At 30.8% G+C, this 134,983-nt stretch overlaps 2 protein-coding genes across 3 annotated transcripts; both read left to right on the forward strand.

Annotated features, from left to right (window-relative positions):
• Positions 1–18,487: 18,487 nt before the first annotated feature.
• On the forward strand, positions 18,488–18,895 carry LOC142330882 (uncharacterized). Its single transcript, XM_075376349.1, has one exon. It carries the CDS (start codon positions 18,488–18,490, stop codon positions 18,893–18,895), a length of 408 nt encoding a protein of 135 aa, XP_075232464.1.
• Positions 18,896–22,699: 3,804 nt separating this feature from the next.
• Positions 22,700–101,995, forward strand: Pus7 (pseudouridine synthase 7). Of its 2 annotated transcripts, XM_075376532.1 has the most exons (15): positions 22,700–22,877; positions 39,453–39,716; positions 42,284–42,455; positions 50,309–50,403; positions 58,544–58,668; positions 58,801–58,948; positions 63,677–63,782; positions 69,694–69,894; positions 71,031–71,187; positions 74,073–74,273; positions 78,473–78,806; positions 90,539–90,749; positions 94,602–94,753; positions 94,990–95,028; positions 101,569–101,784. In XM_075376532.1, the coding sequence occupies exons 2-14, from the start codon at positions 39,512–39,514 to the stop codon at positions 94,992–94,994; spliced, it is 2,112 nt and encodes a 703-aa protein (XP_075232647.1). In that variant the 5' UTR covers positions 22,700–22,877; positions 39,453–39,511; the 3' UTR covers positions 94,995–95,028; positions 101,569–101,784. The 2 variants fall into 2 exon arrangements, with proteins under 2 accessions (XP_075232647.1, XP_075232645.1); XM_075376530.1 differs by lacking the exon at positions 94,990–95,028 and having other exon boundaries at positions 101,569–101,995.
• Positions 101,996–134,983: the final 32,988 nt, after the last annotated feature.

A 134,983-nucleotide genomic window follows, 5' to 3' on the forward strand; every position in this document is an offset into this window, starting at 1 on the left:
TAAAATAAACCTAGCATCTATTTTATTTTTTCTCACTTAAATTAAATTTTTGTAATTAAAACCAATAGTAACAATAGAGAGGTTTAAATTAGATGATTCAGACATGCACCTCAAATGCAAAATAAAAGTAATAGTGAATAGTTCAAATGGTAAGGAGGTGAACAATAAGAAAGACCTAAAGAAAAATGGAGTGAAAACTTTGATTTTCGGGAAGAGGGTGTAGAATGAAGAGAGATACAAAAGTTGTCATGCATTATAAAAGACACGGTAGATTCTTTGTAAACATTTATTCTGCTAGAAGATAGTGTAGAAAATATTTATTTTTTTAAAAATAAATTGTAATTGGCATTAACTGCAGTGGCTGTAAACCTGTTGCTAATAAATGCCAGTTGCATACAGTGAAACTATCAAATGTTTAACTTAATGATCTTTAGGAACTGGTTATTAAGTTAAAACTTTTACTTTTTAGGTGGATTTCACCTTATTTTACAACTTTTGTTTCAAGGAAGATACTCCCTGAGGTATTACAGATAATTAAATGTAATATATTGAATTTGTATTTCGCGCCAAAACGCCACCCTTGCTAGATACCAATAAGTTCGCGTATTCGCAGAGCGATTATTAATATGATTATGTCTAGTTTCTTAAGATGATGATATTGTGATGCTTCGCTGATTTTTATTATCTGTTATAAAGTAAATATTTAAGATATTAACCAATATAAGTATTTACTGAACTTCACGGTTAATGTATTACATATTGGCGACGAGGCAAAAGTGAAGTACATTGCAGTTGAAACTATTAGTAAACAGAGTTGTGAGGTTAGTTTTTCTTTTTTCCATAACGGAAATCTGATACGACATTAAAAGAACAAATTAAAAACGATAAAAGAATTAAATGATACTGTTATTAAATATCAGCAACAAAATGCTGAAATGCAAGCTACAGACAGATTAAGACTATAGCGCAATAACCTTCCAGAAAAAGTAAAAACAAATCTTGCTAGTCAGCAAAATGCGTTTATAACTCCACAAAATGTTCGTTTTTTCAACAATTGGATCGATGTCCGAATTCAGAATTGGTGAAGATTGGGACATTTATCAGGATCAGGATTCAGTACTTCATTACAAACGTGTGTCGAACCGAACGTAAATAGCAGTTCTTGTAACGTTTATTGGACAAGACTTTTATAAAATTCTTACAGATTTGTGCAGTCCAATTAAACCGTCGAATAAGACATGACATATACTGTCTGATATTGAGAAGTAAGTTTCTAGAAGAGTTTCTGTATTTAAAGAAAGAACATAATTCTACTATTTAAAAGAATGAGAAAAGGAATCAGTTGCGTGTGCATTTGGTGCACAGTTGGAAACTATGATTAAAGATAAGTTTGTCACGATTTAAGGAAAGGACCTATTAGTATGTGAGAAAGAAAATACCAAATCTTTCCAAGAAAAAGGGAAGTTGTGAGGTTAGCATTTTTAAAAGTAATACCAAATCAATTAAAGGTATGAAGGATAATATGTGAAACCATTGTGTGTAATAAATTACAATTTTAGAAATTCTTAACATAAGAGATGTAAATGCAATTAAAAGTGGTAAAACAGGCCATTTGGTGAAGGTTTGTCTTACCGAAAAAAAATATTGGATCTAAGTTTTTTGGTTGAAGTTAAATCAAGTTCCTTTTGGGATTGTGAGGAAATTAATTATATAAATGATGGTACAGATCGATCCAATTTTAATTAATATATACATTGGTGATGGAAATATAATTGAGAATTCGATTTACCTGCAAGTCATTGTCATTCCAGAAAAATTTTGTAGAAACAAGTTATCAAATGTTAAAACTTCAATCAATAAGTACTACATGGATTAAGTATTATGATGGCTCAATTGTCAAACTATTGGGTCAAATTACAGTCAGAATTTTTCTTAAAGATAATAATTAAACTGCAAAATTTATTATTGTTAAACAAAGTTTCAGAATGCTTATTGGAAGAGAATTATTTAAGCCTCTAGGATATAAAATAGAGAAATAAACAATGCAGCATATGAAGATAAAGTCAATATATTGCTCCAAAAGTATAAATTATTTGATGGGACAACCTGGATGTTATAATTATGAAAAACTAAATTTAAACATCAAACTGAATTCTGAACTTATCTTTTGTAAATCAAAGTCAGTTCCACTAGCTTTTAAAAGAACAGTTTTCCAACAGTTTATAAAATAGAAGAACAATGAATGCTTGGATGAGTGGATAATAGTCTTTGGGGGTACACCTTAGTTCCAATGTTAAAACCAGAAGGTGACAAATGTACATGTACTGATTATAAAGTTACAATTAATCAAGATATCAAATATGCTATACCATACATAGAAAAAATCTTTGCAGTTTTGAACAGAGGAAAAAGGTTTTCAAAATTGGATTTTATCATATAACCAATCAGAGGTGATAGAGGACTTCAAAATTGCTTGCTTGGAGTACACCAAAAGGTATATCTTGTTAAAGATTTAATATCTTGTTATATTATTGTCCTTAGGCCCTAAACCGGCATGCACTATTCTTCAAAGGACAATTGAATTTTTCCAAGGTATATTCCATATGGCTGTTTTTCTCTAGTGAAACAGTAAATGTAGAAATAGTAACTACAGGTAAAGATGAAGATCTATGTAACCTTGAAATGGTTCTTGATAAGATTGGAAAAAACTGGATTGAAAGTTAATGCAATGATCAGAGCTAAATGTCCAACAAATGTAAATGAGGTTAAGACGTTAAGACATTTGTGGGAATGGTTAATTGTTATGGTAAGTTTGTTGCTCAATTTTCAAGATTATTGCTACTATTGTATGAGTATGAATTGAGAGTAACAATTCAAATGGACTAGTCAACATGAAATATCTTTAATTAAAACTGAGAAAGAAATTGCTTCATATAGAAGCCTCATGCGTTTTGACCGAGAAACTTCAATTAAATTGGGTTGTGATACATCAGAGGAAGGAAGTGAAGCTGTTTGTTTACATGTATACCCCACTGGTAATGAAAAACCTACTTCTTATGCTTCCAGAGTACAGTAGCATGCAAATTAATTCGATTGCAGGGAATTTCTTGTTTATTTCTTTGTGACTACTCTGCTTGATCACACCCATAATTTAAGTTGTCTGTATAGTGTGAGGTTAATGTTCCTTGGTTATTCATGTTATAAATAGTGTTTTGTGAAATTTATTTCATTTTTTATTACAAAATCATATTTCAGTATTTTTCATTCTGTCTTAAATATATAATGCAGTAGAGTATTGCTTATCTGATGTAAATGGGCCGGCAGAACATCAGATAAGCAAAAATGTTTGATAATAAGGAGGTGTTAAAAAAAGCTCATTAAATTATAAATTATGTCATAATTTCTTTCACACATTTCAAACCTAATAATCATGTTTTACAACAAAACAGTAAAAATTAACTTAAAAAATTAATTTGCAGTTATAGAATTGTGTGAAGTTTAATACAGTATGTACAGTACTTCAAAAGTTCAGTCCTGTGATAATTGAAAGAAATTGTTGACTGGTCTGCTGTCATGATGAGTGCCATTTCTTCGCTGCCAAGTCGCGCCATTTTTGCAGCATCATTATATTGATTCCTGTAGTTTCTTCTTGTTGCTCAATATATTACAGTTTCTAGAGCCTTAACTCGTTATGTGAAATTCTGCAACCCTCAACAGTTGGTGATTGATCTTGATTTTTAATTTTGTTGTTATTTTAATTGACAAGAGCGACAATTTCATCATCAGTAATTTCATATTAAAGGATGATCATCATCCTTTATCCAATTTTCAGTTTCTTGCAAAGTTGTATCTTCACATCCAGGGATATGTTGTACTGGAGGTAGAATGGTTTCTTCAGTTTCATCTATGCTTTCCGTTTTCATACTTTCATCATTGTCCAACAACTTCTTCCATGATTTGGCAATTGTTGTAGTCCTTACATCAGTCCAGGCCTATAAGCCGCAAAACTGCTTCGTTCTCCCGGCGTGATTCCCCTTTAGTTCGTTCTCTGAAGTTGTTTCTGTGCTGAAGCTTTCCAATCAAGCAGGAATGTGCCTTTTGGGGTCTGTAGTATTTGGAGAATGCAATACACTTTCTTCACCAGAGGGAGTCCCATGTGCTGGTGGTGACATAATTGTAAGATGAAATCATTAAAATTCGCACTTACAGTGTGAACATAGTCAGACCATTGTCTTTCGCCGATATCTATTCCCGTATTTGTATAAAAGGGCTGGAATTAAAAAAAAAAATTATATAAAAAGTACAAAACCGTTACCGCCAATTTAGAAGAGTACAACGCAATTCTGGCGAGTAAAGTTGGTCTTAAAGAGTTTAAACAGATCAGAGAAGTAGGGGTTGATTTTCTTAGGCTTTTGGTAAGTTTGTTTTATACTGGTTAATTTTAGATTTGTATCATGTTTATTTTAGGTTGGTTTTTTATTGTGTTATTACTGACTTAATTTTTATCTCTGTGTTTCGTATTTTGGTTTGTGTTAATGTCTGACGCTTTATTTTTGCTTTGATTGGTGTATTGTATTTGTTATTTGTTGTTGTTTTGTTTTTTTTTTTATGTTTTCCTTAGCGTTTCGTTAGGTTTGTTTTATTTTTTTTATTTTTAGGTTTGTTTATTTTACTGATAACCTTTGGTCTGGTTTTTCTGTGTTTCGTGTATTGGTTTCAGTTGGTTGTTTTGCATTTTGCTGGTGCAATTTACAATTTTATATTTGTTGTTTTTTGTTTATTTTATGTTTTCAGTTTTCGAAATAGTTAGAACCTCTTTTGCGTGTTGAGCCCACCCTCGATTGGTTAGAGTTGTAGGTCAGCTTACTCGGATGGTCCTGTTTAAGACCTATTAAGATCATTGTTGCTTGGATACGAGTTAGGCGTGGTACACCGATGGTAACGTCGCTTGTGGCAGTGACATCGATGGCATTTTGACTGGAATATGTCTTGTGGCTTTTGAAGATGACCTCCTGTAAAGCCCTAAGGGCTAGGTACGGAGGGAATGGCGTGACGGTCGGATCTGTCACATGGCGGGTGACTTCCTTTCGGGGGCCAAGATGTTAATATAGAAACGTTACCCGATACAAAGGCTCCCAGCCTGGTTTATTACTCGACTTTGCTTCCCGCCGTTCATGGTGGTTCGTCAAACATGGCCTGAGCCTCTTCCTTACGCCCTGCGACAGATGTCTCTGAGATGCCGTGTTCGGGCACGGCGACTCTCTCAAATAGTCTGCGCGCCTGTGCTATACCCACTATTGATACGGTCTACTTCTGCATCGTAACGAAGTGTGACGTTTTTGACGAACCATGGTACTCCAAAAATCGTCCGCAACGCGATGTTTTTGACGGTCTCCAGCTTTTTCTGAGGCGCGGAGCACAACGACGTCACCCATGCCGAGTAGGCGTAGGTCAGAATAGGCAGGACGTAAAGTCGATATGAGTATTTTAATCGGCAATGGAATGGGGCTGGTGCGGTTAAGTACTGGGTAGAGGGAAGTTCTGTCGGCCTTTGCCCTTTGGATCACATGCTGCACATGTTCTCCTAAGGTAAGCCATTTATCCAGAACCACTCCCTTGACTTTCATCCCAAAGGGGATTTTCTCCCCTGAGATTTCCAATTGTTAGGCCGGAGCGCGTCGCTTGTATGTGAATAGTATGGCCACGGACGTTACTCCATTGACGCTGATTTTCCACTTTAGTGAAGTGGAGGCAGCTGGATCTTCACTAAATCCAGCTGCCTCTGGAGTCTCTCTACCGCGTAATCCATGTTTCGGGATTCTTACTAATAAACCGTGCAACGGCGCGTAAAGCCGTGCTGTCCCCTTCGGAAAGCGGAATATTATTTGTATATGCCGTATGTAAAAATGGCGAAAGTACTGCCCCTTGGGAACTCCAGCGGCTACCACCTGGTAAATTATATGGATCTACTTATGAAAACTGTTTCCCCATTAGGTAAGACCTAAGCAGCTTGACATGACGGCCGGGGACCGTCGTGCAGGCAAGTTTATATAGTAGGTCGTCATGCCAGGCTTTAGCCATATCTAGATAAACTAAGGGTGCGATCACCGCTTTCTTATTCAGACCTTTGACACGGCTGTTCACCAGTCGTACCAGTTCACTGTATAGTAATATAAAAAAATCTTCGTTATATACTTAATTTTATGTAAAAATGGTAACAGAGAGAGATTTTTATTTATTTAGTTTTAATATTATACATTTCAGATAATAAAATTATAAAAAATATATTAAAATATTCAATAAATTTTTGACAACATTTTTCAGTAAAAATAATTTCATTTATCAACGAATAATTTTTTAATTAATAAAAAATAATTTAATGAAAAAATAGATTGCTTAAATGTTGTATTTAATAAAAAATTAACAACAGATCATTACTACACCCTTTTTTTGTTTCACTATCTCTCTGTTTGTGTGATGATGACAAAACAGATTATCAGTTTTAAGTCTCATATTACACTTCTGATCTTTTTTAGAAACTTTTTAAAACTCATAACCTCATCTTCGTACTACATCGTCAACCGTATTTTATTTTATGAGATAACATATAGTGTAACTTCATGGTTGATATCTTTCACAAGATTCTCCCCTCATTTAAAGATTCATTTAATGTTTTTAATTGACTAACAAACATTTTTATCATCTTTGTTGTACATAGGAAAAATATTTTCCCAACCGAGTTAATCAACCACTTCGCTTCACACCGCTATATGTTTATGATTTATTTTAAAATCAATAATCGAGTGTTTAGAAAACACTCGAATCCTAAATTTCTAATAACACTGTAAATTAGTAGCTAGAAATTAATAGGATTCTTTTGTTTCCATCTATTATTTAGACCATCAAACGCACGATAAAAATCGAAATAATATATATTCTTAGTATCTTCGTAAACATCGTACAGATGAAAACCTGTTCGATAAAATACTTCTAATAACGCTTTGTTTTATGTACTTGTAACGGTCAGAAACTAGATATTGTTATTTATAATAGTCATTATATTCAGATGTTGCAAAATCTATCTCCTATTTTAAACGATAAGATGAACAAAGGATACTTTTAAACAAAATAAGAAAAGAATCCTAGATATTTAATTTTTCTTTTGCTTATTTTGCTATTACATTATAAAAATAGTCAAATATAAAGACGTATTTTAAATTAAAATAAGAATTAAAAATAATGTAAAAGCATGTTACATTAAAATATCGCAATATAGAAATTGCATCTTAAATTAAAATATAGGAATAATGGACGTTAAAAAAAAATCCATAAAAAACACAAATAGCCTCCACCGACGTTTGGTGGATGTTTGAACATCAAAAATTAAAAAACGACAACCATTAACAATAAAAACTTCAAACGTTAATGTTAAACTATTTTTTGTTTCGGAAATAAAAAAATGATACAGTTAAATTATTTGCTCAAAACAAATACGAATTAAATATAAATCATAGATCAATGTATAATTAATAATCCTATAAATAATTTGACGAAGTATGGAGTCTTTTAGCAAAATGAGATATTAAAAATATTGTAAAGGTTTTTCTTGTATTTTTATAGAGGAAAACTTTGACAGAAAACGAAAAAAAAATTAAGTAAAGAAAAAAAATGTATTAAACAGTAAAGGAAATTAAAACGAAAGAAACAAATATGGCAATGAATTTTTATGCAATAAAACTAAGTTATGGAAAGATATGGTTAACAATTGTAAATGTTAGTAAATTAATTTTTAAGGTAAATTGTCTTAGAAAATAGCTGACAACACAGTTGTAGAACTTTACCGTTACGCGGCTTTTTTCTGATGCACGGCTTGCACACACACATACCCACAACTTAATTAAAAATATTTATCATTTTATTTAATTCGATGGTTCTAACTAAAGCGCGCGCGCATACCGTATTTCATTCGCGCAGGTGTAGCGTTACTAGTGGCCACTTGAAGTACATTTTTTAGATTTTAAATATTATTCATTTAATTAATTCTACCGCTCACCTGTGACATTACAACATAGCGAACGACTACAGAAAATTTCTCGTCATCGCAAATCAGCTGATTTCGAAGTCGAGAGTGTTTGAGGTTCAAATTCTAGTTAAGGCAGTTACTTTTATACGGATTTGAATACTAGATGGTGGGTACACCGGTGTTCTTTAGTGATTGGGTTTCAATTAACCACACATATCAGAAATGGTCGACCTGAGAATGTACTAGATCACTTGATTCACATTCATACATATCATCCTCTGAAGTATACCTTACGGTGGTTCCGAAGGGTAAAAAGAAAAAAAGACGACTATAGCAGCTGTACGTCAGTGCTACACTAACGCTCCTGGTGAGAGGGTTTACAAATGACGCATTATACTAATTAGCTACTAGTTTATTTAGAGCATTTTATGGAGTAGGGATGCGATTTTGCATAAACTTTTTTTTGAAATATTTTTTTTAATTAACGAATGTGCCTAAGAAAAATAAGACCTTAATTAAGCAAAATCTTTAGCTACTGAGGGTGATCCTGGCTTTAGCCTCCCCTTAACTTTTTAAGTTGAAAATTTAATGGCATCAATGATCTGGATAAATCTGGCCAAGTTTGGTCAAAATCGGTCGAGTAGTTCTGGAGATATAAGATGTGAAACACCGAACGCACATTTTCATCTGATTTTTGTGTTTTTTTCGTTTACTTAGGTGTCAAAACCTAACGGTCCGGTCAAAATCGCATATGCCCAAATTGGTCCGATTACAGTACTTTCCCTTCTAAAGTTGTAGCTCTGTTATTGCGTTAGGCTTTCTCTTTCCTGTTTAGCCTCCGGTAACTACCGTTTAGATAATTCTTCAGAGGATGAATGAGGATGATATGTATGAGTGTAAATGAAGTGTAAGTCTTGTACATTCTCAGTTCGACCATTCCTGAGATGTGTGGTTAATTGAAACCCAACCACCAAAGAACACCGGTATCCACGATCCAGCATTCAAATCCATGTAAAAATAACTGGCTTTACTAGGACTTGAACGCTGTAACCCTCGACTTCCAAATCAGCTGATTTGATTTTTTGCACCTACTGAACATTAAGATTATTTGTTACTTTGTCCGGTAAAATTTCTTTTAATTTTTTCCCTGTAAGATCTAAAGATCTTTTTCTTTTGGATCGTTTAATAAATTATATTCCCTTGTTCCAACAATGTTTGGGTATGTATAACCTTTAAAACATATAAATCCATCTAATTTTAAGAATGGTTCTTTTTTAGGTTAACAATATATTACTAATTCGTTTTTATTATTTTGTGTGGTGGGAAAGAATAGGGAAATATCCATCTTCTTTTATTGAGTTTGCTTTAGAAAAATTTATAAATTTATTTTAGGATCTTTAACATGATACATTTTAAATTATTCTATATTTCTCCGTTTTTTGTAAACAGCAAATGCAGGATATTTTGCAAAGTTATTTACAGTAAAGCCATAAACATCAAAATTATTAAAGAATCTTATTTCTTCCCAATTAATAGCACTTTTTTAACCTAGCTTTTAACTATTTCTTTGTATTTTATTTTTATCGCTATATTGTTTAGAAAATTTGATTACATTAGAAATTATCCTCTAAAGTAGAATAATTATAAATTGTTGCTCTAATCTTGTTATTACGTGTGTTTTTGCTCTTGGATTGTTAAAGTGTTCCTTAATCTTTCGTCTGGGAAATTAAAAAAAATTATTATTTATTCCCCAATAGTTTTTTTTTTACACCTGGTGAAGTAATCTGAGATACAAATTTCTTATAAATTTTTTCTCTTAACCATGTTAAGCAATTTATTCCAACAGTATTATCATGATTTACAATTATATTTTTGCAATATTTTCTTTATTTTTAACTTGTGCAAAATTAAATATTTTATCAATTATTCTTTACATAAAATTCCTGTGAAATTTTGTCTTCCATCAAAGAAATTTTGTCTTCCACTAAAAAGAAATTATCTTATTAAATATCTTCTAAAATCCCTGGTAAACCTTTTATTATATCATCTAATTTTGCCCTCCTCTATGAATCATGAGACCTTGCTGTTGGTGAGGGGGCTTGAGTGCTCAGGGATACAGAGTAGCTGGACCGAAGGTGCAACCATATCGGAGAGGTATCTGTTGAGAGCCAGACTAAGGAATGATTCCTGAAAGAGGGCAGCAGCTCTTTCAGTAGTTGTTAGGGGCGTGAGTCACAATGACTTAAACGGCCGTATCAACATCACTCAGTCCTCTGAGTACTGCGCAGCTGAAAGCAATGGAAAACTACAGCTGCTTTTTTCCAAGAAAATGTGGCTCTCTGCATTTTCACATAGCAATAATGGAGACGCCTTCCTTGGTAAAATATTCCGGAGGTAAAATAGTCCCCCGTTTGGATCTCCGGGTGGGGACTACTAAGGAAGGGGTCACCAGAAAATTAAAAAATAACATTCTACAAGTCGGAGCGTGGAATGTTAGAAGCTTAAAAAAGGTTGGTAGGCTAGAAAATTTAAAAAGGGAAATGGATAGGGTGAATGTGGATATAGTAGGAATTAGTGAGGTTCGGTGGGAAGAGGAAGGCGACTTTTGGTCAGGTGATTTTAGAGTAATTAACTCAGCGTCAAATAATGGGCAGGCAGGAGTAGGTTTCGTGATGAACAAGAAGATAGGGAGGAGAGTGGAGTATTTCAAAACGCATAGCGATAGAATCATTGTAATAAGGATAAAATCAAAACCTAAACCGACAACGATTGTTAACGTTTATATGCCTACAAGCGCCCATGATGATGATGAGGTAGAGTGTGTATACGAAGAGATTGATGAAGCAATTAAACACGTAAAAGGAGATGAAAATTTAATAATAGTTGGAGATTGGAATGCAAGCATTGGAAAAGGCAAGGAAGGAAATATAGTGGGTGAATACGGGCTGGGCAAAAGGAATGAAAGAGGGGACCGACTTATAGAGTTTTGCACGAAGTATAATTTAGTAATTGCCAACACCCAATTTAAAAATCATAATAGAAGAATATACACTTGGAAAAAGCCAGGCGATACTGCAAGGTATCAGATAGATTATATCATGGTTAAGCAAAGATTTAGAAATCAACTCGTTGACTGCAAAACTTACCCTGGAGCAGACATTGATAGCGACCATAATTTGGTGATAATGAAATGTAGATTGGGGTTTAAAAACCTGAAGAAAAGTTGTCAGATGAATCGGTGGAATTTAGAGAAGCTTGAGGAAGAGGAGGTAAAGAAGATTTTCGAGGAGGACATCGCAAGAGGTCTGAGTAAAAAAGATAAGGTAGAAAATGTAGAAGAAGAATGGGAGAATGTTAAAAAGGAAATTCTTAAATCAGCAGAAGCAAACTTAGGCGGAATAAGGAGAACTGGTAGAAAACCTTGGGTTTCAGATGATATATTGCAGCTGATGGATGAACGTAGAAAATATAAGAATGCTAATGATGAAGAAAGTAAAAGGAACTATCGGCAATTAAGAAATGCTATATATAGGAAGTGCAAACTGGCGAAAGAAGAGTGGATTAAAGAAAAGTCTTCAGAAGTGGAAAGAGAAATGAACATTGGTAAAATAGACGGAGCATACAGGAAAGTTAAAGAAAATTTTGGGGTACATAAATTAAAATCTAATAATGTGTTAAACAAAGATGGTAGGTACACCAATATATAATACGAAAGGTAAAGTCGATAGATGGGTGGAATATATTGAAGAGTTATATGTAGGAAATGAATTAGAAAATGGTGTTATAGAGGAAGAAGAGGAAGTTGAGGAGGATGAAATGGGAGAAACAATACTGAGATCTGAATTTAAGAGAGCATTAAAAGATTTAAATGGCAGAAAGGCTCCTGGAATAGACGGAATACCTGTAGAATTACTGCGCAGTGCAGGTGAGGAAGCGATTGATAGATTATACAAACTGGTGTGTAATATTTATGAAAAAGGGGAATTTCCGTCAGACTTCAAAAAAAGTGTTATAGTTATGATACCAAAGAAAGCAGGGGCAGATAAATGTGAAGAATATAGAACAATTAGTTTAACTAGTCATGAATCAAAAATCTTAACTAGAATTTTATACAGAAGAATTGAGAGGAGAGTGGAAGAAGTGTTAGGAGAAGACCAATTTGGTTTCAGGAAAAGTATAGGGACAAGGGAAGCAATTTTAGGCCTCAGATTAATAGTAGAAGAAAGAATAAAGAAAAACAAACCAACATACTTGGTGTTTATAGACCTAGAAAAGGCTTTCGATAACGTAGATTGGAATAAAATGTTCAGCATTTTAAAAAAATTAGGGTTCAAATACAGAGATAGAAGAACAATTGCTAACATGTACAGGAACCAAACAGCAACAATAACAATTGAAGAACATAAGAAAGAAGCCCTAATAAGAAAGGGAGTCCGACAAGGATGTTCCCTATCTCCGTTACTTTTTAATCTTTACATGGAACTAGCAGTTAATGATGTTAAAGAACAATTTAGATTCGGAGTAACAGTACAAGGTGAAAAGATAAAGATGCTACGATTTGCTGATGATATAGTAATTCTAGCCGAGAGTAAAAAGGATTTAGAAGAAACAGTGAATGGCATAGATGAAGTCCTACGCAAGAACTATTGCATGAAAATAAACAAGAACAAAACAAAAGTAATGAAATGTAGTAGAAATAACAAAGATGGACCACTGAATGTGAAAATAGGAGGAGAAAAGATTATGGAGGTAGAAGAATTTTGTTATTTGGGAAGTAAAATTACTAAAGATGGACGAAGCAGGAGCGATATAAAATGCCGAATAGCACAAGCTAAACGAGCCTTCAGTAAGAAATATAATTTGTTTACATCAAAAATTAATTTAAATCTCAGGAAAAGATTTTTGAAAGTGTATGTTTGGAGTGTCGCTTTATATGGAAGTGAAACTTGGACAATTGGAGTATCTGAGAAGAAAAGATTAGAAGCTTTTGAAATGTGGTGCTATAGGAGAATGTTAAAAATCAGATGGGTGGATAAAGTGACAAATGAATTGGTATTGCGGCAAATAGATGAAGAAAGAAGCATTTGGAAAAATATAGTTAAAAGAAGAGACAGACTTATAGGCCACATACTAAGGCATCCTGGAATAGTCGCTTTAATATTGGAAGGACAGGTAGAAGGGAAAAATTGTGTAGGCAGGCCACGCTTGGAGTATGTAAAACAAATTGTTAGGGATGTAGGATGTAGAGGGTATACTGAAATGAAACGACTAGCACTAGATAGGGAATCTTGGACAGCTGCATCAAACCAGTCAAATGACTGAAGACAAAAAAAAAAAAAAACTAATTTTGCATCTGCTAATTCTATTTTGTAAGGAGAAATGACAAATTCTTTATTATATCTTTTATCTGGTTTATTATTTGGTTTGGTCCTTCATTATATTTAAGTGTAGTTGGAAGTTTTGCCTTTACACCATGGTTTGCTAGTTTATACTTAGAAAAATTGGTTCATAAATATGTATTATTTGTCCACAAAGTAATTTTTTAAATAAGTTTTTACCTCCTACTTTTTCTTTATCTTCTACTCCAACTACCTTCATTAATAAAGTATCGCAAAATGGTTCTGTTAAATGCTTAAATAAATCTTTTCTATTTTCTTTGCATTCTTGTGTATTATTTATGTTGCCAATATATCAGTGGGATAATATTCTTGATACACCGATCGGGGATAGTGAGAAGAAAATTACAACAGGAACATGCACATTAACTGTATAAATGTATTGGAAAACCTTTAGAAGATATTGGAAATGGGTTTACTTTGGAAGATGTACCAAAAATATGAATAATATTATCTAAAAAGGTGATTCAAGAGATACTGTAATTTATCTTTACAAGAATTGTAACCATTTTGATGTAATTACTAGTATGAAGGCTTCATTAGGTAAATCAAATTACTGTAAAAAAAATGTGATAAAGCATGGAATGTTGGTTGGCCAATGCCCAAGCATAATTGTATATTGAAACCTTATATGTATGAAAGAGAAGCATGTTGAAGAATATGCAACTATATACTGTAAAGACTGCAATCAATATTGTTACAATGAACAACATATGATGGAACACAAAAAATGGTGTATGTGAAAATAGTTAGGTGTAATGTGTACAATTATGTTTGTAAGAGAAACGGATGTCATCAGTGCAGATACTCAATGTGTAAGAAATATGTTGAATATGTTGAGACAGCAGGTCATAAATGCTACATGTTTGTGAATGGTTCAAAAGGTGGAAGGTGTAAAGGTTATAAGATGTGTACTGAAGGTTTCATTAATGAAAACAAATCTTGTCAGTATACAACAAAATATTTATTCTTCGATTATGAGGCTATGCGAGAAACTGGAGAACTTTATCAAATCTTGTGATTGTTAAAAACTGCTATGTAAAAACTTGAAAATTTTATGATAATGACTCATTTTGTAAATGGTTGATAACTAAAGAACAGTGTAATTACACTTTTATAGCACATTACAGAAAAAGATATGATGCACAATTGATTCTAAGATATTGTGTAGAAAATGTGTTTGGACCTTTTACTATACACAACGGAACAAAACTTATGATAATGACTCTACCTGGATGTGAGATTAAAATTATAGATTGCTCTAACTTTTGACGCCTAATCTTTTCCAAAGATTTATGGGCTTACTGAAATGAAGAAAGGGAACTTTGCAGATTTCTTCTACACACTTGAAAACCAGAATTATATTGAAACCTATTCTTGAAGTTAAATATTATGGTGCAGATACTATGAAAACTAAAGCTGGAAAGAGTTCGTGAAATGGCATGCAAGTAGAGTAAAGAAAATTATGTCTTTGACTTTAAGAAAGAACTAGAAAATTATTTTGACTCTAAGAGGATGTTTAGAATTTAGAAATCAGTTCTTGTAAATTGTTAACATTGACCCATTTCAGTATATTGCAATAGCTGGTGTGTGTGTGTGTGTGTGTGTGTGTGTGTGTGTGTGTGCGAGCGTGACTATTTATAGGGCAAAATACGTTGAGGAAAGAACTACAGCTGTTATACAATCAGACAGAAAAGAAAAATATAGTAAGCAGTCAGTCAGTTAGCTTAATACATTTACTGGAGTAATGTGAATGGCTTCCTATATATAAGAAAATAAAAGTAACAATTAAGGTTAAGATTGTAGAACCCCTTGATCCTAGAGATGGATTCTTCGGTGAGTAACTTGTAACAGTAACTTGTGAGTAACTTGACAGTAATAGGTAGAAATTGAGATACATAGATGTATGCAGTTCATATTCTATGGTTCAGTATTATGATTATTATCCAGAGGTGATTTTTAAAGCTAAGAGAAGATACTTAGTGGTTCAATATAGTTAAATGTAAAGTACTTCCTCCAAAAATATTGTATTACTCTGTACTTCTAGTTATAGGAGAAAAGTTGTTTCCTTTATGTAAAAAATGTACTACTAAAAATAATAGTGCTAGATACAACAGGAACAAGGAAGATCACAGGAACTTGGTGACCATAGAAATCAATAAGGTTTTAGAAAAAGATTACAAGATATAAGAAGTGCATGAGGCTTGGTTATTTAAAAACAAATCAAATGAGTTGTTAAAAGGATATGTAGGCGATTTTATGAAGATTAAACTTGAAACTTCACCTTAGCAGGCGGACTACAAAACAAAAGAAGAATATGTACTTGATATTAAAGAGAAATTGGGATCGAACTAAATTGAGCCAAATCCTGGTAAGAGAGCTGTGTAAAAAATTTGCTTGAATAGTTAATGGGGTAAGTTTAGTCAATAATTAAATATGAATCAAACTAAATATGTATATGATGTATTGGAATTTTATAATAATATTTTTAGATGATAGACTGGACAAAACAAACTTGACTTCATGTAATGCTAACATAGTATAAATAATATACAATTTGAAAGACCGTTTTATATAAGATCCTTTAACTACAAAAGTATTTGTACCTACTTATACAACTGCTAATAAAAGAATGAGGTTGTATGTTATTTTGGAGAATATAATGTGATACGAATTCAGTTATTTATGTATATAATATATATATATTGATGGTGGTGAAAATACAATAGAGCACTGTTTGTATGCTTGGTGAGTGGACAAATGAATTAGGAAGTGATGATTACATAACTGGATTTCTTTCAATTGGCCCTAACAGTTATGTTTATAGATCTTAAGTGTGTGACTTAAGATAAAAGGTTTTACTTTAAACTATACAAATTAAAAAAATATTGATATGAATTTTATGTGCAAAATAGTTGAAAGAGAAATTGAATCTGTAGCTGTAACTTATAATCAAATAATGAGAGAAGTAAAGACTAAAAATTTAGTAAATAGAAAGTTCACAAAGAAACTTCTGTGTGATTATGACAAAAAGATGATTCTAGAAGAGAAAGATGGAGTAATTGGTACATTTTAGTACCTTGGGGGTATTAAAATTCTATTTTATTGGGCTGCAGTCCATTAAAATTATTATGGGGAGTCTGATGTCACCAAGAATTCAAAGATTGTACATTAAAGTCAGAAATTAAAGTAGTGATAGTTAATCATGAGAACTCATAGTGGCAATTGTAAATTATGTGAATTTAAGTGGAGATTGTTTTAAGAGAGATAAAAACAAAATTATTTAAAGAGAATTTGAAGTCAAAATTATTTAAATGAAATGTTAAGTGAGAAGAATTATTTAAAGAGAACTCAGTCAGAAAATAAAAAAAATGTTCAAAAACATCACCCTTACTAGTCATACACAGATATGCATGAACAATAACAGACAATAAACCGATCCGAATACAATGATAAAATGCACTGTACTGAATGGCAGACACATGTGTCATAGTGCAGCCATAAGTCATAGAGTCGGGAGTAACAAAAAATAGACTATGCTCACAACTTGCATTTCTTGTTGCTGATTGATGCTTTTTTATTGGTGATGTTAGGTTGGATAATATGGAATATCAGATAAGTGTAGGTCGGATAAGCGAAACTACTGCAATGGAAATAACTCCAAGAAAACGTTAGAAGATTGTTTCTCTTTCTGAGCATACTAGTATGACAATGATCAATAGCTTTTGTGTGTGGGGTTAAACTAGGGACAGTAAATACTATTTTTTTTTAAATTTAAAGAAACTGGTTCCTTTTCATCTCAAGGGAAAGGCAAATGTGGCTGTAAAAGAAAAACTACTCCAAGACAGGATATTAGTGAGAAAAGTAAACAATCCAAAATTATTTTTGGTGTGGATATAAATTGAGAATTAACAGCCAGTTGTATAGATTTACACATGATATCTGTTAGACGCCAACTTCTTGCAGCTGGACAGAAAGCTTGCAGGCCAGATAAAAAGCAACTTTATCACCAGCAATGTGCAAAAAGCATTCTCTTGTAGGCCAAGAAAATGCTAACTGGACGAAAAAGACTGGAAAAATGTTATGTTTTTCAAGTCACATTTTTACTTCAATTGTGGAGGGTTCCATAATTAGAGAAGCATCAGATGAAAATACATCACCAGCTCATATCCAACAATCAGTTAACCATCCTCAGAAAAACATTTTTTGAGGTTGTTTCACATTTGAAATCCCTTTTTTACTTCCAGTAGATGGTATGTTGAAAAGTTATGGTTACATCAAGATTCTGAAGGAAAGGGTTGTGACACAAACTTCAAAACAAATTCCTACAAGGCAACAGAGAGTGTTCCAATAAAATTTGGTGCCATACTCTACTGCCAAAAAAGTTGAAAAATTCTTTGAAGAAGTAAACATTAAAGTGCTTCCATGACCAGGAAACTCCCCAGACTTACATCCAATTGAAAATCTTTGAGCAATAGTCAAAAAATGATTCAAAAATTAATTATACTATAAAAATTGACCTCATTAAAGCAATTATCAACCTAAGATTTATTTTGTTATTCACAAGAAAGCATTAGCAATTTATTGGGCTACAAAAGTTTTTGTAGTAATTGTAAACCACTTCTCATTCTTTTTAGACAGCAGAAAGGGTCATTACAAATGGCAGCAGGATTTACAGCACTGGACTTTATTTTTGAATTCTTTTAATTATACCGTTCAGCATGTCAAAGGAAAGGATAATGCTACAGGAAATGTTCTATCACGATTACCTAGATCTGTCACAACAAATATTAATGAAAGTAAGGATTATTTTAACCTTTTTGTTGAAGAGAAATTGCCACTCTGAGGAAATGATGTGCACATGTAATTGAATTACACATTAATAAATTACACATGTAAACATCCAGTTTTCAGAAAGAATTATCTGTACTCCAGAGATGGCTGGCTAGAAATGGTTGATCTAGAATTGAAACCTTTCGCTGTAGTGCCAAAGAAATTAGCATTGATCAAAATGTACTAATGTGCAGTTACAGAAAGATTATTCCATAAAAGGTTCCAGAAAATCGGTATGAAAGAAATTCATGGTAGACAATTACAGACTGCCAAAGTGAAAGTTATTGCAAGACAATATTTTTGGAGGCTAAATTTGGATAAGGATATTGAATTTTACAGAAGAAGTTGTTCAGCGTGTCTTCATGCTTCAAAAGCTCCAGAGAAAGCAGAATTGATTAAATTCAAAGAAGCAATATTCTCAGTTGAATGTGTTTATAGTGATACTGTTCAACACAAAAAAAGGAATTATATACTTGCTATAGATGGTTACAGTTGTTCATCTGAGGTTGCCGAAATGCAAAAAATTAATTCTGATGCTACAGTTGTAAAATCGCAAGAAATTTTTGCCAGGTTTGGATTGCTGAGGATGATATTTTCAGATAATGGAAGGCAGTTCACATCTGATGAATTTCAAGTTTTGTAGATCCAGTGGGATTTCACTTAAAACTTTAGCACCTTTTCATCCTGCAATGAATGGGCTCGCTGAAAACTCACATGAAAATACCAACTTTGATATGCAAGTATTTACTGGCGTGTAGAAATGCTCCACATTTTACTACTAGTGTTTCCCCAACTCTATATTTATATGGAAAAAAGTTATGCAGTTATTTAATCTACTTAGAGTACTGATATCTGAGGAAATTGCTACAAAGCAAGTAAAACTTCACCAAGGAGAAATACGAAAAGAAATAGGCTTACTTGACAAGGAAATAGACACGACTCATTTGTGGAAGGTGGAAAGTTTTAGTAAAAAATTATTAAAAAATGGCAAGCAGTAAAATTGTGGTGGAAGTTATGGCTAAGAGAACTTTCTAGTGCAAACTTGACATTCCAGATTCAAACATTTTACAGAAATGTTACATGGAACAGATCTTATATTCAAAGATTCATCTTTGGAAAATATCTACAAATGATGTGTAAACTTCATTGTAGATTCCTACCATTATTGAAAATCAGATTAAAGGATGTTTTTTTCGAAATCTGTATCATCTTCTACTTAAGAATTGAATAAGAGGTAATTTGGAAGTTGATTTATCACAAATGTCCGTTCCAGATGTTTCTGCTACAGAACACAAACAGAAACGAAAAAATATTGGGTTAAAAATGAAAAGTTACCGAAGCACAGTGTTTGTTATGAAAAAGACTTAAATTTAAATGTTAATCAAAAACAAAAAACATGAAATTAAACTGATGTCTTGAACGAATTTGTAATTTTATATTATTCTGTAATTGTTGATTGAATTGAAACTGGTATAAATTATTTATTCATAACGAATGATTGTTCAAAGCAAAGCAGGGAGGAATGTAATATATTGAATTTGTATTATGCGCCAAAATGCCATGCTTGGTAAATACCAATAAGTATGTGTGTTTACATAGCAATTATTATTATGATTATGTTGACTGGTTTGTTATGATGATGATATCTTGATATACACATGTACTTCGCCACTTTGTATTATCTCTTATTAATAAAATTAATTGTTTAAGACATTAACCAGTATAAATATTTACTGAACTTTACAGTTAGTACTTTACACTAAATTATTAGGTTCCAACTAAGTAGCTAAGAATATAAGTAAAACTAATAATGTGATTAAAAAATTTAATTTAATTAAACCTTTTTAAAAAAGAAATTGAATGCTTTCACTAAGCTTTTCTTTTAATTCAATTTATTTTTTGAAACATGTTTGTTAATAGACCATCATTTATAATATTTTCTGCTAATCTTAAATTGATATATTCATTATTTTTATGTTACATTTATGTAGAAGAAGTACAATTTATAGGTTTTTCACATATTTTGCTGTGGCAGATCTTGTTCTAGTAAACAAACCTAAAGGTTTATTCACTTTGTATTTCATTTAAAAGTATAGTATACAAACAGCATGTAACTCTGTATAACTAACTAGTTTAATAAAAAATTTTGGAATCCCCTTACTGTTTAAATGTATTACATAATCACAAATTTTTTCTTTTAGTGTTAATGTATATAGATGTATTAGAAAATTGTATATAAAAAAATTGTGTTGATAAAAAATTTGCATTATCATCATTTAATTTCCACTTTTTGCATTAAATTTTTCAGACATCAAAGAAGGTTTACAAAATTCTTTAACCTGTCAAGAATCTGCAAATATTAGGTCAACAAATATTACGTAATGACACAAATGTGTGTATTATAGTAATTTATCTGGACCTACCTGAAGATTTAAAGAAATTCAACAGCAACAGGATTTGATTTGTTCTTGAGCTAATGTACAGAGTTATACACTAAGAGCTAATGTACATTGCTTTAAATTTCAGAAATATTCCTTACATTTCACCAAGAGTATTAATAAAAAAAACTTTATAAATTATAAAATATCATATATAAAAATTATATTTTATATTATATCATTTTTTAATTTGATTCATATGAAAAAGTTCTTCCTGACCTTTAGGGTAGAAACATAACTTATCTTTCAACAGTTCTCAATCAAAGTTTAGCTAATCAAAAGAGTAATAGCCTGAAGTAAATTAAGCCCAAAAAATTTATTTTTCAAACATTCTGGTACTTAAAAGCTGTACATTCAAAGAATCTTGTATTGTACCTCTTTACAATTTAAAGTTCCACAAAAAGAAAAAGTATAACTTAATGTTACTTAATGATAATTTCAAAATCGAAATATGCTTGGAAATTTGCTTTCCATAGAAATATGGTTTTAGAAGGTATTCTCAGTCTTACTCTTTAGCTCCTTCATGAGTGGTACTGCAGCTAATATTGTCATTAATAACACCCAACTTGAAGTTATTTGAAAACCAGTTTCTAGGTTTGAATTGAATTTTGATTTTAGTTTGTAAATTTCATGTTTGAGCATTCCTAACCATTTAGAAAATCAATAATTTTTCTAATGTAACCACATTTTGTCATCTGATCAATGAACTTCAAATTAATTTTGAAGTTTTCATTTGTTGGATGTGAAAATCAATGGGGGAAATTCAAAAAACGTTACATTTTATTTAAACTAATTCATTTTTTACTGAATTTTTAATTTACCTTTTTATAGTGTAAGTGTTTTATCATGTAAGAAAAAGATTACAAGAACAGATTCTTATAAAAAACCCTCTTTTATCAACAAATTACACTGATGGGTTTGTGAATAAATTATAAATTTAAGAAACATTTAATAGATAAATGTGGTGGTGTAAATATCACAACTGTTAAAAATAAATAAATTTGTACTCATGATTTAGTTACACTGGTAAAAATGGGTTACAAAAAAATGGCACTAATTAATTATAAATTAAACTACATATTTATTCTATTTATTCTCTAATACAATAATATTTTCTTGTTCTTGTCATATTTTTTATTTTATTGTTTATAGTGTTAAAAATTGATTTTTATTCAGATTGGTATGCAATTACATGTAAAGAATGGGTTAGGTGTGCGGGTAAAAAATCATTCCAAACATTTGTCAGGAAAGATTAAAGAGTAATAAAAGGTTAATCCATCAGTGTCACAAAATGCAAAATTAATTTGAAAAAAGCAGTGTTAGTTAAAATTGGTTGTATAAAATAAAATATTTTGATTTTAAATAAACTAGAATAAATTTTACATGAATCTGTAATTTGTTAAAAATGACAACAGAAGCCATAAGCACTTTTGAAAGCCAAAAAGTATTGTTGTGCAGAAAAATCTGTTGTCTGAATTGATATAGGTAGAAATTATTATTTTTTGGCTATAAATTACTTTTTTAACATAGGTTAAAGGAAGCATATTCCTAGATTTAAATGAAAAGTTAAAATATTTCATTTAGAAAATATCGGTCAAAATGATTCATATTTAGCTTTAGTTACAATCAATGATATAAAGACCATTTTTGTTTCATGAGAAACCATTCTGTCTTTTTGTAAGAGGTGAGAACTATAATAACATTATTTAATAAAATTACAGTGCATTATTTAATAAACTTGACAGATATTTAATAAAATGTTTTGAAATGCCCACGAAAAGTTTGTTATGAATCTGTTGAACCTTTTTTTTTATTGCCCCAATTAAATTAGTACGATACCCCGAAATATTAGACACTTCGAGCGTTCTATTAATTCTACTTTCTTAACTCCATGTAAACTTCATAGAAGGCGCCTTTCACAACGACATAAATCGTAACATATGATAGCCGTACTAGTTATTCAAGGTTAACTTAGTCAATATCGTCAAAACGTAGTTGGGATTTCTCTGTCTCGTATTTGTTGGAATTTCGTTATTGCACGAGGTGGTCTGTGCTTTACTGTGTTGTTCAGTTGGAAGTCCGTCTAAGATGCGATTTTGAAGTAGGTGGTAGCGTTTTATAATTTAATCAGTTTTATCGACGTAACTTTGAATTTACGAAACGATTTCCGGAAGAACGTATTTATAGGTAAACAAAGATCCATTGATGTATTATTTATTTGTGCTATGTAATAAATCGAAATTTTATTTGACTATTCTCTTAATAGATAATTTGCAAGATAATTATTTATGATTACCACTGTCTTAGTTATAAATTAAACTTTTCATTAGTAAATGTTATATTAGAATTCAATCCTTTTCTGCCAGTGCATTTTATAAAATTATTTTTGTTGATTTCTTCCTTCAAGATCCCAAAACCATTTATCCGGCTTTATAAGTACCGGATTGTTGTCGTTTGTAACAAAATTTAATGTTGTATGCTGTCATTAATTTAATATTAAATAATGTTTATTATATTTCAAAGATATAGAAACGATTAGAAAAATGAGAATGTAGCAAAACAAATTTAGGTGAAATTTTTTCGTTTATTTAAATTCTTAAATTTTGTTTTTCCATTTAGTTACCTTTTAAACAGTAAATTTGTAGGATTAATTCTAGTCTTGCGCATTTATATGGAAATTTTGGATTGAAAATGTTTTTTTTTTTGTTAACAGTTGCTTCAGTCAGCTATGTAATTATTGATAGCCATGCTACAATTCTTTTATTTAAAAATGCTCTTTTCTTATAAACATTTTTATTGCTTGAAAATTTATCGAAGAAAATTATTAAAAAGTTATATTTTTTAAATTTGTTTTGGTTGTTGCTTCAGAAGTTTATAGTTTAAGTATTAATGTTTAGTTATATGTGATGTAATTTACCAAATGAAAATTTTTGTATATAAAAAAGTCATACTCTAAATACTTGGATGTATGTTTCTAGAATATTACAGAATTTTTGTTTTCTGTTTAATATCCATGGGACATAAAGAATTTATGTTTATTCTCTTTCATCTTGCATTGGAATGTAAGCAGAGTAATTATGCATAGATATCATATATCTGTACATTTTTACCTATCGGATACTTTTTCGTTCTTTTATACATGTAGAAAAATGAGCTTAGGAAACTCTTATTAACATGATTTACAAGTTAATGTGATTACACACAATCTGTTAATTTTATTCTTGACTGTGTAATGTTCTCGTTGTTACACCATTGATGTTTTTGATTGTCTGTGTGTAGCACATATGTAAACTATAATTGTGTTTGTTTTTCCTGCCTGTGTTGCTTTATATGTTTGATAATTGTGTTGATGAATCCATTTGTGAGTACTTAAAATATCTGGACTTTTATTCTCTTTGCTATCCAATTTCATTTCAGGTAGAGGTATTCCATTTTAATTCAACAAATGATCAGTGAATCACTATTTTTTATTTTGTTGATATTTGATATATAATAACTAGCCACCTTGTAGTGACAAAAAAAATTTTTTTTATATTTAAAAAAAATGTTTTCTTGAAGAATAGACTATTTTGTAACTCGCAAACGGGTAAAAACAGTCATTTTCATCACTTTTTCCATGAGCTGTAGCATTTTTATTTTACATCATTCAGAGGTTAAAAAGGACTTTTTGGAAAGAGTAAAGATGGAACTTCATCTTAGTGTACTCAAAATTCATTTTGTTACATGATAAAATCTTGTAATGTTTACTGAAGTTATGTTTACAAATTGTTTTTTTTTTTTTTTTTTTTTTTTTTTTTTCATATTTTGGGCCCAAAATAAATAATGAAGAGCTTAAGGTAACAGGCCTGTTTTTTACCTTTTAACTCTTAGGTACTAGTAGTACTTATAAAAAAATTGGACGTTACAGTGTCCTTCATTAAAAAAGATGGCCGCCAAATCATAAGATTTTGAAAATTTCTCATATTTGAGACCCAAAAACCACATGTGGGACAGGTGGTAAAAATCTGAAATATTTACAGTAGTAAGTACTTTTTATACACTTTAAAACCATATAAAATTTACATTGTTACTCAAAGGGGTTAACAAGTAAATCAGAACTGCTAAAAAACACCTTTCCTTCTAAACTGAAAGCAACATATCCAAAAATACTGATATGTATTTTTTCAGATTATAAAAATTACAACTTAACTCATAAGAATGAATAGATTGATAATTAATAAATAATCAATTAAAAAATGATAAATAATAATTACAAAATGATAAACAATTCAAATACATTAACTAGTTGTCAATTCATTTTATCTTATTTTACTCCTGCTAATAGAAGTTATGAATAAATCTTGCACTTTTTGATAACAAACTTAACTAATATAACTTGGTGCTCCTGCCATTTTTTCATTGAGTAGAACTTATAAATCCTCATTCATCTTTGATGTAATGTGTCCTCTTCCAGTAGCTGATAGAAAAAGCTCTGAAGCGCAAGATCTTTAAAATATTTTTCAGTTGAACCCATATTTGATTATCCCCCTATGATTTTTTGAATGAAGTACCAGGTCCCTGTCAGTGGAAAAAGGTCGTTATTTTTATTCATTTTCATGTATTTTGACTTCAATGACTTCGCTTAACCATCATTTGCCATCATATATGCAGTAGACGTAATCTTTTGGCTTTGATAAACCTAATGTCCTTGTGTACTAATACTAACGTAAATGTTTCTGATTCAGTGGTCACCCGGACTCTCAGAATACATTACTGACTTGTTGGAACATAACTGTGAAAGGTTCATGTTTCTGGGACTCTAGTGATTACCTGATAACGAGAACTGAGGTATTCTTCAGTCTCTTGAACATCTTTATTAGAACAGGAAATAAAGTTATATTTTTAATATTATCTTTGCAATAAATATACATTTCAGAAGGTGTAACAATTTGATTGGCTGTCCTTTGAAGTCTTGCTTAAGTCACAGACCATTTTACAGTTACACCAGTACCATCACATGGTCCTTTTCTGTGGTATGAGGCAAAAAATGCCATTCAGCTGTGATTTCAAAAATTTTGATGGTAGCACAAATTTATAATTTTTTTTTGTACTGAGCAGAGGAGCCATCAGAAAAAAAAATTATTTAACTTGTGGTAACAGTGGTTTTACTTAACTTTCTTTTGGAAGCAGTACAATGTAGTATTATGCTTCATGTACTGAATCACACAGTAGCTTTGGCTTTGTTTTTTTTTTTTTTTTAAATATGTGAGAAATGAATGTACTGTGGCATAAGTTTTTGACCAGTGATGTGACTGGACTTCATCCTGCATCACAAAAGGAAAATTTTGAGAGAAGTCTCCCATTACAATACATCCACCTTCCAACAAGTTTCCCTTTTTAATATTGAGGAAATTAGCTTGTTTCTTTGTAACAAAATGATGCCTTTTAGATTATTTAAATTTTCAGTAAGTTTATCTAAGTACTCTTGAAATGGAAGACTTTGAGAGTAGTGAGTTCGCAACGGTCAACAGAAACCCACTGTTTGAAGATAATTTCATTACTGCAAAAGCTGGATGAATCAAATCATCCCAGCTTTTGCAGTAATCTGAGCACTTTCATTAGTGCTTGGACATTTTTCATACTGTGATAGCATGCATGTTTAATTTTCTGTATTACATACCGTGGTTGAAAGGAGAATTTTATAATCAAATTTCATTTTTAGAGCAGATAACATGAGTTTTACATTTTGGTAGGTGACACACACAAACAGAGTGATTACCTGATCCAGCAGCCAGAATGCAAAATTTAGGTAGGTGACACACACAGAGTGAGTACCTGATCCACCAGCCAGAACGTAAAATTTAAGTCTTAAATCAGAAAATTTTGAAAAACCAATTTTTAAATTATGTTTTTCTTTGAAGGTTGTCTACAATTCTTTTAAGTTACATAAGATAAACCTTTTTTGAATATTAATTTTCTTCCTGTCACCTTGTCTTATAGAGACACAATCCTTCTTGTCTCGCATCATTCGGCTGTGCTCATCATTCTGGAAAAATCTTGGACACATTTAATAGCATTTTCATCAATTACACAACTGGGTTTCTTTTTGCCAATTTGTGATAAAATTCCACTTGTTTTAAGTAATTGTTTGTATTGAAGGGCTAAATACTAACACTAAACTCATTTTGAATACTCCAGCTGCTTGGTAATAAACTTAAAATATTAATTTTTTCCTGGGTTGATGTAACTGTTTTCATTTTATCCTTTATTTTAATGATTAATTCTTCATATTCCCTACCTAAATCAGCATAATTTTGTGATACTAAACTGGTTTCTTCTGTAGAAATATTTAAATCAACGGAATCATTTAATTTACTGGTAACTGACTCGGCTATTTTTGTAACTTTATTTTTTTAAATTGATTCCTTTGCGCTGCTCGATAATTTTTGAAACGTAATGGGGGAAATTCCAAGTGTTGAACAAGCTTTATTCATCGACTCGACTATACCACATTGAGGCTCAAATATTTCTTGACATTCCGGTTCACTTTCTGCATCATCTTGTGGTTTTTGTATTTTGTTTAAGCATTTTGTATACAGTACTGTGCCTGGAATTAATTTTAAAATTGGATTGCTTGTTGAAAGTGTCAAAGGTATTTCTCAAAGAGATTTCTTAACCGGTTGTGTGTGGACACCTAGATGGGTCAGAGCAATTTTTCCCATTAATATGAAAATATTTGTCTAAATATTCGGTTTTATGAAAAGTACAGATATTTTTTGTTTCAGTATCCACTTCTTAAAGATACCAATTTTATTTGCTGTTCAGCAAACTCCAAAATATCGTGCAACACTGAAGATCTATTTATACTGTTTCAGTATGAATGCCAATTGAACACTATAATCTTTTTTTTTATAAAAAGCAAGTGTTCTTACAATAACAATACAATAAGTATAAATGATAAAACTACCAATTGCACCTCACTTTGTCTTATCCAGTTTTATACAGCTAAAATAAAAATTTCTCTAATAAATAAAATTAAAAATAAAAGATATTGCATAAAAAAGAAGTTCACTGCTAAATAAAATTACTTTATAAACAAGTATACATTACCTAACCACAGTATTAACACTACAACATATCATATTGAATTTAAAACAGTAACTGAGCCTTCTACAATCCTACAATGTTTAAAGTCTGGATTACACAAACATTCATGTCCATGCATGTCTATTCACTTTCATGTTTAAACACAAGTTGTGTGTGTATGAGTCATATATTAAGTAACAAACTGTCTAGAATATAAGCTATATCATTATAGACATATCAAAATATTTTGTATAGTAGGTCTACGTTATTATCTGAAAAAATACATGCTCTGAATTTTTTAGATACATTGTTCACAGTTAGAAGGAAAACTGTGGTTTTGATGACTTCATTACTTTTCAACCCTTTGAGTAACAAAATAAATTTTATGTGGTTTTAAAATACATAAAAAGTACTTACTGCTGTAAAAATTCAGATTTTTTCCATCTGCCTTACATGTGGGTTTTGGGCCCCGAAAATGAAACATTTACAAAATCTTATGATTTGGTGACTTTTTTTTAATGAAGGATACGCTGTATTAATCCAATTTTTTTTAATAAGTACTACTAGTACCTAAGAGTTAACAAGTAAAAAACATGCCTGTTACCTTAAGCCCTTCATTATTGCATTATTTTGGGCCCAAAATTTGAAAAAAAAAAAACAATTTGTTAACATAATTTCAGTAAACATTACAAGATTTGATTATGTAAAAAAATGAATTTTGAGTAGACTGAGATGAAGTTCCATCTTTATTCTTTCCAAAATGTCCGTTTTGATCTCTGTATGGTATAAAATAATACTGCTACAGCTCATGGAAAAAGTGAAGAAAATGGCGGTTTTAATCTGTTGGCAAGTTACAAAATAGTCAATTACTCAAGAAAAAAAGTTTTCGTAAATGTAGTAAAAGTTTTTGTCATCAAAATCAAAAATTGTGATGCAATAAAAGTTTTAGTAAAAGTTTTGAAGACTTATTGAATTAAAATGGAATACCCCGGAATTGAGAAAAGAGACAAGTTCATTTTCGTCGGTTGTAATTGTATGTGAAGAAATATATCCTACAGTTTACCACAGATCTGTTTGCAAATTTATGAACATTTCATGTTTTATCTCAACTGTTGAATAATGTAGTGATTTTCATTATCAGGGCCTTAGTAGCTTAATATTAATCAATTTATTATTAACACTGAACTAATTGATGTGTTAATATGTTAATGAATTTTAGTATGAACTAATAAATACATTAATGAATTAATAATTTATTTGAGTGGTCCTCTGATTCAAAATTTATAAACAATCAGCTACTTTATAACTATTTGGTCATTTTGGAGATTACCTTTTATTTAGCAATCTCCATTTTTTTTTTAGCTATGTTGCAGTTACTCTCCTACCTGAATTCTATTTCTTAACCCACTTGAATAATAAATTATGTAGAAACTATGAAATTCACCCTTAAATCACCTTAATTCTTTTAGGGGGTGGTTTATAGGGGAAATCTTGCACATGATTTCAAGGAATACTGGTGAAATTATTATTATATGGTTATTTTTTTCAAGTTTTAATTTTTTTTTTTTTTCATTTGACTGGTTTGATGCAGCTCTCCAAGATTCCCTATCTAGTGCTAGTTGTTTCATTTCAGTATACCCTCTACATCCTACATCCCTAACAATTTGTTTTTCATATTCCAAACGTATAGCACCACATTTCAAAAGCTTCTAATCTTTTCTTCTCAGCTACTCTGATTGTCCAAGTTTCACTTCCATATAAAGCGACACTCTAAACATACACTTTCAAAAATCTTTTCCTGACATTTAAATTAATTTTTGATGTAAACAAATTATATTTCTTACTGAAGGCTCGTTTAGCTTGTGCTATTCGGCATTTTAATATCGCTCCTGCTTCGTCCATCTTTAGTAACTCTACTTTCCAAATAACAAAATTCTTCTACCTCCATAATCTTTTCTCCTCCTATTATCACATTCAGTGGTGGTCCATCTTTGTTATTTCTACTAACATTTCATTACTTTTGTTTTGTTCTTGTTTATTTTCATGCGATAGTTACTTCATCTATGCCGTTCATTGTTTCTTCTAAATCCTTTTTACTCTCGGCTAGAATTACTATATCATCAGCAAATCGTAGCATCTTTATCTTTTCACCTTGTACTGTTACTCCGAATCTAAATTGTTCTTTAACATTATTAACTGCTAGTTCCATGTAAAGATTAAAAAGTAACTGAGATAGGGAACATCCTTGTCGGACTCCCTTTCTTATTACGGCTTCTTTCTTATGTTCTTCAATTGTTACTCTTGCTGTTTGGTTCCTGTACATGTTAGCAATTGTTCTTCTATCTCTGTATTTGAACCCTAATTTTTTTAAAATGCTGAACATTTTATTCCAGTCTACGTTATCGAATGCCTTTTCTAGGTCTATAAACGCCAAGTATGTTGGTTTGTTTTTCTTTAATCTTCCTTCTACTATTAATCTGAGGCCTAAAATTGCTTCCCTTGTCCCTATACTTTTCCTAAAACCAAATTGGTCTTCTCCTCCACTCTCCTCTCAATTCTTCTGTATAGAATTCTAGTTAAGATTTTTGATGCATGACTAGTTAAACTAATTGTTCTGTATTCTTCACATTTATCTGCCCCTGCTTTCTTTGGTATCATGACTATAACACTTTTTTTGAAGTCTGATGGAAATTCCCCTTTTTCATAAATATTACACACCAGTTTGTATAATCTATCAATCGCTTCCTCACCTGCACTGCGCAGTAATTCTACAGGTATTCCGTCTATTCCAGGAGCCTTTCTACCATTTAAATCTTTTAATGCTCTCTTAAATTCAGATCTCAGTATTGTTTCTCTTATTTCATCCTCCTCAACTTCCTCTATAACACCATTTTCTAATTCATTTCCTCCGTATAACTCTTCAATATATTCCACCCATCTATCGACTTTACCTTTCGTATTATATATTGGTGTACCATCTTTGTTTAACACATTATTAGATTTTAATTTATGTACCCCAAAATTTTCTTTAACTTTCCTGTATGCTCCGTCTATTTTACCAATGTTCATTTCTCTTTCCACTTCTGAACACTTTTCTTTAATCCACTCTTCTTTCGCCAGTTTGCACTTCCTGTTTATAGCATTTCTTGCCGATAGTTCCTTTTACTTTCTTCATCACTAGCATTCTTATATTTTCTATGTTCATCCATCAGCTGCAATATATCGTCTGAAACCCAAGGTTTTCTACCAGTTCTCTTTATTCTGCCTAAGTTTGCTTCTGCTGATTTAAGAATTTCCTTTTTAACATTCTCCCATTCTTCTTCTACATTTTCTACCTTATCTCTTTTACTCAGACCTCTTGCGATGTCCTGCTCAAAAATCTTCTTTACTTCCTCTTCCTCAAGCTTCTCTAAATTCCACCGATTCATCTGACACCTTTTCTTCAGGTTTTTAAACCCCAATCCACATTTCATTATAACCAAATTATGGTGGCTATCAATGTCTGCTCCAGGGTAAGTTTTGCAATCAACGAGTTGATTTCTAAATCTTTGCTTAACCATGATATAATGTATCTGATTATATCGCCTTGCAGTATCGCCTGGCTTTTTCCAAGTGTATATTCTTCTATTATGATTTTTAAATTGGGTGTTGGCAATTACTAAATTATACTTCGTGCAAAACTCTATAAGTTGGTCCCCTCTTTCATTCCTTTTGCCCAGCTCGTATTCAGCCACTATATTTCCTTCCTTGTCTTTTCCAATGCTTGCATTCCAATCTCCAACTATTATTAAATTTTCATCTCCTTTTACGTGTTTAATTGCTTCATCAATCTCTTCGTATACACACTCTACCTCATCATCATCATAGGCGCTTGTAGGCATATAGACGTTAACAATCGTCCGTTTAGGTTTTGATTTTATCCTTATTACAATGATTCTATCGCTATGGGTTTTGAAATACTCTACTCTCTTCCCTATCTTCTTGTTCATTATGAAACCTACTCCTGCCTGCCCATTATTTGAAGATGAGTTAATTACTCTAAAATCACCTGACCAAAAGTCGCCACCGAACCTCACTAATTCCTACTACATCCACATTTATCCGATCCATTTATCTTTGTAAATTTTCTAGCCTCCCAACCTTTTTTAAGCTTCTAACATTCCACGCTCCGACTTGTAGAATGTTATTTTTTAATTTTCTGGTGACCCCTTCCTTAGTAGTCCCCACCCGGAGATCCGAACGGGGGACTAGTTTACCTCTGGAATATTTTACCAAGGAAGGCCATCATTGCTATATGAAAATGCAGAGAGCCACATTTTCTTGGAAAAAAAGCAGCTGTAGTTTTCCATTGCTTTCAGCTGGGCAGTACTCAGAGGACTGAGTGATGTTGATATGGCCATTTAAGTCATTGTGACTCACGCCCCTAACAGCTACTGAAAGAGCTGCTGCCCTCTTTCAGGAATCATTCCTTAGTCTGGCTCTCAACAGATACCTCTCCGATATGGTTGCACCTTCGGTCCAGCTACTCTGTATCCCTCAGCACTCAAGCCCCCTCACCAACGGCAAGGTCTCATGATTCATAGAGGAGGGTTTTAATTTAATTTAATTAAAATTTTTCTTAGGTTGAAGTGATTAAAAAAGTTTATACTCCTTTTGGTGTAACTGGGAAAAATGCAGTACTTGCAGCTAATACACTTGAAAGCGTCCCACCTTTCATGTTTCCAGATCTTCTGGTCTTAGCATCCCTTTTCAAATATTATATCAAAATAATAATGCCTTATTTTTATTGAAATTCTCTGTTGGGAATAACTATGCCAAATTTTTGCTTTCTATTTATTTGTGAAGTAAGATAATTATTATTATTAACTAAATCATTTAGAAGTTTTCTTTGATCATTTGAACTCTTTCCTTATGGGAAATTAAAAAAAAATACCTGTAGTTTACTGCCTAAGGCAAACATACCTGACAAGTTTCATGTTTCTAGCTCTTCTGTTTTCACTACCTGCTTTCAACTCTGTTTAAATTGATTAATTATTGATTGTTATATGAAGTAATATTTCATAGAATAATTATTGATAAGTAAGTTTTAATTTAATTATGTTAAACTCTATACTAGGTGCTGATGAGTTGTCAGTTAGGCCTCCCTACTTTTACACTTCTTAAGTATTTTTTTTGGTCAGAAATTACCATATTTATGAGTTTTGGTGAAGCATTCAAGAGAAAATAAGCAACAAGAAAATTAAATTTTTTATTTAATTTTCTGGTGCCAAGATGAGGTTGCTATACTATTAATATTGGGAGTAACTATGCTAAATTTCAGCGTTTTAGTTATCAAAATATGGAATAGAAATAGTAATGACTGAGTTAGGAAGTGTGTTATTAGCACTCCTTTAGACCCCCATTAGGTATGAAAAAAAGGCTGAAACTTTTGGGACAGTTTTAACACAGTTTAGGACTTTCACATCACGCAGCTTTTTTTCTGATGCATGGCTTACAAACACAACCTAATTTAAAATATTTATGATTTTATTTATAGTATAATATTTTTTAAATTTAATTCAATGATTCTAACCAAAGCGCATATGCATACTTATTTCATTACCGTGGTTGTGACAGTACTAGTGGCCACTTTAAATACTTTTTTACAGTTTAAATATTATTCATTTATTTAATCCTACCATTCATCTGTGATGTTACAACATAGCAGACAACTCCAGCAGTTGTACATCGCTATGCTAGCACTCATTGTGGTGAGAGGGGGGTACTAATGATGCACTATACCTACTTAGCTACTAGTTTATTTAGAGCATTTTTTGGGGTGGGGATGCAATTTTGAAAAAAACTTTTTTTGGAAATATTATTATTTTATTGTTAACAAATGTTCCTAAGAAAAAAAGATCTTAATTAGCCAAAATCGTGAGATACTGAGAGAGACCGTCTACGGCCTCATTCCTATGACCTTTTAAGTTGAAAATTTAATGGCATCAATGCCCCATACATAGAAGTAATCTGACCAAGTTTGGGTCAGAATCAGTCGAGTAGTGCTGGAGATATAAGGTGTGAACACCAAACACACACACGTACATGCAAACATTTCCATCCAGTTTTTGGGTTTCTTAGGTGTTAAAACGTAAAGATCCAGTGAAAATTGCATGCTTAAATTGAACCAATTATAATACTTTCCCTTCTAAAGCTATAGCTCCACTATAGTGCTAGGCAGGAAAGTAAAAGGTTTCCACAGTAGAGGTTTGTTTTGTTAGTGAAACATATTTGACAGTTTTCAAGTTTTCAGCTCTTTATTTCATGACAACCCTTTTTCAGGCTCTATTTGATCTAATTAGGGGGTTGTTAAATAATATTTCTCTACATTTTTGTAAATCCTTGAAATTGCTTTGCTTGATTTTAACTTATTAGCTATCCAGGAAAGAGAAAACTTAATGATAAGATAGTAGTAAATGAGGGCTTTTGTATAATATTTAATGCATTTTAAGATATAATATTAACACTATACTAAATGAAAAAATAAACACAATTCTTGTTAAATATATTATTTGACCAAGAGATTTCCTAACTGATGAAGGCAATTGTCATTAACAACAGACTCTTCAATGCCGCTGAATCATAGTTTTGTAAATAATTCTCTGGAAGGATATTTGGGTCATTCCATGTCAAATCAACAAGCTCACAACTTGACGATCACCAATTTCAATAAAATTCAGAGGATTGATCATATCCATAAAGTGATGCAAAAAAATTTTTTCCAGGTTTCTCAGCTGCTCATTTTTTTTGTAGGACCCCATCAAAAAGTGAAAAATTGCAAAAAGCAAGGTTCAGGTAATTACAAAAAATTAATTTTTTCAGCTCCTATAAGAGTTAGAGAGCTCAATTTGGTGTCATTTTAAAGCTCGTAGCATGGGCTTTCATGTTATATATCACTTGGCAAGATTTTGTGACATTCAACAGAAAAAATTATTTGACCTTGAATAAATCCAAAATTGTATTTTTTAAAAATTTGAAAAAAAATTTGCTTCCTAATGTGTTTTACATGTGGTAAACATTTCATAATGGAATTGCAATGTAATCATGGTGAAATAATTCTCATGGTGAAATAATTTTGCAGTTTGTATAACTTCCAAAGATATTTTTAGAAGAATTACATAGTCTACACTTCTTTTTTCAACTTCTGGTTGGTAAACATTTCATAATGGAATTGCAATGTGATCATGGTGAAATAAAATAATGAACTTGTATGTACTCACCACTTAATTGCAGTTTGTATAGCTTCCAAAGATATTTATAGAAGAATTACATAGTCTACACTTCTTTTTTCAACTTCTGGTTATCATTGTCCACTTCTTGCTTTGAGAGGTTATAAACTCTTCCTGTTGGATTTACCTTGGGATCTACTTTTGAAATAACATCACTCCTATGTGCATTAAGAACAAAGTCTGGGTAGTGGAAGAAAGGTGAAGGTTCATGTGGATGTAAGAACTTCATCTTCACTGTTAGATTTTTCTCATTTGAGTCTAGAACACACCCCAACCACCAGTATCCATCATATCTGCAGATCAAGAATCCAACCATTTCCCTGAATGTAAGATCATTCTCAATATTTGTTTTGCTTGCTACTGTTGAGTTGTTAGAAAATGAAAATGCCCTCACTTGCACCTGATTTTTGTTCAGTGGAACAAACGAGTAGAGTTTCTGAGTATCTGGTATAGTTCTTGCTGTCATTGCCCTACTCTTCAAAGCCTATTCTTCTCCTTTATGCTGTTCAATTGTACTGCAATGGAAATGTATCGACTCACTGTGTCCATTTGCCCAGTCATACAACTGTCGTAGAATCATGATCTGGTCATTGTAGGTATTTGAAGACTTGCTCAAGCTGCAAGTCTTTAACAGTCCCTCCCACACCAGATGGTTTTTTTTTGTAGTGAAAAAATGCTATTCTGTTTTGATCCAAAGTCTGATCATGGTAACAGAAGTAGAAAAAATTGAGTCTGTTTTTGTACTGAGAGGCAGTGCCATCATTGTAGTAATAGATCAGGCTTGGTTTTGTGGTAAAATGAAACTGCATGAAACCAATCAAATATTTCTGATAAAGGTACACTGTGTCATGTGTGAGACAGTCAGAAGTTATGACAAGAGATGTATGCATCAATGTTTATGTTGTTGTATCTTGGAAATAGATTGTGAAGGGGTGAACTATTGTTTGTGCATTGTTTCAGTGGAAACCTTGGGCTGCATCGTGGAGAATGAATGAATCGTTCTTAGCAAAGTCGCAGATTACAAGATATTTACCTTCTTTCAGAGATTGCTTCAGATGGGTGGGGTAACTGGACTTTTGAGTAGCAAGAAATGAGTGTTGAAGTTTTGGAAGTTTCTCAAAAAGAATACTGATGAATTCTTCAGTAGGTTTGACTAATGTCTCAAGAGATATTCTTTTTTCAACTTGTATCCACTGTTTGTAGGTGATGTTTTCAGTACAGTTGAGCTCGAAAGCTTCCTCAATTCTTCCCTTGACTTCTTCAAACCCAGGACAATTTTCACAATTTCCAAAGTAGCAAGCTTCAGTTGGGTTAGCACACACTACATATGTCATAATATCTTTGTAAGACTTAATTGGTCTATTACCTTCTGCCAGTTCTTTCATTCTACATTGCATAACGTTAAGTTTTGTGTTTTTGTGCATTGTACATATTCAGGTGCAAGTGGGTTCCATTTGCAGCTGCAAGAACACATTACTTAGGCCTGAGTTCACAGAACTTTGAAAATCCTATTTTCAGCAAGGATACCTCTTTAAACAATTCAAAAGATTCATGAATCTTGCACAGAATTAATTTTTTCTGAACATGTTCCTCTTGTCTTCCATTTATCGTAAGAGAAATAAAATCTTTTTTCCCAGGCATCATTCGACTTATTTCTTCACTCTCATTCAGATCAGTTACTTTTCCTCCTTTCAAAATTTCAAGTTCTACCCGGTCTGGACATGACATGGTACCTTTTAATTTAAACAGCCTTTTAGCTTTCCTTGCAGTATAGTCTGATACTCCAAATTCATCTTCAATATCCTTTAAAGTCCAGCTTTTAGGGAACATTATTAAGTAATACTATAAAAAAGTGTGTAATACTATTATTAGTATAATACTAATAAAAAAGTATTAAGTATCTGTAGTACTAAATTTTTCCTTCAATTGATTGATAATTTAACGGTCAGAGGAAAGAGGAATAGCATCTTGTTCAGAATCAGAATCAATGTTTCAGTATTTTGCTTTTGAACACTACTGCTGCTTTTTTAAGCTTTTCCTGAGGGTATTTTCTCTCACATAGTTGGTTTTTCTGAATAGGTGATTTATTTAAAACAATCAAATTTTTGTTCAGAGCATTTACAGCTTCATCTTTTTGTGGGGAACACAAAGGATGTAATTGTTGTAATTCTTCATCAGAAGAAGATTTTTCAGCATTATTTTTAGCAGATGCTTTTAATTATTTGCGGCAAGTATCACAAATTTTGTAACTGTTTAAGAAAAGTAAATGTTTGTACCAAGTTCTTGCTTACATTTCTCAGGTTTTTCTTACAAGAATTATGACTTGACTTTTCAAATGGATTGCAACAGTACATTTTACTTGAAGCTGTAGAAGTTGATGGTTCACTGCTGGTCACTGTATTCTAGTCCAAGGCTCTGATAAATTAGTCATAAAAATCCAAACCTGCAGAGAAAGGCTAGCTCAGTTAATGAGAGTTATTGAAAAAAATTTTTTTTGGCATCACTGTATAGACTGATCAGTTCACCTTTCTTTTTCCTGTTTAGCCTCCGGTAACTACCGTTCAGATAATACTTCAGAGGATGAATGAGGATAATATGTATGAGTGTAAATGAAGTGTAGTCTTGTACATTCTCAGTTCGACCATACCTTAGATGTGTGGTTAATTGAAACCCAACCACCAAAGAACACCGGTATCCACAATCTAGTATTCAAATCCGTGTAAAAATAACTGGCTTTACTAGGACTTGAACGCTGGAACTCTCGACTTCCAAATCGGCTGATTTGGGAAGACGCGTTTACCACTAGACCAACCTGGTGGGTTCGAGCAATTGGGTTACCGTAAAATATGTGCACGATTGGTATCGCGCAAACTCTCTGATGGCTCTCCGCAAGCTTGCGGAGAGCCATCTCTACAAACCTGTGATAATGCATTAATATCCGTTTACCGATTTGTTTTGAGTAGCAGGTAAAATGGAGTTGAGTACGGCCAATTTGCCCACACGGTTAAAAGAGCGCGCCGTAATCGAAATTTTAACAGCAGAAAATGTGAATCCTTTGAATATTTTTCATTGCTTAAAAGCGGTTTACGGTGGTGAAACTGTTGACAGGAGTATTGTTAATAAGTGAGCGTTGAAATTTTGCAAATGTGAAGACGGTAAAGCGACAATTGAAGACGCACCTCCCAGCGGACGACCAGTTTCTGTAACTGACGAGAAACATCGAAAGGAGGTGGACGATTTGCTTCAAAGTGATCGGCAAATCACCGAGCAACGCATTGCTATTCAGTTAGGCATTTCTAAAGAACGAGTAGACCATATTGTCGAGCAATTGGGTTCTTTCTTTTTCTTGTTTAGCCTCCGGTAACTACCGTTTAGATAATTCTTCAGAGGATGAATGAGGATGATATGTATGAGTGTAAATGAAGTGTAGTCTTGTACATTCTCAGCTCGACCATTCCTGAGATGTGTAGTTAATTGAAACCCAACCACCAAAGAACACCGGTATCTACAATCTAGTATTCAAATCCGTGTAAAAATAACTGGCTTTACTAGGACTTGAACGCTGTAACTCTCGACTTCCAAATCAGCTGATTTGGGAAGACGCGTTAACCACTAGACCAACCCGGTGGGTGATCAGTTCCCCTGGGGAGTACACCACTGAACCCCAAGAGATGATCCAGGCTGAATACTACTTTATTTGTCTTAACAGTATGAAACTTGTACATTATTTTGCTGGCACTAGGAGTGCATATCATTCATTACATGCTACTCTTCTGCTTCATCAAGTGACCCAGTCTGGAAGGCTGAAAAGGGAGGGTTTTCATTGATTGAATTTCAATTAGCAATTGTCACATAGGGACAAAAATTGGAATATTCTTATTTCTTATTTTTTAACATGATACCTTTGCAGTCTATAATTATGAGATGTTTATCCCATATACATCACATTAGGAAGCAAAAACATTTTTTTCAACTTTTTAAAAGATACGCTTTTGGATATATTCAAGGTCAAATAATGTTTTGGGTGACCTTGAACTATTAATATCACAAAACCCTTGCCAAGTGACATATCATATGAAAGCCCATTCAATGGGCTTTAAAATCACACACCTAAAGGAACTCTCTATTTCTTATAGGAGCTGAGAAATCTATTCTTTTGGGCCCTAACTTTGCATTTTGCAATTTTTTTATGGGATCGTACACAAAAAATTGAGTGACTGAAAAATATGAAAAAAAAGTATTTTTTGCAATACTTCATGGGTAGAGAGCCAAACCTGTTAATTTTATTTGAATTACTGGACATGAATCTGAGAAGTGAATTCATTTTCGTTGATTTGATGTGGAATGACCCATAACCGATTACTTCATTTTTATGCAATTTTAACTTGCTGGTCTATGAATTTTAAATATTAACCAATTTTTTTTTCAGATAAAATTTTATTGATAACTTAATTACGATTTGTTAATTTCATTGAGTAAAATATAACGATGAATGAAGAAATTAAGGAAAAAACTTCATTTTCAATTCTTGAAAGATTTCGCCAGCTTTCAAAAGAAAAAGAAAAAGAACAGACCAGTGTAACAAAAACACCTGAATCTGTTAATGCTGTTTATTTAAATAATTGTGATCCAGGTATGAGTTCACCAAATGAAAAACGAAGATGGAGTAACTATAACAAAGGAGGAAGGGGTGGTATGTATAAATTTTAATCCAGTTTTTTATCATAAATCTTTTTTTTTTATTAGCCAGTTTTCATTATGATGTATTCACTTGGATCCAGTTGTTCATCACTGCTTTTGAGCTTTCAGTTCATATGTAGATTAATTATTAGTAGTCGTTAAATCTATTAGCTTACATACTGTTGTAATTATTCTCTTCATTGTTGGATTCTTTTATGTACGTGGGTGTGAATTATGTGTTTATTTTAATTTGGAAGATGATGTAAATAGCAAGTTAAGAGAATGAGGGAAGAAAGAATAGCATTAAAAATGTTGAATTGGAAGATTAGTTGGGAAAACTGAATAATGTACTAGTAGCTTCATGGATGTAGAAGTAGAAAGTATTATGGAGGAGTAGAATGAGTTGATAATTTGTGATCCATTTTTCAACCCAGATATTGGGTAAGTAGAAGAATATTCAGGATATATTGATACAGAAGTGTGCTGACAAACACTCACTTGTGGCTGGTAGAGTCGATAATTTAGTACAGTTTATGTTTGACTGGTTGAATCATTCTTATTTAACTTGATAATTTTATTTTATAGTACTCTACATACATAAGTGGCTTAAACTTTTATGATCATTAGCCTTTTTTATCATTAACCTTTTTTTATCTTCCTGTTTTGAAAATTGATAAAATCATCATTAACACATATAAGATTTTTTATTTATTATTTGCATGAAATCTTTAATAAACTTTACAATATAAAAAATTATTGGTAGTACCAATCATCTTCTTTCATTAAACTTTACAGCATATTGGCTTTTTTTAGCATTTAAAATCAGTTTCATTAATCTTCACTTATTGTTTCACCTCAATACATACATTATTGTTTCACCTTAATACATACGCATACTGTTTTTTTTTTTATTCTATTCATACAGTAGTTTTCCCAGAAAATGGTGGATGTTCCACCTGACTACAAATCATTAGTTGTAGTCAAAATGCAGCCATAAAAATTGGCTATTTATTTTTATTGTAGTACATTTTTCTTACTATTTTTTAAGTTCATATAGTATTAATGGGTTCACCAATCTTATACATATTGTATGCGATTAGTTTTTTACCTTTTTCCAAAGAACTAAATAGGGTTATTCTTTATAGTGCGAGCATGCATGTGTGCGTACATGGAAGGTGAACTAAATATTTTATCTAAAACTGATTTTATTGTAGTCATCTAAAGGCCGCTTCTGTTAGTTTAGTTAGTTGTAATTTATTAGTAGTATAAAGTAAAAATAATTTTTTAAATGTTATTTTTAAGTAACTCATAAATATTTCAGTACCGCTTTTTTATCCTTAGTAATAATATTGTGTTTATGTGTAATGCTAAATGCACAATGTTTGTACAAATGTTCAAAAATTAACTAGGAATCTAAGTACAGTATTGTTTATTTTATGTGAGAAACCATAAACTAAATTATTCCTGGTACCCTAGCAGTGAAAAATTTTCGTTTAAAATTATATAACAAATAAACACATGAATCATAAACATAGAATACAATTTTTAACCTTTAATTATAAGATTATGTTTTGCTATATGTGTATAATTTTTTTTCGCAATAATTTTTTTTATAAAGAAATTAATTTAATTTATAATTTTTTGAAAAAAGGTAGCTTAGATTAGTTAGATTTTATGAGGAATAGGAGGCTAGGCTTTATTCAGTAGGTACCTGAGGATTAGTTTGAATTTTGTGTCGGAACTGGAGAGGAAGAAGAATATTCCATAGACAGTTATTCTGTAGTCAGTTCTACAGACACAGAAAATAGGATTGCCATTTACTGAGCTTGAATAAAAGAGTTGCTTTGCTCTTAGAAGATGTATCATGGTGTTGTAGGTGAAGCCAGGATGGCAGCTGACCCTTATATAAAAGGAACAGAGTAAAGGTGGAAAAGGAAGAGAAAGGGAATGAATCATTAACATGGGGACTGCCTTTGATTGAGGTTGTTAAACTTCTTTCCAAAGACCCTTGAAAAAAATTATTAAAAAACTAAATTAGATACAAATAATTAGTTTTGTGTTTAGAATTGTATACAACCATTTCCATTAAAATCCACTGGAGTTATGATTTATACTATTTGGAAGATTTAACATTAAAAGTATTGCTATCGTAACATAAACTAAACCATTTTGTTTGAAAAATTACCTATAACATTTTAAATAAATATATGAATGAAGTGACAGCCAGTATGGCTTCTATATTGGTTTAACAGTATAACAGTGTGCTGCTACCTGTATATTGTGTGGTTAAAAGTTATGTGGTTTTCTTTCATAGAAAAAATATTCTGTTTAGTAGCAGTACTAGGAGAAAAATTCTTATACTTTTACTATAAAATAATGAATCAATCCTTATAGATATGGAATAAAAGCATAAATATCCTTACAATTTTATTGATAATGGCATTTGAAAATAGTGTACCCTATCATTGATTTACCAATAGAAAGCGGTAGAAAATTAAATTTTTCACATACATTGGTATTACGGTTTTAACTAAATATTGTTTAATTCTTTTTACCTGTAAGATTTTGTGTTTTTTAAAGGTAGGGGTACTAAAAGAAAATTTGACGGTGATAATAATGTTCCTGAATGGAAAATAAGACGAGCTCAGGAAAGACATAACATTGGAGCACATGTTGGTCTTAAAGCAGAAGATGTTGGGATTAATGGATATATTAGCACATGTCCTGGATTTAGCGGTATAATTAAACAAAGGTAAATAGATCACATAATATTACTTTTATGTTTACTTTGATTTGGAATTTCTGTTTTTTCTGAGCCATCATTGTGGAATGAAATAATCTGGTATTTTTATACTTTATGCTGTACATGACTAATTTTTATTGAATTAATTTATTCTTTTAGTTATTAAATTTATCGCTGTGGTGTATACTTTATCGTAGGTGTCAATAATACTATTTGTATGACTTCTCATTTTCGGATTTATGTTAAGATTTTTTGTTTTAACTTATTTTATTTCTTTTAAAGATATGTTTAACATATCTTTTAAAGGTGAATAGAAATTAGGTAATTCTGAGAAAAAACCTGTATGGAAGTTACCATCACATTACTTTAATTGTATTCAATGATAAAAGAAAAGAAAAGAAAGGTACTGTGCTGCCTATGACTAAAGTAAATGAAATAATACTCATACTTATGGCTTACAATAAGAATTAACATCCAATCTATGCCAATAAACCTTGATACCATCAGAATTGCATAACAATAGAAGAAGTTTTGAGTATTTTAACAGTCGAAAATATCAAACAAAATTTTATTTAATTTTGAAAACATTGTAATTAATATTTTGAACACTCATCAAATATCGTTGTGGATTAGGTATGTGGACTATATATTTGTCATATACAATCCAATTACAAATGACAAACATATTAAACCTTATAATTTAAAATATGTATAACTATAATAATGACTTAAAATTCACATCGGAAATGAAAATTGACATTGACAAATTAACAGGACAATGGAAATTAACTTTTTGGACATTGAAATTGAAATAAACCAAAAAAACTTATAGAAACAGTCGTTCCAAAATAACTTATAGAAACAGTCGTTTATAGGAAACCAACCATAAATCATACCACTATACACAAAGAATCTAATCGTCTATGGGCATAAAAAATTTGCATGTATAAAAATTTAATTTTTAGTGTTGCAATACACAAAAAATACCATCTGCTACAGCATAAACATACTATTACCAACACTTATTACAAACACAATTTAGAAATTTTAGAAACTTGTAAAAACAATAAAAAAATGAACACCCCTTAGAAAAATACTACATTTATAAATTCAAACAAATTCATAAAATATCAACCAACAAGTAACTTTTGAAGATGATATTTTGATTAAAGACACAATAAGTTATAACTATTCACATAACATAATTCACATCCAGATGATTTTTGTGCTCTTATTACAAAAAAAAAATTATTTATATTTTCATTTGTTCATTTAATCATAACTTCATCAACTGATGATGCGAGTGGTTCGCGAAAGTATTTTTGAAGGTTTAATAAATCAATTCTTTAACTGTGTTTTGGTGTTAGTTTAATTTATATTAATTAACACAGCAGTTAATGTGTTCTTAAAGTTTTGAATTTTCAAAAAATAAAAAATAAAAATATATATATTATAGAGAAGAGACATAATCAGTTTAAAGAAATGAACATTCAACATTAATTTTTTCTAAATGCCATTGTTTAATACTAGATTTAAATTTTATAGAAATAAAGTTTGTTATTTCATTGGGTATGGTGTTATAGTTGAGGAGCTATGTAAAGGTAAATGTATGAAATATCTTTATTTGGCCTCCCGAGTGATCATAGCTAGAGAGAGTTGTGTACTCACCAACAATAATTTTGTGGTTTTTGTCCACTTTTGATAAAAAAGACCTTGTAAAAATATGGGTATCTTAAGGATAGTATATCCCATTGTCAAAAAATCTGTAATAAATACGCAAGGCAAGGTTTCATAGGGGTTGTCCTGTTGGGCTTGTTTTTTAGGATTATATATTTTTATCCATGATCGAGGGATGCATTACACTGTGTAAGCACCAGCCCCGTGTTGTTAAACTACACTGCAGTCTGCTTTTGATTAAAACATAGTACAGAGATTTCATTACAAAATCAGGGCAATTATTGCAGAAGAAAAAAGTGTTGGACATGCATATACAAGTTCTTTTTTTAATTTTGTATATGAGCTGCCCATGTAAGTCCATGATCTACAATTATTCACAAATATTTCACGTGGTCAGTTTCAGTGATCCAATTACAATTGCAGCTATAAGCTTTACAACATTTTACTAGCTTTTTGTATGCATTTGTAGGGCCAATGGTTTCTCCAGATATGACCTCAATTTAAAAACGATAAATTTGGTCTTTTCTGTATTCAGCCACAAAGAGTTATATTCAAACCACATGCTAAGCCACTGGAGATCATCAAGGATCATCTTGCAAAGTTCACTTCTGTCATTTGCATTATAACTTAAAGCTGTGTCATCCGCAAATGCTATGATAGTGCTGTTATGAACACCTCCACATAGATCATTAATGTATACTAAAAAAAAAGAGCTGTGGTGTCTCTCAGGGACACCACAGGTAATGTGGGATTCGTTACTCAAAGAATTTCCAACTGTAACTTGCTGGGTCTACCTGACAGAAAGCTGGCAAATCAGTCTCCACAGATTCTTCTGACACCAGCATTTCTTATGATTGATAGAGTTGAAAGCCTTTCTAATATTTAGAAATAATGCAGAAACCTTGCAGTTGCTGTTAAATGTTAAACATTATGAACATAAATACCAGAGAAGAGATTTGGTATTACATCTTCAGTATCATGGCCATTCCTAAAACCAAATTGATTATATCTGTAGAAATTTGTCATACTTAAAAGATTATTTTTACAGATCCGCATGAGCTTTTCCAATATTTTGGAAAAAATCAATAATAAAGCAATAGGGCTGTAATTATTAGGATCATTTTATCCTGGCCCTTATATGTGGGATTAATGACAGACCGTTTTTTTTTAATTGCTTTGGATGTACTTCTGTTGCCATGCTAAGATTAAAGAGAAAGACTAGTATGTCAGATATTTTCTGTATTACAGCCTTTATTGTATCTACTGTAACTTAATCAAGCTCCAGGAGGTTTTCTTAATTTAAGGGCTTTTACAGAATTTTCTATTTCTCTTTTGTTTATAGGGGTAAAAAAATAACTCACATTTTCAGAATTGAATAATGCTTCATAGTGGTTTTGGAGAGTTTTATTATGTTTATTTGTGTATAATGAAAGTGGGAGGGCTATATTCACAAAGTGATTATTTAATTCATTCGCATTGCAGAAATTTGCCCGATATTCAACCATCGTTATCTTTAATTTGGTTTATTTCGTTACTTGTTTTATTTTTACTAAGTTTTGTTTTACAATACGCCAGCTTTACCTCAAGTTAGTCTTTAAACTAGTCAGCATTTCATTGTAGAATTGAGATTTAGCATTAGCTATTTCATACTTTACTTGGTTGTGTAGTTTTTTATATTTGTTTAAAAGTTTAATGTTATATGGTTGATTATTCCACTTTTTGTATAAATTATTTTTCTTTTCGATTTTATTTAGAAGGTAAAAATTTAACCAAGGCTTTTGAGGCGGTTTTCTATATTTTTTCCAATAATTTTTTATTTTTGATAAGTTTTGCATTACCCTTTCAAAAGTGTCAAAATGATGTTTTTAAGAATGCATCAAAAACTATATTTTTACATCTTCATAAATATATAAACACGACCATTTTGTTTTGTCTAATTCATTTCTAAGGATAGGCACATCAATTTTTGAAAAATCAAATTGACTGTTAGTAGTGGAGGAACATTTATCAGGGAGTAGTTTAGTGTAGTGTAAAGAAATCATTGAGTGGTCAGTTATTCTGAAATGATGAACAGTTGATCGGAAAGCATTGTCCTCTGCAAGTAAGTGACTGGAACGAGTAAATAGATGATCCAGACACAAGATAGAGTTTCCACACATATGCGTAGGTTTTTCTATGTAAGAGGTGAGACCGAAGCTAGACATTACAAATCTGCATTTTTCCACCAAAGAATTTGATTTTAAAATATCAATATTTATGTCACCTGTTATTAAGAGATTAGGGGTGCTAATAGAAACTAGATATTCTTTTATTTCATTAATAAAGAAGTTGTTAGCTATACTGTGGAATCTGTATAAAGCGATAAGGCAAAATTTGGCATCTGCTACTTTAAAATCAACCTTTATACCATCAACAGAGACAAAGTTCAGTTAGTTAAATCGTACATCAATGTTTTTTTAATTATAAACAGCTATTCCACCCAATATAGTTAGAGTAGCAAGTATAATTTTATCAATCAGATAGCAGTTTATTTCTTCACTTTAAACTCATGTCTTTGTTAAAACTATACAAGCAGGTAAATTTTCTAATTATTAATTTCTATCAAAAACAAATCAAAGTGTTTCCTTGTACTATGAATATTTTGAACTATACATAGTGGTATTCCACCAGATTATTGGTAAAAAACTATTTATGTATATTTACTATTATAATACACCCATGATTTAAGTTAAGCAATTAACATCATGACCACCTTCAAGTTTAATTACCAACCATCAGTTTTTCGGAGTAAGATTGAATCATTTCTTATCCATAAGTACTTGTAGCCTTTATTGGTTTCTCTTTTCTCGCCAGAGCAAAAACCTTCGTTCTTGGCTTAAACTTTCATTTAGGTAAAGAGTAATATCAGAATTCAAACCCAAGTGTCATGCAGAAAAATCATGCTTCTCTCTTCTTTTTTGCAACAGTTCGTCCCTATTGATCCTCTGCAAAAATTTGATTATTATCACTGGTGGTCTGTTGTCATCATTCTGCTTTTGTAGTCTATGACAACAATTTTTTTTTTTCGTAATTTGACAATTTCAATGATGGAAATTTGACAATCTTCACCACTGAAATGTGGCCTTTGATTGCCGATTCTTAAGTGTCGTACTTTTATCATTTTCTTTTGAACATGTTACACATATCCATTTTTTTAGATTCATTAAAAAACTGGATTTCTCCTTTAAATTCATGCATACCATGTGGAAAATTTTGTGACAGGAGTGGCAAGTAATATCACTGCTAATATTTCCTCTAGTAGATTTGTTGCAGATACCACACAGCATTTTTGAATTTAATGTAAAATAACGATATACTAATATAAGATTTACCAATGAGGAAAATATCAAAAGTTTACAGACACAGATTAAACATAGTTTAAACATAAACAGAGATAACTTTTTTTCTACAAAAACAATCTTATCAGCACAGCACAGGCTTAACGGAACATAACTGTATTTTACGTTGAAGGCGATCGATTGAGATTTCACAAACCATTTCACCTGATTAATGGTAGAAGGTAAAAAAACATTTGCAATAAAAAAAAGCTAATCAAGTGTATAAATTATTAAAACAGTTATAAACAATAACTGATAATACAGTAAAATCTCTGCCTCGCGTACAACTTTCTGCGATTACCATAACAAGTTGAGTAAACAAAGGTACACAACTCTATACTGATTCTATATTACATTCATCTTCAGTATTTCAGTAGGTTTCAATCGAATTTCCCATCGTTTTTGTCTGTCCTGAGCATTTTGCTTAATTTCCTTATATCTTTTCTTCCTTATATATAATAGCATCTTCATCCTTTCTTTTCTCATTTTCCCCTGTTATATGTCGCTGAAGATAATTTCTTTGTAGGATATGTCCAAACAAAGACATTTCATCAGATTCTGATCCTCTGCTATTCTTAACATTTTATCATTTTTCCCCCTTATTAACCCTACTATTTACAGAACTAAATGTGCTGAGAATTATAATTAATTACATTACCATTATGATTGAAAACTTACCAAAAAGAAGAAATTGACTACTGCTGAAAATAAATTTATTTTATGAGTTAAAAATAAATATTTTAACCTTTTTTCCTGGTAAATACAGTATTTAATTTGAAAAGCAGATCTGACTTATAACTTAAATAATGTACAAGGTGTGATTAAAAAGGATCTGACCTTGGTTCATAAAACAAAAATACTTAATCTATTTATTTCAATGATTTGTCTCCTTCAAAATAGACCCCTTCTGATGTTATGTACTTATCGCAACGATGTTTCAATTGTTGGAAGCATTTTTCAAAGTCATTTTTAGTGAGCATCATAAGTCTTGTCACATTTCTTCTGATCTCTTTTCTGTCTTTAAATCTTTTCCCTGCAAGTTTAGAAAAGAGCCACAAATGCAAGGAGCCTTGTCTGATGAGTGAGAAGCCTAGTGAAGTTAATTGATTCTTTGTTTGCTAAGAATCTGGATAAGTTGTGATGCATGGGCTGGAGCAAAATGATGAATTTTCATGACAGCATAAACTTCATGCTGACATTCGTTTTTTATTATCAAACCATGGTTAATCATGAATATACTCTTCAGGGACAAACTGTCTATAAATAATACTACATAACTGTTCTTTATTGGCTAATAGATACTGTGATGTGAGAGACCACAGCTTTTAGAAAATGACAATAGGAATATTTATCACAACAATGCTTCAGGTGATTCACTTATCCAGTTACAACTTATCTTGACAAATCATGGAATGGAATAACTTCAGCAGGCTCCTTACTCAGCAGACATGGTTCACTGCAATTTTTGGTTCTTTCATAAGCCTAAAATTCTGCTTTAAGGGTAGAGAACTGAAGACAGAGAAGAGGTCAAAAGAAATGTGACAAAAGGACACCACTGTGCTCACTAAAAATAATTTTGAAAAATGCTTCTAACAATAGAAACATCATTGGGATAAGTGTGTTATATCATTTGGGGCTTTCTTTTAAGGGAAGTCATTAACTAAACAGGTTAATAATTTTTGGTTTTATGAGCCATGTGGTGTTATTACTCTAGTTTGTATTTTAATAGTTTGAGTATGCCAGTTATGTTTTAATGAATCTTGAGTTGCCCTGAAGGTTTACCAAAAATATTTTATGCGTATTATTGATATACTAATTGTCTTTTTCTACTGCTAACTGCTCTATTTCATTAATTACCAATATTAATGAATTAACTATCTAAAACAGAATAATAAAACAATTTGCTCTTGGAAAGACATATTTTGGCTCTCAAACAAATATTAGTCTTGATTCTCAATTATAAATTATATTAAAAAATAAAATTTATTAATGCTGTAATAGAAGAAGTAAAATCAGAGGGGAAAAAAGGACAACTATCTTTTACTTTTGTTAATTATTGTCCTGTTTTATGGACTGATTTTAGTATTGTGTACCTGTGCATGAACATGCACTCGTATAATAATTTAAGTATTGTACCCACTCTGTTTTATTGCCTGTTATTATCAATATTAATTTAATTAATAAATGAATTAATTGCCCAAGAAGTTGCGCAAATAATATCTTTATCTAAAAAATAATAAATAGATAAAACGAAAACAGAGTGTATATTCAGATGCAATTCTTTTGTATTCTTTTTATCATTTCTCTGTGATTTTTTTAATATAAGATATTACATTTATAATTATTATTTGTTGTTTTTTATGTAAATTGTAGTCTGAAATCAGACTGTTGGTGCTCTGTTGACTGAAAGATGACTTTCCATTGACAATATCTGTTTTATTAAAATCATATTTATAGTTTTGATTCTAATTTATTTGTTTTTAAAATTTTTAACTATCAAACTAAAGTCAGAGTAATGTTTCAGAATCATAACATTATTCTGACTGGCTAATCACATATAAAGGGTTAATATCATTTTGTTATTACATTTTGCTATAGATTAGGTATATCCTTTAAAAATGCATACTTTTTTTGACGTACTTTCTATCTCCCTTTTTTTTTACAGACTTGTACCTTCTTTCAGCTTCTATGTTCAGTTGCTTCTCTTTTATGTTAAAATAAGTGCATATATATATATAAAAAGAAATGTTTATTAAATATTTTATGTTAATGCAAAATGTTGATTAGTTTTTAAAATTTATCTTATAGGTTTTCTGACTTTCAAGTCAATGAGATTTCAGAAGATGGTGTGTTAATCAAACTGACCTCCCAAAAATTACCAGAAAATCCAGTACCAAAAAAAGGTATATTTTATTGTTTTACTTTTTTTAAATTTATTAAGAAATTAAAGATAAAAGAAAAGTAGTAAAAGAAGCTTTTTTGTGAAAAAAATTGATTTTATGATGTTATTTATATCTTATAAGATCCTTAAGATTGAAAATATTTGACTTATTAATTGTTGTAATTCTAATGATAATCTGTTTTATTACTTACTCAATTATTGTAAAATGAAAATAATGTATTACTATTAGTTAATAATTGACCTCCCACATTTTGGTATTTTTCAAATATTTAAGACATAAATATTAAAATTAGCCAAACATTGTGTGTGTATGTGTGTGTGTGTATATATATATATATATATATATATATATATATGAGTTGTTACTTATCAGGAATATTAACATTTTTGTAGTACATATTTTTCATTTATCAAAAATAATCAACTGAAAAATTGTTAAAAAAAATGTATGAATACATTATTACCACCATCTGTATAAATTTGAGTTAAGTAAGATAAAATTCCAGTAATCTGAACTAGTTGGGAACAAATATTTTTCAGATTTTGTTTTTTAATTTATATATCAAAATAATTTGAGTTTATGTATGTTGTATTTCTACATGTACTTTATTTCCATGTGTTAATGTTCAATTTATCTTTATTATTGGCAACAAAAAATTGGTATAATTAATATAGTTTTTTTAAAAATCTTGTATGACCTTTTGTAAAACAAATATTAAAAAACTCATGAAAAACATTATGGCTGAAAGTTAATCAGTTCAAATAATTTGATGAACATTTGGTGGTAGTCTGAAATGTTCCTAGCCTGATAGTGAAAATGGGAATTTATGTTTACAAAAAATTGTTATTTTCAATATAATATCCTTTAATATTACAACATTTCATCCAGCAGTGTTCCAGCACCATTATCCCATCGGTGTATTGCAAATCCCTTAATTTTCCCTTTGCCAAGACACTTTTGTGGACAGGTATATTGTCCTGATGGAAGATAATTTTTTTCTTTTTCTTGCTGGGTCTGTTTTCACAAATTTTTCAGTTTTGTTAGAAGGTTTCTAACTATTCTAAGAATAGTATTTCTCAATTCTTGTTTTACTTTTTTCAAGATAGATGATTAACAGAATTCCTTTTGCATCCCCAAAAAACCTATACCATGATCTTTTCCATTGATGGTGCCGTCTTCCCCTTCTTATGAGTTGAAGAACTCTCCATGGATTGTTGTTTCAATTCTGATGTGTAATGGTGAATCCATGTTTCATAGATTGTTTTATATTGATGCAGAAAATCACTCTTGTTTTTCTTAAAACACTCCAAGCACTGTTTGGTAAGTGTCGAGTGTATGCGTTTTTGATCCGCTGTGAGCACGTGTGTCATCCATCTTGCATAAGGCTTTTTCATGTGCAGTTCTTTGTGCAAAATGTAACTGATCCATTCTTTTTAAATTCCTACAGCCTTACCAATTTCACACACCTTTGTACGCTGATCTTCCAAAATCTTATTGTGCACTTTTCAATGATTTCCGGAGTGGTTGCACTTTGCAGACAACCTTCATGAGGTTTGTCTTGGATGCTTTTTCAGCCACGTTTAAACTCGGCTGCCCATTTCTTCAAGCTGGAAATTGAATGAGAAGAAGAGTCACCATATACATTTACAAACATCAAATGAATTTCAGTCTGCATCAAAATTTTAAGAAAAATTTATCACTGTATGATACCTTATTTTCTCGAATTTCCAACAACATATGCACCACAACTAGTTCAAACAGCTGCCTACAGCCAACATTTACATGATTTACAATTTCGCATGTTGTCTTCTAACAGTTGTGCCAACTTACAGAAAAAAATCATGCAACTAGTGCTGCGCTCTATGAATGAGGCCGAAAACTTTTTAGACCACCCTCATACTGAAGATGCTCTGAACTTTGTAAAATAATTGCTTAGAAGTGCAGATATGGACATAAACAATTTAAGTAATTCATAACAAATAACAATTACCTTGGTCATGAAAATTACACTGAAAGTAGAATTATATTGATGATTGACATCAGAGAAACTAATACATGAAATGTAATTGGAAAATTTTAAGTTAGGTGCCACCAGTGCTCAATAAAAGGGGGTAAGTTTGCCCACAGGTGTGGAAAGGAAAGCTTGTTTCGTCTTTCAAAATATCCTGAAAAGATCACAGTGATATCTTTGTTCGTGTTTTTGGTTCTCAGGAGATTATTGATTTCAAAAAAGGATAAGAAATGGATAAACAAGTTTGTGTCAATTTTGTTTGAAAACTGGGAAACAGCTTAAAAACTTGTAAAAATAGGTTTTGTGGATAAATGTCTTGAGCTGGTCAGACGTTTTTAACTGGTTCAACAGATTCAGATATGGCCTATAATCAGTTGAAGATAACTTCCAATCCAGCCGGCCTTTCACTTTAAAAACCAACAAAAACATTGTAGAAATTTGTGATTAATAACAATTAGGGAGATGGCTGATGAACTAAATTTAAGTTTCTTCGCAGTTAGGTCAATTTTAACGAAGATTTTTATGTATGTTGAATGTTCGTGAAATTCATTCCAAAAATTATTGGCAGACCAGTAGAAACAATAAAAATAAACACTTGAAATGTCCCAAGAATGAGTTTGAAACTGACCCAGATTTATTAAATATAGTAATTATAGGTAATAAATCATGGGTTTATGAGTATCACAGAAACAAAGGTACAAATCATCTCAATGGAAAAGTCCAAGTTCGCCACAAATGAAAAATGAGCAACCAAGTTGGGCGAATGAAAGACTGTGGTGGTTATCTTTGATTCTAGGGGGGTATTGTGCATCATAAATTTGCCCCTAGGGCAATACTATAAAAGCAGAAGAAAAGCCCGGCGAGACAAAAATTGTGTCCACCACCACCACCACCATTACCATGAAAGAGGGGACTGACTTATTGAGTTTTGCACAAGTATAATTTAATAATTGCCAACACCCAGTTTTAAATCATAATAGAAGAATATACACATGGAAAAAGTCAGGAGATACTGCAAGGTATCAGATAGATTGTATCATGGTTAAGCGAAGATTTAGAAATCAACTTGTCAACTGCAAAGCATATCCAGGAGGAGACATCGATAGCGACCATAATTTAGTGATAATGAAATTCAGATTGGGGTTTAAAAACATAAAGAAAAGGTGTGAGATGAATTGGTGGAATTTAGAGAAGTTGAGGAAGAGGAGGTAAAGAAAAATTTTGAGGAGGATATTGTAAGAAGTTTGAGTAAAAAAGATAAGGCAGAAAATGTTGAAGAAGAATAATGGGAGAATGTTAAAAAGGAAATTCTTAAATCAGCAGAAATGAACTTAGGGTAGAACAAAGAGAACTGGTAGAAAACTTTGTATATCAGATCATATATTGCAATTGATGGATGAACATAGAAAGTATAAGAATGCTAGTGATGGAAAAGGTAAAAGGAACTATTGACAGTTAAGGAATTATAAAAAAGAAATGAAAATTAGTGAAAGAAGAGTAGGTTAAAGAAAAGTGTTCAGAAGTGGAAAGAGAAATGATCATTGGTAAGTTGGATGGAGCATACAGGAAAGTTAAAGAAAATTTTGTTGCTCATAAGTTAAAATTTAATAATGTGTTAAATAAAGATGGTACACCGATTTATTATACGAAAGAAAAGGTCGATAGGTGGGTGGAATATATTGAAGAGTTATACGAAGGAAATGATTTAAAAACTGGTGTTACAGAGGAAGAAGAGGAAGTTGAAGAGGGTGAAAAGGGAAATACAATACTGAGATTAAATTTAATAGACCATTATAAGATTTGAATGGCAGAAAGGCTCCTGGGATAGACTGGATACCTGCAGTATTACTGTGCAGTGCAGGTGAGGAAGTGATAGATAGATTGTTCAAACTGGTATGTAATATTTACAAAAAAATGGGAAGTTCCATCAGAATTCAAAAGGAGTGTTATTGTTATGATACCAAAGAAAGCAGGAGCAGATACATTTGAATAATATAGAAGTTAGTTTTAACTAGTCATGCATCAAAAATCTTAACTAGAATTCTGCACAGAAGAATTGAGAGGAGAGTAGAAGTGTTAGGAGAAGACCAGTTTGGTCACAGGAAAAGTATAGTATGGTCACAGGACAAGGGAAGCAATTTTTTAGCGTTTAGAGTAATAGTAGAAGGAAGATTAAAGAAAAACAAACCAACATACATGGCATTTATAAACTTAGAAAAGGTATTTGATTATGTAAACTGGAATAAAATGTTCAGCATTTTAAAAAATGTAGGGTTCAAGTATAGAGATAGAAGAACAATTGCTAACATTTACAGGAACCAAACTACAACAGTTATAGTTGAAGAGCATAAGAAAGAACCAGTAATAAAAAAGGGAGTCAGATAAGGATATTCCCTATCCCTGTTATTTTTTAATCTTTATGTAGAACCAACAGTTAATGATGTTAAAGAACAGTTTAGTTCTTGAGTAACAGTGCAAGGTGAAAAGATGAAGATGAAGATGCTATGATTTACTGATGATATAGTAATTCTAGCTGAGAGTAAAAAAAAGATTTTAAGAAACAATGAATGGCATGGATGAAGTCCCATGCAAAAACTACTGCATGATAATAAACAAGTACAAAACAAAAGTAATGAAATGTACTAGAAATAATTATGAAAAGATTATGGAGGTAGAAGAATTTTGTTATTTGGGAAGTAGGATTACTAAAGATGGATGAAGCAGAAGCAATATAAAATGCCGAATAGCACAGGCAAAACAAGCTTTCAGTCAGAAACATAATTTGCTTACATCAAAAATTTATTTAAACATCAGCAAAACATTTTTGAAAGTATTTGTTTGGAATGCAGCTTTATATCGAAGTGAAACTTGGATGATTGTAGTACTGAGAAGAAAAGATTGGAAGCTTTTAAAATGTGTTACTATAGGAGTGTTAAAAATCAGATGTGTGGATAAAGTGACAAATGAAGAGGTATTGCAGAAAATTTATGAAGAAAGAACCATTGGATAAATATAGTTAAAAGAAGAGAGACTTATACAGGCCACATACAGGGTGTCCCATATAAAACGCAACCCATCAATCACTCATCCATGAAATTTCATAAGTCAATCTTACTCCCCTACTCGTTACTGAAATGGACTCGTCCAACGTCTGAACATCGCGGTGACACAGTAGAACACTACCGATACGATAGTAACAACAATGCAATCATAACGTTCAGTGTATTGCTAGAGACAAGATGGTGTTTTCGCTAGATGAACGTGTTTTCATTGTTGAGTCGTACTTCACTACGAAATCAGTGGTTGCAGTGCAATATTTGTTTCGCCATAAGTACCCAGATAAACCAGCTCCTAACAAAACATCAGTATTAAGGTTGGTTGCAAAATTTAGAGAGACTGGTTCTGTTAATAACAAGGAACATAAAAGATCTGCGTCAGTGTTTAATACAGATACAGTCACTGAAATCAAAGATCGATTACTCGCCTCGCCAAATAAATCGATCAGATGTTTGTCTGCTGAAATTAATTTGTCTAAATCAACTGTTCATTGGGCAACCAAACTATTACAATTACGACCTTATCGCATTCAAACGGTTCATCAACTTCTTGAGCCCGACAAAGAAAAACGGCTACAATATTGTCAATGGTTTTGTCCATTTCTGCGTGAGATAATTAATGTTATGGATTCGTTATTTTTCACAGATGAAGCACGGTTTCATTTGGATGGCTAAGTAAACAGCCAAAACAGTAGAATTTGGAGTGCTGAAAATCCCCAAGTTTATCACGAAAAACAATTACACCCGCATAAGTTGGGCGTGTGGTGCGCCATATCACGGAAGAAAATAATCGGTGCTATTTTTTTTGAGTACACCATTAATGCAGAACGATATCAGGATATTTTATTTCAGTTCATTGCACTCTTGGAAGAGGAAGACAGACACTGCTGGCTACAACATGACGGTGTGAAATCGCACTACGCAGGTTCAACTTCTGATTTCATTGAGGAATTCTTTGGAAATCGTGTTATCGGTCGAGGCTTGTGGCCACCAAGATCTCCAGATTTGACTGCGGCGGATTTTTTTCTATGGGTTACCTCAAAGAAAAAGCCTACAGCAACAAACCACGAACACTTGAACAATTGAAAGTCAATATTGAACAAGCTGTATTAAATATCCAGCCACAAACTTTGAAAAAAATTGCAAGAAATGCTGTAAAAAGAATTGAAGCTTGTATTCAAGAAGATGGTGGCCACTTCCAACATTTACTCTAAATATAAGGTAATGGATGGTAATAATAAAAATTACATTTACATTTACACATGCCTTTTTATTATTTCAATACCTACCAATATAAGGTTGGGTTGGGTTTTATATGGGACACCCTGTAACAAGGCATCCTGGAATAGTTGCTTTGATATTGGAGGGACAGGAGTTTGGGAAAAATTGTGCAGGCAGGAAATTTTTGGAATATGTAAAACAAATTGTTAGGGATGTAGGATGTAGGCAGTACACCAAAATGAAATGACTGGCACTAGATAGGCAATCTTGGAGAGCTGCATTAAACCAATAAAATGACTGAAGGCAAAAAAAAAAAATATAAGAGAATAAGTAAGGTCATAATGGTAAAAAAATTTTTCTTCATCTTTTCCAATTAGATATTAAGCCAAATTTCACACTCTATATAAATGCTTGGAAATTATATCAGTATTGTAATTTTTTCCTTTCTTTATTTTTTCATAAAGAATTTCTAATAAAATACAGGGTTCGATAGATGATCTTTTGATTTTATAGTCATCATTATGTTGATGTAACTGTCAGTAAGGAGGTGGGAACCCTACCATCTGGCTCTAGTCATACAATTTTAGTTGCTGTCATGAGTTGATTGGGTGAATATCATCTGTTTATGATTGAAGCCTAATGTAAGAATGATTTCCTTATCACTATGCACCATTTATTTCATAGATATTTTAATTTAAATTTATATATGTTTGTTTCCAGTAGGAATACAATATTATTGTGGGTAAAAATACTTTTGAAACACATTGTGTATACTTTATAAATGTAATCAATTGAATGATAATGCAGTATGAGAATGTTCAAAAACATTGATGCTGTAAGGTTAGCTCTAATGCAGTCTCCACAATGTTCAGCAGCAAGCCATGCTGCTACACTAGGCATTACTGATGTAAGAAGAATTCTTCGTGACAACCTTCAATTCCATCCCTGCAAGACGATGTTAGTGCAGGAACTCAGTGTAAATAACTGGGCATCTTATAAAGCAGCATGGGAGTTCATCCTCAAAAATGTTCACTGCAACTCAATTATTCTTTCAAGTGACGAGGCACATTTTCACTTCTCTGTATGTGTCAGTAAATAGAATTACTGTTACTAAGCTGCCAGTAACCTTAGAGAACTTCACCAGTGATCGCTTCACTGTCATTGTGTTACAGTGTGATTGCGATTTCAAAATTCGGCATAACAGGTCCATATTTATTTGAGTTGTCAAACACAGAGTAATAATATTGGCTTATCGGTATGTAATGAATGACATATGGATTTTTGCTACCGAAACTGAACAAGCTCGGTGACAGAATTTGTTCTAACAAGATGGTGCCACCGCCCATATGGTGAGAATTTTCACAGATGTTCTTCGAGAAACCTTTCCAGTACGTTTGATTTCATGACAGCAACGTTCTTCCCTGGCCTGCAAGTTGACCTGGCCATTTGTGATTGTTTCCTTTGGATATATCTTAAGGATAAAGCCTACTACAATCGAATTCAATTGCGGAACTCAAGGAAGCCATTAAACATGAAATTGCAGCAGTTCCATGAGCGATGAAAAATTGTTGAAAGAGGTTATATGAGCGTGAGGTGAAAATGAGAAACATTTTAATTACTTAGTTTTCAAGTAAAATATGAATATTGTAAGTAAATATATATAAATTTATTTTTAATTTGATAAATTAAACTTTGTAATACTGTGAAATATATTTTTTTTATTGTCCCTCCAAAATCGTCAGATCATTCTGCTGGACCCTGTATTAACGAAATAAATTGTTTATAGATCATTAAGATTTAGTTGTTTTTTTTTAATCTATGAATTTATGGTCTTAAATTTTTTATTTTGCAGTTGATATAGCTGATATTTCTGAAATTAATGACAGTAATTTGTTAAAAATATTGCCAAAAGAAAAGTGGGATGAATTATATACAATTGTTAAAAATGAAAATCATGAGGATTCTGTCAATATTGAGGTACATTGTTTTTTTTACATATTTATTCTGGACTCAACGACTTAAGTTTACATTTATGTAAATTAATTTTATATTATATTAGTCAATTTTTTTCATTAAATTTATAGAATGACTAGTATTTGTTACCCTTAGGTTACTGATGTGTCAAAAGAAGAACGTTTAAAGATTCATGAAGCAATTAGAAATATTTTTAAGAATAAAGTTATCTCTAATACTGTTGAAGAAGAAGATGGTAGAAAGGTTCTAAAAATAACTTGTATAAAAGATGGTAGCCAAAAAGGTGTGTAAATAATACTATACATATTTTAATAATAGCTTCTAAATCTTATTTATTCTGTAATAATCTTTGTTTCTGCACTGTAACCTGTCATGTTAAAAATTTTCAAGTAAAGATATCAATTCATTCTAACTTTTTTTTTCCTTTTATGAGGTAAAGGAATTATTATAATCGTGAAAAATTTCGGTTTTCAGATTTCAATGGAAATATCCATTTTGACCATCCCTGAATCTATTTTGACTAGTTTCAGTGTGATGTCTATACGTACATACAGACAGATGTACGTATGTATGTATTTTGCATAACTTGAAAACAGTTAGCCATAGAATTTTGAAATTAAATGTAGGACTGTTGTAACATCTAATTGTACACCTTCCCTTTTGATCGTAATAGACTGAATGAAAAGTGTCCAAAAAACCCAAAATCAAAAAAATTGGAATTTTGGACTTTTTCTTAACTTCAGTAATAAGCCCTCATTGAGAGCTTTTCAACGATATATAATAAGTGGTACTTATTTTCATTGGTACCAGAGTATAGCGAAATAAACGTTTAATTAATGAAATATTCGGATCTGACAAGGGGAAGACAGATCGGTTCAAATCTGACTTCATATACATATATTTTTTAACTTTTTTTTAAATTTAATTATATTGATTTATTAATAAATATTAACCTCTAATTGTAAAAAAAATTACAATTAATAATAATTCAATAACAATTTTTAAAAAATAAAAAACTCAGAGGTTATTCCTTTCATTTTAATTCAAACAATTTTTACAGTGATTAATAATTATTATTAAATCAATATATTTAAATTAAAAAAAAAAGTTAAAAAAATATATATTTATGAAGTTGGATTTGAACCGATGTGTCCATGGTTACAGATCCGACATGTTCTTACTTACACCACATAACTACTTGAGCGACATGAAACAAAATTAATATATAAACTAATATAAAACATTGATACAGACACCATAAAAAACTGTGATGCAATGTGGTATCCACTGCAATGCAATTGTGTAACTGTCCACTTTATTGGAGGAACATATCTCACTTTCAAATGAAATAAGTTTAAATAAAGTGCAGCAAAAAGTGTGTGTATATTATTTAATAGGCGTACAAGGAAGTCATGTATTGTCCATATCAGATTTCTTTGTTAATATTTATAATCTATTTAGAAGATTATTTTCTTTGTTACATCATTTTATTTCTCTTCATTTCTTAATCTAATTATTGTTTTTTTGTTCTTAGCGTTTCTGTATATACTCATTTTGTTTATGCCCAAATTCTCAAAAGTTCAGCCTGTTATCACAATGTGCGGGTTGTTGTAATTACATTCATTAGTTTATTTAGTAAAATAAATAACAACTTGATTGCATGATGTATTTTTTTACGATTGACTTCCCAAAATATGATTTCATATAGTAAGAACATTTATTGTGCTCTGTAAATGAATAGGTAATTTTTTCAATTTTTTTTTGTGTAGTGACTGATTCAGTCAATAGGTGATTTAAAAAAAAAACATGGAATCTTCTGTAATCTTTATCAGTGAATTTAGCTGAGCAGCAAAATACCAGAAAATATTGGTTTTATTATTATTTTCCTATTTATAATGCATTTTCAGAGATACCTTTCCATCTCTCAGTGTAGGAAGAAAAGTGGTCCGCCAAGATACAAATTAACAATTTTTAAAAGTGTGTTGCTTTATCTAATTGAATTATCAGTATTTATTAAAACAGTGTAGTTAGTATAAGCTCTATTATCCCTTCTCTTCTATGTTAAACAAAATATAGTCTGCCTGAACAAAATATTTAATTAACTTTAATATTTAGATTGTAATTTGAACAAAGTCTTTATAGTCTGCCTGAAAATTCATTAATTTCAGTTTATAAATATAATATATTCAGTTTATATAATATAATATATTTCTCTAATTTAACATTATTATTTACTTTTAAAATTTCATTTTTATCTTTATGATTTTTATTTTAATGCCTTTACTTGCGCTAAAAATCTTGTTGATTTTTTTCTATGTAAATGTACTCTGATTGGTTACAGTTTATTTTATATATACTCCATTTATTATATTTATCATTTATATTATTAATAAGATTTAAATATATTTTAAATATTTGTTAGGTTTATAATGTCGTATTATAAAGTTCTTTCTCATATATTCTCATCAAGTTGTCATTTAGAAAAATATGATGTAGTAAGGAAATAAATTTATAAAATAAAAAACCAGTAACCAATAATATATATATATAAGCACATATTTTATATATTTAATATATATATAAAATATGGAAACTGGTTCATATTTCAAAATTGAGGGATACCAGGAGGTCAAAAAAAATGCGGATCTACATTATTACAAAATTACTAGTTTATGGTTTGTTTGAAATTTTTATCCCCTGTCTTGGATCTGCTACATTGAATCAAACTTTTTTTTAAAAATAGGTAGGTGGAAATGTGAAGAATGATTTTTGATATAAAATTCTGCATGAAAAATGTTAATGAAATCCTTTCTCGATAAATGCCTTCGTTTTCAAGCAATCAAATTTACAAATCTGGAAAAATGTAAAATGGCAGTGATAAAATGAGGTAAAACTTGTTGATGACATTGTTCTTTTGACAGAAATAAAGTATTATTTGGAAGAAACTGATGGAATGGGATTATTGTTAGGAGAGAATTTCAGTCTGAAAATAAATAAGAATAAAACAAAGAATAACATTTGACAGAAAGGAGAGGTTAATGAGGAATTAATTACCAAAGTATTCAAACACATTTATACCAGAAAAAGAAAATTTTATTATTTTCGGATTTATAAAATTGCAAATGATGGATGAAGTGTGTAATTATCAAAAGCAGAGTGGTTAAGAAGATAGCTTTCATGCGTAAAAGAAAGTATTTATAATTTTTTTTTGTCTTCAATCATTTGACTGGTTTGATGCAGCTTTCAAAGATTCCCTATCTAGTGAGTCATTTCATTTTGGTATATACCCCCTACATCTTACATCCCTAACAATTTGTTTTACATATTCCAAACGTTGCCTGCCTACACAATTTTTCCTTCTACCTGTGTCCCTCCAATATTAAAATGACTATTCCAGGATGTCTTAATATGTGGCCTATAAGTCTGTCTTTTCTTTTAACTAAATTTTTCCAAATGCTTCTTTCTTCATCAATTTGCCGCAACACCTCTTCATTTGTCACTTTATCCACCCATTTGATTTTTAACATTTTCCTATAGCACCATATTTCAATAGCTTCCAATCTTTTCTTCTCAGGTATTCTGATCATACGAGTTTCACTTCCATATAAAGCTGCACTCCAAACATATACGTTCAAAAATGTTTTCTTGACGTTTAAATTAGTTTTTGATGTAAACAAATTATATTTCTGACTGAAAGCTTGTTTTGCATGCTATTCAGCATTTTATATTGCTTCTGCTTCATCTATCTTTAATAATTCTACTTTCCAAATAATAAAATTCTTCTACCTCCATAATCTTTTCTCTTCTTATTTTTACATTCATTTATAATTGTAAATTATAAATTGTTACATTATTTATAATTACTATTATTAAACATATATCTAAGAATTAGAAAGAAATTCTTAAAAATGTTAGTATGGAGTTAAGTCTTTAGGTTGATGAAATATGAATATAGGTAAAAGAAAGGAGAAGAATAGAGGCATTGAAATTTGGTGGATAAAATCTTAAGTAAAGAGATCTTTAAATGAGTAGGTGATGAGAGAATTTTTGTCACTTATGAAGATAAACAGATTAGGTTAATTGATCATGTATTAAGTGCATGATCAATTAACCTAGTCTGATTAAAAAAAAAAAAAAAATAGAACTTTGAAGCATAAGTCTAAGAATTTTGCAGCAACATCCCAAGGCATGTGTGCGGCATATTATGTTGGTGAAAGAGCACTTTCTTTTTGGTCAAGTGTAGATGTTTAGTCTGAATAGAGCACCCTTCAGTTGGTCCAGAAGTTAAGCATAGCACTCCCTGCCTTTTTCCAGCACTGCCAGGTCCTGTCCTGCCTTTTTCCAAGTATGAAAAAGACAGGTGCTCTATTAGCACCACACCACAAGAATTCTAAATATTCGTAGCCATGACTTCCCAGATGGAATCATTTCTGTTGTCGGTGGTGCATTTTCACCTGCTTCCAGCCAAACTGTTTGGATTGCTGTTGCTGTATGGGTGCAATGGTGATTCTATGTTCGTTCATTTAACAAAATTTATTTGTTTCATTTAATAGAGCTGTAATAAAATGTCTTATTTTAAAAACGTTCTTGTAAAATTTTATTTTAAATTATGTATTGTATACCCATCTTCTCATTTAAAAAAAAAAGGAAAAGTTGATTCATTGTGGCGGAGTATTTATGTATACTGATTTGTCTCTTATTGCTTATAGCAATTTTCCATGATTTTTTAATTATTTTTATTTTTGAACAGGGTTATAAGCAACTGTGGACAAAAGATTTTGTACAGCAAAAACTGAAGGACCAGAACCTATTGCAATTAAAATTTATTTTTAAAAAACTTGATGTATATTTTTTCTAAATGTTGATTGGAGGATTCTTTTACTGTTAATAATATCTGATTACTAGAAAAACAATAGTAATTTCCTATAAATAGTGTTTTCAAAAAAAAAATTATTTATTTTTCTTTTGTAATAATGCATTTAAGATAATTTTCTGCATTTTGTTTATGTAGGTCGTCTTAGATCTTCATGGAAAATGAAAGAATATTTACATTTTGTTCTACATAAAGAAAATATGGATGTAACAGATGCTGTTAATCTACTTAGTCATAAACTACAGTAATTTATTGTTATTCATTTTTCTTAAATATTTCTTTTTATTATATTATTTGTTACACACATTAAAATACCTTTAGCATGAAACTGAATAGATGAATTATTATTATTTGATAGAAAATAGTTCTCAGGTTGATCTTTGTATTTTATGTTGAAGTGTATATGGATAACATAAGTTTTGGCTAAAATACTGGTTAACATGAAAAACATACATTAAGAATAATTTTTTTCAGGCTTTTTAAATAATTAAATTTATTTATACATGCTCTCAAGCTCTATTCTTTATTCAAGATAAGAGTAAAAGAATGTTATGACTGGTACAATGTATTGTCTTTAGAATTGTATTATGAGGCTGTTGAATATGCAAAATGTAGTCATTCACTTTTATGGTACAGTTAGCTACTTTGAGGCAGAAAAAATCTACTGGTATTAATAGGACATTAATCCAGGACAAATGCTTGTAACTTATTAAGAACAGTACGGAAGTTTACAATGTAAGATTATTTCAGTCATACCAGATTCTCTGCAAGTTTAGAAATAGATCACCTGGAGAAAATTAAAATGAATCTTCAATTTAAAAAACATTTCATTACTTACCAGTTATATTAAATATTTTTTAACTTATCAAAATAACTATCAAAAAGAGCTTAACTATGAGTATAGCTGTGATATTAACAGACAATATGTGTTTCATTGCTAAATAACTTCTAAGAATGTGCAGACAAATTCTGTCCTGAAAATAATGATACTGAAAATTTACTGGTTTTTGTCATTGTTACAGGCTTTTGATGCAAAGCTGTGTTTAGATGCTAATTCATAAATTGATCATACAATAAATTAGAACAGTTTTAGAAAATTAAATATTCTTTTAAAGAAATTGTTACCATAATATCTATAAAGTTAAACCAGAAGGATAAGTAAATTGTTAAGTAAATGTATAGTATAAAATATCTACTGTTTGTTATATAATATTGAGTGCAAATTATTAATGGTTTACCTCTTTCACACTTTTTTTATTTCATGTTTTATCTTGCGTTTCTTTTTGTTTAATATAAAAAAATTCCTGTCAGTTTTAATTGGTTTAAAAGAAAAATTCACAGTTTGAACCTGATTGTTTTATTGTTTTACTTAACAAAATCGCTCTTCTTCAAATTATGGGTCAATTTCTGTAATCTTTGAGATAGTTCATCTGGTGGTTCTGCAGTAAATCTTCCTAGATAATGTAGTTGAAAGATCTTTGTTTAACCAAAATTTTCAGTCTCTTATCCTTTATGATTGCTTAGTATTTGATTATTATGATACAATGATACAAAGCTTGATATCATTCTGATATTTAAAGCATTTTTGTATATAAATTCAAGATTACATAATATTTTGTGTAACTAAAATATACATTCTCACATTCCTGAGAGCTATGCTTGGTAGTAGTCTCTTTTCATTATATTCTGTGTATATGAAAAAAAAATTTGTATAGACATATTTCAGGTCTTTACATTTCTTAAAAATGATGTTTTTCACACTAACTGGATAGTTATTGTAAGCGTACCTTTAATTTTAATAAAAAAACAAAATTCATATAAAACAATAACTTCAAACAAAAATACTTCAATTGATTTAAAAAATGATTTTTTTTTTACACATTAGCTTATTAAATATGGGATCAAATTAACTATTACAAAGATTAGACTGTTAATAGTTTATTTTGTGCCAATTTAAACAATTTATATTTTAATTATAATTTAAAAATTTCTTAATGAGTTTAGAATTAAATTATTAAAATGTATGAAATTCACAAAATAAAATTGTTAGAATCATACCAATTGATCATCATAAGTTAAAAATTGTAATTTAAAGTAAAATTACCTATGTCCGGTTTATAAGAATGTCGCAATTGTTTTGATTACTGGTAATCATAAGCAATCATCATCATCATTACTAACCGAATATTTATACATTTACTTTAAATTATAATTTTTAACTTATGATGTTCAGTTGTTATGATTCTAACAATTTTATTTTGTGAATTTTATTTATTTTTATATTTTAATTCTAAATTATTATAAGATCAAACCTCCTGAAATGGCGGAATAGCCGAAAACATTTGAGAGAATTAACAAATCTATTGGAAAACTGATTTTTATATTTAAATTAAATTAAATTATATTTTATCAGTGATGCCATGTCTGCAAATCTTAATTTATTAATAACTTCTGTTCACAGCCAAGGTTTTCACTCAATCAAAAAAAAAATTAATACACAGAATAAATACTTATGGCCTCAGGAGGTTACTTGTGGCAGTCTATCTGTTTTGGCATTAATAAGATATAAAACCTACCTTTCAAATCACAATCTGTCTCAGAGAGAATATACTAAAATAAATAATGGAATTTCTTTGATTTTGGAGCTTTCTAGAAGTAAAGAAGTGCTGGTAATGTGGACTCCCTTTTGTTTGAGAATTGATTAATATCTTATTATTTTTTTAAACTTTTCTTTTTGGAAAATCTTTAAAAATTACTTGTTTAATTTGAATCATTCTAATATATATTAAATTGAATAATAAATCATTTTAAATTTTTTTTGTCATAGTGTATGTCTTTTGTTACATCAATTTATTGTAATGGCTGGTAAGGTGAACCCAGAAGGGAGTTTACTTTACCCTCCCAAAGATCCACTTTACACAGATATGTGTAAATATTATTAATCTCCAACAAGATGTGAAATTATGTAATAAAAAATTGAAATTGAAAAATGAATAAAAAATTCTATATGTTTATAAGGAATCCTTTTGTTAATAGTAAAGGTGCTGTAAAATTGTATGTGAAAAAATCAAAATACAGTAATAAAAATCTGCTAAACCAAGTATTAAAATAATTAAAGATATGAGTTTAAAAAAATATGTGTAAATATGAACAAAAGTTTGTAAAAATATCAAAATAATATGAATGAACCACTTTTGACCAAATGATTTTTAAATTAAAAATTAACTTTTATAGGGGGTCCCATGAAGAAAGTGAGAAACATTCAGAACATGTCCTGATGAAAATATTGGAAAAAAGTTCATATAAACATAGGTCTGGAATTGCTTTGTTTTTGAGTTATGGCTAGTGAAAGATTTTGCTTGGATTTCCGTCTGTCGGATTTGTACTAGTGTCTGGGCTTTGCTGAATATGCTGAATCATATGATGTTCATCATTGACACCATGATTTACTTGGCATACAACAAAAAACAAACACATTGGAAATGACCCTTTCATTAATAAATGCTGATACACTGAGGAATGCCTAAAAGAATGGTGTGAAATGAATATTTATTTAGTACAGAAAGAATAATACAGTTTTCTGTCTATTTTTCATCTGTTTTGCTTCAGTAGAAAACCAATTGATGTTGGTTATCTTAAAATCTGCTGGAGTTACAGTTCTGGGACCTGTTTTATCTTATTTCCCAGCTGAAATTACATAAGAATCCACCGATTTTACTCTTACAGTAAGGCCTTTTTTTATTAGAAGAGCTGAAATCTGGGAAAAATCTTTCACTAGCTGTGAGTAGAAAACAAAGTGTTTTCAAACTTATGTTTTTATGAACTCTTTTCATTGTTTTCACCAGTGGTACATCTCCTTGTTTCATTGTGGGACATCTCCTTGTTTCATTGTGGGACTCTGTATATAAAAGGCACAAATAAAAGTTACTATATTTTTCACCCTTATGCATCTTCTGTGAAATCAGTTTTTACTTGCCAAACATTGATTCATTTTTCATGTAGGTGCAGCAAAAATAAATCTTGCTACACAAAAATTTATCGGTAAGTGAAACTGTTAAAATATTGACATAAAGTACGAGTACATAAATAATATATATTATATTTAGATAAAATTAGTAATTATTTCATGGACTGAGCTGTGTGGACTTGTCAGTTATAATGTCAAGGAAAAAAAAAATATTACAGTAAAGAAGTATATGAAAATTTCAAATTAAATTAATGCTGTTAGATAACATAGCTGCTAAATTAGATGTTGCACAAAATTATTTTATTTACTTCAGAAAATTTAAAAAAACAGTCTTTACAAATCTGAAAGAAAGATATCACATACGAGGCTCATTCAATAATGACAAATTGCTCTAAAGCCAAAACTGCTTATTTATCAGTGTGACTTTTTTATTTTTCAACATAATTCCCAGCAGTATTAATATACTTGTCCCATCTGTGAATTAGCGTATTTGTGCCTGCTGCAAAGAAATCTTAGTCTTGATGACGAAGCCAATTTTGCATTTTCTGTGACATTGTCATTGCCATTAAACTTTTTACCACACAGTGCCTTCTTGAGTGAACCAAACAAGTAAAAATCCACTGGAGCCAGGTCAGGACTGTATGGAAAGTATGGGACTGTTTTAAGATATAGATGCAATTTATTGATGGTCTCGCAAGAGTCCTATGCTGTGTGAAACCAAGCATTATTATAAAGGTGAATAATGCCTTTGTGTTGAGATCCTGGCTGTTTTTTTTTTTAATTTGTTGCACGTCACAGTAACATAAACTGTCTATTGTTCACTGATATAAAATAATTGACAAAAACTGGGCCTTTTGCATCCCAAAAGATTGTCTTTTTTTCCTGCTGATGGTTGGCTTTGGAATTTTTTCTTGACAGGTGAACTTTTGTGCTTCCACTATCTGCTCTGTTTCCAGTTCAATTGTGAATCCATGTTTCATTACAGGTTAGAATACTGTGAAAAAAGCATCATCTTCTTGCTAAAACATTGTTTCAGCTTTGTGCACTTGTGAAGTCTTGTCTCCTTGGTGATTTATCAACTCTCTTCAAACCCATCTTGGGCTTGTTTTAAGGTATTTGAGCTTATTGGTGATAGTGTTACAAACTGTAAAAACATTTACTTGTAATTTTTCAGGTATAATCTCAAGTCTAACCATCAGTCTTCTTGGCTGAGAGAGTATGCCAGTTTCAAGTACTAGAATTGAAACCTCAACTGGATATCTAGAACAGTGCTCGTCAGTTAGTGAAATTTGACAATCTTAGATTTTTCTACCCACTTGTAAAAATTTCTGTGGTTTGTATAACTTTGTCCAAATTTGGTCATAATATAACCAAACAGTACAATAGTAATAATGTTAACTGGTTTTACACCTTTGGAAAGAAAAAAAAAAAACAGTCACTGCACAGTATACAACTAATTTCCAAATTTCAGTTAGTTTCCAAATTTATCAGTTTATTGTTCTGAAAGTATCATTACTCTCTTACCAACTGTTTTGTCTCTACAGCTATTGTGTCTATTATTGAATGACCTTTGTAATAAAATTATTTTTTCTGAAGTTAAAAATTCTAATTTGAGTGTATGACAAACAAGTTACTTTACAAATGTAAATTAACATAATTACTGAATTCCCAGCAGTTTGATAGATTTAGACAAATTGACCAGGGGGTGGTCCACTTTACCTGTACTTCTTTTAAAACCTTACAAATACTATTGCACTGTTAATGCAATCTATGATTTGGGTCTTTTGTAAAGATTACTTACCTTTTACTGAATTTAAATGCCTGTGACTACTGAATAACCTCTTAACATCATAATTAGGCTTATAATTTGTTTGTCAAATTCTTAAAATAATGTAGTAAAAATGTTTAAAAGTTTTTTTGGTGTAAATTTAAAAAAAGGAAAAAATTTCTCATAATTCTTGTTCATGAAATTAGAATGTTAACATTACCTTCATATTAGAGTATTTCTCTATTAAAAAAAAAAAAACTTTTACTGATATTTTTGTAATTTTTTTTTTGGTTTAGTTTGTTATACTTTGAGTGATAAGGTTAATCTTCGTTTTAGTTTTATATTATTTTTTTAAATATGTATTTTTGGAATTTTTTTATAGGATTAATTTATTTTGTTCATTTTTATCTTTGTTTCAAGTGTAAGAGGAAACGATATAAAATATTGTGGAACAAAGGATAAACGTGCTAAAACTACACAGTCTGCTTGTGTTAAAAGGGTTTCTGCTGACAGGCTTAATAAATTGATTTTGAAAAATGTTGTTACTGGTAACTATGAGTATAAACGATATTCTTTAAGATTGGGACAGCTAAGAGGAAATAGATTTCGTATTGCTGTTAGGTAATTATTATTGTTCATATTCTATTATTATTACTTTTCTAATTGTTGGAAATCATTTTATGATATCGTACAAAATAAAATTATTTTCTTAAAATGGTTAAATGCTTTCATTTTACCTGAGTGATAATTTGGATTTTTCACTTAGAAAAAAATTAAATTCAAGTATGAATTTATTTGACATATTTTGATTTTATATGAACATTGTGTTTGGCGATGATGAATCACTCAGTTAGCAATTGTGGCAAAATTTTGATTATTTTACTTTTATTTATAAATCAATTTACATTCTTCTTTTGCCATCCTGAATGTTATAAAGTAATATTTTGCTGATTATGATAATTTGTTTGATTTTTCTTTTTTTTAAGAGGAGTTTAGTTTATTCCTTAAGTGCTTTAGCTTATAGTTTTGCTTTTTATGTAATCCCCAGACAGTTGGCAAAAACAAAATCACACAACTTATTTAGCTCCAAAAAAGTAATGAGTTTTGCACAAAGTATAATTTACAAAAGCCCCAGGTCTTCTTCACTGTTAATTGTAAAAATTTGTGAAGCCATGAAAGAGCATTTAATTCACCCAGAAATGCCTAAGAAAGTTGCCCTAAGAGATTGAATTGTCAGCAACTACTGCTTTCAGGACAACGAAAAACTTAAAATTTCATGTTTACCACATTGGTATCTTTTATTAACTGAACTAGTTTTGGACTCACAAAATTTATTAAAAAGCTTATATTTTTGTTTGAATTAATTAAAAAAAGAAATGTTACAGTTTTGTTAAGGAGAAAACTCAAAGAATGAATTTCTAACAATTTAGTTTTGATTCGGTTTTAATTTTTTTTTGTAGAAATTTAAAAATTGCAAATTCTTGCAGGATTCATGTTTGAAGTTATACAACAAGTATGCAAATTTTATAGGAATTATGAACTTAAAATTACAGTATTATGCTGTAGACAGATAAGACTGTGTAGTTTCATTAAAAAAAAAAAACTATGATTAGCAGGATTTTGATAGCTTGAAAGAAATATTTTATTAGCATTATCTTTCGTTATTAAAATTGTGTTATCTATTATAATAAATTATGTTTTGTTATTTTTTTATAATTTAATTAGTATGATATATATATATGTTATTTTCTTTTTAGAAATATTGACAATGCAGATGAAATTGTAGCTGAGGCAATTGAGTCATTAAAAACTAAAGGATTTCTAAATTATTTTGGGATGCAAAGATTTGGTGCATCTGTTATTGTTCCTACGTATAAAGTTGGTATTGCACTTCTTCACAAAGAATGGAAAGAGGTATATTAAAATGTGATGAAGTATTATAATTTTGGTATTAATTATACTGTTTGTTGACATTTTTTAAAACTTTTATTTAGTGAATATAATTTAAAAAAATAATAAACACATTAAAGGAACCCTGGTTAAAAATTAGTGATTAACAACCAGTCATTTTTATAATAAAAATATATTTTTGGTAGTAAAATTATTTTAAATTCTATTATAAAAAAAAAAACTCTGCATAGTTTGAAATACAGTTTCATATATATATCGGTTCACTGTGCAGCTGATTTTCTTGATAAAAGTGCTCTCTATTGTCATGTAAACATATTGCTTATTTTACATATTAAATTGTTAAAACTTTAATTATACTGGGTGATATTTAAGTATGGAAACAGCTTTATACTGCATATCTAAGAGGTATTTGGAGCATAATAAAAATGGGTTCTACATAGTTAAAAAAAAAGCTGCACTCTGGTGGGTTTTTAATTGTCTGCCATTTTGGATCCATCATATTGAATCAAACTTGTTTTCAATTTAAAATTTTACACAAAAAAAACAGTGGTGAAACCATTTTTCTGCTAATGCCTTTATCATAGAGTTATAACCATTCAAAGTTGCAATGATGGAAAAATCGTGTTAATAATAAAATGAGGTAAAACATGCTGCATGAACAGTTTTATTCCATTTTACATTTGTAATGTATACAATAATGAATTTTAAACAGTGGTATAATATTGATCATAATAAACAATAACTAATAATTAACAACACAACAAATATCAACTGATATTAACTTTAAATAACAATATTTATTTTAAAATTTTAAATAAATATTTTTGATCATAAATTACTAATAAAATAAATTTTGAAAGCACACTATTCTACAATAAATGTTCAAAATGCTTCTCCTCTATAGTTTGGCAGTGTGCTAACCTCAAATAATATCTGTTTATTACTTGTTGTATCATGTCTGGTGGTACACAAGCAGATTCGTCAATTATTCTTCTTTTCAGTTTGTCAATGTCTGCAGGTTTTGTTTTGTAAACATTATGTTTGTTTCAGGTACCCCCATAAAAAATAATGAGGAGAAAGGCATTCTACAGCTTCTCTACGACCTATCCAGTGATTTGGAAATTGTTCATTTAAAATTTGCCGTGTCCTTAGGTAATAGTGAGGTAGTGCCCCATCTTGCTGAAACCATTTGTTATTATTTAATTCTTGTCTAGCATTTTCCCAGATATTTGGTAAATTACTATCAGCTAACAATTTGCAGTGAGCATCTCCTGTAAGATTGTCATCCAAAATAAAAGGCTCTACAATACAGTGACCAACAATTCCCACCCAAACATTCACTTTCTGAGAGCTTCAACATTTTCTGCTGTGTATGAGCTTTCAACATCCATCTGATTATTATCACTCCAATATCGACAGTTTTGCTTATTCATATCGTCATTTAACATAAAAGCTGCTTCATCAGTAAATGTTATTGAATTACAAAAATTTGCGTCTATGTCTAACTTTTGCATTATAAAATCTCAGTATTCAACTTGGCAGTCAAAATCTTCTGAAAGTTCTTGCACCAGGTGTAGAATTTAAAACTAAAGTGAAATTTATTTTTTTTAAAGATTTTTTATACTGGAAAATAACTGATCTCATGTTGGACAACAGCTTTCCGAATCAATGCGTGAGGGTTTTCAACAAAGGTCTGCAATACATGATATAACTTTGCATCAGTTGTGACAGTTCTTGGTCAACCAGTGTGAGAATGATACTTTACAGTATCGATTTCTTTAAATCGCTGTACTGTGTTGATCACAGTTGATTTACCTATTGGTTCTCTGTTTGGAAATCTATTAAATAAATCACATACTTCTTGTAAAGGCCGAACTCGTATCACGATACCTGTGCATCATCAAATTAGTTATTCTTTCAGTTTCACTTAAAGAAGGTATTGTATTTGAAGATTTAATAATAAAACTAAACAAATAAACAAAAAACTAATAATAAAACTTAAACCAAAAAACAAATTTGAACACTACGTCTACAACTTAATCTTTACTAGCACTATCAAATTTTACTGTTACAAGCATGTTGAAATAAAAAGGTGAAATGGGTTGTTAATAAGTTGCATTGTTTCAATGTAATATAAACTGCATTGTTGTAAATTAACAGCTGATAAATAACAGATATCAGCTCTTATTACACCTGAAGTTAATTTGTATTTAGAGAATAATATCGCTTGATATAGTTGTTTTAATTTGTTGTTTATTATTATCAATATTATAGCACTGTTTAATGTGCAATAATAAACTTATAATAACAAACATTATGTTATTGTATGCATTATGAATGTAAAATACAATAAAATAGTTAATGTGTTTTACCCCATTTTATTGATAACATAATTTTTCTGTCATTGCAACTTTGAATGCTTATAACTTGATAACGAAGGCATTAACAGAAAATCAGTTTTCGTCATTGTTTTTCCTGTGAAATTTTTTTAAATCAGTTGTGTTTCATATGTTCATCTTCATATTTAAAAAAAATTGAGTTTGATTCAGTGTGGTGAATTGAAGAAGGCAGACAAAAATGTAAAACCCACCATAATGCAGATTTTTTTTTAACTATATTGAACTGCATTTCTTTCTATATCACCTGGTATATAAATTTTTAATGTTATATTTGTGTAATAGATTGCATTTGAAGAAGATTATGGTAACTGAAAAATAACAATTAGTGTCAATTCAAATGAACAAATAACATTGAATTTTAAGTTTGACTATTCAATTATTAATTTATTGATTTATATAATGTTAATTATTTACTGAAATTAAATTTAAATAATTTTAAGTAAACAAAATTAGATTATTGTTATATATTTATTTAACATTATTTTTTAGGCAGTTGAGTTGCTATTAAAACCAAGACCCGGTGAACGATGTTTTCCAGAAGTTGCTGAAGGTAGAAAAGTTTGGTGGGAAACTAGAGATGCTAAAAAGGCTTTGAAATGTTTTCATTGGAAAACAACATGTTTAGAAGCAAAGGTTTTACAAGGTCTTGATAAATCAGGAGGGACTGGATATTTAAATGCTCTTGAAAATGTAAGTTTTAGTGGTGATTATATTTTTTTTTTTTTTTAATGTTATGATTCAAGGTTACATTTCTTTTATATCCATAATTGTTGAATCTGAGTCTACTTAATTCTTCGTAAACGGTTTTTTTCTTTTTTCTGTTTAGCTTCTGGGAATTACCATTCATGTATTACTTAAAGAGGATGAATGGAGATATGTATGAGTGTAAATGAAGTGTAGTCTTGTACAGTCTCAGTTCGACCATTTCTGAGATGTGTAGTTAATTGAAACCCAACCACCAAAAAACACACCAGTATCCACAACCTAGTATTCAAATCCGTATAAAACCGCCTTTACTAGGACTTGAATGCTGGAACTCTCGACTTCCAAATCAGCTGATTTGGGAAGATGCGTTCACCACTAGACCAACCCAGTGGGTAGTCCTCAATGGTTTGTGTAACAGAAAGTTTCACAAAGCATCATAAGATATTTTCAGAAGCAGTTTAATAAATTTAGATGAAAATTAATAAAAATGTGTACTACCCTTATAGATCTGCTTAAAAAAATAACAGTTATAAAAGTCTTGATGATAAATCAAGCCCTGTAGTCATTTTGTGAAAAAATTTCAGTAAACAATTTCAATAAAAAATTAAAATCAGCAGAAAATGCTTGGTTGAATTTTACTGATATAGCATGTATTGGAAGTATTGTAGTATATGGTTTGGCTAATATTATTGTTTTTAGAAGATATAAGTGAAAGATAAACATTTTTAGGATGTAAACTAAAATTGTTTTTAATATAATGTATTTACTCAATTTTTTTTATTTTCATCTTTCTTACTTGAATTGATATTAATTTTTTTTATTACTTTTATAAAAAGGTTGTAAATCCTTTTATGAATTTAATTAATTTTCTCAATGATTTTTCCCAGATTTGATATTAGAGGTATAGGTCTTGTAGTAGTTACTCATTACATTTAGGGACCTGCTTTATAGATCTGTATAATTTCAGCTTTCTTTAAAGCTCAGGCCATAAATCTTTCTCTATATCATGATTAAATATGTGAGCTAAAGGTTCAGCTGTATGACAAGCTATTGTCTTAATAGATTTTTTATTAACATTATCTACTTCTCCAATTTTTAATTTCAGATCTTTAATGATTTGTTTTATTTCTATCTCATCAGTACACTTAATAAATATAGTTTTTTCATTATAGGTGGTAGTTATAGGTATATTCAATGGTTGTAAAATGTCTTTACCTAAATTATCTCCTACTCCACAAAAATATGTATTAATAATATTTGCAATTTCTTTAGGCTTTTCAATTTTGTTCTTGCTGTCATCATAAATGTAATTTATTCCACTATTTTTATTTACCTTATTTCCAAGTTTTGAGTTTATAAATTCCATAAATCCCTAATATTATCACAATTTTTTTTTCTACCAATTTACTATCAAAATTCATTTAGCCATTTTTATAACTTTTAAGTAAAGGTTTTATCATAGTTTTTATATTCACTTTTCAATTTTTCATTCATGTGCCCTAATTTCCATATCTTATATGGTAACTCTTTTCGAATACAGGAGTTTATTATTCCTGTAATAATCCAGTCTTTTCTAGGTATTTTATTTCCATCTTTTGTTATTGACTATTATATTTGGTATCAATACATTTCCTTATTGCCATTATGAGACTATCAGTTGCTTCATTTGGATCTTTCATCAAGTTTATGCTATTCCAATTAATTGTTCATGCTATTCCATTTAAATTGTTTCTTATACCAGTTGTTTTTATTGTTTCCAATTCAAAGATGTGAATAATGGGTAATGGTCAGTCGTTGAGCTTTCATGTGGTTTTGATGAACATATTATCAATGCACGATCCATTGTTTTCATTATCGGATAGTCTTATTACCGCATGAAAACTTTGGTATATATCCATTCTCAAGAAATTTGTTTGAAAGTTCCTGACATATCATATTCTAGCAAATCAATATTATGTCTCCAATGATTATATGATTTTTGATATTTTTCTTCTACTTTAATAATTTTTTTATATTACTGATAAATTCATGTTTAGGCATATCATGTGATCTATATATTACCAATATCTCAAATTTGCTCAACTCATCAGTTTTCACACTTGTATTTAGAACTTTCCGTCTATTTTTAAAATTTCAGTGTTATCCATTGAATTTTCTTTCACGTATATAACAGCACCATTCGATTAGTTAATTGTACTATTATTGTAATATATTCTATTCCCTGCCAAACAAAACATGCAAAATTTTCAAGATTTCAAGTTTCAATGCAAATAATAATATAAGGCGTAGTTGATAAACTCTCAGCAAAAATTTGAAACTTTTCATTATTTGCATTTAAGCTTCTTATGTTTAGCTATAGTATCAATCTATCATCATCATGCATATTTCTGTTTTGAGTTTCAAGATCACAATATCCTGTTTCTCTCACAAGATTCTCATGTTGTATACTTTCAATAACATCTCTCTTATTCTCCATTGTTAAGTGCACGAGGGTCTTTTGTATAGTTGTTTTGTAGTAGGTGTCATTGATGTAGTAGGTGTCATTTGTTGAGTTACTCTTGGTCGATGTGCCTGTATATTTGTGTTGATCCATGTCTATAATTCAGGTGTCTCAGAATAATCAGTCATCTCAATTAACCTTTTTACTCTGTTCTTATATATTTATATGTGTACAAGTCCATTGCAGAATGATTAATGTTGTAATTAGATTTGTATTTATTGTTATAAATTTACAACATTTGAAGCATGATCTAACATGTTATCATATATCATAAATTCTACAATTTTGACATCCTACAAAAATTTGATTGTTGCTCTCTCTTAGATGTATATAAATATCGGATGAAACTTCCATAATAACTGTATACATTCCAGTATTTTTATTGTTGTACATGTGTAAAACTTGGCTTTTGGTGCTAAAATTGCTGAAATTTCTGTTATTTGTATCTTTTTCAATTTTTTATTGTCCATTTTTTTCATAATTATCTACTCCAACTATTTTCATTTCGGGTTTTAGTAATTGTTCCACTTGATTTTTAAAAGCACTGTGTAATTTATTTTGTAGAATTTTTTCATTTGTAAATACACTATTTTCATTCATACAACTGATAACCATTTCATTTTTATTCTTGTTGTAAATTCATTTAGTTTGAATAGATTTATCTTTTATCATGTACTGCGTTACTTTATCTTTTATGTCTGTATGATCATCCTTGTTTATTCTCTTTATTATTATTATTCTCAGTACTCTTTTTGTTTGAGGTTTAATTTTGTTAGTTATTTCTGCAAAAGTTGGTTTACTTACTTGTTCACATTTTTGTATTTTATTCATTTCTATTAACAGTGCATTCTTTGTTATTAATTCCTTGTTTAGTTGTTATAGTAATATATTTTCTTTTTCATATTCTGCATATTCATCTATTATTGTGAGTATTATGCGTGTCTCAAGATTCTTCTTATTCTTTAAGCATTTGCGCCCTGATATCTTCTTGCTTTTGGCTTTTAATCTTGGCTGTTACTGTCCTTGCAAAGTCACTAAGTGACTTGTCATCATACTTTGAAGTTAGATTATGCTTCGGACAAATTACTAATGTATCACTTAATTTATTTGATTCCTCTTGTTTTCACAAAATCACTTTGATGAAATATTTCTTCACATAATAAACACACTACTACTGCAGCTTTTTGTTTTGGATGGCATTTAAAAAATGTATCATACTGTTTGTCAGGCAGGAGGTTGTTTGCCCCCTCGACACCATCTCAAATTTTCAAACTTAAATAAAATAAAAATTAATACACAGATTAAAACAGTCATTACATCAACATATTCCTCTCACTTATGAGTGAGCCAAAAAACTTCTTCTCATTAAGAGTTAAACACAAAATATTCCACAAAAACGCACTTAATATTGGCCAGTTTAATACTTAAATTAGCCAATATCATGGAGCACTAAAAAAATGTGGCTGACATACTCTGTACATATAAATGCAAATACAGTTAAATTTAATATTACATTTTATTGGTAGTAGTAGGTCAGTATGTTAATGAATTATTTGTAATTTAAAAAATATATATATATGTGTATAAAATAATAAAAATGTTAGTAAATTATGTTGTTTTACTTTCTAATGTATATTTATGTATGTTGACTTTGCTAATAGGTATACTTTTTATTTATTTTTAGTTACCAAGAAATACGGTGATGTTTTATTGTCATGCATATCAAAGTCTTATATGGAATAAAATCATAAGTAGGAGAGTTAAAGAATTTGGTTTAACTCCATTACCAGGTGACATTGTTTTGTTAGAAACTGATAATAAGGATACTACAATAAGTAATTGTAATGATAAAGCTGATAGTATGGAAATAGAAAGTACTGATAAAAAACAAGAAGATAGTGATGAAAGTGAGAATAAAGTTGGTGATAATGATGATAGTGATAATGAAAGTAATGCAGAGGAGGATGGCAGAAAATCTGATGAAAGTAAATCTGCTGACACCTTGCAAACTCAAATAGGTAATTTTATATATATTTACACACAAGGCATGTTTAAAAAGTAAGAGCCCATAGGCCATTAAAAAGGCCTTTAAAAAACTACTAAGTAAGAGAATAAGAAAATTACCTATTTTATCTTTCTTTAAATTATTTTCTAAGCATTTCTGCTGTTTAAGAACAAGCCTTTTAATTCTGATATAAAAATTTTGACACCTGAGATTTCAGCCAGTTCAACACTGCTGTTTTCAACTCATGAATGGAGTGAACTCTGTTTTCAAATCATTGTCCTTGAACCATTAAGACTCAAGCTCCTTTTTTTTTAGATGAAGAAAGACATGATAGTCGCTTAGTTCAAGGTCAGGGCTATATCAGGGTGATCAAAATGTTCCTCCCATCTATATTGATGAATCTTCTTGATAGAGTGAACACTAGTGTTATGGGTATGTGTGAATAGGGCTGTGATGAAACCGTCAGCAGTTTTTAATTGTACACCTTAGTTATGAAAGTTTCACAATACATCTCTGTTGTGATTGTTATTCCTGGCTTCATGAAATTCGCCTTTTTTGTTCCAAAAAAAAAATAAAAAATAGTTGCCATGATCTTCTGAAATGACAGGGTTTGTTTGAATTTTCTTGGCTCACTGAACTTAAATGATACCACAGATTGTTTGGACTCAATATTGATATATGAAATCCATTTTTCATTACCAGCTGTGATATGGGAAAAGATTGTCTGTTTCATAGCAGTTAAAAAATTGTATGTGTAAATGTCATCCATTGATTTTCATATATATCAGTCAACATCTTGTTCACAGTTTATGATAGCCTAGTTTTGCAATCAAACATACTTCTAGAACTTGTAACATATTGACCAGCCTTGTAAGTTTTAAAGAAGATTATATATTGTTATTTATTAAGGTAAATCATCTAATAATCATTTTAAAGATAATTAATTATTAAAATGATTTTAATCATTTAAGAAAATTAATAAAAAACATTTTTTTCTGTCCTGGATATTATAGTATAGAATACTGTAATTTTAGATACACTGAGTTTTTATTTTTACTTTAGAAGTCTATATTTTTAATGAAAAAAATTTAAGGGAGAAATTATAATTTGTTGTTGTTTATTTTCCCTAATTTATTTGAAATTATTAAACATATAATTACAAAATTGGATTTGGTGATAGTTATATATAGAGCATTTATTTTATTAAATCTTTACTAAAATTGACACATGAATTGGGGGTTCTTCTCTTTAAACCATAACTACTTTCTCAAGATTTTGATGAAAATAGATGACGTAAAAATATTAACTTGGATGACTGACCAGTGACCAATTACAACCAGTGGTTGTAATTGAAATATTTTTTTAAAAATCTCCATTCACTAATATTGTCAAAAAAAAAATTAAAAATCAATGAAGAAAGATCAGGTGACTCCATCTGGAACCCATGGCTACAATCTGAAATTAAAACATTTCCCTCAATCATTATTATTTACAAAAAATAATTTATGTAAATGTTCAGAAGTTTATTCTATTTTAAAATAGAAATATCTATAGTGCTCTTTCAAAGTAGGAGATGTATACTTCCTTTTTAGGTGGGAATGAAGGTACAGTAGAAGTCCATTAGTCTGGCATCCAACAGTCTGGAATGCCCGATAGTCCGGCATCGCTCCGGAAAATTGTAAAAATTTTGGTTTTCTCCAAAAGTGTGTCTTTAAAGCAAATAAAAACGCTCGAGAGCTATTCGAACGTTTTCGGGGTAGTTCGGGATCATCCAGAAGCGCTCAGTATTGTTCGGTACAATTAGCGGCTGGCTAGTCTCAGCTGTCACAACAAATTCAGGTGCAGTGCAGCTCCGTTAATCAATCACGAAGCGTCTTCGCCATTTTTTTGTGCGTTGTTGTTTTGTGTCCTTTCACATCACAGTAAACGTAACTTTTGAAACTGTTTATAAAAAAAGTGATTTTCGTTCTAACTGTACAGTGACCATGTTTTCAAAGCCTAAGCCTTCGAGTTCAAAAGGAGAGAAACGAAAACACGTAATACTGACTCAATCAGAAACTAGAAATCATCAAACGGCTAGAAAAAGGCGAGAATAGAAATGTTTTAATGAATGAGTTTAATATTGGCTCATTAACTATTTATGACATTAAAAAACAAAAAGATGAACTAATGAAGTTTGCTTCTCAATCGGTAACAACTGAAAAATTGGCTTCTAGACAAACATTAAAAAAACCAAAACTGGAACAGCTAGATAGTGTATTGTTCAAATGGTTTAGTGCAGTACGTTCTGAAGGAAAGCCGGTAACAGGGCCAATGATTGTTGAAAAGGCAAAGAAATTCGGCCAAGATTTAGGAGTTGACATTATCAACATTATAGTAAACCCTCAGCCTACTCAAAATCTTGAAGAAAGTGACTCAGATGCCGAAACGGAAGAAAAGGAAAAAATCAGCTGGCAGAAGCTGGAGAATCACTAAATAATTTTATCTCTTTTGCTGAGGCTAGTACTAGCTACAGTGCTTCAGAAATTATTGATTTCCATATCATTAGAAATAAATTTTATACTAAACGCCAAAAGTCAAGAAAACAAAAAGACATTTGTGACTTTTTTAAATCTAAGTGAAATATGTTTTACAGTACGTGTACATACATTATATGAAATGTAAAATAAACTTTGTTGTATGTATTTGCATACTGTATTTGTAGTTTAATTATTAACCTAATTGTTCTTATAATTACCGCCCGATAGACTGGAATTTTCGGTAGTCCGGCACCGAGCTGGTCCCGAACGTGCTGGATTATCGGACTTCTACTGTAGTTAAAAAAAAATTACAACCTTTTTACTGATAATTGTTATAAAAAACATTTAAAATATAATTTTATTGGATTAGGAATCTATTAAAAAATACATAAAAATGAAAACAAACCAAAATAAGGGAGATTCAAAGGTTAATACAAGTTTTCAAATTTACCACTGAAAAAGTAAAAACCTCTATACAAAATCTGGGAAAGTTCAACAACAGTTGCATTTTTATGCAAACTAGTCTACTTTAAGTAATTTTAACTAAATTACCTTACTTAAACAAACGTCTTACTTTAACAAACACTGGATGTAATTTTTATTGAGTTATGTAATTGATTAAGACAAACTTATAGTTTGTATTATTAAAAATGATGACAGGAGGAGGATTTTCTGCTACATGGTTCTGCTTTTCCCGTCATTTCCAGAACAAGTCATACTATTGCAGAATAATGCTCATATAAATAAGATCACAGCTCTACATTTCATCTTCCGTTCCAGTTGCTCTTTATTAATAATATGACTAGTTGCGTAGGTGTGCCTATGGCTAGCCCTCGGAGTGGGTTGCCCTGGCAGGTGGTGTCTCGTAATGGAATTATTAGGTCCAAATTTGATTACCTCTTGTGTAAAAATATTTTTTTTTTGAATGATGAAAATTGATATAACAAAGTTAAATTAGAAATTTAACTAGAAATTGATACTAACGAATTTGTATTTTCCGCTAATGATCTGTACATTCTGATGCCTACTTTTTGATTATAGTTCATTATTTTATGAAGAAAAACAATCATATAAATAAAAAAATATATTATTAATATAAATAGTTATTATAATATGATATTGTATTATACAATATTATTAATTATTACTATTATCTCGCATATATATTGATATATAATAATATAACAAGTATATACCTGACATATACGAGACATGTACTAACGAATCAGGATTTCCCGCTAGTGATTAGTACATTCTGGTGCTAAGTTAAGGAGGATGCGCACGCATGCACACACACATGCACACACACACACACATACATAATACATACATACATACATACAATATATATATATATATATATATATATAAATGCCCTTTAGTAGGATAGGATTTATATATCAGTTTCTCAAAATTTTTTGGGGAAGAATATTAATTATTTTTTTATTTTTATTGTTGATTAAGGTACCAACAATTTCTGTTAAAGTGTTATTAATTGAATACTAATGAATAGGGTGTTTAAAATACTTTTAATTTGATTGCAAATTATTTTCAATTATTATTTAACTAAAAATTATTTATTAAAAAGATAATTTATTATTTAAAATAGAATTTGGTTTAAATAAAATAATATTTAAAATAAATATTTAAAAAGAATATTATGACCTTTATGATAAAATTATGACCTACATGTATCATGTTTATTTGGTTATTTATACTTTGTGTTTACGTGTATAATAATAAAAACTCGTTTTTAAAAAAAAACCTTGCCCTTGGTTTAATTCTCAAATTATTGTTAACTCTACTTAAACTTCCTCAATTCTTTTCCGTATATTTAAGATTTTTTTTTCTACATTATATTAATGAATTACTGAATTATAATTAATATCTTGTTAAAATAATATTCATATAAATATTTCATACACATATAACACAGCACGCGTTGGCAGTAAACTTATCCTTTCCCGCTTTATTTATTTATTCACTTTTGTATTCTGATAATTCACTAAAGTAGATTATTTACATTTAACATTGTTTTCTATATTTTTTTTTTTTTTATATTATTCTCTTTTAAACACTTTATTATATCAAACCTCTTACATGAATTTCATTAATCCTTTAAAAAAAATTAAGGTTAATATTGTTCGTTTCTTTTGAGTTAAATATCCGTTTGGAGCAACTCACTTAATTAAAGTGGACCTTTTCAAAAATGATTTATAATGTTATTTTATATCTTTATAAACTATCATCCCCATCGTTGCTTTGCCCACTCTATGTGGTTAGATGGTTAGTTGTGTTTCCTGTCGCAGTCAATTTTTTGTTGTTTTGTGTTTTTTAGTTGAGAAACCAGAGGTAGATGCAGCACTCCTTAAAAAATCGAACATCAGAAAACCCGAAAATAGTTTTTAGGTATTTACTTATATGAAGAGTATTTGCAAGCCCAAATCTACTGAATAACTTGTTTAATACAGCCAGAAATTGAAATAATTGCAATCATCTTACAATTGAAAGATTTTTATCTTACTTCACTCCTTCAAAGTTCAAATCTCAAAAAATGTAGAAACGCCCACTATTCTTTAAGTATAATTGTTCAAGTAATATAAAAGAAAAAGAATCAGCTAGAAGTAATATTCTTAATTAACTGATGAATTATGCATGGGATATACAACCAACTAGATTTATTACATCAGCTCTTCCTCTTTGTGTATCTGTCATGGATCTGTGTTATGTGGCACTGATTTGAGAGGCTTCAATGTATTTGTATATCAGACCAGGAGATATGAGGCTGAAACAATATACAGAGACTGCACCAGATTGTTGATAGAGGTCTTCCCAAAATTATGTACAAGCACGTGCGCACACACACACACACACACACACACACACACACACACACACACACATGTATAAATAGACTCTATCCCCTACTGGAAATTGTCCCACCTTATGTACGAGATTTTAATTGGAAGAAACATCAAGAGGACTCCTGTAATCCCAATATTTGGTAATATTCATTTGGCTTACTGACTTCAAACAAGAAAAGGTTTTCTGTTACTATTACAAATTCTTCAAGCTTTTCAAGAGCTAAACCACATAATTTAATGAAGAGAGGAATTTTTTAGTTGATATGCAGATAAAATAAAGTAGAAACTTGCAGCTAGAAATGATATCCCATATACTGTATGTTATTTGGGAAGTAGAATTACTAAAGATGGACAAAGCAGGAGCGATATAAAATGCCGAATAGCACAAGCTAAACGAGCCTTCAGTAAGAAATATAATTTGTTTACATCAAAAATTAATTTAAATGTCAGGAAAAGATTTTTGAAAGTGTCTGTTTGGAGTGTCGCTTTATATGGAAGTGAAACTTGGACAATCGGAGTATCTGAGAAGAAAAGATTAGAAGCTTTTGAAATGTGGTGCCATAGGAGAATGTTAAAAATCAGATGGGTGGATAAAGTGACAAATGAAGAGGTATTGCGGCAAATAGATGAAGAAAGAAGCATTTGGAAAAATATAGTTAAAAGAAGAGACCATAATAGGCCACATACTAAGGCATCGTGGAATAGTCGCTTTAATATTGGAAGGACAAGGGAAAAATTGTGTAGGCAGGCCACGTTTGGAATATGTAAAACAAATTGTTGGGATGTAGGATGTAGAGTGTATACTGAAATGAAACGACTGGCACTAGATAGGGATTCTTGGAGAGCTGCATCAAACCAGTCAAATGACTGAAGACAAAAAAAAAAAATACTGTATGGAGGTCGCTAATCAGTTAAGAAGAATGTATGTTTTACATACAATTTCAAAGGTGGGGCCTGCTGCCCATTGAATTTCACAAGCTTTAAAGGTGTGGATATTTTGTGCAGACCTAAGCTCATTTTTGGTTTGCCCATAAATGGTAAAACACTATCTCTGTCTCTCTCTCTCTCTCTCTCTGTCTCTCTCTCTCTCTCTCTCTCTCTCTCTCTCTCTGTCTCTCTCTCCCTCTCTCTCTGTCTCTCTCTCTTTCTCTCTCTCTATCATTTTGTCTGATGACAGTTTCAGAGGCTGATGACAGAACGAAGTAAAATTGCCATTCCTAATGATATTTTTCGTTTAGTTTTACAAATAGAATCCGAAAAATTATTGCCAGCCCAGTATTTTAGAAATACTCTGTATACACATACGTATTCATCCCTATTAAAAATATACATAAAAATTAATATTATTTGAAAGTAGATTTTTTGTTTAATCGTATAAAAGAGCTCTTTAAATTTTAAATAACCGCGTTCAAATGTTTTCTTACCGATGTAAGACAGGTGAGGACTTTTAATTTTTAAATACCTGCTATTTCTACGTCTTAATCCATTTAAAAATTAAATCTCTCTTAAAGTTGATTTAATATTTAAATACCGCGTAACTGTTTCCTTCTTTATTTAAATATCTTTTTTCTTTTTTAATTTTTTTTTCGTTGAATTCTTTTAAACAGATATTTTAAATTTTACAATTGTTTTTATTATTATAAACATTTATTGTTTATATTATTATATAATACAATTATTACAATTGTTTATATTATTTTATGTATATATCAATATATTGCACATATACATATATATCGTAGCTTGGGAAAAATTTAGTACTTTTTAACAGGATCCGAAATTTTGGAAGAAAATCGCAAATATCTCGAAAACGGTCGGTCCTAGCGCTCTGAAAAATTTTCTCACCCCCACTCGACGCAACCCCATCCGCTCCCGGCGGTTCTCGTCAGACGATAATATTTTCAAGCGCGCCCGGGGCGCCGTTCGGAAATCGGAGGGGGTGCGACGGGGTGCCACCATAATATCTCGGCAACCGCTGGTCCGATTTTTACGATTCAAACGGCGTAACTATCGGCAGGTCGAGCGCTAACCGTTTAACTCATCGGGTACGCTCTTGATCGACCGGATCTCGGTCATCCGTGAATTAATTCGTTTAGCCCTGCGTTTTGATTACACTCACCCGACGTAAAACGTACAGATCCGATCTTTCGCTAAACACGCTCAAATCTGTGCGCTAGCGATTACCGGTCCGCAGTGCCTAGTTGCGGAGGGCGTGCCACAGGCACACCTCTGCAGCTAGTATATTCGCTAAATTGGGGTGACGGAAGCGAAGAAGAAATATAATCGCCTAATCTTTCGTAAAAAAAAAGTGCAAATATATTATAATTCGAAAAAAAGCGTCTACGGGCGTAGAAAGAAATGGGGTTCACCAAAGTTAAAAAAATCTGCATTACGGTGGGTTTTTAATTTTTTCCGCCGTATAAATCAAACTTAATCTTTTAAATAGGAAGGTTGACGTACGATACGTGATTTCGGTTTAAACTTTTACGAAAAAAACAACGGTGAACGCCGTTTTTCTGTTAACGCCTTCGTTATCGAGTTTTAAGCGTTCAAATTTGGAACGATGGAAAAATAGTGTTAGTAAAAAACGCGATATTTGGAAAATGAAACAAATCGGCTGGAAATACTATTAAAAAATCTGATGTGGACACCACATGACTTCCTTGTACGCCTATTAAATTACATATACGCATTTTTTTTTAAATGAAAAGTACATTAAATTTTATTTTATTAATCTCTCTCTCACGCTCTCTCTCTCTCTCACGCTCTCTCTCTCTCTCTCTCTCTCTCTCTCTCTCTCTCTCTCTCTCTCTCTCTCTCTCTCTCTCTCTCTCTCTCTCTCTCTCTCTCTCTCTCTCTCTCTCTCTCTCTCTCTCTCTCTCTCTCTCTCTCTCTCTCTCTCTCTCTCTCTCTCTCTCTCTCTCTCTCTCTCTCTCTCTCTCTCTCTCTGTCTGTCTCTGTCTCTCTGTCTCTGTGTGTGCGTGTGCGTGTGCGTGTGTGTGTGTGTGTGTGTGTGTGTGTGTGTGTGGTAATCCATTATCGCTTACTTCTACCCAATAAATGTAGGAAATGTTGTTTTGATTTAAAATTTAGATGCATATGAATGCAATATATAATTATGCAACAGTATGTGAAGAATTTTATATATTACATTTAAACATTGTCCTTGCCGTGATGCGTTGTAGACAGCCATACATTTTTTAATTACGCTTGTGTTTATATTAGTTGTTTTAATGCTAAACATGCCTTTTACAAAGACACACACCCACACACACAGACACACATATATGCAAGTTTTTTGAATACTAATTTTATTGAAAAACAAATTTTGTTTCTTATTTTATATATATATATAGTTTCGATCAGTTAATCTTTTTCTTCATACAGTTATAAAAAAAAAATAAATAATTTCTTTTATTCCTTTTAATTTCATTTAGGACCTAATACAACTTGTATTTTTTCTTACATTTTTTCATACAGAAAGCCGTGAAATATGTTATCTTGTAAATGGTATTAGTTTTATTATTTATATATATTTAATTCCTTTTTTTATTATAAACAATGCCTTTTTCCATTTAAACTTTTTATTTGTAATTAAAGAGTGGGGTTAACAGCTATGCTCATTAGCCTCGTGGAAATTTGTAGTATATGAAAAGATACCATGCCTGAACAGGATTCAAATCCAGGCACTTTCTTGCAAGAAATGCCGAGCCGCTACCTAATCAGCCACGGAGGCTGGCTCCAATTAAACTTGTTGAACTATATTGTTTTGCAATTAAGATTTTAATTATTTTAAGCGAACATTTAAATAATCTGTTGTTATCTTCTTTAAAATTCATTTCATTGTATTTAGTGCAGAGCTAGTGATGCTTATTAAATTATAAAAATATTTTGTAGATTAATAAAACTGAAAATTGTACAAAGTTATTTTTTGAGGTTTAAAAAAATAATTATTTGCTAAATATATTAAATTAATTTATTGGAATATTATGGAAAATAAATGCTTACTATATTGGCTTACGTTAGTTAATTTGGCCAATTTTAATTTTCTTGTAATTTTAATATAAAAGGTAATTTTTCTCAATAAATATAAAAAAAGGTTATATGTATTTGTTACATATTTATTGTTACATATTTTTTATTTATTTATTTATTTTTTTTTTTGCTTAGTTATTAATATGAATCCAGATTTATGTTTTTAGAATTCTCTTTAATTCAGTTATTAAAATCTTTCTACAGAAAAATTAAATAAATTGAAAATAAATAAGCAATTATTAATTAACAGCAGTTAGTTAACAGCAAAAAAAAAAAAAAAAAAAAAAAAAAAAAATGGGTAATCTTATACGCCATTTCATGAAAACTCCTACGCTTTTTCAAAAGTAAAACTTGACTTTGATCAATAATAGTGAAGTTTTGTTGGTAATGAATGTAACTATCATAATAATGGCTACATGAATATATTTTTAATAAATATCTATATGTTTTCCTGATGATGTAAAAGCTGAAAGCGATCGAGTTATATTTTAGATATTGTTGATATGGCCTAGGTATGAGGCCACACAAAAGCATTGTTTTAGAGTTTTATATTTAGCTTATTTCTATTATCATTGTACAATAATAACAATAAAAAATAATATGAAAAGATCAGATTTTTTATTTTATAAAAAATAAATAATTTTTCTTATTAAATCTATAATATCACTGCCTTCACTCATTATTGTAGGCCTATAAATTTCATATAATTCACAATAAATTTTTGAAGCATGATTTTTTGTGTTGAAAAATTGAATCACATTCTTGATTTCACAACTGGTAGAATTATTTATTGTTGCAGCTATTATTGATCATTGCCAACAACTTCACATAGAACAGACTGCTTTCAAAATGGTTGGTAGGTAAATAATGAAACAGTTGAAGATACTGTGTATGAGCCATATGATTTGTTCTTAATTCTCATTTACTAGAGCGAAGCTCTGCTTGCACCACTCCTGTGGTATGGCAGGAACTACAATTCAATGCCAGATCTGTCTGTATTGGAATTTGCTTGTCATAGTAACAGCTCAGTTCTTACAAAGCTGAAGTTGGTTGCAGAATCTATGGCTGCCTTCATGTGTCATCCTGCTACTTCGACGGTGATTTTAAGGAGGTTCGAGCCTAGTTGATGAGGGCCCCGGTTGACTTCATTGCTGGGACCCTTATTTGTTTCCCTGCTGTGTCTTCTATATTGGGCAGTCCCTGTGGAAATGGCAGTCCGGGCAATAATGACACCATGGAACCAGGCTACTTGAGTTGCTTTGTCATCTGTTCTTGCCATAGAAGTATCTGGTTGAAGCTCAATCTGGTAAAGTCGCAGTAGTTCTGAGTGGAGCTCGCTCCACCCAGAACTACTGCGACTTTGGTGAACACTCTCCAACTTCATTGTAGCTTGGATCTCTGCTCGTCTGCTTCAATGATGGTGACCTGATGGTGGGTAGTCAAAATCATGGATGGTTGCACTTGCAGCAAAAGTCGAATCTGGAGTCTGAGCTGCTCCAGCAGTATTGGTAGGAAGGCAACTTCATTACCTGGAACGAGTCGGTGAATGAGTTTCCTCTTCTGCAACAGGAGAAGCTCCACTGGTTCATTAGCCAATTGCATTCATCCATAAAGTTGGGACCACAGCTTAGCAATAGTCTGTGGGTCGTTACATTCTTCCCCCATGTTGGGCACCCCTTGTTGCCAAGTGGTTTTGATGGCACATAGTATCTTAGAACCTTATATTAGCCCTGAAAAGAACTGCTTGAGGTTTTTGGAGTGATGGCTCTGAAAAGGCAGTTTGTGTGTTTCAGCGTTGGTCATCTTCCACCAGTGCAGCCAAGGCAGTTCTCCCCAAGCTTGAAGTCCGACAAGCCGGGGCAGGAAGATAATGTATGCAACCAAGCGGTTCCCTCAGCAGGCCGGCCAGGCGACCCATGTTGGGCTGGCCAGGGAAAGTCTTTTATCTTCTCGGGTAGTGATTAATGTCAAATAATCTTTCGCTCTATTAGTACTGGTCTTTTATAGGCGCCTCAGAGGTGGGGGTTGCAGTGTCGCTGTAGTGGAATGTGTTGTGCGGTCAGCTGGATTAGTGGGCATAGCTGCTTGTGCAGACCCATAGGTGTATTGTACTTTCACTGACTTCTAAATGGCTAGCGTCGCACTCACCAATATGAAGCTCAGCATGTATGTAGCAACTATATATATATGTATACAGTAAAAAGTTTATTAGTAAATTGTCTAGTAGTTTTGAAGCCCTTTGATAAAAAAAAAAGAAATAATAATAATTTAGTTTCAATTTATTAGTGTGATAATTAAAAAAAAACAATTATATTTTATTTTTATAGATGAATTTACGGCTGAGTCATCTAGATGGTCTAAAATAAAATATTTAACAGAGGAAGATGCTAAAGAAGCTAACATTGAAGATGTTATTTATCCTTTACCCGGTTATAATATTAATTATCCAAAAAATGTTGTAGCAGGTTGGTATAATGAATTTTTAAAAGAAGATGATTTAAGTCTATCAATGTTAGAAGAATTTAAACCATACGCTCAGTAAGTAAAATAGGTATTTGTTAAATACACCTAAATTTATTAAAATTATTTTAAAACAGTTTTTTTACATTAATCTGATACAGAATTTAAAAAAGATTTAATCAGAGTATTTATTATAATTTATTTTTTAATTGCGGTAAAGAGATGGAAACTGAAGACGATATATGAATTGAAATGAAATGTATCTCTAAATGTATTAGTGACACAATACTGTATTTGATGCTTCAGGTTTTTTATTATTACTGTTATTAATAACAACAATAAATAGCAATAAAAATAAAAAATACTGAGAAAATGTCTAAATTTCTTTTGAATGAATTATAAACTAATTAATAAATTTCATCATAGTAAAGTTTACCAGTGAAAATTAATGCCTCATTTTTGAGATAGAGATAATTCATAAAAAAATTGACTTGTCATTTCAAGAATTAAACTATTAGTTTTGAAAAATACCATTATATTGAAGATTATATCTTCATTTTGTGGATTAGGTAACCCCATTCCAAAAATCACGTCAACCAAAGTAACCTGTGCTCCTAGAGCCAATTCAAAGTCGAATGAATTAGCAATTTTATTTGTGCAGTCCAGATGATTACATCACTTAATATTTTAATTTTACTCTTTAATTTATGCATTGTGGCTAAAAACCTTTTGCAACTCCTGTTTATATATTTCTTTGATGTTGTTAGATATTAGCAGAATAACAATATTCTTACAGAAAATAATAACTATTTAAAAGAATATATATTAATAGCAAAAAAATCAATTTTATGATTGTAAAAATAAATTTTGTTAACTTATTCAAGATTTGTTTAACTAACTTATCATCAAGATTAATGTTACTCTAACCTTGATGCTTGTGATAGAAAGAAGTTTATTTTTAATGACTAGGGTAGTATTTGGATATTTAGTTATGTAATTTTACATGTGATATTTCAAAAGCGTTTCAATAACTAAGTGTTCTTACTTCTTGCTTGTCTTTATTTAGTGAGTAATATTTAAAATGATAATATAATTTTGATATATTGGTTAAAAAAATATTTAAAAATTTTTAAAAATATGTTATTTGAGTAATTAGTGAAAATAGATATAAATACAAAATAAAATGAAAATAAATTTATCTCACTACTATACAGCAAGATATATTTTTTGTTTGTTCCCAATAATTGCGAAAACTTCTGAAACAATTACAAAATTTTAACTGTAGCTTTCTTATGACCCCCAGGAATGTTTATCACAGTTCAGAACTCGTTAAATTCACTACTATATAAATCATGAATAGAAAAAAAATGTATAAATAAATAACCTAGAACTTCTTTTGCTAAATTTATGTTTTTGTCTATAACAATAGACATTGTTGTCTATATTGATGGTTGTCTATGTTGGTATAGACTTCTTCTTCAGAAAGTTATGTGATTTAGTAAATTTAGTGACATAAAATATCAGTTTATATTATTATTGTAATACATAAAAACAAATTAAAATTAGTTTGATAATAAAACTAAAGATAATGACAACTATTTACAGATTTAACAAAGGTTTGAGGAATGTTGAATTTTGATATCAAGATAGAAAGTTTTTATGTTTTATTACTAAATTTAATGTCATTGTCTAACCTGGCGACAACCATGAGAACTCATCCTCACACAAGCAAAGAAGCACTCTTTAGATTTTTATACACTGAACTAAGAAATTCCATCAGGGTAAGCCATACACACAATTGGCATAGATTTGACTTTCAATTTGATATTAATATTTTCTTAATGGCTTGGTCGATTGGACACAGATAAGAAAAGGAACTTCTAGGGCTACTAGAATTTATGATTGTAGGCAATATGATTCGATATGGGAGGATTCTCTTAGACTTGAAGAGTAATTGTACACACTCGGCTCAAACTCAAGTTCAGCATTTGAGTATGTTTGGTCGCAAATCAGCTTTTGATTATAACCCTGAAATTGAGTTTCAGAATTTGAAAGATATTTAAATCTGTAGCACGATTAAAATATGTAACTATTGCTATGTCAGTGGTTATTTGCTGTGCTGGGAGCAAAGTAGCTCTTAAATAATTTCAATATCATCCTGATTTCATCAAAAATGTAATTTTGGGAATGCATCTTTTATCTAAATGATAAATGTTTTATTTTATCTGATAAGTTGTGAATAGTGATAACTCTTGAGAGCAACAGCCCACTTGTAATGCTAAAAAAACACTCATATAGCACAAGTGAAGCTCTGATGGGGGATGCTAATATAAAATAAAAAACTTGTAGTAATAATAATAATAAATGAAACACGTGATGTGTTATAATTATATTATCTTAAACTTATATAAGATTGGTAAATAAAGTAATGAGACTAGCTTTTTGGCAGCCAAAGCAGCAACACTGTAAAGTTACTAGTAAACATATGGCTATTTATATATTTTTAGTCTATTGTTGCTACGTGAGACGTAAACAAACATTTCTTAAAACAAGTTTTTTTTGTGCATTACAAAAATGAGTGATACTAATTATGAGCAAAGTTATGCAATCAAGTTTTGTATTAAACTCTGTGAGAATGCTACTGAAACTTTTTCAAAACTGAAAAGGGCATATGGAGATGATGCTCTGTCATGAGCTCAAGTTTTTAGGTGGTTTAAAGCATATTCAGATGGCCAGGAATCAGTTGCAGATGATCCACGCTGTGGGAGACCGTTAACATTAATGCCAAAAAGTGATGACAGTGTTGAGCAAATCAGAGACTTGATACGGTACGACTGGCGATTAATTGTCAGAATAATTGCAGAACAATTGAATTTAAACCATAGCACAGTCCATCAAATTTTGACAAATGAGTTAACATGAAAAGTTTATGCAAAATTGGTCCCAAAAAACCTCACTGTTGAACAGAACACAGCAGAGTGGAAGTGTGCCACGATTTTTTAGGGCGAATTGAAACTGATCCTGATTTTCTAAAAAATGTAATTACTGATGATGAATCTTGGATATTTGAGTTCTACCCAGAAAGAAAATGCCAGAGCAAGGAGTGTTATACTTCAAACTAAACACGTTCCAAAAAAGCAAAAATGAGCAAAACAAAAACCATGCTAATATATTTCTTTGATAGTAATGACATTGTCTACTAGTAGTTTTTGCCTACAGGACAGATTGTAAATTAATATGTTTACAGTGAAATTCTTTAAAGACTGCGGAAAAGAGTTGCCCACATGAGACCAGCCATCAAAGACAACTGGATGCTGCATCGTGACAAAGCACCTTGTCACACTGCAGTCTCAATTAATGAGTTTTTGGCAAAGAAAAAAGCATTCTTGTAGTTCCTCAACCACCTTATTCACGTGACTTGAGTCCCTGCGACTTTTTCCTGTTCCTGACTTTTTACACCTCAAAAACATTTTTAAAAATGTAACCGACCTTGTGAAGGATATTCTGATTTCTAAGTTCCAACACTGTTATGATGAGTGGGAAAACCGTTTGAAGTGTTGTGTGACTTTCCAAGGGAACTATTTCGAAGGTGATAGAGTCCATGTGTAATTGGATTGCAACTAAAAAGTTTTTCTGAACCAGTCTCATTACTTTATTTACTGATCTCGTAATTATAAACATATTAACTTATCTACCTACTGTATGGAAAAGAAGATTTTTTGTATGCTTTGTACTGTACAAATTTTTTTTGTATTCATATTTATCGTCATTATTTCTTTTACCTACATAGAATGATAAGGATTGTTTAGAATAAAAATTTATACCATTTCTCTTCATGATTTTATTTTAATGTCTATTTAACATAGCTTTTTTTGTATTTATGTATACTTGAAGAAAAAAAAATCATTACTGTAACATTAAATTTTTCAGTATATTTTCTATGTGTGGAACATATCGAAAGATGATAGAAAAACCAGATAATACTTCATGGTCAATATTAAAGTATTCAGATGAAAATGCGGATTTGCTTATTTCTGATTTTGATGAAATGAATGGAGTTAAACCTATTGAAAGCTGCTCTGGTAAAAATAATGTTATTTAATATTTTTATTTTTGATATTTTACTATTTGCAATTTCTGTTCTAACAACTTAAAGACTTATCTTGTTGTTCTTCATAGTTAGCCCAGCAGTAAATAAATAACTTTGGCATAAATTGAAATAACTTAAAATTTTCTACTACTTATTTTAATTTTTATTTGATAATTTTTTTTCATAATTTTATGTTTATATGAGTAGTACATTAAATTTCCACTACAGGTTGAAGCAGCATATACAGAGCATTTCCTCAAGAAAAAGGTACATTAATTTGTTGCTTTAAATTGTGTTTCTCATTTCTTATAGTTATTATGCATGTAAAGCATGTACAGTATTACAGGCAGTCTTTTTCTTAGAATAGTGATATTCATTACATCACCAGTCCCATGGTGAATATGATGATAACAGTTGTGCTAATTATCATCACTATTTTGTTTGGCTTGATGTGCATATGTGTCTAGTTTACTCATCTCAGTGAAGAAGGCAAATTAAAAACTTATCTTTTTACCTTTCCTTGTTAGTAACAGATGGCATGTTGGTTGTTTTTGAAAATACTGTACTGTTGTTGGGATTGACCATTGTCAATGACTTGGTTATTTTCTACTAGTTTGGCTTTGGTGTTTGAAAAAAAGTGTGATGAAAATTAAATTTGTTTGAACATTTAGTTATTAGTGAAAGATATTTTCAAAAAATGCAAACTATAAAAATTTGTATGTTTTATTAACAGTAGAAATGCCATAACTGTACTTATATTCTCAAAATTTTGATTTTTTTTTAAGTGTTAAGAAATTCTTATTCTTTGTGGTAAAAATACAAGGTTAAAAAAATACTGAACTTTTTAAATTGCATGCCAACATCTGCAGATGGTGATACCCTGGCCATCGTGCACACCTAGCAGCATATTTTAACATATAGCCTTTTATTGGATTCCAATCTATATGTTAGTTGTCAAGTAACTATCTGTTGAGTGAGGTCATGCATAAGCTGCTTGTTGGATTAGTAGAAAAGCAAAAATGAAAGAGTTGGAGGAAAAATGCATCTGTATGAAATGTTGTATAAAACTGTCTGCTTCTGGTCATCTGTCAACTAATGTAGCATTAATTTTGTACTGATGCGAAGCATTGCAAATTTTTCAGTCAGGATTTGATGGCAAAATCCCTACACATATGCAAACTTCTTCAGAAACCTCATGGAGAGTTAAATGACGACTTTGAAGAAATTACAGTGTACACACAATCTTAACATGTTGGTCATCTGTTGATTTGGAAAGTTATCCATTCCTTGGATCTTCGGCAACCGAACTTCTGACCTTAAAATGCTTAAATCAATCATAGCACTATGTTCGGCTCATGCATTCATCCTTGTATACGTTTAAGCATTGGAAATGTTTCTATGAAGGTTTCCCTTAGTTTTATGCTAATTTTCACACAAAAGACATGCTGTTCCTCCAACTCTTTCATTTTTATTTTTTCACTAATCCAATGAGCAGCTTATGCATGACCTCACTCAATTGGTAGTTAGTCGACAACTAGCACATAGATTGGAATCCAGTAAAAGGTGATATGTTACCAAGATATTCGCTAGATGCTCAAAGTGGCTGGAGTACTCCATCTGCAGACATTGACATGCAATTTAAAAGTTTGGTCTTTTTTTGAATGAACCTTGTACATTAAAATTTATTAGAAAACTTAAATTTATGTTTATGTTGTTGGATGGACTTAACTTTTAAATGTTTTCAGTTGTTATCTATTTCTTTTCTTATAAATACAAACTAAAACACATTCTTTTATTCATCATGAGTTAAAATTGTCTTATTTGATACTGATGAAATAAGTGTGCCTCAGCAAGGGGTAGTGTGAGAGATGAAACAATGTGGTTGTGTCATGTCAGTAGCTAGTGCTTATCTCATCATAACAACACTTACTAGTACTACTCTAGTTGAAAAATTTGGCACTAATCATTTGTGTAATGTATTAAATGCAGTGATTGTTCATAAATCAGCTTCTTGAAGTTTTTCTTTCTGTCAGTAAAACTTTTTATTTGTCACAAATTATTAATGCTCCTACTGTTATTTGTTTTTAGTTTTTAGTTTCTTTCTTTTTGTTCATGTTGGTGAATTAATCGTGAAATAATAAATATGTTATTTGTGCTGGGTAAATTATGTTCTGTTAAATGTAGTCTAACAAGTTTTAATAAGTGTTTAATGTTAGATCAAGTCAAATATGATCGAAATAGGGGGAAGTAACTGTAAAACAAACAGTGAAGGACGGGAACTAATTAGATATATTATTGAAAAGTGTAACTTTGAGGCAAATACATTTAGGATGTAGCTATCCTGTGTCACGCTGCTTACTACACTGGAAAATCGTAGAGGTTTATTTTGAAAATTCGACAAGAAGTGGTGAATAAGAAAGAGCTAGAAGAAAATCCAGGGATTTCTCAACAAAAATGATCTATGCCTGGAGAAAACTATAAAGCAAAAAATGGGGATAAAAATATATTTAGGATTGATGATTTGATAAAAACATAATATTTTGGATAATCCAAGAATTTTTTGCCAATAAACAAATTGTTCCAACCATTCCAAAATTACTACTAGTAGTGAAACAAAGAATACGCTTTCCATTGGGCTGAAAATCTTTGTTGAAACTGATAAAAGGAATAGGATTTATATGGAGGAAATGTCAAAGTAAAAGAAAGATATTTATTAACGATAAGGCCAAATAATGTTTTCTTGTGTTACATATTTTAGTGAAGGTGAAAGCCTTGAAAAAAGCCAGGAAAAGGATATTTTATGTAGGTAAGTAGTGGACTGATGTCAATTTAACATTTCAAAAATGTTGGCAATCTGACATTGTTTTTGGAGTTGCAGACAACTGGAATGTGGCTAATCGTTTAATAATATTAAATACAGGAAGTGAGGAGGAGTTTGTTGCTGGCACCAAATTGGTATATAAATCTGGAACAAGTAGTGGAGACTATCACGAGCAATTGAACTATAATAATTGAGAAATGGTTAAGGGAAAAATTGTTACCAAATATTCCTGATTAATCAATCATTGTTATTGATAACGCCTGCACCATTCTGTCTTGGCAGGAAAAATTAATTTAAATTATAAATAGTAAACTGGTTACAGGGAAAAATAGTTCAGTGTTATTTATCAGGGAGAAAGGAACAGCTCATTCAGTTACTAGTTACACAAACCAAAAGTTTAGAAAATCGATGAATAACTGTCTGGTTTGTGTTATGAAGTTGTAAGACTACCTCAGTAATTGAACTGGCTGGCTTGGGCTAAAGTAAAATGCTTTCTGAAAGAAAATAATTGTGGTGACTTAAATGTAGATAATTTAAAGAAACTAACAGATATGGGCTTCAAAACAGTACCTGAACAAATTGGAAAAGTTACTGTTCAAAAGTAACAAAACTGGAGGAAGAATACTGGGCTGAAGACAGAATTGTTTCAAATGTCATATATATGTTTATTATGTCCACTGGCAAGGCAGACAGATAATTCTTCAACATACTCTGAATCTGACAGAGATGATACACACAGATGAACTGGCCACAGAACATTAACAGTAAGTACAAAAATTATTTATGTACTAGTAAAAATATTTATTATCTTTTTAGTAAATATAAAATAGGCTGATTTAAATTTAAAACCTTAATCTTTAATCATTCAAAAAATAATATTATTAGAGAAAACTTATTATTGTCATTATATTCTGTTAGTAGTTAAATAAAATAATAAATAATTAATTTTGTTAGAAAGACAAATTTTGCAGTTAAGATAGTTGCAGGCACTTTGTGTTTTGGTACTATTAGTATCACTACTTATTGAATGACGTTTTAGTACCGCCAGCTATTGTTGCTCTCTCTTGCACAACCCGTTCTTTACAGAGGCACACTTACAATTCCAGTACAATATGTTTGAAATGAATTCTAAAAAGTTAGTCGTTTGTGATATTTCATTTTCTTCATGAATAACTATTTTCCTATTTCCCTTATTTTAGGAGGTATATTTCCCAGGTGTATCTGAAAATATATTTTAGGAGGTTCTAGAAATAAAATGAATCATTCATAACTAAATCTTTCTACTAAGCATTAATTGAAGCATTAGCTTCAATTAAAATCAGCAATTTAATTAAATAAAACCATTAAACCTTAGTTGATGTAAATTTTCCTGCACAGGTATTGATTTATCTTTCTTATATCATGGAAGGCACAACTTATGTAAATAATTCACAGTTATTAGAGAACTGTTGAGTAGGTCCTTTATTGAGGAAATGTTAGAATACCCAATTCAGGAGGTGCATAGTCAGTAATATGGTTTAATCAGGACCAGGAGCAATTCAGATTATATAAAATAAGACATCATCAGTACTCATATCAGCTTAAAATGTTGGTGCAGAATAAATTGAATATTTAATATTGCTTTTAGAATGTAAATACTTTTTTATAGTCAGTGATCACCAAGGTGTTTCTTTTATCCTGTCTTGTTCTGAAGTAAGAATTGTATATATTTATTTACATATATGTGATTGTGAGAGTATGATATATATATATATATATTTTTTTTTTAAGTATCTTTTGAGTTTTTTTGTATCTCTATACATACATTTTGAGGACTTATCACAGTTGTTAATTTTCATTGTAGACATTGAAAATCATCAGAAATATGATGTGCTGAGGACAGACTATTTATATTAATTTTTTACAACTATTTTGAAAATAATGTGCTTATTAAAAAATAATTGCAACAAATCAAAACTTTTTAACATAACAGTAGCAACTACATGTGTTAATTAAATAAATATGTTGCATCTACAACTCCCATTCTTTGCCCATTGCTGTATCAATTACATATAGATATTTTAACTATTAATAATTGTTTTAGGTAAAGTGATTCGCTTTTATATTTAAAATAATGATCTATAAATTAATCATTTCTTTAAGTGATGTATCTTTTTAATTTCAGCTTTTAAAACATTAATGTTGCATTGAATAATATGTTGAAAAAATTGGCTTTAAGTCTGCAAAACATCAAGCTAGTTATTTTGACTGTTTAAACTTAACAGTTCAGAATAAATTGTCTGAATCGAATAACCATGTTGTTCTAACTTGATTTGAAGAGTATATGAAATTTATAATTTAATAGTCACTTAAAAATTCAGTTCAGTCCTTTATTTGGAATTTTATTAATTAAATGTAAGAAAATCTATTTCTTTATAAGAAGAACTGGTCTATAAATTGTAACTTAACCAATCTTTTCATCAAAGTTGAAATAAATTCATTAAGTTTAATTTAATTAAAAAAATATAAAATCATTCAAAAAATTTAATTTGTTTTGCATATTTCAATAAATGTTTTTGCTTTTATATGATGAGGTAAAAGATGGACAACTTTAAATTCATATAATGAGGTAATTTACTTTTAGTTTAAATGATAAACAAAAAAAAAAATATTCTGAACAGATTATAAACCGAAATATATTCAGGGTTTTGTAAAAAGAATCATAACATTTGGTGTGTTGGTAATTTTTTATTCTATGTAAGAAGTTTGTATTTCTACAAAAATAATCAGAAAATGTATAAATTTTTTTACCTGTATCAATAAGTTTTATATGTGCACAGTAGATATCAGAACAGTGTTCTGTCTCTATTCATGTAAGCTGGATTACTTCCAACATGGCTACAGCATCCACTTTCCTTTCATTGAATACATTAACCTTCAATGTAAAACATGATTGTGCTTCATTCTCCTGACATACAACTTAACCATTTTCTTCGTGAATTTACTGGAAAGCAAACTTGTGAAACATGTTTAGGTTGTAGCCATAACGGTTTTATATTTTAAAAAATAGAAACAAAAGAAAACCACTCCTACATCATTGCCTTAACTGAATTTACATCTAACTAATCTCTGAAACATATAACTCGTTACATTTACTGGTGCTGATCTAAAATTCAACGGTTATGATAATTCATGTAACCATTTATATAAAACATTACTTAATCTTTGAAAATATTATGTCTTCCACAATCTATGTTGCCCAATATAAATCATTTGAAAACTGAAATGTTTGAGACCACTTCAATTTTGTGTCAAGTTGAAATTTTCATGTGTTTAATCATAATATCTTCTGTTTAAAATCATATGTTGTGGAATTAGAAATATCAGACTTCAAACTACAATCGTGGATTGATGTCATCGGGCACCTAATGCAATACTATGAACTAATAAAACATACTTGACATCTTTGCCTAGTACATTGTCTTTCAGATTTCACCTCTTTTTTTTTTTTTTACTATTCATTTCTTTAAACATTTAAAGCCATGCCGTTATTAATTGATATGTTGGCACCATGTATCTTTAAACTTATGATCAGTTTGGTTTATTTAAACCAAAAAATGATTTACTAAATTTATTTGATGAAAGATATTAGACTGTTGAATGTTATGATTCTTATTCGGAACGCATGTTTTCATGTATTTTATTTAATAGTTAATTTGAGTTTCAATTTTGAATTGTCAGTGTGGAATAATGTTTAGGTTTTTAAATCACCATATACTAATATTTACTTAAGATTAGAAGCATCATTTGATTATCATTTTGTAATATCAGTATACCTGTTGTGGATTTTCAGTGCTAAAAACATACAAACAATATTCATATAGTCATCCTTCTGCTGTTGGCAAATAAAACATCAATAGTATTGAAAAGAGGAAATGTATGTCTTTTAGGAAACCCAAACTAAGTCAGTTGTTAATGATAATTATGGTTTATTTCTGTTTTCACAGATGGAAAATATAAGGCTTTACTACTAGAATTTACGCTTGGACCATGCAGTTATGCTACAATGGCACTTCGTGAAATAATGAAATGTGAAACTTCATCTAGTTACCATGCTACTTTATCAGCGCAACATCAACCAGAAGATAGTGAAAGTGGCAGTACTAAAAAAAATAGTGAAAGTGTCACTAGCCGTGATAAAAATAATGAAATGGGCAATAGCATTGAGAAAAATAGTGAAAATGGAAATAGCCCTAAAAAAATTCCACAAAGTGAATGAATTGATGAAATGAAATAATTTTTTAATTATGAAGAAGATTGAGATGTAACACCTTTATTATATTTCATTTAAAATGATTTTATGTATCAATGAAAATAATATGCGGACGTCACAATTTATATTAAAAATATGAATTAAATATTTTTTCTTTATTATTTTTTATTGGTTTCTTCAGTTATTTATTTATTTTTATTATTATTCAATAACTTTTATTAGTAAAAATGAAAGTTTTTTGAGTAAGAAGTTTGTAGTTTTTTGAACAGTTTTTCTATTTTTATATTTGGTATTTCCATGATTTAATAATTTTTAGAAAACTCAACAACCACATAAAAAATTTCTTTATTCATGTGCCCTGTCGTTAAACTGGTAGTTAAGGTAAAGTCTTGATAGAAAGTTGCTGTAGTGTTTAGCATATGTTGTGTTTTTGATTAGTCTAGGTCAGTCCTGAGTTCAATTCATGCAAGGATGTGATAATTTTATATCATTTCAAGCATTGTGTTTTTCCTTGTTAAAGTACATGTAGAAGCATGTCTGTCCTATCCTAAAAATTAAAAAAAATAATTTTTTTTGTTTCATTTTTCTTTATAACTCAAGATATGCGGCAATCTTTAAATGGATAAAAAGAGCTAAAAAATTCCCAGAAAAGTAATTTAACTACTAAAAAAAGAAAAGTAATTAGTACTATTGAAGGTCATGATTCTGCTAATTGTCATAATACTATTTCACTCTCAGCCTGAAGGTTCTGAGTTATAAGCTCAGTCAAGTTTGGTGTTTTTTCACAATTATAAAATCTATATATTATCATTAAGAAAATGAGTAGGATAGCTGTAATTGAGTGTAGGTCTGTAGTTATCGGAGAGTTAAAAATAAACATTTGGAGTACTTGTGTATAAATAAGTATAAGAATTATATTTAAATTCTATTAAATAAACCACCTAGTACAGAACATTGAGATAAGACATATCTATCTTACCTTAATTTTTCATGAAAGTACTTTCGCAGGATCCTGCACCCTCAATTATGATTGAAATAATTCTGTTAATGCTTAATAAAAAATTTAAAAATAATGAAGATTGTATATTTCTTTATATTTATTATACAATAACAGAATTATTTCAATTATGATTTAGGATGTGGGATCTTGTGAATGTACTTTGAAAAAATTAACTGATTAACAGCCAATGGAGTGTAAACGAATCTTTTTATAAACATTTTTTTTCTTTTTAATTTGCCTTAGGTGTTGTAATTAAAAAATTAAATTATATGGTAATAGGTTTTTAATTAGCATATAACCCCTTTTGTATAAGGTATATAATGATCAGGTATTGCTTGTTAAAAATAATATTTCCATTTTATTTGCTTATTTAAGGGTTACATCAATTCATGAAAATTATTTTATCTTGAAAATTGGTAATGAATATTGGTTGTTAAAACTAATGGTGTGATGACACACCTTTAGCTTATGGAGTGCTGAATCAGATGCAAGATGTTATTCCTACATTACAAATAATAACTTTGCAATACTGCGTTGTACTATTTTTATGTTTGAATTGTTAAATTTTTGTTTTGTCATAATTTTATCGCATTGATACAACATTTGCTTTAGTCATTACATTTTGTTTTGTTTTTACTATTTTTATAGAAATCATTATTTTATTAAATATTCCATTTCTGTGATTAAATGCTCAGTTGATTTCATATTGTCACGTGTTCGTGGCTTGATCAAGATATTGAGAGATTCCAAGAAAAAATATCTCCACTTTCAAGAAAAAAATAAAATAATTAGAAAAAAACTTATCAGTAACATACAGACCTGGTATTGATCATTTAACAAAACATCAAAATACAAGAATAAACAATACAAAAATGTTAACAATACAAACAATACAGTTAAATGTTAATAATGTCAAACAATACAGCATCTGTACCAACAAATCAAAATAGAAATAAAATTTGACCAATAAACCTTAAACTTACATAAATTATAAACAGATAAAAACTGTTATAACTTTATAACACTTTCAATACCCCACTTCTGACACAAGTGTCACTTGTTTGCAGTTTGATCAGGGTATTGAGAGATTGACAATTGTAAATGTTTATACAATTACAATTTATTAGTTAGGAACATAAATAAAATAGATAAATCAAATAATGACAATAGTAATAATAATAATAATAATAATAATAATAATAATAATAATAATAATAATAATAGTAATTACCACAACAATAATAATATTAAGGATTTATTTACAGGTAGATTAAATATTGAAAACCAGAATTCAGTCCTATTGACAAAAGATGTTATTAGCATGATCATTCTTAACATTTTTAACAACTAGTCTCGTATTAACAACAATAGTACAATAAAAAAGATAAGTATAAAGTTCTTTTACTGCAGATACCTTTGTCGTTCATAAATAAAACTACCCTAACAATTTATGATTGAAATTTAATACATTATCTCTTTCACTTGTAGTCTTAACAGTTACTCACCGATCAATTTTTTGTTTTCATGTACCAGGATTACTTGTGACATCACCTTAATCGCGTCAGACTTGTACGCACTAGAAATTCACTCCTTCAATGACCTCCTCTCAGAATTCTTTAGCTTCAAACTCACATAATCACTCCTCGCTTAGAATTCTCTCACAGAACTGATTTCAACTCGTCTTCCCTGGAGTATTTATATTCCTGTATTCTTGACCTTCAGGACCAGTTGAGGTCGTGAGAATGATTGACCAAGTCCTTTCAGTTTCCCATGCATTCCTAACCTGGGTTCAGTAACTCTTCTCACAGAACAACATTTTCTTTTAGGTGTGTCAGGGGATTGCATTACAAAGGACAATTGTTAAACGGACCTGTTAGCTTTACTGAAAGGGTTTCTTTTAGCCCCTTTCTGGATTCCTCCCATTATTATATTTTCTACTATTTTCTTCATAATTGACAGGAATCTGTTATACTGGTCTTGTTACAATATGTTAGTAAAGTAGTGTTTCTTTGTGATACCCATGCATTATATTTAAAAGTATTTATTTTGCTTTGTTGAATGTAAGAATTTGCTAAAATGTAGAATTTAAAAAAAAACCATTGACACTTGAAGAATTGCATTGCATTTTGGAAGATGAAGATAATATTTAACAAGTAACTGCAACTTATATTTCACCTAAAGTTAATGAAAAGAAGATATTGAAGAAAATTCACTAACTGAGACCCCCTCAAAACAGGTACAACTACTAGCAGGTATATTTGAGGTTCATTTGCATATTAAGGAAGACATTGATGTTCAAAAATCCAGCTGCCCGGCGAAACCAAAAAACTGTAAATCCAAAAGAAACTGGTTTGAGACTGCCACTGTAAAGAAAATAGGCTTCCTAATTTCCCATTAAACAGTTCTAAAGAAGTACAGAAAATAAATAGAGGTAAATTTGATGAAAAAACAGATTTTGCAGTTGCTAGATTGTAAAGATGGGGTAGATGATAATGCAGTGGTAACAGTTGCCATTAACTACAATGACATATATTCGTTATTAAATATGAAAAAAATACAGCTGAAAAAAAAGAAACACCATTATTTGCTCAGCCATTAGCGATAGCAAAATATACTAAAGGTTTGGTTGGCATTAATTCCCATGACAATGTGATGGAAATTGTAGAATTCAAATGTGTAGAAAAAAATGATGGTGGCCTTTGTTTACATATGCTGTTGATTCTATTATAGTATATTCATGGAAAACACTTGCATGAATATACTATGAAAAATACTATATTCATGGTCTTGCAGATAATAGTAAAATCAGTCAATTTTTGGTTTCTTCTTATATTATCACTGATAAAGAGTGAAGAAATAAAAAAAAACCTTGAAGCAATGCTGAGAATGATGAAAAAAGTAACTAATTTTCTTTTACCATCAATGGCAAGGCAGCCAAGAGTCATTTGTCAAAAAAGAGTTTGCCAGATGTTGGTTAAGATCAAATTTGGCACGTTATTACAGAGCATGTGAAAAAAGCTAGATGAAACTGTGCTAAAGCTATACTTTTTTTTGTGTATAAAATGTAAAGTGTACTATATTCAAAATGTTTTCAAGAATTTCATTTTCAGTAAAGAAATAAATTTGTATATATATATATATATATATAAATTTTAAAATAGTTTATTTTTAACTGTAATACATTCATTTTAATACACTGTAATATAAAATTGTTCATATGTCTTATATTCTTCAGAGAATGATATTTTTCTTGACAAAGGTATGTAAGCGAACCAATTTATTCCTGAGCACCAATTGATTTTTTTTGTTGATATGAAAATATTTCTAGCTTTATATATTTAATAATGGGTGTATTTAGAAAAATATTGAGTAAGTTTATGTCTTGAGATAAGATATGTCTTATCTCAATATTCTGTTCTAGGTGGTTTAATAGAATTTAATTATTACTTAACAGTACAGAGGAATAATATCGATCTTAAAAAAATTCATTTTGGTTTAATGATATATATATTTTCTTAGCATGTTATATTTTGAAAATTAATTAAAATTTTTGCGTTTTACCATACTGCCTCTTAATTTTGAAATAGATTTCGTTTTTGTAGTATTAGATCTTTTGAAAGAAACCTAAAAAATTAGGAATATTTTAAAAACATTCAGTATTTAATAGTAAACAAATAATACTCTTAGTGTCTGTTACAATGAGTATTAAAGACTGGTTTATTTATATAAAAAGCAGAATTTACTAATATTTTAGGTATTTCTGTATATTTTAGAAACCCCAAAAAATTATTCTCTGGTTTCCATAACAGAGAAACTACAATTTTGAACTATAAAAAAATATTCTGTGTTAATAAACAGTGATTCAATTTTTCAAGCTTATATAATATTAATAAAATTTTTTACTTTCATTCATTCCAATCTCATTTTCATCCTTACTTGATCTAGTAAGTTTATTTTAATTTTTGTCATAATCATCTAATACAATTAATTAGTAAATAGTACATGCCCAGTAAATGCCCTTTTCCAAGTTCTGCAAAATATCCTCTAAAACAAGAATTACAACTACGATAAATTTTTACATTTATAACAATGCTTTTTCTTGATTTTCTTTTCTACATTGTTGGGGAAGATCTTACAAAAAAGGATATCATGGCTCATCTTTACAATAGTTAGTATTTCCAATATTTGTTAAGTGTTATTTAATATTTTTGAATAGAAAAGATAATTATTTAAGTTTTTCTTTGACAAAAATATTTGTTATCCAGGATATTATCAGATCAAAAACTCTAGAATGTTCTGGATAAAATTCTACCAATTTTTAACAATTTATTTTTCAAAACCTTTCCACAGGCCTAAAGATTTTTTTACTCTACTACTACCACTATTTTTTACTCTCCTACTGTTAGTTTTAATTTCATTTTATTTTAAGGAAAAAATATATTCAAGAAAAAACAATTACCAGAGAGATATTTATTTATTTCAAATATTACTCTTTATTAAACCTACTCTGTTAAAACTTTTGCTAAATTTTTTGTACTTTCCTAATTTCTAATGAAAATTTTTGTTCTAAGAAAAATCTATCTGCAATTATTTTAAATCATAAATCAATTTCAACAAAAAAAAGTTGTCTACAAATAGTTTTCAACTCGGATATTATATAACTGTTAGTAAATCTCTGAAAATTTACAGTGCAACTGTCTTCTTTTTTACAGTTATTTATTTGTATACACTTTTCTCAATGTTTTTAATCTAATCTCTTGTTTTGTTACATTTATATGAAAACATCCTTTTATGGTGCTCTCAGAAAAAGTGGCCAGATGAATTTTTTGTTTCCTGTATCAATTATTAGCTGAACAATTTGAGGATATTATTTTTTGTGCTCTGAATATAATGCAAAACATTGTTGAAAGTGTAGCTATAAATTTTTGTACCAAGGGATTGGGGTTTGTTACCACTCGCTTGGGTTTGGACCGGAATGAGGTTGCGTTCCCCTTGTTAGGTGACCTAAATTAGTCAAGGAGGATGTAGGTCTGAATTTGTAGGTCTGAATTTCTATGTTGCATAAAACATAATTTTGGTTGGTATGAGTGTAGCACTGACAAACTCGTTTGTTTTCTGAGGCATTCACAATCACGAACAGTGTTGTCAAATCTTTACTAGGCATGGGGTTTGTGCTTCCACGGTTTCGGTCAGTTAGTTTGAGTGAATCATGTTAGGTTGGATGTGAAGATGTCTGTTTACATCTGATGTCATTTACATCAGTGGCATCCCGACCGAGGCGTGGCTGCTGACTGTGAGATGTAATCAGTTAAGAGGGTCTAAAGATGGCCTCCGGTAAAGCTCCTCAGTGCTTGGAACGGAGGGGGTGGTGTGGCGACCAGTAATGTCACAAGGTGGGTGTCTTCTCCCCTACAGGGCTGGGTTGTTAGGATGTGTGGAGAATTCTTATGATGGAGCTGTGGTATGGGAGGGTGTAGGATTGACTTTGCTCTTGAAAGCAGACCAGAACAGAGAGGAATATGTTTTCATTAGAGGCTTATTAAATTTGTGAATCTGTTTCTTGATTTTAAGAAAATCAAGAAGACTGAGTAAATTGGATTATAGGACAAAATTGTCTTTGTTGCGATCAACACTTGTTTTGTTGGTATGAGATTAGTAATTTTGGTGTTTAAGACTCATTCAAGTAATGATCTGAGTGCATGGTCTAATATTGAAGTTAGATATAGGAAGAGTTTTTGTGTGAAACCTTCAGTGTTGCTCTTCTGCGAATCGGTTAGTTTGACAGTTGAAAATTGTAAGTTACGGTTCGTGGTTGGAATAGGCAATATGAAGTATGAATTATGTGTATCTATTTTGAAGAATAAATAGGGGTAACTAATCCCTATGTTTATGTTTATTGTGATATTTTTGTTAAAAAGAATAGTCCTTTTAACCATATCCACCTCTACGAAACTATACAACAGTACTGTTTTCATGTACGTTAACAAAAACCTCAGTTTGTGAGAAAGGCATTATTATGCTTCCATGACTATCTTTAATAGATTAGCAAACTATTTAAAATGCAATTAAAAGCTTTTCTTTTACAGAGAGAGTATTACTCTGTCAATGAAGTATTAAATAATACCTATACAAATTTTTAAAAATCCTTGAGTTTTCTGCATTCCATTCAATGTGAACTTAAATGTATGCTCAAATAATTTTCAATAATGCCTAATGAATTGTGAATTATTTTGTAGTTATTTTTTACATTTAATATTTTCATGTATTTATCTTAACATTTAACATTGTCATGTGTTTGTATATTGATAAAATCAATAAATTTTATTATACAGGTGTACAAAAAAAAGAAGTGTTTTATAACTATGTAATATGCCCTACCTTTGACTTACAGTTATAAATTACAATTAAAATTGAGAGTAAATTTTACATTTTTCCTTTACATGTGTAATGTGAGCACCTTTCATTACGCAACACACATCCAGCGGACAGGAGAGTCATTCCCATATTTTAATTTAAGCGAAGCTGCTTCAATACTGTGCCTCAGATCGGGTAGATCAGTAGGTAGAGGAGGCAAATACGCAATATCCTTTATAAAACCCTGAAGGAAAGAATGACATGGAGTTGGATCGGTGACCTTAGAGAGCACCACAAACAAGTTCTGTTATCAGGTTCATGTTAACCTATCCAGCTGTTGAGGAAAAGGTTTAACCAATCCCAACTGTGTGGAGGCCCATCATCTTGAGCCAAATAACATTTTTTAGCCCATCTTTCAGTTGGGAAAGAGCTATGTACACAGCATATCCAAATAGACGATTCCTGTTATGCTTGCTTCAGCAAAAAAGCTTATAGAAAATTATCCATCTGAATATTGCACGTAAAAACATTTAATATTGGGGAGTCCATTTTGCATTGTAAGAATTCATGGGGATTTTCTAAGTTCCAGATAAGAACATTAAGTGTGTGTTAACGTTTCCACCAAGATGAAATGTTGGCTCATCGATAAGCACAATACAAGCAAAAAGATATGGAAACAATCACAAAATTTTCCTTTCGCTCTTTTATTACAGCCTTAAATCGGTACTGTGCAAGTCATTCAGCATTATATTAAAATGCTGATATTCTTTTTTGTACATGCAATATATTTGGTGGGAGCTCTTTAAAATCATGTAATTATTTATACATGTTACTTATGTGCCCTTTTTTGTTGCATCATTTGTTATTATTTCAGTTTTTAGTTTTTTCATTGTTATTGTTGAATTTTCAACCTTATTGGTTTAATTATTTCTCATGTTTGTAGAAATCCGTTTTATGTTGTCCTAAAAATTAGACTATAAAAAGTGTTCATTACTAGAAGAAGTTTAAAAATCGATTTATATCTTATTCCATATTAGTTGATAATGCATCAGGACGTTTTAATTTAGTTGTGTACATCCGATTTGATTTTACTATTGTTGGTAGTTAAAACTTCAGGAACTTATTTTAATTTCAGCAACTTAATTCTAGTTAAGTTATTCAGTACTTTCAGCATTAAATATATTTTGTTTTGTTAATATTATAATCTAGTATAATTAATTCAATATAATACTTTCTATATTTTTATTTACTGTATTACGTGTTTTTTTAATAATTATATACTTGCCTCTCATAATATTATACATGTTCGTATTTTCTTTAACGGATTTGATAACTTTTTATTTTGTAAATTGTACAAGGCTCGGCTGATAAATTTTGCACACTAGCGTTCTAACACGGAGACAAAAGGTACTATCGAGTTGGGCGTGGCAGCATATGATAGCTGCTCCATCTCTACAAACCTGCGATAATGCGTTGATATCCGTTTACCGCTTTGTTTTCAGTAGCAGGTAAAATGGAGTTGAGTACCGCCAATTTGCCCACACGGTTAAAAGAGCGCGCCGTAATCGAAATTTTAACAGCAGAAAATGTGAATCCTACGAATATCTTTCATTGCTTAAAAGCGGTTTACGGTAGTGAAACTGTTGACAGGAGTATTGTTAATAAGTGAGCGTTGAAATTTTTCAAATGTGAAGCCAGTAAAGCGACAATTGAAGACGCACCTCCCAGCGGACGACCAGTTTCTGTAACTGACGAGAAACATCGAAAGGAGGTGGACGATTTGCTTCAAAGTGATCGGAGAATCACCGAGCAACGCATCGCTGTTCAGTTAGGCATTTCTAAAGTACGAGTAGACCATATTATCGAGCAATTGGGTTCTTTCTTTTTCCTGTTTAGCCTCCGGTAACTACCGTTTAGATAATTCTTCAGAGGATGATATGTATGAGTGTAAATGAAGTGTAGTCTTGTACATTCTCAGCTCGACCATTCCTGAGATGTGTAGTTAATTGAAACCCAACCACCAAAGAGCACCGGTATCCACAATCTAGTATTCAAATCCGTGTAAAAATAACTGGCTTTACTAGGACTTGAACGCTGGAACTCTCGACTTCCAAATCAGCTGATTTGGGAAGACGCGTTTACCACTAGACCAACCTGGTGGGTTCGAGCAATTGGGTTACCGTAAAATATGTGCACGACTGGTATCGCGCAAACTCTCTGATGGCTCTCCGCAAGCTGAAGTTTGAGCCTATACCGCATCTGCCGTACTCGCCGGATTTGGCTCCGTGCGACTTCCACTTCTTCCCTCGTCTCAAGAGAGATCTCAAAGTTAATCATTACAACACCGACGATGAGGTGAAGAAAGCTGTGGCCACTTGATCCTAGAAAAACCGCCAGAATTTTCCAGTGACGGAATGCAAAATATTGTCAGATCTGTAAATGGTAGCAGTATTGAAAAATAAATACTGCATTTTGTAGCTAAGGGTATTGTACTTTTATTCATTTTTCATTTCATTCCAATTCTCTTTTCATTGCCATACTACGCATATATGTGCAAGATTTATCAGCCTAGCCTCGTACATTGCACGTAGTCTCTAGCTTGTTGTGTATGTTAAAAGCGTATAAATAGGTAGAAAAATTAAAATGTTTAACCTAACCCAGTTTTACTAATATTAGTTATTTATTGATTTTCTCTCTTCAGTAACTACAGATCTACGCTTAATTACAGTTATTAGGCTTTTTATAATAAATGTAATTCATAGCCTACGAAAAAGTCAACTATGACCTAGGTTCGAATTTAAAACTTTCTGGTTGAAAAACGGTGTCTTTCCCTTCACTACAAAGTTCAGCGGATTTATTATATTTATTTCAGTACTTATATTATCTATACGAGGGTTGGATGAAATGTATACGCTCATAACTAGCAAATGAAACAAATATGGCATAAATTGTATTTTATTTGCTACAAAACTTATGTTTATTTTTCCACATAGTCACCATTTATAATAACATACTTTTTCCAACGGTGAACCAGTTTTCTTATTCCGTAGCTGAAGAATGCTGGTAGTCTTTCCTTGATCCACGACCTTATTGTTTACTTCAGTTTATCATCCGTGGTGAAAGAATATCCTCCTTATCTCTCTTTAATTTTGGAGATTGAAAAGTGCAGAACGCCAAATCTGGTGAGTATGGCGGGTGTAGAATAGGTTCAAATTTTAATTTCACAAAATCTTGGTTGTACGCGATGTGTGTGACCGAGCATTATCGTGTAGCAGTATTGTCGACTCCATGGGGGTTGTAGAACAGAACGCTGAGTCTCCTTAGGTGTTTTAAATTTTATATGTATCGCACATAATTTATGTCGCGTAAGCTTATTTGAAAATCTCAAGATACTGTCAAGAAAACCTTTTTTTGGTTTTGTTTTGAGTATTTTTGATTGTGGCGAACCATAGTACCGTTAGTCCACGCTCTGCCGTTTTTTTTCTGGATATATTGATATTCTCAAGTTCAGTCTCCTATCACAATAATGAGAAGGAAGTCATTTACCTCGTCACGATAACGTTTTAGAAGTGTTCATAACATTCCTTTAATTGTTGGTTATTATCTGAGAGTATGTGTGACACCCACTAAAATTTGTGTGAACAGATTTTTCTTTCTTTTAGTTTAATGTTAAAATACTTTGATTTAACCAGTCCATAGTTAGAACCTTGCAGGGCCAGGGAGGTAGCCCTTTTGCTGAGGATGTCTTGGCCCGGTCACACTCAAGAGTGACTGGGTCGGGACGCTCTGATGAAGCATTAAGGATCCTCGAGGTTTGATGGTTGTGGGGGGGGGGGGTATGACCCCATGCATAACCCGGACCACGACTAAGAGTAGGGACGGGAAGGGTAGCCCTGGTTGGGGAGAGGCATCACGGTATCCAGAAGCGGAGGTCGTGTTACTTCATTGAACCTAGAGAGACCCCGTTGGGAAGGTCCAATGAGTGGGCAATGCTGAAGGGTGGTGGCTAGACATCGCCGCGTCACGTAAGATCAACCGAGGCAACGTCTTCTAGGCGGTTACCGGTTGGTTTTGTGCGGTTAAAAAAAAACAGACCATAGTTAACAAAACTACTATCCGCGAATCGAAACGCCACGTTCCACGTATTACCGGGAAAAATGAGAACAGTATCGTTCCGAAACGAAATTATTTCAAATTTTTTTATATTAAATCTAATCAGATCATTAACATTGATTAAGAAAAGGATTGGTGTAACTGCTTTACCCTGGTTATTGATGGAAACCAAAGGGATCGATTTCTCGTACTTTCTGGTAATTAATAAAAGGTTTTAATGACACTTGTCGAATTTCACATTTTAAAAGTTTACCCAGCAACAGTTTATGGTTAACAGAATCAATAATTCAGTAAAATCTAAGAAACCTGCCAGGCACTTTTCATCATTTTTTATTTATTGAGGTATGGCCTGATTTCACGGTAAGCCCATTGAAATGCGCATGATATTCAGCCTGTAAATGACATCTTCAATCTGTTCATCATAGGAACCGGATGTTTAGTGAATATCATTACTCTCTCATTAACAACTCTTGTATATCAGTTGTTTTATTAATGTCATAGATTTGGAGAAAGATGTCACAGATTCTTCCAAGAAAGACTATACATGATAATGCAAAGCAACATCATTATTTAACCCCTTTTTGTTATGAAATAATATTGTTATGTTTACAGTATAAATAAATAAATAAAATTGTTTAACAAATATTTAATATAACGTCATAAAATATAAATAAACTAATATAATAAATTATATTTGATGCAACGTCATCAAAGTTTAATAGATTGATAAAGTATAAGGCAGTTCAATTTATAAATCGTAATGTGTAATACGTTTGTTGAAATACTGTATATAATTTAATCAATTCACTTTTGAGCATAACGCATTTTCTTTTCGTTTAAGTTTATTTTTTGTTATATTGTCACGAGATTTAATAAGAATTTCTAAATAAATACGTCACTCCAGTAAACATGCTGTATAATTTTAATGCAGTTGTTTAACAGGTAGATCATTCACTTATTTAAATGTCACTTTCTTTTAATATTGTAAACGTAATATCTATAAAGCGTAACGAGTCCTCTTAATAATTTGGCCAGACTAAACTAATAAACCAACGTCAACGAGGAATTGTTCCCTGAACTTTAAAAGAGAATGCTTAACTGTCTTATTACAACAAAAATTATATATAAATTATATTACTGAACGTTTCCAGAATTGTTTGAGTTGATAAAATTAAAAAATTCTCAGACAATTTTACCTATTTTTTTACAGAAAGAAAAATAATGTTTAATACTTACACAGTTGGTGTTAAATTACAATTTATACCAAGCGTAGCTGTCTGTAGCGTGGTTTGTCAAATTGTAAAATTAATTTTTATAATCGTCTAATTACATTCTTTTTATTTATTGCAGAACGATTGTTTAACGAATATTGTTATCAGTATTATTATTATTCTATTAATTCATAATGTATTTTATAGCGTATGAAAAATGGAATGATTGACCGAGATTCGAACCCGAGACCGTCAAGACACTACCACTCTACCACGGAGTTTGAAGTGGTTTATTGTGTATTTAGCCGACACTGTAGTTATTGGGATCCAAAATAAGGGCGAAATTTCGTGATTTTATATGAAATATAACCTGAACAATTTTTAAAAAATATATGTATACCAGAATTGTATTTTTCGGGTAAAAGACGCGAAAAATCTAGGGTAAAAGACCTAAACAATGGGGTTGAAAAACACACTATTTTATGTCTGGAGTAAAATAATTTTGTTTAACGGGTAATAAACACAAAAAAGTTTTATAACTTGTAGATAATTTGATTTTGAGTAAAGTGGTATGAAAAATATTCTCAGAACCTAAATACAGACGTAAGAATTTTTAAGTTTATTAAAAACAAAACATATAAAAATGCGATAAATTTTAATTATGCGTTAAAGGAAACAAAATTTTCAATATTACTAAACAAAATAATTAAATATTTTAGAAAAATAGCGAATAAAAAGAATAAAACAAAACTTATATACAATTAAATAAACTGCTAAAAATGTCCTCCGTCATAGTGGATACTGCACTTTGCCCGACGAACAATGTTTCTGATGATTTCCGTATTTCAACAGGGTTGTTTTATATTATTTGTAACCCCACTGATAATTCTTACAAACTGATATCCGCGTATTCCTCATTGGAAAATTTATAAGCTATTATTAAATAATACACGCATCATTCCATTCACTTATTTAAATGTTTATTGCTGTGTTCAAATGCAGTACCTAGCCCAGGAGACTGGACTAGTGGTTAACTCGTCGTCGCACTTAATTTTTTCTCGGACGGGGAGTCTTACTCTTTAAGACTTTGGGGGTTGGCGTACCCACGGCCCTAGCCTCTGCAGCCTTTCTTCCTACTGCACTCATGCTGCTGAACACTACACATATTACAACATATACCCATACACAACTGCACAACATCCTACACTATTTCTTCTTACACTCGGTGATGATGCGACACCTTACGAAATGTAACCGTAATCCTACGTAAAAACTGTCGTGCCGATAGGTGGATGACTCTACGTAGTCAGTCTCGAACGATATTTTCTGGGCACGTGGGCGAACCCAGTTGTATTTAGCACTAGTTCCAGTACGGGTGCGTTCGGCTGGATTGGTCCGTTGTATCGGCGGTATTTGTGGGAACTGAATGTCAATTCTACTTAAAAATTCTTTGCTGGTTGTTGGTCCACCTGAAAAAAAAACAAAAAAAACGAGGGTTTAAATAAACTTCGGCCGATAATGTCAGCCGAAGATTTAGCTAGCAGTGAGGCGACAAGAGACAAGAAACGTTGAGGGGGTGCAATTTTCCTGTGTAAGGTTTCTTGTAGTGAGATACAGCGAGGAAGGTAAAATTTTTCCTTTCCGTTCATGATAAATAAGTATATTGCAACACCTTGCGGATCTCCAAAATCTGTTAAAAAGCTCATGAGTGGCGCCCTACTTATTGAAGTAAAAAATGAGGAACATGTCGAAAACTACTAACCCCTAAATATATAGGGAAGAGTAGTAGTGGAGCCCCATTAAACGTTGAATTTCAGTAAGGGGGGTTACCTTTTCCCGTGACTTGACTGACGTTGAGTTATCTGAACTTACAGATGAGTTTTTACTGCAGTCTGTTACGTCAGTGCAGGGGATTATGAAAAGGAAGAATAGTATTGATGTACCAACATCCTCGCTAATTCTAACCGTTTCAAGTCGAACCGTTCCTGACAGGTAAAAGTAGGTTACCTCAGTATCCGTGTCCGATCATATATGCCTAACCCGAAACGCTGCTTTCACTGGTTTTGGCCACAACGAAGATGGATGCCCAAATGAACAAATTTTTGCGTGTTGCTGCTGTACGGGACACGATGAAACCACATGCGTTGAGGTAGAAAAGTGTGCAAATTGTAAAGGTCCACACTTAGTAACATCTCGAGAATACCCCATTTACAAAGAAGAGAAAGCTATTTTAAAGATTAGTACTGAACAGAAAGTTCCCTGTCCTGTGGCCCGACGTGATTATAAAAAATCCCTCAGCATGAGCAATCCTGTACAACTTGGTGTAAGTTTTGTTCAAACATTCAAAAAGAGAAAGTATGCGGATCTTGCAAAGAACTGACCATATTAGTAAAAGCATTATCAGACCAAGTAAAGCCCCTCACTTCTGCTATTACAGCATTAATTTCTGGCAAGAAGGTAACTTAATGTTGACTTTCTAACTTCTGCTAGAAGTTCGAAGGTGGTTTTACCGAAAACCACTTCAATCAATCCGATCCCAAAGAAAATTCCCCCTGCATCAGCAACGCAGTAAATTACTAAGATCCCTTTGACGGGCTCTATTAAAGATTCATCGCCTGGTATGGTATCTCCAGGCTTCTAAGTCCCTACCACCATCTCGGGAACACTTCGAGGATATGGAGGCTGATGAAGTGTCCGAAGAAGTGAAGCACTTCTTAAAAGTAATTATTAACAAAAAGAAAAACCGGCCTCTTTTTCCTTTTAAAAAAATAATCTGCATGCAGAGTTTTGCATGTAATAGGAAAATAATATTTTTATGGGTACAAATATTATTCACTGGAATGTTTGCGGTTTCTGTTCTCGCCGTGAGGATTGATTTGATTTCATTTGCATGTCATTTCTACCGCCACCTCCCCATCGGTCGCCCTAAAGCATAAAACAGAATGTCTGTGCTACAAACGGCTACTGAGCCTCGAATCAGTTTAGCGACCAGTGTCCTAACTAGCTCCTAGAGCTAACCTAATTGCGAGAGCGAACTAAGCATGGTGCCACACACCACTTGCTTCGTGACCCACCGCTCACTTGTCATATATTCTAAAATGGGTAGGTGCATCCCGTCAACTACTAAAATATATATGGCATTCAATAAATTAAATTTATGTCGTCAAGACAGCAAATCGCTGCCACGCCTATTTCGCTGAATGCCAGAAAGTACCTGTCCACTAATATTAAAGTGCTTGGAGCTTTAATTGATGATAGCCAGCCATAACTCTCGGTAGCTTCCCACAGCAGCGAGGTAAGAGTCTTTCCCATAAATAAATTACTGATGCCGGTTGAACAAAGTAACGGCATCAAGGAACACCCACACGGTCTGACAATGCGACTCACGCCACATTGACTCGCCGCTTATGATGGCCAATTTTCCCATTGACCGCTAAGTTCTTGGTTGGCCTGAGTTCTGCCCCTCCCCCCCCCAAGAGCTGGGCAGTCGAACATCATATGTTCGTCCGACTAGACTTCCCCGCAGACGCACAGCTCATCAACCGAAACAAATATTGGTTCAAGTACGCGTGGTTGGAGACCACCTGGGCAGCCGTTGCCCTTAAAAACGAAGGATAGGCATACCATCCCCCCAAGTCTGGTATAAATCTATACAAGGACCTTCCCTTCGTCGTGGTGTGCCATTCTTGCTGCCATGCATCCATCGCGAGACTGTAAAGCCTCCTCCTCAGGCGGGAGACAGGCAACTGAACGAAATTTATAACTGGTGCATTGTGATCACCGTTCCGCTCCGGTACAAGCCCGGCTTGAAACCGCATCCCAAATATCTCGTCCTCCCTGTCTCTTCGCAACTTCCACATGGCCGCCCGAACTTTCACCACTAAATCGATTGGGAGAGCCTTTCTCAATACGGTTGTTTTAAAAACACCAGTGCATACTATTAATGCTCTGCGCTGGGTACTCCTTAAATTCTGAATAAGTGCTCGATTTCTGTACAACCTATGCGCCCACACGGACGGAGTATAAGAGGCCATACTTTCGAAGACACCGCGATACTCCATGTACAAATGACGGCCCGACAACCCGTAATCCTTCCGAGCAATCCTCTTAAGCTTGTGCATCACAGAGACGGCGTCCGCCGCTATTTGCCTAATGTGGTTGCTAAACGGCAACTTCTCATCAAACAAAACACCTAGGTATGAACTCTAACTCGGTTGATCACACAGCCTTTATACTTAATGTGGGGGGTTACGATTGTACGATAATTTGTCTGCACCCTTGAGAACCATAAACTTCGTCTTGGGCACAGAAATCTTTAAATTTTGAATGTCCATCCAGCCCTCCGCGGTCGACAGAATCGCCTGCGCCCGGACTTCTGACAAATGTTCACGCACTACAGCCTACAGGGCTACGGGAATATTGCGGCATTCCAACTCATAGAGAACAGAACTCCAACGCAAGGATCGCCGAGAGGATATTGATGCGGCGAACTCGTTTGGTTACTCTTTTAGGTCAGTTTCACTGATATCATCCTATTGTTCTGAGTTTATGAGGTGTAAGTTGCAGGTAGAAAGTGTGCCTTTTATTATCAAAAATTCGCAAGGTGAATTGAACATTCCTTCTTCTTTTGATAAACTAAGGTATGCCTTGAAAAATTCTCGTGACACTTTCCGTGGAAATGATAATATTAGGTTTAATATGTTATCTCACCTCTCGGATACTACATTAAGACATTTTTTGTTTATTTACAATAAAATATTCTGTGACCAGGTGTTTCCAGTTTCTTGATCAGATCCATGGTGATTCCCGTACTGAAACCTGGTAAAGATAAATAGTGCCCTTCACGTTATCGTCCTATCTCCTTAACCAGTACCCTGTGAAAGTTGATGGAACGAATGATAAACCGTCGTCTAGTGTGGTACCTTGAGAGAAACACCCTAATTTCCCATAAACAATGTGATTTCCGCCAAGGTTAATCGGGCATCGATTAACCTTGGGATCTTAACTTTCGGATCTGATCTAATCTAACTTTGGGATCTGTTATTCAAAACGCCTTCCTACTTCGCCAACGCTTGGTTATGGTATTCTTTGACATGCAAAAGGCATACCACACGGCTTGGAGAAGAGAAATCCTAAATATACTCTGTGAGTGGGAAATACAAGGAATCTCTTTGCATTTATCAGGTGTTTCCTCAGCAATAGTTCCTTTGAGTTCGAGTTGGAACCGCGATATCCGAAAGTTTCACACTAGAAAACAGAATACCACAGAGAAATGTTCTAAGTGTTACCTTATTTGCCGTAGCCGTAAATAGTATAACAAATTGCCTGCGAAACCCGGTATGAGTTCTTTATTTGTAGATGATTTTTCAATTTATTTAACATCTAGACGTTTAACTGTTAGTAACAGACTGCTCCAGAATACAATAACTCGTTTAGAATCTTGGTGTAAAACGACTGGATTCACGTTTCCTCCAGAGAAAACAAAATGCATCTGTTTTTTAAGCTTGAAGGAAGTTACTACTGACCAACTGTTTTTACATGCACAGGGATTAAATTTTTAGGAATGTGATTTGACCAACGACCACCTGGGTAACACATTTAAAGGTAAAATGTTTAAAAATGCTAGATATGCTAAGATTTTTATCTAATACTCGTTGGGAAGCTGATCAAGTAAGCATGTTGCGCTTCTATCGAGCTCTACTTCGTTCCCGCTTGGACTACGGCGTGTGGCTTATTCGTCCGCTCGGGCACCGCTTTTGAATGCTAGATACGGACCATCATTAATTCATCCGTCTTGTTACAGGTGCATCTCGTTCAAGCCCTATTGTAAATCTACTGGTGGAATGTGGTGAGCCGTCCTTTGGAATAGAAGGAACCAAATAATCTGCACTTACGTAGCACAACGAATTCATCCAGCACAACTTTGATGCGGTGTTCTCTAGCCGTCATCTGAATCGATACCAGGAACAGCCGAGATCTATAGCTTCGCTAGGCATCAGAGGTCAGCAACTTTTCTTAGCACTAAATATATAATTACCTCCAGTTCTTACTGTTGTTCCATGTTATTACTCCCCTCGGCGGCCTTCTCTTGTTAATTACTATTAAGGTATTTCTCGGTGTCATGAAAAGAACACATATCCGGTTAAATTTCGAAAAAAGATCTGTAATATTATAAATAGCGTAAATCCCCTGATTCTATAGTTTATACGGAGTTCTAAAAACGTTCTGTTGGTTGTGCTTTTGTGGTTGGAAACCGAACATACATGTTTGACGTTTTCAGCATCGTCAGTATTTTCGTTGCGAGTTGAATGCTATTAATAAAGCCGTAAGTATAATTAGCCCAACATTTCGACATGTACTTATCTGCTCAGATTCCATGAGTGTCTTACAGGCGATTAGTGACATGTACTCCCTACTGTCTATAAGATTCAGTGTGTTATTTCGCAAATGACTCAACGTATTGTAACTGTGAGCTTCTGCTGGATTTCCAGCCAAATTAGAATTTCAGGCAATGAACGCGCTGAAAAGAAGCTTGTTTCCAGTCTCCTTTCACTGATCGCGTTGTTTCGTACGATCTTGTCTATTTTCTGAGGATGGTTCATGATGAGTGACAAAGTGAATGAAATGCTACCATGAACAATAAACTTCGTCCAGTTAAGAACACTATGTCACCATGGAGCTCCTCATGTAGAAATAACAGTCGAGAAGAGATTATTATTTGCCGTTTGCGAATAGGGCACACTAGGCTCACTCATGGATATCTGATAACTCAAATAGATGCACCCGTTTGCGCTCGCTACGACTGCCAACAACTGTGCATCACAACATATTTAGGACTAACGTCCTAAATATGTTAGGGCAATGATTCCCAAACTGCGCGCCGCGGGGTGCTGCGAAATATTGTAAAAGCTTCATAACTAATTGAACCAAGACATATATAATTATTAATTTAATGTTAGTAAAGTAAAAAAAAAAAAAAAAATGACGATACACGAGTTTTATTTATTTTTATCTCTTATCTACGAGTAGTCATTTTTTACTTAGGGTAGGGCGTGGTGGAAAAATTTTAATTGAAAAAGGGCGCCGCAACGCGGAAAAGTTTGGAAACCACTGTGTTAGGGAATAATGAAATGATGTCATGTTTTACGATTTCTTAGGGCTTCCCGCTTATCTTCAGGTATTTGAATTTAATACAGTGTATTTCAGATAATTTTGCCATTTGGCGTATTTCAGATGGTAATTTTATTGTGTTAATATAGTAACACAATAATAGTTAATGTAGTATTTTATTGTATTAATATATTATTAATACATTATGTATCCGGTCGCTGATGACGACACTTCGTTTAGCGCCCAGGAAAAAAATCGTCGTCGCAAATCAGTTGTTTAACAAAGGTTCAAATCCAAGTAAAAGTTAGTGGTTTTATATGAATCTGGGTACTAGACAGTGGATGCGGTGTACTTTGGTTGTTGATTCAATTAATTACGCGTCTTAGGTTGGTCGGCCTCAATCTGTACAAGATTACACCTCATTTACATATCATCCTCATCTCATTAGGGTATGGGGGTTGCTTATTGCCCAGTAACTGAATAGATTACAGCGTACACATTAGGAAAATAAAATATAAAGTATATTAGATATTTTTAAAGTGTATGTGTCCCCATTTATTTAATTGTATATCATTTTTTCATTTATAAATATTGATTTTTTTATAAAATAATATTTCCTAACTATAAATAATAATAATATAATGCATAATAAAACTATAACGTATTATGTAATATTAACCTACTTACAAATTCAAGTGTAACCAATTACAAATAATTAAATACATATTTACAAATTTTTTTAAACAAAAAAAAAATTAATAAATTAATAAGACTATTTTTTAATTTTAAAACAAACATTTAAAATTATTTAAAACAACATTTAACAAACAATAAAAAACAACAAATTAAAAAACATTTAAATTATTTTTTAAAAAAACATTTTTTTTTTAATTTAAAAGTTGTTTACTTTAAACAGTTTTTAATTGTTTTATTTAACATAAATAAATAATTTATTATTTATAATTTTATTTAACATAATTTTTATTGTTTTACCAATGTTTTTTATTTGATAACATTGTTTGTTTTTTTTAACACTGATGTATTTTGTTGTTGCTTGTTTTATATTTTTTCTTTTTTTGTTATTTTTTAATTTTTTTTGTTAAAATTTATTGCATTAAATAAATGAACTTTTATATTAAACTTAAAGAATGTGTATTCTTTGGTAAAAACGTTGTTATTTTATAAAAGCTTTTCCGTTTCCTTTCCTAGGTGCACTGATGAATATGGGAGAAGACAGTAGGGTGTAGGAAAACCTGCAAAAAAAAAATTAAAACTTTAGTAATGCAGTTTTTATTTCTCGACTAAATTCTGTTACTGCTGGAGCAGCATTCAACATTCAGCGATCGGCCAAAATTTTTGGTATCGGTGTTTATTTTTTGCAATCTGAACATCATAAAACCCCGTTGGTCCAAAAAAATTAAAAAATTTACCGGAAATTTCTTCCAAAAATTTCGGAAATTTTAACGAACGTACCTTTGTATTTTGATTGTTTCGGACTGGATCAACATAAATTCTTTTAAAATATCTCAAAAAACATATGTATAGACCATTTATGACAATAAATTTTGAACAAAATTACAAAATGGGGAAGGAATAATTTTCACCATTTTGAATTTTGACTTTTTGTAAGTGATCATAGAAAATTGAGCTTTAGTACGATGAAAGTCTTAAATTATTTAAAATTCCAAAGTTTTAAATCAATCGTATTTAGCATTGAGTAGATATTCAAAATTATTTCTAAACAGTTTTTGCTTCATTTCTCGAAAATACGTTGACTAAAATATTTATATCTGTATCTATAAAGTAACTTATTCTAAGAGACTGATTCATCAACGTCCAGTACAAACTATTAAATAAAAATTGATGAAAATTTGTATATATGTTCTTCTTACGGTGTAAGTACACACTAGGAAAGAGTGTTTTGAAGTTCCCGGCTTAAAAGGAGTAACAATCAAATTTAATGTATATATTTTGTTTAATTTCTCTGTAAGAAATATAGGTATCAGCTTGATTTTTGTTCTGTATAATCTTCATGTGAATATCTAAAAAAACAATTTCTAGATTTTTTGAAATTCTAAATGTAAAGGTTTAAAAAGGATTTTTGATTTTTTTTGAAACCCGAATATTTTTTTGCTAATTTCTTGGTAACAAATGAAGATATTAACTTGACTTTTGGTGTGTAATTTTCATGTAAATATCTAAAAACCAATTTCTAGATTTTTTCAAAATTAGACCTTGAAAGGAGTGAAGAATGGTAAAACAGACTGAATAATAATTGCAAATTTTCCCCGTTTCTGACTATACTAAACGAGAATATTGGGTTATGCAAATACTCTTCAGATAAATATCTAAAAACTAATTTCGACTTTTTATGAATTTAGATTTTTCAAGGGGTATGACAGTGTACGGCGAGGTGGCTCAACCAACACCGCCACTGTTAGTGTATGCGCGACTGGTTGCACCTTCCTCTGGTTAGTTGACTAAAAATCATAAAATAAAAGTAATTAAAATTTCTTTTAAAAACTGAGAAATGTATGGTCACCTTCCTTCCAGTGGTGTTTGTCGGGTAACGTTGACCGAGAAAAATAGATTTTTACTAATACGAAGTAACCAGTTATAACTAATATTTTTAAGAAGGAGTCCGACTATTTTCTAACCGACATTCTTAGATCACTCAAAGTTTCGGGTTCGAGAAAATTAATGCTTCGAGGAATTACAAACACACTGAAATTTTTATAAACTGAACAGGCTTTTTCTTTAATCGTTATTTTTCTCACTAGGATAAGTTTATGAACACAACGAGTTCCAAGGAGTAGAGGTCTCAGACTTGACAGTAAGGGCGAGCGAAGCCAGCCATGACCAGCTAAACATCCCCTGACCGTGACGAGAAACGCAAGTAACTATATAGCGTGGGCGAAGCCGCAAAGGGGATGCAAGAATGTATGTAAAATATGATGTCGAGAGTCATAATCAACGCCCAGTAAAAACTACTGAAGAAAATTAATAAACATTTTTATATTATTCTTACGGTGTAAGTGCACCTTAAGAAAGAGTTTTTTTGTAATTCCGAGTTTAAAGGTTTAAAATAGCGCAACAGTGGAATTTACTATTTTTTGAATTTCTCGGTGTGTCTCGCATAAGTCAAAAACTATTAGCCGTAGGATGTTGAAATTTTGGATTTAAGACTGTTGTAATATCTAGTTCTGCACCTCTCCTTTTGATTGCAATTTGACTGAACCAAAAGTGTCCAAAAACATTTGGATTTTGGACTTTTTCTTAACTGCAGTAATAGCCCTCATTGAGAGATTTTCAGCCATATATCATAAGTGGTACTTATTTTCATTAGTTTCAGAATGAAACACAAAATAAAATTTAATTAATGAAATATCTGGATCTTAGAAGAACTAATATCGGTTCGAATCAGACTTCATTTTTTTTTTTACCGTTTCTTTTGTTTAATATAAATATATTGATTTATTAATATTTATTAACTTCTGATTGTAAAAAAAACTTTTACGATGAATAATGAATAATAATTCAATAACAAAAAAATAAATAAATAAATAAAACAACCAGAAGTTTTTAATGAAATAAAATTTTACGTACTTTAAGTTTTAAAAGAAAATCCCTTTCGGCACGCCGGAAGGCAGAGGTAGATTTCACCGGTGCTAAGTAGGGGATAAAAAATATTTTCACCTTAAAGTTAGAAAAAACTTCAAATTTACTCAATACAATATATGAATAAATGTTTCATATGTTTGCATACAAGCCCCATCTTCTTACAATTCCAGCAATATTTTGGTCACCCCTTACGGCAAGGGATGACCAAAAAGATTTGGTCAAAGTTGCGGGGGGGGGGGTTGATCATATAAAAAATTGTTTCAAATATAAGTTTTAAGTAATGTTTAGAGGAATAACGACCGCTTTAAACCGATTCGATACTGTGCCTATTAAGGGAGGTATGATTTTTTTTTGTCTTTGAAACCCAATTTTTTCCTCTCCCTGGACCAATGGTTGGTGATATCAAAAAAAATGTACTTAGTAAGTTTTAGACTCTTATCCAAAAAATAGTAGGATCTTAAAACGAATTCGATATTTTATTTAATAAGAAAGTTATAGCGATTTTTTGTTTTTTTCAAAAAACCCACCTATTTCCAGCCCCATGGTCCGATTTTGCCCATTAACGAACTCGACCGAGATTTTGTGTCATTATATTTTATGTATCAATTTGAAAATGTTAGCGCAAAATTACGGCAGTTATCGTGTCCATAAGAAAGTCGACTATATATAAGTCTATACATATTTATATATATAAACTTATGAACTGACGGTGGTTTTGGTATCTGGGGGATGTGAAACGCGAAGATATGTCGAAATTTTCCGGAAGTCGAATCATGGTACCCATTACAATAGGTCGCTTTCTTATGAAATCTATCTAAAATGTGTAAATGTAATATAATAGGCGTACAAGGAAGTCATGTGTTGACATCAGAATTTTTAAATACTATTAGAAACTATTGTTTTTTAAACTATGAAAAAATATTTTTAATATTTTAAATTAATTTTTGTTAACTTTTTAAACTATTAGGTATAAAAAGGTTAAAAACTAGTAGGTCGGCCGTATCAGTAGGGCCGACCTACTGAAGTAAATAATTACTCCAATAAATAAAATTTTGAACCTAAAAAATATGATGTGGGCATCACATGACTTCCTTGTACGCCTATTAAATTACATAAACACATATTTTTTTAAATGAAAAGTACATAAAATTTTATTTCATTAATAACTTCTGATTTTATTGTTATTATTGAATTATTTATCGTAATTTTTTTTTACAACCAGAGGTTAATAATTATTAATAAATCAATACATTTAAATTAAAAAAAAAAGAGTTAAAAAAAATGAACTCTGATTCGAACCGATGTGCCTTACCCTGTAAGATCAAAATATTTCATTAATTAAAACTTTATTTGCTTATAACTCTGAAACCAATGAAAATAAGTACCACTTTTGATATATTCTTGAAAAGCTCTCTATAAGGGCTTATTACTACAGTTAAGAAAAAATCCAAAGTCCAAATTGTTTTGGATTTTGGGTTTTTTGGATATTTTTGTTCAGTCGATTGAAATCAAAAGGGGAGGTGCACAACTAGATGTTACAACAGTCCTGAATCCAAAATTTCAACATCCTACGGCTAATCGTTTTTAAGTTATGCGAGTTATGTACGTACAGACATCAAGCCGAAACTAGTCAAAATGTGTTCAGGGATGGCCAAAATGGATATTTCCGTTGAAATTTGAAAACCGAAATTTCTGGCGATCACGAAACTTTCTTTACTTCGTACAAGGAAGTAAAAAAACGAAGGGTCTAAATGGTATCCGTACTAAGAAATGTATTTATTTTTTTTTTTAAATTGAATTTTCAAGATTGAGAATTCGTCTGTATCTAACTACTAATATAGACATGGAACATTTAAAAAAAGGGAATTCTATAGAATAGGAATTAAGAATTAATTTTTTTTAAATTTCTGATACTTTGTTTATCAGGGTGGGCCGTTAATATAAATGTTACAATGCAAGATAACTGTAGAACAATGGGTTTAAATTGGTCGCAAATCTTTTATACGTAATATTTTTTTTCTTTTTCGTAATTTTACTCTAAGTACTGAATAATTAATTCATTAATATTTATAATCCTTATGGCGTATTTGAAATAAATATCTGTCAAGGTCATAGCCAGGAAAGTTATGTAATTATTTGCGGTTTTTATAATTAATATTTTTAAGCAAATGAAAGATTCTTTTATTTATTAATATCTTTAATTAAATAATTCCAAGAGCGTTGTTTCTTTATGATAACCATAACAATAAAAGTAGCGTATAATTTTTTTATGTTTTGCAAATGTTTTTAAAGTTTTGAGAATAGATTTAAATAATCATAATATGAGATCTACTTAACAAATTAAGAGATATATATATAATTTAACAAATTCATTACAGTTAAAAAAAGACAATATTAAATATTTGTTTTTTAATATAAAATGCTAATTAAACCAATGAACCAATCTATCCAATACAAGTGTCCTGTATACAGTTAAACAATCACACATTAAATTATTTATTGCAGACTGATTTGTTTTTGTATTCTGAAATAAAAAGATAAAAAATATAATGTGAAATGTTTAGGCGAGTGCAACATAACTGAACGGATTTATAAACTTTCATTATTAGTAAAATGTTATTGCAATTCATTGCTTCATATTCCGTACCAAATGCAATCTATAACACTCATGCCCGTGATTCAATTACGTATTATAACCGTGTATAATCAGTTTAAATAAGCCATATACATATATATATATATATATATATATATATATATATATAAAATAATTGTAAAGACACAAAATTTATTACAGTATTTTATCTACACACTATTAAAACGCTGCACCCGGTGAAAGAACGTTCTCTTAATATCAAATCGATTTCGATTTTTTATTTTCCCGTCTAGATAGCGCTGTATTGCATCGGTAAAATTTGGGCATATGCGATTTTCACTGGATCTTGAGGTTTCGACATCTAAGGAACCCAAAAAAATTGGATGGAAATTTTCCGGATGTTAATGTTCGTATGTACGTGTTTTAGGTGTTGGCCTCTAAATTATCTTATATCTTCAGAACTACTGGACCGATTTTGATCAAATTTGGTCAGATTACTTCTATTTATGGGGGCATTGATGCCATTAAAGTTTCAAATTAAAAGGTCAGGTGAGTGAAGGTGTAGACCAAGGCTACCCTCAATATATTGAGATATAGCCTAATTAAGATTTTTCTTAGGCACATTTGTTAACAATTATAAAATAACAATATTTGCAAAAAAAATTTCAAAAATCAAACTCACCCCAAAAAATTCTGTTGTAGTCGTCTACTATGTTCTTACGTGACACATGAGCGGTAGAATTGAATAAATGAATAATATTTAAAGTGTAAAAAGGTAACTCGGACTGGCTGATATCGAACTCTATCCCCCTTTTTACTCGGTACTTGATGCGTTAAACCTCACGGCTACACCAGTCTGCTGACCGTACAAGCGAAATTTTTTTTATGTTGTGAAATTACATTAGTTAGTACCAACTGTCGCCACTAGTACCGCCACACCTGCGTGAATTAAATACGGTATGCGCGCGCGAGCGCTTTTCTTAGAATCATTGAATTAAATAAATGAAGAATTATTATATTTAAAAAAAAGATAAATATTTTTAATTAAGTAGTGTGTAAACTTACATCAGAAACAACCCACATTTGTAAGCTTTTTAAATATATTATGAACTCTGTAGGATTTGTAGTTACAAATTATTTTTTAAATGTAATCATTGAACTTCCCCAAAAAATTAGAAAAAGTACTCTGGTAAAAACGAAAAAGTTAACCAAAGCACTGATGTAATAACTTTCATAAGTATTATGAAAAGTACAACAGATTGATAGATTGATGTTTGGGTTTTCTATTTTAATTTGTTTGAAACTTTACAAATTTTTATTTCTTTTAAATTATTGTCTAGTGTGGGTTTCTCCCTATGATTATAGTTAAGCATTTATTTGAGTAGTTCTGTAAACTTTAGAATTTGCTTATTTTGTATTAAATTTAATAAAGTAATCATTAAAAACAAATTGAATTAATAACATACAAGATGGGCTGATTGTCCATGGTAATTAATTGCCAATAATAATCTTATTCTCTATCTCTCTTTTTCTGTTTAGCCTCTGGAACCACTGTAAGGTATTACTTCAGAGAATGAATGAGGGTGGTATGTATGAAAGTAAATGAAGTGTAGTCTTGTGCAGTCTCAGGTCGACCATTTCTGAGATGTGTGGTTAATTGAAACCCAAAGAATCACCAAAGAACATTGGTGTCCACAATTTAGTATTCAAATGAATATATCAGTCTCATAACTAATATTTGTAGCAACCTGAAATTTCAATGATAGAGATATAAAAAAGATGAAAATGCTCTGAGAAAGGCATGATTCACAGGAGAACTTCTCCTGCGATATAAAACTTAAAGATGGAGTAAAATGTAAAATATTGAAGTATCTTATGCGAACCAGTTGATAGATAAAATGAAAGTGGTTATTTATATGTAGAATGGAGAGAGCTATTCGTTCAGACAATTAGGAGAGGTGCTGGACGATGGAAATTGCACCTCTACATCATCCGTTATCTAAGAAAAGTAGGCAAATTTAGAAAAACTATTGAAATTTCCCAGTGACTACAAAAAATTTAAATGTTTATTTACTTATTTTCTTATTTAAATACTTATTTTTTACCTCCTTCAATAGAGAGTTATTTAAATTAGACTACCTTCTATTTTTTTTATTCTGTTTGAAAATTTTCCCCTGGTTTAAAAATAAGAAATTTTTCTAGAATTAAGTAAACAATTTTTCCAACACAATACTGGAAAAGTGAGGTCATGTTGCTTTCATAATCCTGTTGTTCAGCAATTCAGCTGACAACAAAGAATCTTATTTAATAGTAATGCAGAGATATGTGACAAGCAATGAGAAACAAACGATTGAAGGTGTGTGAGGCACCAGTTGCTGAAAACTCTACCATCATGTGCTATTCTTTATTAATGAGTTTTTGGAAAAATAAATTACAACTGTTATACTCAACTCTTCTATCTAAAAAATTTTCTCCTGCAGGGAATTTGATTTAATCAAGAATTTCTTTTTGTTTATTTATTTTTTTAAACTAAAATCAACCTTGAAAGGTTACCAATTAAAAAAAAAATCCCAAGAGATTAAAGAAAATTGGTAAATGACCTACTGGTTATTCTATAACCCCAAAGAGGTTTCAGGAAGCTTACTGGCATTAAAAAAAAAGTGGTGGGAGACCATACATAAAAAATATGAGTGGTGAAGGGAAGGAAGTACCCTAAAAACTTTTTTTTCTTTTGGATAATTGTTATTTAAATACCCAAAACTCTGTAAAAGATTAACTAATGAGTCTGAACACTTATTTTTTACTGCTGTGCAAAATATTTTGTTCTAAATATAAAAAACTTTTAATTTAATAAAATTATCAAAATCATTAACTTTTTATTATTAAATTATAATTAGTAAAACTGGTGTGTCAGTGAATTGGGTCATTTTAAAAACATCATTTTAATTTTTAAATGTATAAATATGTCTTGTGTATAAAAACATCATGTTGGCAACATTCAATTACATAAAAATGACATCCTTTTGATAATCGTCATTCTATATTAATTGTTAAGTGCGTTTCATGGTTCACTTATCACATTATGCAACATCAGTTAAATTAATTTCTTATAGGATTCAGTTTGTTTTAACTCTTGAATATTTGTGTTTGTAAATATCTCTGTAGAAAGAGAACTATGCTGAAAGGTCAGATGACTTGATCAGCCATATCAGGAAATAACATGATCAAGACAAAAATTTTGTAAAACAGTCTTGGACACTTATATGGTGTGGTTTATAACAAGTTCCATCTTATTAAAAAAAAACAAAAAAAACAGTGGATGCCAAACGAGTTTAGGAAATAAGATGGTATTTCAAGTGAATACTACAATAATAGTGACAGCAGTTTAGTGCTCAGTAAATTATTTGATTTATACTTAAAAATATTTTTGTTTCTTTTTACATTACATAAATAAAACAATTGCCAAGAAATATATATATATATATAATAAACAATATAATATATATTAAGGCTGAATAAATAAAATATTTTAATTCCTTTAAAAAATATTTAACCTAAATTTTATATACATAATTTTCAATAAAATATTAACATGGAAAGAGGGAGAAAAAGGAAGTTAGGACGGTTAATATTTGAAATAACTGGAACAGGATAAAATGCAATGTACTTTCCAAATGTGTTATTGAATTTGCAGTATATTTTGATGAAATTTGCATAATGTGATTATGCAAATTATATGATTGATTAAAAACTCTGATAATTGGTAATTTAATCAGAATATTTAAAATGAATTAATAACTGTATATATATAATTCATTATTTTATAAGGAAAATAATATTAATCTTAGATTTTTTTTAAAAATATAAAAATCTCAAATTTATCAGTTTATTCAATCAATGGTAAATAGTAATTAAAGTTTAATTAAAATAAGACCTAGAAAAAAATTGTTTCTAGGTCAAGTGTGTAGATTTTTTAAACACCATTAGCAAAAAATAAGGAAATTGTCAACTACAACCCAATATCCGTGGTGAAGTGACCATCTTGGCCTTTTATCCTGAAGTCCCGAGTTCAAATCCTGGTCAGGCATGGTATTTTTAATGTGCTACAAAATTCTATTCCCATATCGCACGCACAAGTTTTAAACTAATGTGGCGATATCATCAAGCAAGAAAAAAGTATATGAATAGAGTGTTCCGCGAACAAACGGAAACAACTTTCAGGACAAATTCTACTGGTGAAAAGTGGTAACAATAGCCTTCTTTTCTAGAGGTTCATAACATAGCCTTAGCTTTGTTTGTCTGGAATTAGTTATCTAGTTCTCAATAAACAAAACTATTTTTGTATAACTCAACACAGTAGCTTTAATTATATGGAAGTTCAGCTTACAACAAAGAGTTTTCCATTACCATTTTAATAAATTATTGAAATATTTAAAAAGTATTCCCACAAATTTATTTAGAACAGAAAACAGAACAGATCAGAAAAACCTTATTCCTCATTATACATTTTTGGGTCTCACCAAAGCTGTAAGCCTTATCAGCAAGTGCTCATTCAGTACAGTAGAAGCACATTAAAAATGAAAAATACAAGTACAGAGCAAAATAAATTAATAATTTACATCAGAAAAGAAAGTTAAAAAAATAATATCTGCTACTAAATTTATTATAAAAGAAAAACAAAACAAAATTTAGCATTACTAAAAACAGTATACTACTAAGTTTATAATAAAAATAATATTAATCATGAAAAATATCTAGTGGTGTCGTAAAGTGTTTGCGGTAAATTATATATTTCAATCATAACATATATTGAAGGATTTAATTGTTGATTTTAGATTAACAGATATTCTAGATATTTACAGTTTCAGAGAGGCTAGCCATCAAAATACTTCTTTCTTATACAAATTATAATTTGTTATATCTTTTATTTCTTATGGTAACATACTACATAAACTGGTAACAACAACTTTCAATGACTTTCTACCAAATAAACTGTTATACTTAGAACAACAAATAGATCTTTATACCTAGTTTGATAAAATTTTTTTTTTTGGTTTAAATTTACTTTTCATATGGAACGAACATAAATGCCAATATTAACTGATAAAAACCTACAGGCGTTGATACAACATTAAAATAGTTTCTCCATCCTATCATCCAATCGTCTTTACTCAAAATTATTTTAATTACTCTATTTTCAGCCTTTTTAATTTTTTCAGTTAAATAATTTGCTATTGAATCTCGTACTTGAATTCCATAACTGATTGATTCAAACATTGATTTATATAACAAAATCATACACGACTAAGATAGTAAAATTTACTCATTACTATATGAAGTCTTTTATTTAAATTCCTCTACATTTTGCAAAATATTACAATCACATCCGTTGTTATTCATAGTACAATTGCAATCATGAGCCTTGATAATTGGAAGCTTATTAATTAATTAGCTTGGTAGTAAGTTTATTATAATTTAAAATACAATTTTAAATTGTATAATTTTTCCTGCATAAGATTTTCTTATACTGAAACATTTGTTTATTGATGAATTTTAAAATAATATTTATTAAAAAATGAAAAAAAAAAATGTTCAACATGTATGAAAATAAACGTACTCAAATAATTTTCATTAACACCTTCTGAATTGTTAATTATTTTGCAATTTTGTTATATATTTAGCACCTAAGTGCTTAAAATATGTCATGAGTTTATATTTTAAATAATAAATATGGATTTTAATCACCCCTATTTTTGTCTTAGAATTATTGTGTAACCTCTTATGGTACTCTGATTTTACCATGGTTTCCGTTGACCCATTCAGGCAATTTTGAGACAATTTCTTTTTTTATCTGTGGAATAGCTTATCTTCACTTTTCTGACATCATCTACATAATGTATTATTATGTATTGACTAGAATAAAGCATATACTTAATTATTTTCATGCCTTTTTTTCTGATTCAGGAATAATTAATCTTTAATTAATGTTCAATCTTTCTTCTCTATTTTTAGAATAATTTTTTGTAACTTTTTAAAATTTACGTAGGCTTATCCCATTTGACATGGCCAAATGCTTTCTACTTATCCATAAAGGATACAGTTATTCATTTACTATCTTCTACGCAGCAATTGCTCTTTTAAGCTCAGGTGGATGCTCTATGAATGCTTTTTGTTTGTTTTATCTTTCAGAATTCATATTAACCATTTGCTTCAATTTCTTACTTTGTTTTTATTATGTTCAGAGTTTTTAACTTACCGTAGAAAATTGGTAACCTATTCTTCATATTATTTTATGCATTTTCAGGATTGCAATCGTGGTTATTTTTACAAACTTTTTTAGTCACCTTCCATTGATTAGATCACATGACATATGTGATCATCTCTTGCAACCATTCTTCATTTAGTTATTTTATTACATCTAATGTCAGTTTATTCATCTATACAACTCTTTCTTTCTTTATATCTTTTTTTTTCTTATATAACTTCCAACGTTTTGGATTTCTGCGCCAATATCATTCTCTTTCACTTCATCCTGATTTTCTATAGAAAGATTCCTTTGTATAACATTCTGTCATCTTATCTGTTTGCAGAAATGTTGTTACGTTCAATTTGCTTTCCTTCTGTTTTGTATTGACTCCTTTCATCAGCGAGTTTATCATGTTCCTTTTCCTGGAAATCCAAATGAAAATTATTTCATCTCTGGAAAGTTTAACAGAAGAAGAGTGCGCCATGGTAATGTAACTTGGAAATTTATTGGGCAGTAGAATTATATATTATTTTGCTTTCCACCTAATATCAGCTGTCTGTAACAAGAGATCATAAAAAATAATCTCCTCTGAAGCCGCACTGAACATAAAAATAGGACTTCCCAATCTAGCTCCTAATCGTGAACATATTTTGCTTGGAAGGATTAAAGACATATAAACACAAATTTTCTGAACATCTTTTATGCGTTTCATATGAAAATACACTTATATTACCATATCTGGTAATATATCACTATTTCATAATAATTAGTGATATTAGCACTATTTATTTCATAATAATTAGCACTATTTCATAATAGTGCTAAGTGATGTCAATCCATTTAAGTTATCTGAAAGAAGCTTACTATGGAGTAAGCAAAGAGACTCAAAAATAAAAA

The sequence above is a fragment of the Lycorma delicatula genome, chromosome 10 (assembly GCF_047948215.1).
Source record: "Lycorma delicatula isolate Av1 chromosome 10, ASM4794821v1, whole genome shotgun sequence".
Lineage (NCBI taxonomy): Eukaryota > Metazoa > Arthropoda > Insecta > Hemiptera > Fulgoridae > Lycorma > Lycorma delicatula.

What these genes read in the sequence shown, in the direction of transcription:
- Pus7 (XM_075376530.1), top strand. Translation starts at nt 39,512, where the DNA reads ATGAATGAAGAAATTAAGGAAAAAACTTCATTTTCAATTCTTGAAAGA. An exon ending in AAAAGATGGTAGCCAAAAAG is followed by an intron (nt 58,949 to 63,676) that starts GTGTGTAAATAA and finishes TTGTTTATGTAG; the next exon opens with GTCGTCTTAGATCTTCATGG. An exon ending in AGATTTCGTATTGCTGTTAG is followed by an intron (nt 69,895 to 71,030) that starts GTAATTATTATT and finishes TTTTCTTTTTAG; the next exon opens with AAATATTGACAATGCAGATG.
- LOC142330882 (XM_075376349.1), top strand. Translation starts at nt 18,488, where the DNA reads ATGAAAGAAATTCATGGTAGACAATTACAGACTGCCAAAGTGAAAGTT.